At 35.0% G+C, this 112,061-nt stretch overlaps 4 protein-coding genes across 13 annotated transcripts; all 4 read right to left on the bottom strand.

Annotated features, from left to right (window-relative positions):
* Positions 1-1,947: 1,947 nt before the first annotated feature.
* Positions 1,948-16,563, bottom strand: LOC123319006 (heterogeneous nuclear ribonucleoprotein A1, A2/B1 homolog). 3 transcript variants are annotated; one of them, XM_044905799.1, is made up of 7 exons: positions 16,401-16,563; positions 15,857-16,121; positions 12,408-12,617; positions 12,010-12,225; positions 11,511-11,717; positions 7,264-7,346; positions 1,948-2,288 (listed from the first exon to the last, which is right to left on the bottom strand). In XM_044905799.1, the coding sequence occupies exons 1-6, from the start codon at positions 16,428-16,430 to the stop codon at positions 7,267-7,269; spliced, it is 1,008 nt and encodes a 335-aa protein (XP_044761734.1). In that variant the 5' UTR covers positions 16,431-16,563; the 3' UTR covers positions 1,948-2,288; positions 7,264-7,266. The 3 variants fall into 3 exon arrangements, with proteins under 3 accessions (XP_044761734.1, XP_044761735.1, XP_044761733.1); XM_044905800.1 differs by lacking the exon at positions 1,948-2,288 and adding an exon at positions 6,961-7,209; XM_044905798.1 differs by lacking the exon at positions 1,948-2,288 and having other exon boundaries at positions 6,961-7,346.
* An 8,801-nt stretch (positions 16,564-25,364) lies between these two features.
* On the bottom strand, positions 25,365-26,713 carry LOC123318544. The gene is made up of 2 exons (XM_044905200.1): positions 26,221-26,713; positions 25,365-26,110 (listed from the first exon to the last, which is right to left on the bottom strand). The coding sequence occupies exons 1-2, from the start codon at positions 26,456-26,458 to the stop codon at positions 25,968-25,970; spliced, it is 381 nt and encodes a 126-aa protein (XP_044761135.1). The 5' UTR covers positions 26,459-26,713; the 3' UTR covers positions 25,365-25,967.
* A 3,134-nt stretch (positions 26,714-29,847) lies between these two features.
* Positions 29,848-98,039, bottom strand: LOC123318542 (LIM domain-binding protein 2). 7 transcript variants are annotated; one of them, XM_044905193.1, is made up of 9 exons: positions 97,758-98,039; positions 86,218-86,839; positions 43,751-43,850; positions 42,590-42,692; positions 41,480-41,652; positions 40,210-40,419; positions 39,794-39,926; positions 35,503-35,630; positions 29,848-32,627 (listed from the first exon to the last, which is right to left on the bottom strand). In XM_044905193.1, exons 1-9 carry the CDS (start codon positions 97,792-97,794, stop codon positions 32,370-32,372), a joined length of 1,764 nt encoding a protein of 587 aa, XP_044761128.1. In that variant the 5' UTR covers positions 97,795-98,039; the 3' UTR covers positions 29,848-32,369. The 7 variants fall into 7 exon arrangements, with proteins under 7 accessions (XP_044761128.1, XP_044761130.1, XP_044761129.1 ...); XM_044905195.1 differs by having other exon boundaries at positions 39,803-39,926; XM_044905194.1 differs by having other exon boundaries at positions 43,757-43,850.
* Positions 98,040-102,164: 4,125 nt separating this feature from the next.
* Positions 102,165-103,808, bottom strand: LOC123318773 (putative glutathione-specific gamma-glutamylcyclotransferase 2). Of its 2 annotated transcripts, none has more exons than XM_044905507.1 (2): positions 103,171-103,808; positions 102,165-102,578 (listed from the first exon to the last, which is right to left on the bottom strand). In XM_044905507.1, the coding sequence occupies exon 1, from the start codon at positions 103,786-103,788 to the stop codon at positions 103,249-103,251; it is 540 nt and encodes a 179-aa protein (XP_044761442.1). In that variant the 5' UTR covers positions 103,789-103,808; the 3' UTR covers positions 102,165-102,578; positions 103,171-103,248. The 2 variants fall into 2 exon arrangements, with proteins under 2 accessions (XP_044761442.1, XP_044761443.1); XM_044905508.1 differs by having other exon boundaries at positions 102,165-102,234.
* Positions 103,809-112,061: the final 8,253 nt, after the last annotated feature.

Here is a 112,061-nt window from a genome sequence, read left to right as displayed (position 1 = left end):
ATGATTTCTCACTCATTTAGTAGATATGAGGGTTTCTGAGTCCTTGGTTTGTTTTCTGTTGTTTGTTGTTGTTTTCTTACCCCTCCCCATTTTTCCGACTCATCACCTTCGACATCCTGTATAAACCAATAAGACGTTCAGGGCTTCACTACCCAGCTAAAATTAGTCAGAGACTGCTTCCACTAATTGGAAGTTGAAAGGGAGTTTATAATTTATAAATCTATCAGTGGCGGCTGGTCTGTGAGGCCTATAGGGCTACAGCCCCCCATACAAGAAATCAATCCGTACTGCGTTATACGTTAAAGAATGAAATTATTAGATATAATTTTTCTCCATTTCTAGATTATTTTTGGGTGAGCCCGGCTGACCCTGCACACTCTAACTAGCTTCCATTGCTTGTAGCATGTGAAAATATTATTTTTAGAAATCTGACTTATGCTTTACATTGTATACGTTTTTTGTTTTCAGATAATTCTCACTTCGTCAACCATGGTAGAAAAAAGGGAAAAGAAGTTTTTGGATTTTGTCGTATGAAGTATAGATGTCCTTCAATGTGATAATTTAAGCTTATTCTTTATCTTTACAGAATTCATTATCATTACACTTATACAGGCAGACAAAGTTTTTTATCTCTGTTTTTATGTATCAGACGAAGGTATGTATGACACACCGTGCGTTGACTTTTTTCTCATCCCACAGATGAGATCTGGAACGAGTTCTAGGATGTGTCTGTTGTTGCCATTTCTTTACACCTGCTTCATTGTTTTTAGATTGTAAAAGTGTGTATTACTCTATTTCAAAAAAATATATATGCATGAAAGAAAAATATATTATACCTCAACTATTTCATGATGTAATAATAATATAAACCTTATGACTAATTTAAATTCTTCTCTTGTATGTGTTCAGAAATGATTTACCAGAAGATTGATTGATGTTGTATCAAACGGTAATTAAGCATCACTTACCTTTTTTATATTTACATGAAATTCGTTTATGGTTCTCCACGCTTTCCTACTATATAGAGCCCCCCTGTAACCGCCCTTTATGGAAGGGTCTTCCCATTGGCACCCTGAATGTGCCAAGGTATGGTTGGTTAGTGTCAGACTGTCAGATAGGGGTAGTTCCGATATTCCCAAACAGTACTGTCAGTAATAATAGAATGATCACGCCTACACAGGGAGGCAATGAATACAATAATAAGGATAAATTCAGATGCATACCACCCGCCGATATGAATATCAACAAGTGTTACGATCTGAATTGAACTAGCCAATTTGCCATCGTCAAGGCCCCAAATGGAGTACGCAGATGCTGACCATGGTTTCGTTCTCATTTGACCTCATCACAGCAACATAGCATTTTTCTCCGATGGAGAACGTTTGGAATTGATGGAACTTTATTCAATATTGGCACGTGCTACTGGGTACTATACATTTACCCAGAGCGCCACCCAATATGAAACCAAAGAGTAACAACTCTTTGATGAAACGGTGTCCGATTCAATCCCCTCCAGATAGAACTCTGTCAGTATTCCCTGAGACGATGCCTATTGGCCCAGACTTTCGTGTTCTATTGTTAATCGGTTGCGGGCTAGTAAAACCAGCAATATCGGAACTGGCCCATAGTAACATTAGCGTTATTTATCTAAATTGATAACACTTTGCCTTCATTGTTGTGAGGATATATTTTTTATTTATTTATTGTAACCTCAGATCAATAAAATTATTAATAATTTTTATTGACCTGAGATTGTAACCTACTTCAATAGTAATACACCACCAAATATGTATTTTTCTTCGATATTCTGACAGTCAGGTTCATTAAAAAACCACGTATCAGATGGAATTATTTTTCCTTCGATATTTCATTTGAATACCTATGTGAAATTAATCAATTTCATTCCAAATAAGGGGATTTGAGTTATAAGGTTATCAAAACACAAGAAATATTTCAATGAATTTTATTGAAATGAGGAATATATCTTCACTCATATAGTATCAAAGAGAATTACCAAAATATACTTGCATATGAAAGGTGGACAAAAAATGTTCGTAGTATATTCTTGACCGACTTGCGTTCGCGGAATAAGAAAAAATGAACTGAACTCTGAACGAAACGTTACAATATATTAAATTAAAAATATAAATATATAAAAATATAAAATTTATATAAACTATAGTGAAGGTCCACTTTCCATAAAATAGAATAAAATATCCATTCGTTTTTACTTACACGTTCTCGGATTGGCCATACTCACCATTGATGAATGGTCGAAGACAGTGGCACTGGACCAATGAAACAGAAATCAATATTAGCATTGAATATTTGAAAATCTGAAGAATCGACATTAAACAACAAAAATAGTTATACACTTCATCAGAGAATTTGCATTCAGAAAGTTATATCATGATGATTATAAATTATACTTTATAAATAATTTTATATTCGATTCTCAATGAAAGGACTAGAGGACGAGATTGAATTTTGACATTTGTATAGTGAAAAGTATATAGCATGAATATTTGATATGAAATGTTAAATATGGTGTATATGTTTACTTCGGATTCATCACATCGTGGAAAAAAAATTCTAGAGGTTAATGCGCCTAAACAAGTTTCCAGATTTCTGGTATGTGTTACTCAGACTTAGCTAGGAAATCTGCAGCGGTACACAAGCTCACGTACACACAGTAATCCCCTTTTTTCCCTTCAAGTCGAATAGGTGAAAATTGGTATCACAGATATAGATAATCGGTTTCCGCTGTATAAACATGTTGACACGAAAGCTGTCAGATTTAGATTAGATTTCCGAAAACGCCTCACATCGAAATCGTCGGATTCGATAAGGCGTTGTCGGCAATCTGATTAAACCCCACAGTTTCCGAGCCGATTCGGAAAAAATCGTAAGGGAAAAAAGTGTTTCTATTGACCTTAAAAATCTACTGTTAAAATATTTGCACGAGTCAAAGACTCACCCTGTGAATCAACATAAAATAATTATCGATCATAAAATAATCAATTCAGTTTAATCTTTCCAAATATTCAACTTATTATAATGTTCGGAAAATTTTGTTATTTTTTGTGACAGGCGAATATCAAAGTACAGGCTACCTATTGAGCCTATGCGGGGCATCCCGCGAAGAATGCAACCATGAGGTACCATAAACTGAGGTCATCAAGAAGGACTCCTATCAAGTGGTTTTACTTGAATGAAGGCCTTCGTTTAGGATATACAGGGTGATAAGCAGATTCTAAATGAAATTTCAACGTTCAATGAATCTTTAACTAACAGACTGATTTCAGATTCTGCAGTTTTCATCATTTTCACTAATCAGAACCGGACTAGGCAAGTTTCTACTTTTTCTATATATCTCAGATCATCCTGTACAATGATACTAAAACAATTTTTCATTTTTAGGGCAATAGAAGAGCGACTCAAATATGAAACCCAAAAACGTTGCTTGGCACGGTCAAGCAAGGAAAGTAATGAATATTTCTTGAGCATAAAACATATTTTACTTCATTTCTTCAATTGGCTTGATTAGATTTTCACTCTGTATTGTGTAAAATATTACTTATCAATATATATTCATTCATTTATTCTGCAAAATATACCAATGGAAGCAATGTGGTTTCAATATGAACGAGCCCCAACCCACTACCAAAAAGGACTGAGTCAATATTTGAATACCCTTTTTGAGAATAGATGGATCGACAGAGAAGACTTGGCCACCTTGATCCCCTGATCTGACTCATATGGATTATTTTCTATGAGCAACACTGAAACAAATGGTCTATTCGGTACCGATCCATAGTAGAAAACAATTCTAACAAAGATTTTTGAACGCTGATAGAAAAATTAAAAATTCATCGAATTCAATTAAGAAACCTGTGAACCATATCATATTTTTTATATTCTTTTTCTTGTGGTTCAATCTTTCTGTTATTATTTCTTCTTCAATTTTCAAATTCATTCTCTGATATGAGTTTATTTCCATAATCATAAAAATTAAAATTGTTCACAGTGTCAATGTGATGATCAGATATTAACGTATACTGGGTGGGCTTTTTAAAACGAAACAGACGAGATAACGGGTGGAATAAATTCATTTCGAAAAAATGCCCGGACACGTCGATTTTTGTTTCGAGGGGGACAACTTTTAAGGTCAAATTCACAACTATATGGCTTCAACCCTTAAGCTGCATTCACATTCAATTCGCGGGCCGAAGTGCACTTCGGCACGAAATTTACATTCGCAATAAACTTCGGATAAAATACTCAATTGAATCAAAAATGTAACTGATCAAAACATAAGCATCAGCATCATCGATAGCTGGCACGAAATTCCTTGCCGAATTGATAGTTTGCAGCTTGCAAGAAATTTGGTCAATTTCCAATTCCGTGCTAGTCTTGAACTTCATTATAAATGGTAACGGAGAACGCCATCTGCTAAGCTTCCTTGCCGAAGTGCACTACGGCCCGTGAATTGATTGTGAATGTAGCTTTAGTGTTAGAACACCAACCCCTAAATTTTGAATAGGAAAGATAGAGTGAGTGATACCTCATTTGAAAGGTCTTTTTATCCTGAATTCAGCGTATTAATTTTTTTCTCAATTAATGCATTTGTTTTCGAGATATTCAATTTTGAATTTCGTACAGTACCAGTCATTCCGCTAACCATGCTATGTGAAATCATCAATTATTTGACTAATTCATTATGTGGTTACGATGGAAACCATTAATTGTCAACATTAGACAACGAAATAATTATTATGGGTAATTACTTTCTTCAACAATTAAGGTGGTTGTCTCGTCTGTTTCGTTTCAAAAAGCCCACCCTGTATATAAAAAGCCAAAAACTTTCCTACTTAGGTACTGATTTTTTCAATTTTAAAAATTTGCAATCTCTCTGTTGGTTAGTTGAAGATTTATTGAACTTTGAAATTCCATTCAAGTATCTCGTAGCATACCTAAACGAAGGCTCTCAGGCAATTGAAACCTTTGGATATGAGACACCACCTTGATGACTTCAGTTTATGGTTTCCGTTTGTCGTATTCTTCCTGGGAAACCCTGTATAAATGATTACAACGAACTGCGAACCCTTCTATAACTTTTGAGATAACTTCGCTATGAGTGTCCACTTGAAGTAATGCTAATGAAAACATAATTCGACCTATTGGTAACTACTATGATAGTTTGTCAAGAGATCATTATTGAATATTGTTAACCTCTACCCAAAGAATTCCAAATTGTTTATATTCAAATGTCGAAATCACGACAAAAACTATGTCACAATGGCTGCGAACCTTAAACCGGTCATAAAGCGTACCAGGAGACTTTAATCGATTTCAAGTGAATAACCCGTAATAACCGCGGTTATTGCTGGTTTTGCCCTTGGTTATATCCCTTCACAACTTCTAACCTCACTTCACTAACCTCACCAGAAGTTTAACCCAGCTCTCGAGTATGGTTATCTCCGATTATCTGCGATCCAAAATGATGGAAACTATTCAAAATAATTTTTCAAATAGGTTTTAAAATTTAAATCGCTTCGTTTCTAGTTTACGATTTGGCAACAACGCCTACTAGAAAATAAAAAGAACAGTGGCTTGTTTATAAAATATCAGCTGTTGATTTACAGCCATCATAAGGAGCGTACTCACTGGTGAGCCTCAACAGCAACCGGCCATAAAAATCCCATAAAATTTTATGACCGTCCTCGTTCGTCGCAGACTTCATAGACAGCCATCTTTGTATATCTCATATAGATAGTGTATTTATTGTCCTTTATTATCAACGCATATTTCAGTCGCTGTTGCCAACTTGTGCAATAGAAACGAACTTTAAATTTTAAATACCCATTTTAATTTTTCATTTTAAAGTAGGTACTTGAAATATTTTTTTTTTTTTTGGGAAAAGGTTCAAATGATTATTTCAAAATGTAACGTTTCAAAGATATTTAATAAAAAATACATCATTTTCGTCACAAGGAGTATTCCCTATTGCAAAAATCAAGCAAGATCGTCAAATGGTTATGGTACTATAAAATCGCAATAACTTGGTATAATCAAATGACATGAATACATATTCACTTTTCTGTATAATACCACTGAATGCAAATCCTTGAATAAACGCCTAACACGCTACCTAACCCAGGTTAATTCACGATGTTTCGAAATAGAACGTTTAAAAGGCCTATCTAACCTCACTTCACCGCATTTTCAGAATGAAAGAAACCTGAGCTAAATAGTCTGTTTTAGTAATGTACGTGTTTCTTTATGTGAACCTACATCAGTATAAAAACTATACATACCTAAAAAACCTGTCTGTCATAGAATAACTGCCAATCATCCTATCACTTTAATTAACCTCTCCTGGCTTGATAAGAAAAACATTTTTCCTCTATTATTTTATAAACTGTTGAGAACACCTAAGTTCCGATTCTGTAAAGCTGTTCGCTTCTACTCAGAATATCCTGGAGTCGGTCAAATCATGTAGATAGACAACAATTGAATATTTTGAACATACAACTTTCAATTCGCAATTCAAATATCTTAAAGAAAATCAGCGAGTCTCATATTCCTAGTTTATTACATAGGACGATTGTCCACAGAAGTTGAAAAAACTATTTTAGCCCGTTTTAAAATCAGATGTATTGCTCTGCGATACTGCCCACAAAATACCCCGAAATAGTCTGCGTTAATAAACCGCATTCAAAATTTTCAATTTTGAATGCGCAACGTATTAAAACACCATGTCGATTATTATTTATTTATATTCAATCTAGTTTGATCGAATATAGCCTCATTTTTTCTGAACATCCCCAAATGGAAGACACTAGCACTGAAGGTTTTATAGAATAAATATCTTTTCACTCTACCTCAAATTATAAATTTGACCAACTCCAGAAAAGCCTCACTTCAAAAGCCTAACCTAAAATAAACACGATTCCTTCATTAAAATTTAAACTTCTTTATTAATCATTAAATAAATTAATTACAAACTGTGTGTGATAATAAACCTAGGTTCTAGGACAAAACGATTCGGTGACATCCATTAAACACACTATGTGTTGTGTTTCAAACTCATCAAATCTGATAAATATGAACCTAAAGTAGTCGATTCTTGGAGAAACTTAATTGTAGACATTTATTGATAAAGTTCCGCCCATGAGTAGCGAAGTTAAGATTTGCCCCGGGGCATACCTAATTTTTGAAATCATATCAATTTAAAATTCACAGCGGAAGTCTAAAACTTACGTTTTAGAATCTCCTGTTAGCTCCCATATTTCCTGATCCCATATTGCCGCTTTGATTGTAGCCACCACCATAGCTTGGATTACCTGAAACAAATTTTAAATGCTTTTCATCCATCTGGTGTGGACGGTCCTGGCTATACAGGTTGATTGGTTCATGAAACCCTCTGTACAGGGTAGGCAAAATTGGTGAAACCTGAATTACAACTTTTTAAAGAGGATAGAGGAAAATGAATGGCACATTATGGTCGTCTTTTTTCGAGAAACTGAGTATTGCCTGAGTTATAGGCAAAAATCTCTGTTTCTGTTTGTGCTACGATGATGAAATGAAAACATTATGCAGATAATTTTTTTATAGCAACCCAGTGGCGTACTATGACCATTTCCAACTGGTTTACTAGCTGAGCTATAATATAAAGTTTGTTCTTTCATAATATCTGAACGAATCTGAATGTGTTTGATATATTTCTGAAACAGAAAAAAATGGCGATTCTTCCGAAGTCATTTTGAACTACTGTTTTCTTAAGAAAGACACAAATTTATGTCATAGCTCAGCAAATAAATCTGTTGGAAAAAATCATGGTACGCCACTGGATTGCTATCAAAAAAGTTCTCATTTCAACATCCTAGCACAAAAAGATTGAGGAATGCAGTTGATCGCATTATTAGTTTCTCGAGGGCCGTAATGTGCCATAAATTTTCCTTTGTCTCGTTGGGTTAAAAAGTTGTAGTTCAGGTATCACTGATTTTGCCCACCCTGTACAGGTAAACAAAATTCGTTGTCTACTGAAGGAGTCTGTGAAACCTATAGCAACTGGAAGAAAACGGATGACACATTATCGAGCACTTTTTTTCTGATTAATTTGAATCTGAAAACCAAACAGGCCTATCATTTCTAGATTTTGAGTTGCTTTCCGGTTCACTATTGAATACCATGTGCAGGTAGGCGTTACCATAGCGACTGTTGAATGTGCATTTATTTTTCGTGGACTCAATACTCTTAAGCCCGTTTGCAACAGCCGAGAATTCTCTGGAGAATTCTCTACAAAATTCTCGCAAGAAAAGGGCGGAGACTATTTAGTACGCAACTGAACAGAGAATTCTACCGAAAGTGGGTATGTAACGGTACATAATTCACGGCGCAAGAAATCTCGAGTAAATTTTCTAGAGAATTCTCGGCTGTTGCAAACGGGCTTTAGATAGGAATTACCGATCGTCGAATCATTTTTCCTATGCATATATTTCTTCCGAAGTAAAAAACCTTTCATCTGATATTATAAGAAGAAAAACTTGATTCAATAACCCTTTCTCCATTTAAGAGATTAAGTAATGACTTAAGTATTACTTTCTGATGAAAAAAAAAATAGTAATTTTTCATGGTAGTTAATTATAAAAGTCACAGTGAAGTGTCATAATATCAAAAATATTTCAACGGTATTGTTCTTGTTCAATCATATCTTGAAAATGGCTGGATTGAAAAATTCAATAAAATAATATTCGAATTACTCACAAAAAACTGCCTGCAAAAGGTAATAATCATTTTTCGAGTACGAGTTGAAACAATCGAGTAATTCAGCAATGAATTATCGAAAATGGGATTTTTTTTTCATAACTCTAGAATGATACGCCGGCTCTGTGGTCAGATTTGAATTAGTCGAGAAAAAAAGAGCTAGAGAATGTGCCATCCGTTATCTCCTAGCTGCTAGAAGTTTTCGAGATCCCCTCAGTAGAAAACGAATTTTGCCTACCTTGTACATAGTACTATTTTTTTTTCTGAACAAATTGTTCTCTATCTCAATCACAAATATTTCCGTAAAATAGAACAAAAGGCTGGAAATTCGGAGTTCTATAGTTCACCAAAAATCAAATATATGTATGTAAAAAAGAAATTTTATTCCGTATCACCTGGAATTGAAAGTCGGCGACCTTTAGAGGATTGTAAAGTGCTTAAGGCTTAGAACAACCGAAAGGCTCAAATAATTACTACTATAATCTCCGAAGCTCATAAGAATCAGTAAATTTTTTATCGACGAACGATTCAGTTTATCCATAGACTTATAAATAACATGGACTCCGCATGTGAGAGAGAAGTCGGTTGGTTGAATAAGATGGAGAGTTTGTGGGCAAGCTGTCAAAAGGTTATAGAACACAAGTTTATGCGAAAATTTTCTTTAATAAATTTTCAACAAGCTTCCGAGAAGAGACATAGGAATTCCATAGCATTCCTTCGAAATGAATTATGTCCAAAAATATGTGAGTTTTATTCAAGAATAGATGTAATGAGAATAATAATCAACGTATCAACACCTTGTGGGCAACGTCTGCGTCACATATTTGCTTACATCCATCATATGATTTTGACATTGCCCACACGGAATCAGTTCATCTCTTTCTTGTTCGATCAAAACGCATAAGCCTGTCTCTCTCTAATGCATACAACCCCTCGATCTACTGAAAAGTCACGTGACAGTGAGTCCATGTATTATAAGTCTATGAGTTTATCCAAAGACTCCCATGTACTATACAGGTGAGTCTTTGACTCATACAAATATTTTAACAGTAGATTCTTGAGGTCGATGGAAACACGTTTTTTCTTTACCATTTTTTTCCAAATCGGCTAGGTTTAAAAGTTACGGAGTGTTGAAAAACTATAAAAAAGTGTTATTTTTTGTTTGTTGTTGTTATCTCACAAACGGATATATCGAATGAAATGAATTTCAGAACATGGTTTTTCATTTACTTGATGATTCTTTTTTGAACACAAGATATTACACACGTCTTCCAGTTTTCTCATTATGACCATTAAGTACCATAAAACTACCAAAAATTCAGAGAAACCAAAATTTGAAACCAAGTTGGACGCTATTTTATGAATATTTGAACGTTTTGTAAAATAAAAGCATTATTTTACAATCATTTATATTTTCTCGTATAATGCGCCGTTTTCGAGTAATTTGATGTTCAAAAATAAAAAATAACTGTTATATTCGGAAAATTGGGTACTTTGGCTGAATGCAACTTTGGTTTAAAAGATCCACAGATGTGTAATGTCGTAGATTTAGCGTGTTATTCTGAAGGAAATTTTGTTTCCCCAGTTGAGGCATAGCTCATTATGAAAACTTAAAATGGCTATATCTTTTCATCAGGACCTAATCGGAAAGTGTTTCTTTTAACTTCAATAATCTACTATTGTAATATTTGCCCTGACAAACAGATATAGCCATTTTAAATTTTCATTATGAGCTTTGCCATCCCTAGAGAAACAAAATTCCCTTCAGGATAACTAGCTGAATCTTTGACACTACACGTCTATGGATCTTTTAAAAAGAGTTGCATTCGGCCAAAGCACCCAATTTTTCGATTGTCATAGATATTTTTAATTTTTGCACATCAAATTACTCGAAAACGGCGCATCATACTAGATAATATGAAGATTACTTTCATTTTACAAAACATTCAAATAAATATTCATTCGATAACGTCGAACTAAGTTTCAAGAGTTGGGATCTTTAAATAATTATTTTTATGGTACCTAATGGTCATAATGAGAAAATTGGAAGACGTGGGTTATATCTTGTGTTCGAAAAAGATTCATCAAATAAATGAAAAACTATATTTCGAAATTCATTTCATTTGATAAAAGTGTTTGTGAGATAAAACTGAAAAACATTTTTTTATGGTTCTTTCAGCTATATTGTTTAAACCGAGCCGATTCGGAAAAGATATTAAAATATGTAGGAATCAAAGACTCACCCTGTATAAGTATTTCATTCGAATCCGCCAAACTTTCACAAAGCTTTCGCAAATTTACTGGATTTTGGACTTGTTGAAGAGGCTCTAGCGCATTTTAGGACTGAAGTGGATATGAGGATTTCTTCATATTTTAACCTATAGAATGACCCCCTGAAATATATCAGCGTTAAATCCGGACTACCTGTATGTAGTTGAGCGTTACACGATCACAATCAATTAACCTTCAAAATTCCATAGCGAACTTAACGAATGTTTTGAAAGCACGCTATCGTGGTGAGATAATCAAATATTTTAAATTAGTGCCCAATGACTACTTATGACACTTCAAAGCGCTCCCTTCCCCTTTTGCTCCACCCGAATTACCGCGGCTTCATGACAGCTGTGAAACGCCTAACTCGTCATATTTGTTCACTTACTATCGGAAAGGTTGGTTAGGTTAGTTTAATCTGACAGTTTAGTTAGTCTTGGCGTGTTCATAAGTGTTGCCTTGACACTCACCATATGGTGCAGATCGGTTCTGATGGTAATTGTTTCTAACGGCGCCTCCACCGTAACCTTGTTGGTAGTTTCCAAATCCACCACCCTGGTTCCAGTCACTGGGACCAGTATTGTAGCCACCACCAGCAGGTGCATTAGGGCCTCCCCAATTGCTCTGTTGTTGGTTGTCCCAGGGACTGCTGGTCCATGCCCCACCGTTGTAGCCCCCTGAAAGGAGCAAAAATAAAACTTTAAGGCGATTGAACTTTCTTTGAGCTTCATAATTTGTGTGGTGGTGAAGTAAAGGAAAGTAAAAGATTAGGCCTGCTAAGTGAGCTAGCACAGCTAATAAGAGAATTGCAACAAAAATAATTTAATAATAGAGCCTTTGTTAGCCCTAATACTGGAGTAATTAAGCAGAAGGGGGGATTTTTTTCATTTATCACAATCTATATTTAATGGCACAAAATTTTCGATAAAATAAGCGGAAAATGAAAAAGCAACTGAAAATAGCTCCTACCTTGCGATTGTGGTCTACTACCTGACCAATCTCCTGCTGGACCACGATTCCAGTTTCCACTACCACCTTGACCTCCTCTGGGACCACCTCTTCCACCTCTGGGACCACCACCGCCGCCGCCGCTTGGTCCGCCAGAAGTAGCTCGATCCATTTCAGCCTTACTGAGGGCTTTTTTCACATCTATGTGTTTACCCTTTATCGTGTGGTGCCGCTGTACTGAAAAATATAGGAAAACCGATAATCACAAACCTTCTTAATAAATCCATTCAGCCATGCTTAATAAATTTCATCTACAAAGTTCTTATTGTAAGAAATTAAAATTCCTATAAATATGAAAAAATTCATATTGAGAAGCAAACTATTAAAGTATCAATAATTGAAAACACAAATTAACTTACAACAAATTTTATCCACAGAATCATAATCTTCAAATTCAATAAATCCAAATCCTCTTTTCTTTCCGGTGTCTTTGTCAGTTACTACTGTCACAGACAAAATGGTACCAAATACTTTGAAATGTTCTCTCAAGTCCTCATCTTCCACATCATCCTTTAAACCACCAACAAAAAGTTTTTTCACGGTTGCTCCAGCTTCTGGACGTCCAATATCTGAATTAAATTAAAATAATTACTTTGATTATAATCTTCGAAATGAAGTGGGGGTGGCTGTCAACTTGGATATCTGACAAACTGTAACAATTGATATATACAGAAATACATGAATCATTCGTTGATTGATGCTCAACACAATTTTGTTACTTGTAGTGTCGTCAATTCTGTTTCAAAACTATCAAAATTATTTAGTTTCTGCATCACTTTGACATCATTTCAATAGCAAAAAAACGGCTAAATCACCTGCCAATGAAAAGTAATTAGGAAAGGGTGATCTGTTGTCTACTTGGATATCTGACAAATTGTAACAATGGAGATATGCAGAAATCCATGTAGATCATAAATAACTGTAGGTTTTTTCGTTGATTGATGCCAGATCTCACCTGTAAAGGGAGGGCAAAATTCGTCGTCTGCTGAAAGGATCTCGTGAACTATAGGAGTTAGAAGAAAACAGATGACACATTTCCCAGCTCTTTTTCAGAGAAACAAAGACAGGTGAAAACCGTGACCTCCTACGATTGTTCGTTTTTGAGTTATTAGCAAAAAATGAGATTTTGACGATTTCGAAGTTTTCATAACTTTTTTGTCTTTGAACATACAAATCTGAAACTTGAACCTTCTACAGACACTTTTCTACGTAGAATTCACTGACGAGCTCAAAGTATTTTTTCATTTCGAATTATTAGGCGAACTTTCGTTTTCTTGAATACAAACTTCCGATGAATTTGTTATTTTTAAATTGAAAAAAATCTTTTGTCAGTAGATTCTACGAATAAAAATGCCTACGAAGGTTCAATTTTCAGATCTGTAACTTCAAAGAAAAGAAATTATGGGAACTTTTCGAAATCGTCAAAATCAGAGACTCTGTCAAAATCTAAAAATGATAGGCCGGTTCTGTTTTCAGACTTGGATTAGCCAAAAAAAAAGAGCTAGGGAATGTGTCATCCGTTTTCTTCTAGCTGATATATTTATATTCGACCTTTCTTGACGAATAATTTTGATTTAAAAATTTTCAACATATGCCTGAAGATGACCCTATTTTTGTGAGGGTCGAAAAATATGTAGCGAAAGAAAAAAGAAATAAAATTTGGAGCAGACATAAAGATTTCTTTTCCATTGAGATTTTAAGTTGCGGAATCAAGGTTGGTATTGTGAATAAGCAGCGATCTATAGCTTATAGGTATGTGAATCTATGCACTGACCGACTATAATTAGAATTTTGTACTACTCTTTATGTTCTCAACCTAATCGTACAAATTGGAAACCTAATTGTCACCTTGATCGTTTTGCAGCACAGAGTGCACATTGGTGAACGGTTGCGTTTTATTTGCAAACCCGAGTTTACTCTGTTGTTTTTTGACAGCGAGCGTTAACATAGAGTATGCACTAAAGACTCCGAGTCGGAAGCTAGTGCACATGGTTAGTTTACGTCATTGATTGATATTAGGTTATGGTGTGCCTTTAAAAATTTGATGGCCGTTATTCTTCTGTCAGTTCTGACAGTTTGTTTTTGTTACTCTCTTGCGTTTGAGTGGACCGTCATGTCACTGAACACATTAACTTTGAATCCTGAATAATATTCTCTGAATATTTCTTCTTTTCAAATACGTTTCTAGATTATAAAGTCCGTTCAAGAATGATTGACATCTCGGGTGGCTATGGAAAATCAAATTCAAGATGTTTATAAGTTAAGATTTTGTGTTGCTGAATTCAGGTTGGTATTGTAAATAAACAGTGATCTATAGACCTACTACATGTGAATCTATGCACTTACCGACGATAATTTTAATTTTGTACTGCTGTTTATGTTCCCAATTCAATCATACAAATTGTAAACATAATTGTTTCAATTTTGGATGCTGATTAATATTCTCTGAATGAAAATATATCTTCTTTTCTAATTCTAGGTTATATTTACATATTCCAGTTCTGTGATTAAAACTGCAGAAATTATTAAAGATCTTTCGTGCGTCTGGACTTTCAAGGCCTACTGCTCTACTGGGATCCTGGGATGTCGATCATTCTTGAATAGACTATATTTATACATTTCAGTTCTGTGGATGGAACTACAGAAGTGGATTATATAAATATAACCTAAAAATATATTTGAAAAGATGAAATATTCTAATTCAGAGCATATTAATTAGCATTCAAAATTGATATTTCTAATTTGTTCCATTGAAAGGACACCAACAATTTATCTCCAGTCGGTGCATAGATTCACATATAATAATAGGTCTGTAGATAATCTTTATTCTCAATACCAACCTGAATTTGATTGGGCCGCACCTCAACAGAAAAGAGACAGGTATTGGTCTGATGATCATTTCTCTCCTTCTATAAAAGAGAAAATTTCATGCTAGTATTGCTCAGTCCATGTTTCTATGTCTCAACCTCACATACGGTATAGGGAACTCTTAACGATTTGTCAAAATCAGCTGAGTGTTCGCTGTCGTGGGGCACACAAGCTTTTCCCTCCATTAATTCGCATGCTGTTTTGGTCGAGTATTGTGTTTTGTGCATGTTTTTGGAAAAAATTTTCTTTCCTACGTTAGGTTAGAGTGATTAGACTATAACTTTCCTAGAAATGCCTCTTTACACTGATAATAAAAAGCTTTGTGTGCCCCACGGTAATGAACGGTATGCTGAATTTGACAAATCGTTAGAGTACTCTATTAACTGATTCAATTGACAGAACTGTTGAACGTTTTGATGTTACTACAATCATTTCAAAAGATCTGAAGCTAATTTAACCAATGGAATTCGCTATTACAGAAAATTCCATCAGTTAAAACCTTTGCACCTTGAGTGTATTTTATGAAAAAACAGCAATAATTTCATATCCTAGTATGTGTTTCAAGTTCTATGATTAAGTGCAGAACTATTACTTCCAATGGAATTTGCTATTAGAGAAAACATCATCATTCAGAACTTTAAGAGAATAGTCGACTGAACATGAATATTTTGAGCAAACATTTTTTGGGAGCCATGAAAAGATGTCAAGATACTTGGGATATGCCAGAAAACTTTTCATAATGGTTTTAATGAACCTCTACTCAGATACATGATATTTAATGGAGAAAGAGCCAAAGGTATTCATTAAATACTAAATTATAATCACTGTCAGAGAATAATAATCCCATAAAGGACTCGAGGGAAGTCTTTGAACTTCACTGGAATTGATATTGTAGAGAAGAACCTATCATTGGGAGTACCTAATAATCAATTGCATTTACCTTGTCTTGGTACAGCCCTTTTTGGTTCAACAACTCGTCCATCTACTCTATGTGGACGGGCATTCTGAGCATCATCAACCATATGTGCCCTAGAATATGTGATAAATCCAAAACCTCTAGATCTTTTAGTGGTGGGATCTTTCATCACTACAACGTCTACAATGTCGCCCCATTGTTCAAAATGTTTTTTAAGAGAGTCGTCAGTGGTACGATAGTCTAACCCTCCTATAAATAGTTTTCTGAATTGTTCAGGTTCTTTTCCATCCTAGAAAAATAAGAAGTATTTGAATAAATCTAACACATGGTGTGAACAAATAAGAAATAGCTAAACCGGAACGAGATTCTTACGGATTATGTACTGAAAGAAACACAGGAATATCAAAATCGGCAAATATATTAAAATGTTGAGAACTTTTATCTTATACGAATTATAATATGTCACTTTATATATTTAACATCAAAATGTCGATGAGCAATAAACATTCGAAGAAAATCTACCTGACCCATAGGAAAATTATATGATCATGTTGATGGGAATACTCACGTCTTCTCCTTGCTCTCTTTTCATTTTCATTTAAAGGGAAAACGAACGTGGTAAATATTTGAGAAAAAACCCGTGAAGTTTTAAGCAACGCCACTAGATTCCTGATCAATATGGAAGCGGCTATTTTATCAATGACAATGACCTGATGGTTTATTTGAAATGGCGTACGCCTACTATCATAGAATATGATGTATTTAATTATATTCTATAGTCTATAAGCACAGTAGCCTGAGGCCCCTGGGGGCGAGTTCCGATATTGCTCGTGTTACCCACCTTATATTAGTGTTCTGTGGTGTTACGGGCCGCATTGGAATAGTAGCTGAGCGAAATCCCTTCAAACTTCAACGGTTTCTTTTCAGTCGAAACTATGCTGATCTCGGCTTGTTAAAGCTGACCTTGAACATGAAATTATATGTTTTAAACCAAAAAACCAGAATATTTCAAGTTTATCATACGTTAAAGCATAGGGATTAGGACATAAGTTTATGATGGACTAACTCTATTTAAGCACTTTTCCGTCAATTTTTTTCTGATCATTCGAAAAAATTTTAGATTTGAAGGCTAGTTAATGCTGGTAAGTTTTATATACGAAGGCGAATTCTTGCGTGTTTGCAATTTTACATCCAAAACAACTGCAAAACTAAGGTTTTGTTTAAGTTGGCCGGTAAATTATTAATATAAAGAAAGGGTCTCTGCTAACCCTAATCCCTAAAACGGTTTTTGGCAAGTCCAAAAATAAAAAATCTAGATTTTAAGGCTAGTTTATACTGTTTTTTAACTTCCTCACGCGAGTTACGGACCAGCATATACTATACTTAAAATCTAAAATTTTTATGGCCAAAAACCTTTTAAGGGATTAGGGATTAGGGAATGAGTTACTGGCATGGGCGCCCGCAGGGAGGGTCATCCCCCCCCCTCCTGATATTCTGATCGCCTTATTGTTTTTCAGCACAACACCTTCAATATTATCCTTTGTTTTGTGAAACTCATTGGTCAGCTAGATATAAATCTTTGCGAGTTTTCGCTGAAAACTTTGAAACTATATTCAAAAAGAAATTCTTCAACAACAAAAAGAGCTGCTCAGTTATGGGCTGCAATAAACTATTTCACGTTTGTGGTTTGTTTAACGGTAGCAAGTAAATATTCAAATATATTAGAACCAATACCAAATACATAAGGTGTTTTTATCAATTTTGTAGATGTTCAACGTCACATAAATTTAATTACATATAGATATATGTGGAAAACATCGTTTCGATGATGCATGCTTCACAGAAATTTTTTCCAAAGCATCATCTATTGCTCAGAGTCTCGATATAGAGCGGTAGACAAATGTACAAATCTAATTTGAAGCATCTTCAGCTGAAGATTACTTCAAAAAATCTATATTCATCCAATATTTAGGTCATCTGATTTCAGCCCTTGAAACGTGATTCTCGAAAGAACATGAAATGCTTTTTTCCTTGTTCAATATTTTTCCCAAGAATTCAAAATTACTAGATATTGAATCTTTCACATCTAAGGTCGGCCATATGTATAACATTGAAGATTTCATGGAGCTCGTTGCAGCATTTCGGTCTTGACGATCATTTCATTGATTCCATCTTTTTGGAAATTTTTCGATAGTCACAGTTAGAGTAATTTTTCTGTCAATAAATCTAACCGTAGATGGAAATGTGATTCATACTCTGAAAGGGCAACTCCTCCACTTAAAAATCTGAAGATTTTATGGAGCTCGTTGCAGACGTTCAGTCTTGACGATCATTTAATGGATCCATCTTTTTGGAAATTTTTCGATAGTCACCTTTAGAGTAATTTTTCTCTCAATAAAACTAAACGTAGATGGAAATGTTACACATATTCTGAAAGAGCAACTCCTCTAGTTAAAAATCTGAAGATTTTATGGATCTCGATGCAGCCGTTCGGTCTTTATTTATTTATTTATTTATTTCTACAACAGGAACCTCAACAGAAAATCCAATAACAGAGTTTCACAATGATTACAATTTATGAAATAATTTCACACTCTATGATAAAAAACGTTAAAAAAAAATTTATACAAAGCATCGAGCCAACTACGAACAGACAATTTAGAAAAAAAAAAAACTGCACATCAAACAAAAATAAGAAGAGCCAAAATCAATCATTTTCGGAATCAAGACATGTAATTTCTGAACAGATATGTCGACAGCCTTTTTTTGAATGTTCCCAAACTAAGATTGAAAAGGTCAAGATCATTAATATGCCAGTTGTAAAACCGCATTATTCTAGGGAAAATCGAATGATAATAAAGATTAGTTCTAGATTTAGGGATCCAAAACAAACCTCTGTTACGACCAGGATACTGTGGTACATTTATAGTAAGTGAATACGCTAACGGATAACTGAAAAAATTATTTAATATCTTGTACAAGAACATAGCATCAAGCAGCGCCCTCCTTCCTTCCAGACTCAAAAATTTGTGTTCAATTAAGGAGCTTCCATAATCTCTAGGTGAATTGTTCGGATTAAATCTATAATTTAAGCTTTTGAAGAACTTTTTTTGAACACGTTCTATTCTGTTAATATACTTATGGTAGTGAGGATTCCAGATTTGGGTAGCATACTCCAAGCTGCTTCTTACGAGAGAAATATACAGTGTTTTTAATGTGAGGGCGTTCTTGAAATTTTTGGTGATTCTTAAAACAAAACCGAGCATCCCGAAACTCTTTCTAACCACCGCATCTATATGATGAGATTTTTTATCCAATAAAACCCCGAGATCTTTAACAATATCTACTCTTTCCAACTCGAGCCCGTCAAGAAAAAAAGAAGATTTGATAATATTTAGGTTTCTTGTGAAAGTGATATGCTGACATTTTTTCACATTCAACGGTCTTGGGACGATCATTTAATTTATTCCATCTTTTTGGACATTTTTCGATAGTCACCGTTAGAGTAATTTTTCTTGCGATAAAACTAACCGTAAATGGAAATGTGATACATATTCTGAAAGAGCAACTCCTCTAGTTAAAAATCTGAAGATTTTATGGAGCTCGATGCAGCCGTTCGGTCTTGACGATCGTTTAATTGATTCCATCTTTTTGGAAATTTTTCGATAGTCACCTTTAGAGTAATTTTTCTCTCAATAAAACTAACCGTAGATGGAAATGTGTAATTTTTCTCTCAATAAATCTAACCGTAAATGGAAATGTGATACATATTCTGAGAAATCTGAAGATTTTATGGAGCTCGATGCAGCCGTTCGGTCTTGACTAACCGTCACCGTTAGAGAAATTTTTCTTTCAATAAAGCTAACCGTAGATGATATTATGCCTCCCCTGAGAGAAATTTCAGCGGGCGCCCATGGTTACCGGCCAGCATAAGCCTACCCTAATTAGGATTAAGGGATTAAGGAATAAGTTAACAGCCAGCATATGTCAATCCAAGAAGATATAGAAAGGAAAAGCAATTCAGTTCAGCGCCTGTCGGAAGGTCGATTAATGTGATGACGTGTGTCTACTAGATGTTGGCCAGCTTGTGAGTATCTATTATGCACAAATAGAATCTCGTCTTAGATATGGAATCTGCTTGTGGGGCATCTCAACCAGAGCAAAAGATGTATTTGTTGCACAGAAGGCAATTTTGAGGTGCATTTTTAACATCCCTAGGAGAGAAACCTGCAGACTGGCTTTCAGGTCCGGCAATGTTTTGACGCTTGCCAGTCTATATATCTTTTTGAAGTTGCATGTTATATTTATTGCAACTCAGGCTCTTTCAAACGTAATGAAGAGATTCATAACGTGAATACACGACGAAAAGGATTAATTCATACCCAGGTTGCAAAATACAAGGTTGCTCAAAATGCTCCTAACTATATGGGACCGCGTATTTTCAATCATTTATCTGAGAATATTAGGTCAAGTTTAACGCTTAAGATGTTTAAGAGAAATTTCAAAGCATTTTTGTTACAAAAATGTTTTTATACTGTTCAGGATTTTTTTGACTGTCCTGTACCTACAGTAATATAATTTTTTATATTCTGTACTTATATTTCAATTTTAAGAGTTTTTGACGTTCCCGACACAATGTAATAATTATTGACTTGTGGGAAATAAAGATTTTGAATTTTTTGAATTTTGAATGTGATGACCGCTGTGAAGACCTTAATTGGCAGAACTGGGTTGGTAAGCAGTGGCGTAGTAAATGGTAAAGTTAAACCCAGAGACTTTCTCTATTATGATTAAACCTTAAACCTACGTAAAGAAAATTTATTCCTTTATTCTGATTGTTATGACTTGAGTCAGTTTTGTTCTGTGATTTTTATCACCTCGTTCTATTCCCTGTCGTAAGAGATTGATGACATATTGTAATTATCAGCATTAAATGTCGTTTCTCTTTTACAGGTAAGATTTTGTACATAATGTTATATCAAATGAATTATGTAAATAATAAAAACAAAAATCTCTTTTACAGAGAAACTCAGTTGTGCTTTTAATCAACTCATCCTGAAATAGTCTTATACCTATATAAATTTGTTGGTCCTCCCACTTCGTTTCTCGTTAAATTCCTCAAGAACAAAGATTATAGATCTATAATCAAAGATTATAGAGTTAGTCTATAATCTTTGCTCAAGAAAAGGATGCGCAATATGGAATCGAGAGTATTCGGGTCACTTGTCACTTCAGTATCGCCACACGCCACATTCATCTTGGTAACTAGTAGAAAGTTCCAATCGATTTTTTCTCATATTTTCAATTTTTTTTATCCCATAAGGCGACCACTCACGCCCGGCAGACGGGCGGTTTCAAGTTTTCGTAATAAAGTTGAACCAAAGTGCCAAACCAAACCTTTGGTAACTTATGAGGTAGTTGTTTTTGCTGCCAGCTCTCGGACTATAATGATTCGAAAGCAATACGATTCAATTCAATAATGTAAATTATTATGTTTGGGAAAAAAATGAAAGGACACCATGTCCCTTTTGGCACAACTATTGCATCCATAAACGCACAAAACACTTTCGATTTCGACATTTTGACTAATTTATCATCCATATTAATATAAAAATATATAAACCAAAACAATATAAATCACTGAATTCTCCAAACCAACTGTTTACTGTTTGTTTTATAAATGGACGATCTGAAAGCCAAGCTAAACAACTTTTTCAACCTACTTCTGGAGTTTTAAATTTTCGCCACCAGGTGGCCTGAAGATGAACTTGAATCGTTGATATAGACGTTCTGTGCCTACCACCCTGTCATCACCATTCCGATGGGCTTTGAACTGAGTTGGACCACCTTTGCTAAATCTTCTCGATTTTACTTACTTTAACCAAGATTTAGTCACATTGGAGGCGCAAGACCATAAATTTATGTCGTCAAGATACATTTTGTGAGGCCCTCTGGTGACGTAAGAGGACGTTTTCATGAAAAATATGAAAAAATTAAATATAAAATTTTCTACTTTTTGCCTTACTGAACTCATTTATGATCGAATCATGGTCCAGCTAGAATACTATATCCTACTTAGTTCAGAGAACAGCAAAAATTTCAACATAAATATTAACTGTTTCAAATGAACGCGCGACTATGTGCGATTGGACCCACACGTGGTGCAAGACTCTTAAGTCATGAGCATTCAGAATATCATATTCGCATCGAATCATGATCTATATACGCCAGTTTAATGAGTCTCAATTATTACCACTTTTTGAATATCCCTCCCTATTCAAGCATGAAATAATTTCATGGATTCATTCTCAAAATTGAGTGAATGTCAAATCGTTGATAAGCCAATCAAAGTTTTATGAAACCTGCTGGTGGACGTTAGTTAAGCTCAAGCGGAGCTTGATTCCTTATCAGTCAGTTTGTTTCAAATAGTCTTATATCTGAAGCCCGTTTGTAATGTAACAGCCGAGAATTCTCTAGAAAATGCAACTGAACAGTGAATTCTACCGAAAGTGCGTATGTAACGGCAAAGAATTCACGGCGCATAAATTCTCTAGAGAATTCTCGGCTGTTGCATACGGGCTTTATATAAGTCTTTTGGAAGATCAAATCGGCTCTTCTCAATCAACTCTTCGACTCTAGTCTAGTCTAGTCTAGTTCTATATGAAACTGTTAGAAAATGTACTCATATATGTTGAAAAGGAATATTTTAATGAACTTGTTTAGATTGCTACCGCCTCATAATATATGAGAATTGAGAATAGCAGAAATTTCCCGGATAGAACCAAAACACTCCGATTTAGACATGTCCACTCTTTTTATTGCATAAACCTTTGAAGCGAGGCAAACCGCGAGGCAGTAGGCGGTCGTCCACGTCGCCTACGCCTTCCGCCGCCTCTATGTCGGCAGAATATGGGAGTTGAAAAGGGAAAGGTATCGTACCTAGTCTAAAGCCTCCCTTGGAGAGTCCTCTTTCCGACAGTCAGAAAAAAATCAAAAGTCAGACATTCGAAAATCACACGAACTTCAATTTTATTAAAAAGTGGAATTAAGGTGGAAACACATTATTAAAACGCGACGCGACCCGATGAAACGTGATGCGTGTTGAGTCGAATCAAATGTATTGTTTTCTATAGACCAGAATCATACTATGAACACCCGACGCGACGCCACGCGCGTACAATTTACGCGTCAGCTCGCGTCGCGTGTGTTAATAATGTGTTTCCGCCTTTAATGTCTGTGAACTATTATGATCAATTAAAAAGTTAACGGCATGCCGACGATTATTGAATTTGTACAATTTTATTTATCAGTATACAGTGGCCACAACCGGTACTGTTACCCTATTAGAAATGCAGAAGTGTAATAAAAAAAATGTATTTTAACAACATACATTTATGGGCGAAATTTCAATCTGATGTCATTCGCCGTTTAGAAGTTATATATGCGGAGAAATTTTTTTAATTCTATCAACTTTGGAAGGATGTATCTCCCTCAATATGCATTTTGGGCCAGGAGTTTATTAATCAAAATATACTTATTTTGCAATGTTCTATCACCCCCAGAAAGCTCGGTACACATTTTTGACTCACCCTGTAGATACACCTCTCTCTCTTCTAAAGTGACGTAAGGCATCACCAGAGTGGCCCCGAGTACTTCGATCACCTATTGCGCCTTTCATATTAGTGTTATGTGCTCTCCACTATCGCGAACAATCAACAAAGCCCAATAAGGAACTGGAAAGCTTCGAACAGTAAGAGCCCCTCAATAAATCGTTACCATTCCAACAGGCGTTGGAAGGCGCTTCCCAGAGACAACTTTCCCTTTCTCTATGGCGTTTCCTTTATTTGAAATCTTCTTGATGCAGAGCTTGCTTAGACTATGTTATGTTATGTAGATCAAGAAGAAATATTATTCTTGTTCTATGTTATCCATAATATCAAAAATATATTTGATAGTAGGTATACATACGTAGTTCACAAGTTCACATAAAATAAGATAAAATGGTGCCGTGCAATAAATTTTTCTAACCTTACCTATTGTCTATACAACGCCACTGCACCTCCTTTGCTATGGGCATGGTCCGTATATACACTTTGATTTCTTTGGTTAGTAAGTGGGCGGTCCGTATATGTCGAATTCCTGACACTTCGTTGCATCTGTCACCAGAGTAACCGTACTAACCGCTCTGGTAACTCTCACAGAACACCCCCTTGACTTACTTTCACAGAACAGACCCTTGAACTTGACTTACTTTATGCTTACTTTATGGTAACTCTGTTACCATGGCTGTATTCGGGTTCGACCTTCGGACAGTCCGAGAATTGTTCTAAAACTGCGCAAAACTGTTGCGCCATAGTATCGAATCCTCTGCGCAGCTCTAGAACCATTCTCGGACTGTCCGAAAGCCGAACACGAAAACAGCTCAAATGTGTATATACGGACCATAAAGCCGTCTTTAAGATCTCTATAGCCGACTATGCCTATGTCTCCTTTTACCTATCCTGTGGGGTTACGATATTCCCGAACAGTTCTGGTCGTTCTATTGTTATTCGAATGCGACCAGTAACACCATCAATATCGGAACTCGCCTGTACCATCAATTTACGATGTTGCTATAGACCATATTAGTGAGGTTAGAATCACTCAATTGGCGGGAGATCCATATTCAAATTTTTTTACACTGGAATCGACTTTAAGATGGAATATCGCTAGCTAGAAGTAAATGTTAATATAAAGACATGCAAAATTGGGTGCCGCCATTATCAGAGGTTGTTTCCAAGTACATTTTACATCACAAAATACTTTCATATGTCCTAAAATCAAAATTGAAAACATTATTATACGGAATATATCCGTATGTCGTAGATCATTTCTGCTATACGTCAATGATGAACCGTAACAAGGAAAATGACATGCTACGCTTGCGCGTTAGAATGATATCAGCTTCAGAGGTTAGAAACGAAATGAAGCTACGACAAACTTCCATGGATCTTGCTGACCAATTTTATATTGACCCATTATTAAAAAAATATACCATTTTATTACGAAATTTTGTTTTCAACCTGTTAAGAAAGGATCATAGAACACATTCCAACAGAAATAAATCTTAAGAAACTCGCTAAAATATCCGAAAACAGGCGAGAAGTACGCGGCATTCTTAGTCCCATAAGAAATGCATAGGGAATTCAGGGACCAGATCCACGGATGGATCGCGATTCAAAATTCCCGCCTAACCTCACTAATATGGTCTATATAGAGTAAGATCCCAGAGCGACCAGACATAACTTATTACAGAGAATAGATGGGACACTGGCCTTCTATGAGATGAAATAATGTTTGGCGCTTTTCTATAGCGGATGCGATCCGTACTACAAGCAACCTAAGGAAACTGTATTATCAACAATACAGGAGTCTGTATTAGCGAGAAAAGGCGCGAAATTTCAAAACCGTTCGCACTACTGGGTCCGCGTAATATTTAGTTCAAGAAAGCTTGAACTATTTTAAAGGAAAGGATGCTGCTAAGGAAATAATATTAATAATTATAATAATAATGTTTATTTACATAATAATAATCATTACTTACATATTCGTGAAATTTCAATTAAACAAACATTTCCCACAAAGTGAAAATATTATGTACTTTCAACAAATTCAGAATAATATTTACCAGAAATATATAAAATTGTTATACATCGAACATTATCAGGTATATAAATAAACAAACATTGTTTTCCCACTAAGTGAAACCATCAATATGAATGAACAATTATGAACTTTCAAAGAATTTAAGTGAAATTACTCGCATTAAAAATTCAGAATAATATTTAAAATATATGTACAGGTTTTTTCAAGTAGACAGACATCTAATTACGTTCTTTCAACGAATTCAGAATAATATTTATAAGAAAAATATACAATTGGTATACATTGTACATTGCAAGTATAATAAACAAATATTGTTTTCCCACAAAGTGAAACCATCAATATAAATGAATAATAATTATCTTTTTATGTTTACCTTGACTGTCTGATTCCTCAATTGACATAAGATGAAATTATAAGTTGGTCCAGCGATATGCTAAGAAAGCGTTTGAAATCCACGAGATGAAATAATTTTTTTTGCATAAGCTAATTGTTACCTCAGACATTTATTTTGGTATTTAAGCTGACTCATCCTAGCATTGCACTCTTTCAACATTGAGTACATTATTTTTTCTTTCGCAGTTAGTTGTGAAATCCTAGTGTACTGCAACCTCGTCAAAATTGACTTTCTAACCCCTAAAACAAAAAATATTCTATGTAACAATTGATCACCTGAAAATTTGATGAGGAAAATTGATTTCCTTATTTTCAAAAATCAATGAAAAATGAAAAAAATTGTTACTAACCTTTTGAATTTTTTTTCTTATTCATCATCGAGTCAGATTGTGGTTCTTGTATGTCCAGCTTGGTAAAATGTGGATGACACACGTAATATCTATTGTGAATCTGTTCATCGGATAATTCTTGCCAATTTTGTGGATTAATAACTTCTAACCAAGTTTTAAAAATACTTGGATTGGCTTTGGGGAAACGATGTCTTTGGCTTACTCGGTCCATACATCCAGGTACACAACAATTGTTCATTTTTAAAAGGTATAAATTAGCTTACAAATCACTAATACCTACAACGTCCACTAATAATACAACATTTTTTAACAGAAAAGAACGAACTTAACCTCTCAACTTCTGAACTGAAGCCATGCTTGAATCGCACCTAGCGGGCCTAGCGGCTGAACAATAAACTAACTGCGAATGTAGCGCCACCAAGCGGTTGCGATCCTCACTAAAAACATCAATTGTGGTGGGGGTTAAGAGGTGTCCCATCTATTCTCTGTAATCTGTGGTGTGAGCGCAAGCGCACTATCACTATGCATGCGTTTCAGAGTTAGACCAAAGAGTAACCAACTCTTACTTACTCTTTGGCGTATGGTCCGTATATACACATTTGGTAACCGAAAGTTACCAGAGCGGTTACTCTGGTGACTGATATTGAACCAAATTGACAGGAATTCGACATATACGGACCGCCCACTTACTAACCAGAAGTAACCAAAGTGTATATACGGACCACAGCCTTGGTGAGACTATGGTAACTCGGTTCCCTTTCACAATCTGTTTGGAGTCCCTTTACGGTAATACCACAGAGAAAGTCTCTGGGTAATACATTGCTCGCACATGGCACATACACATACCTAAGAGTATCAACTCTTGTACATACACAATAAACTAACTCCCTTGTTAATTCAGATACAATGGGGTAGTTCTTTCTTTCGAATTCTTAAATAGTTAATGGACAGGCATGTCTCTTATTAAAAGAATAATTTTTTTATATTTTCGTAGATGATGCCAGGTTTTGCAACAATCGATTGCAGTACATTACAGTCTCGATTAGCCGAAATAATGTGGACCAAAGTGATTTCGGATGATCGAAATTTTGGTTAGTGTAAATTTTATGGAAAATAGTAGTTTAGGATGCCTGTATCATAAGATCGAGAAGAAAATGAGTTAAGTTCATTTATTTTTTGTGCAGCTTCAAAGCGTCTGGCAAGAGTTTTGGCCCATGGAAAGTGTCTGTCACTTTTAATATAACTTCAGAATAATATTTTTTAAAACATATAAAAAAATCAGCCATGTGAAAATAAGTTAAGTAACACTTATTTTTAGTTACCTTTGCCACCTGGTATCTGCCCAGGTGTCACTAGGCAAGCTCCACAAGTTCGCAGGTATTCAAAGCACATGAGACTCTACTGAGATCCTAAAGTTTCATCTGTGTGAAAATAAGTTATGTCTTGTCGCTCTGGGATCTTGGACTAATAAGGCATTTTATCCACCGGTACAGCTGTTGAGTTAAGGTTATATTAGTGTGTTACTGCGTTTATTTATTAGTGTTTGCGTTCACAAACTTACTCCGAGACTCGGAGAGCATACTCCGAGGAATATAAATGTACGTAAGTTTGTGAACGCAACCAGTGTGTAACTGTGTTAACAGGATTCAAGCGGTCACGCCTGTCCACCAGCCTTTGGGTTGGTGCAAGAGAGGACAGGGAAAGGTAGAGCGAGCTGCTCTGGTGCTTCTAGCCCAAACCCAAATGAACGCATCGGTGTTCGAGCGAGATGCACATCAAACGGTCAAAAAAAGCAGCAAATGTGTCTTACTGATCTTACATCTTCCCATAATTACTGGAATTCAAGTTATACATTCTTATCTCATTGCTTCAAAATTGATTTGGTTCGCAAATTTTTTTGTTATAAATAAGAAGCGAAATTAATGACTCTAAAGGGGCCATCAATTCATTATATTTTTGTCTGGGTTACAGTTGTGTTGCTCTGACGAAGTCAAATGAGACCAACAAAGATTATAGAGTTGACTCTATAATATTTCTCTCTATTAGTTCTTTTAGGAACTACTATATTCTCATATCGCAAATATTTTATTTGGATGCAGGAGAATTTTGATTATACAGTAAAACTTGGAAAAATCCACTTTCTGGCAATTGTAATATAAAACGCCAAGCTATGTTTAAAATTGCACTGACTAATTTCGAAGTGATTGAGAATTCACTTATTTGATGTAAAGCACATGGAATTGAATTGTGCTGTAGGCGTTTCAGTAGATACACTGAATTTTATAAAAATATGAAATACATTACTTACTTCTTTCAAGGCCACTCGGTGTCACTATATTGTTGCCGGAACGGTTCTATAATAGATATTTGTACGTTAGTACTACATTTCCTAAGGCTGAATTCGGGTTCGACTTTTGGACGGTTCGAGAATTGTTCTAAAACTGCGCAAAACTGTTGCGCCCTAGTATCGAATCCTCTGCGCAGTTCTAGAACCATTCTAGGACTGTCCGAAAGCCGAACCCGAATACAGCTTATTATTACATCAAAGTCCAGGTACAAAATGAATCTTTTCCAGAACAATGAGTTCATAAAAAAAAAGTTTAGTATGGAATTTATTTCATTATTTATACCGACGCCGTTAGATGGCGCTGTATACATCGAGCTCATGTTTGATAAAGTTACTGTACGAGCATTTGAAGCTTAGCAAGTCAATTTATTTTTTTTTCCAACAAGGAGTTCATGTATGAATGCCTTATGAAAAACTCTTCCTGCAAAGCAGAAGGGTGCAGTTAAAGAAGATACAGCATATGCTATATCTTCACAGGTACAGTTAGCAAAAAAATAAAATCATAAAAAATGAAGTCTTAATGCTGATTTTTTTCATTTAAATCATACAGGGTGAGTCTTTGACTCATAAAATATTTTAACAGTAAATTCTTGAGGTAAAAAAAAACACTTTTTCTGCACCAATATTATCCGATTCGGCCCTGATAAAAAGATATACCCAAGTTTTCATAATGAGCTGTGCCGTTCCTGGAAAAACAAAATTACCTTCAGAATAACTAGCTAAATCTGTGACACCACACATCAGTGGATCTTTCAAACATACTTGTATTCAGCCAAAGTACCCAATTTTTGAACATCAAATTAGTTGAAAACGGCGCATTATACGAGAAAATATGAATTTTATTTTACGAAACGTTCAAATATTCGTTAGATAGCGCCCAACTTAGTTTCAAGAGTTGGGTTCTTTGAATTTTTAGCATTTTTATGGTATGTAATGGTTATAATAAGAAAACTGGAAGGCCGTGGGTGATATCTTGTGTTCGAAAAAGATTAATCAAATAAATGAAAAACTATATTCCGAAATTCATTTCATTCGATGAAACGGTTTGTGAGAACTAAAAATAACATTTTTTCATGGGTTTTCAACAACCTGTTCCATCTTTTAAACCGAGCCGATCTGCAAATCAACTTTCGAAATATTTGTATGAGTCTAAGACTCACCCTACATATTTAATCTGAAAACAAACACCTATCATAACCGTAAAGTTATTAGTTCTTTTAACATCAATTTATGCCCAAGATCGATTAGATACTGAAATAGAGGAATAAAACGATGATAGATCATTTTTTGTAGGTGTTGTATTTGTGAGGTTGCAGTAGGTTCTGTACTGAGTACAACATCTTTTACACATGAGATTACAATTGATAGTTGAAATAAACCAAATTGGAACAAGTAAACACACATAACTACTAACAAGAGAGTTGTAAAAACACATTTACACAGATGGAAATGAGACTTAATGACATTACCGCAGCCTCAATTTTCATATTTTTATTTTTCAATCACTTGTTACAATTAAAACTTTCATTCTAACACCAATACAAAAAATTTCGACCATTCATTATAAAAAAAAATATTTATAAAATACCCCATCCTCATTCACACTATATAAAGAATACGAAATAGGGAATCTATCAACAGAGACATAACATTTAAGCAGAAAAATTGATTATTTCTCAAGTTATGTTCTATACAATATCAACATGGAAAAAATACTGGAGGATTAAAACTTTTTTTCCGAAAATATTCAATTATTATTACCCAAAAAATGAAATTAACGCTACTTATTACTTCCATAAAGAAGAGGAATGAAACAGTTTTTTTATATTGAACAGACCTAAAGTTGAACTGTACATACTACAGATATATTTGATTTAAAGTAATAATAACTTTTTTTTATAAATTTTCAACATTTTTTCCCAGTTGTCTTTCAGAAGGACAAAATTTTTTCAATGTTGCTATGTAGATATCATAACTAACCATTTCCAATATTTTTGGCAATTTAATTTTTTCTACTTTTTCTTGAAAATTGATTGCAATTTCACTTAAAAGCTTAAAACTCTGTCGAAATTTTCCCCATATACAACGGAATAAACTGTTGAAATTAATAACTTACATTTTTCCTTGCGAACATAATATTTATATGTATGTTTTACAATTTTAATTTAGCTTCGACTATACAAAATTGATCCTAAAACGGGAAATATTCTTCAAATGAAGAAATTCTCGTCCTTTCACTTGAAATTACTTTGTCTGAGATACTTGAATGAAAATAAGTAATTAACCTATTCAAATCTTCAAGAAACTCTTTTGGAATTAAAAAGAGGCTTTGATCACTAATCAAATAGATCAATCTACCCGTTCATTGTGTCGCACCTGACAATTAAATTAAAATTGTTTGAATCAATAATTTACAGTGTTTACATAAAAAGGTAAATATTTATAGAATATTTTCTCCAATAAACAACTTGAAAACGGATTAAAAAAAACTTTATCATTCCATTTTACAAATTAATTGTCTGGTGCAAGATGATTCAGTTTCAAGTGTTTCAGACTTTAAAACTTAAAAAATAGCTTGTTTACAACTCATTACTTGCTCCATATCTAAAGGACTGCTTGAAGTTACTGTACAAATGAGCTTCCCTATCTGAAAATTCAGAATTTCAACAGAGGTACCAGAAACAGACCGTTCTTTATATGACTGAACTGATAAAATTGCACTGAGACGTGTGCATTGCTCTTTATTGTACCTGAATGAAAATACTCCTCTCCATTTTTTTGGTCCTTGCAGATACTTTCTGTACAGATACAATAAGCACCAACGATTTAATCTGTAACACTTCTTTCACTGCTTATGTATCACTGATAAGAAAACCATATGCACATTGTATTCTTTTTCCACTCGAATAGTTCAACACTGGGTTTTTACCAATAAGATCTTCCCTTCAAAGGTAACATAAAACGAGTCTATTTTCTCTTTTATTTTTCGTAATATCCTGATAAATCTTTCCTTGTAACTATGTCAAAAGGTGATGGTTTTTAGACTGTAGATGATGCCTTCCTACAACATTTTTTCATTCGAACTGACCTGTTTGTAAATAGTCTAAGATCCCAATTGAAATTAATCAAGGTATACTTAATGTATGTTTTTTGAATGGAGAGATTTCTCGAGATTACTTCAAAATCGAACGAAGCTTTTCTGTGATTTTTGTCAAGTTTTAATGGTAGGCACATAAACTGACCTTTTTTAAATTAGGTTTAATAGGAAGGGAAATTTTGTGATTTGCATTGGAAAAACTTCAGAATAAAAGATGACACACCATCAAGTTTGTCTACTTTTCTTTTGCCTATTCCCAATTGTAAGGTAATGGGTAAAATTCAATTATGAATCCTTATTTCCTGTTAATTGAGTCATGATGTGTCAAAATAAAGGAATTTAATCGTGAAGACAATTAATTCAGAAAAAGGGACTAGACTTGCAACCTAAGTATGATTGGTAAATCTTTAAAAATATCTATTTGTTATTGCAAACAATATATATGTTTATCAGGAAAGTTTCGTAAGACTATTACTTCCACAGGCCTAAGTTCGATATAGAATCCAAATTCGATGGCGGCTGTTCTAACTGATATAAAACTTATAGAATTTCTGTCATACATCTTGGATCAAGTTCATCAAGAGTATTAGAAAATGAAACTTATTGTTAAGAGGAAAGTTTATTCAGGGGTGGAAGGAAGTTGTATTAGAATAATTTGAACCTTTGAAGAAACTGAAACTCTAGAACCTTGTCCATGTCCTAACATCACTGACTGACTGCAGGTGACTTTTTATCAGAGTCCTGATTAGGAGTGGTTCCTTGGGGGGGGCCGCCTCGATCTCCGACGCTAGCGCCCCAAGAGTTCGAGCCGGGCATCGGCGAATCCGCATGGAAACCATGATTATCATGCTCCAGCGAGTTGGCTGCATCGTACTGGGTATTCTCCAATCGTGTTATAAGCCGCTCATCTTCGTCTCCAAATTCTCCTCCCATGAGCGACGGTTCACCCACTACCATCACATCCTGGAAAAATACAGAAAAATCGTCCAATTACAAAGTTATCAACAAATCATATGCCTGGGCTGAAGGACCTCAGGTTGATGGCCATTAAAATAAACTTTTTCTCTCTCTCTTATGCCTGAATGAAAATAAATCAAAATTGTGTTATCAAACAATTAACCAACTTAGGTTTCTCTAAGAGGGCATATAAAGAGTGAGTAAAAAAGTAACATGCAAAATAATTCATATCCTCGGTATTGCATATTTTGTAGAGTAATATTTGAATAGGTAAATTTTACCTAACTGTCATGTATAATTGAGGATTTTCTGAATGTCAAAATCGTAGGGTAGTAGTTGATGGAAGATGAAACAACGCTTTAATAAAATGTTCGTTTATTTTTGTATTTGTGATTTTCATTTAATCAATACCCTATGAAACAGGCATATTTTCGATAAAATGTACAGTGCATCCCATTTTGGGTGAGACAGCCAGGTTTCTCGCTTCTCGCTCGTATGATTTTGAAGATACTGATGATTATTTTCAAAAGAACACCCTATATTTTATTACTTCGTTGAATTCGTTATTTTTTTTCCTTCAAAATGTTGTTATGATAATATTATACAGGTATGATGCTCAGAAATGCTGAAAAACACTAAAACATCACATAATGATAATTTTTTGTTAGTGAGCCATGAATTTTCCAAGTTTCAAGAAGAGAATTATTACTTTTGATTATTAAAAGTAATAGGTCATGGATGATAAAATAGTTATTTGTGCAACCAGTTGGGAAAAGCATTATTTTTCTTAATCAGCGTATTTCTGCTTATCTCATCTTCTCGTCTCACTTCGCTCGTTGCGCAAAAGATCGCGAAATTCGAAAAATAGTTTTTCCCAACGTGTTTACAGAATATTCTTTTAAATTTTGAATAGGATGTTACTATGAATTCAAATTAAAAGTACCAAAAACTTTTTCACTCCGTAACTATGAAAGCAAGTATCGTTTCATAGTTTCATCATAAGTTGCGAAATATTTTACTTTGCGTAACTGGTTACGAAAAGTAAAGCGGTTCAAAACATCAATGAGTTTCAAAAAGTGTCACTTTATATGTCAAAATTAGCAAAACATCCTTGTTGTTATTATGGCTACTATGCATTTGGAAGTATTGTTTTATCAAGTAGGTATTGGAGAGAAAAATCAAATCGAATCGAGCTGTCATCGCTATGAATTATTATTGTCTTTCAGACACAACAGTCTCGAAGAACTTCGTGCATCAACAGAGGCAGCTTCCCAGGATTCACAAAACCGCCCTTTTTTAATATTAAATGCACTCAGCCATATTAAAAAGGTTTGTCAATTATGTATTAGGGAAAATGGACAGCAATTTGAACAGTTTTATTAGTAAGATACTATGCAATGCTGGAAATTTGTTTCAATGATAAATATTTTATTTGGTATTTCTTCTGTATCTAATTTGTTTTATGATTTTATTGATTTTATCTAGGTTTCGTTTGTCGTTTTGGTAATTATTGTATTATCTTTGTTCGCTTACTATCCTATAAGTAAAAATTACAAATGAAAATTATCCAAATGATTCATTTTTTATATGGGAAATCCATGGCATACTAACAAAAATCATCATTATATGATGTTTTAGTGTTTCTTAGCATTTCTGAACATCTTACCTACATAATATTATACATCATTTCGAAGGGAAAAAAATAACGAATTCAACGAAGTAATAAAATACAGGGTATTCCATTGAAAAAAATATAAGTTTGTGTCGTATCTTCAAAATCACACTCCGAAAAAAAATATTGAGAACGCCCCTGGATTTTACGCAGTATTCTGTATCAGACGTAGTTTTTAGCTCAGCATTATTTCTAATAACTTCGGAGATAAAGGAAGGGTCCGAAAAGTATCAATTTCCAAAATCGCACTATATCTCATAAACAGAAACAGTTATGCAAAATCTGATTAGGACAACTTGAGTTTCGCAAAAAAGTAGGACAGGAACGTAAAAACCGCAAGGCTCTATCTTAAATAGCAAGCAAGTAACCTGGCTGTCTCACCCAAAATGGGATACACTTTACTTAAATCACTACTAAAAATCGCAGACCTAAAACACACGAAAAAAGTAAAAATTCGATTTAGATAAGTACAACCCAACAAAAGTTGAAAAAAATATCCCATCCCAACCATTTTCAGCAACAAATATCAATCCATTTCTGGCAGGAGTAGCGTAATATGAAATAAAACGTGAAATGGTCAAGCATTATTCTACAAATAGAAAATACTAAAGATATTAATATTTCGGATTATTTTCCCACGACAGGTCAAGGTAATGAAATTTTTTTTCATCTTAGTATGTAATAGTAGGAATTTATTTTATCAAAAGGTTCAAAGGGCTATATGCCTTTTTTCATCTCATTCTGAAGAATTGAGATTATTGAAAAAATAATACGGTCAGTTCCAGTATCTCAATGAGACGTTTGAAATTAGACATAAAAAGAAATATTAAATTGATTGGCCGATGTTTGACGATAATCCATAAATTGAACGCAAAACAAATTATATGATGATGTAAAAATTTTGAGAACGTGACTTGATTTCAGAATTACATTGATGTTCGTGTTAACATTAAACCGAATATAATTCAGGTAGAAAAAAGTAATTAACGTGAATTATAGGGCACTCTTCTTCATTGCTTATGTGTTCACCGTGTAGGTTATTTGATTTCAATAAATTGACTAGTTGTTGACTGACGTGAAATGCATTGAATGAAAAATTTGTTATAGGATTTACTTTGCATTTTCCAGAACTTTGGATTCATGGAAATAGACCAACAAATCCTATATTAATTGTACTCTTGATGTAATTGATTTGAAATGCACACGTACCTGGGACGCTAGGGAAAAATTCGGCCCGGGAGATCGTTTTTTATTTGGCGTTGGTGCTGAGTTGTTTGCTGCGCCCCCTGAGTTTGAACCTTTGCGTTTTCTTCTTTTATTAGCAGGTCTCTGAGATTCTGTAAAAAACAAAGATTAGAAATTGTTTGGAGGTGGTTTGAGCATAAATATGCAAACCTATTTTTTTTACTAAAACGATTTGCGAAATATTTGAATAAACTATGCAGTTTTGAAAGTAATAGAAACAACAGTAATACCCATGAAAGACGCTCTCAGTATACTATAAAAATTTTTATATCTACAGAGAGGTAACAGAAATGAATGGACAAACGAAGTTATGAGTAGAGTTTCCTCCCTTTGATGTGTGTTTCAACTTTTTTGCTATTCAAGCACGAAAGCCCCATGAGAAACTTAACTTATTCAGTTGAAATCACAGTGATAAAGTAGTTGAACTGGCAGATTTACCTTCGCAAACCAAAGATGCTATTACAATATCTAGAAATTTGTAGCGGTTTATAAAACTTATTGCAATGTAAATCAAGCTAAGTTTGTAAAAGTTCAAATGTTGAAAAAAAAATAAAATATGAATGCAGATTATAGTTGCTTGAGAAAAAGTTTTGATATCTTTAAAATCATCGTAATTCACACTCAACTGTTTTTTTCTCAAAAACAGCCCAAAACACTTACAACAAAAATGATGTAATTAATACACACATATGAAGCGTCATTTGTGAAAACGAAATAGAGTTGGCATGATACGCCATGCCATCATAATAATACTCCATTTGAAAACTATTTCTTGAATGAACAATAACAGTGTTATGCAAGTTACTACTTTTTCGAATTATATTTTCATTCATTTCGGTTTGACCTCAAATTAATTTTTAATAAGTTATCTCACACTTCTGGATTTTTTTATTTAGAAAATCAAGGGTATTATTTTTTATCAGTGGCGTAAATTTCTCATGTTATTGAACCTTTTTCTGTTCAATTTTGGGATGAAAATGTAACCAAAATATTTCCCAAGTAACTTCATTTTTCATATACCAATGAATAAATGGAACGAAAGGGCATGGCTAATGTGTTTTCAGGTGAAGGAAGGACAAGAAATATCTCATCCTGACGAGATGAGACAGTAAAGTGGCCACCATTTTAAATTCTACTGCTTCGCTCTTCGAAAAAATATTTTCCGTATACATATTTATGAAAATATAGATCCAATCATGTTTAAATATAGTAGGTATTTTCATACATTGTATGAGCTAATTCGATAAAAACTAATATAACGTGGCTTCTTTTGTTCAATAATAGTGGCGCATGCAATGGCGTATTTGTGTGCCTTCCAATTTTGTTTGATAGTTGTTGTTTTTTTATTACTTCATGGACATATGGAATTATTAGATCTTCTGGATTTTTTGACTGATATTTGTATAATAGCTACATTTGATTTGCTTGTGCATCCTCAAATCTTTATTCCATACGTCCATATTGATAGTTTAGTCATTGAACTCAATAAAGTACAGCAATACTTCGTTTTCCAATGAGATTTTTCTGATTTTCAGACAATCTCATGAAATCCTGAACATTTTATGGTTTTCTCTTTCGGTATTATTTTATTATTTATGCGGATTTATGGGTATGTTTTTTTCCTCAAGATGAAGTCGTTTCACTTGGATTTTTCTCCATTGATTTAAATCTTTCATTTTTTGCTCATCTTTCAATCAGATTCAAGCGTTCTACGACTGCGATTAGGTTAAAGGATATTCTTCGGATGAAAGAACTGCCGTATCATTGGCAAAAGTTTCAAAAGTTGTTTCTATGCATGTTGGAAAATCAGAAATATACAGGGTGTCCCACCCATTGGAAGTTTATGGAGAAATAATAATTCGATCTCTTTCAAATTTTGTATGAAGATATAACTAGGAAGAGATCGAATTATTCTAATAGGCACTCCTGTTGGGACAACCTGTATAATAAATAGATAATTAGGTCGAGAACGCTTCCTTGGGCAACTCCTACTAATGGAGTAGTTTTTCAATATTTCTTCGCCTACAATTGCCCTGAATTCTTTATCTGTGAGATATGATAGCATAATCGGATAGTATTTCAGCGGTAGAAATGTTTTAATTCTATGTAATAATTCAGTATGCCAGACTTTGTCGATCATTCGTCTTATATCCAGGTGTATTACAATTTTTGTTCAAATGCTTTAGTGATGAACTATGTTAATCTGAGTTCTTTGAATGACCTTACCGGAAGTAAGAATCTTCAGAAAAAAGTTTTCTGTGTGTGCGTGTGTAATCTATTGGGGACTATTAAAAAAATATGTTGGCACGCTACAGTTCGCAATCATCAATATCAATATGAAATTTTGCATTTTTGTACTCATCAGAAGCATGGCGAAGCCTATTGATTGATCCAGTGGTTTTCGAGTTCTAATAGTAAAACTTGTGCTGCGCGAGTTCACAGAACATCAAAATATAGCTTACGATATTATGCAATTATTGCTCTGTTTTTACATCACATTGTATTTCGTATTATAGCGAATTCCATTGGCAAATCTAATTTTAGATCTTTTAGAATTATTGATGGCTGGTTTCTGAGATTATTCAATAACCATCATTAGTTATTAGTCCGGAAACGAATGGATAAAATGTCTCTAATTTTGTGCGAATTTCTGAGGTCGCTTTCAATGTTTTGACAACTATCAGTCAGATAACTGTTGGATTTCTTGAGATTAATCCAGCCAGTATCCTTCCATCACTACTAAAAATATCAAACACTATACTTCATTCACTTTTATTTTAGCAGTCGGTTGGCCATGGAAATTTGACACATTTCACTCTGTATAGTACGAAAATGTGGGGTTATGAAGCTTGTCAAAACATTTTTGGGTTTTAAATCAACGCTATGTTGCCTGTTCTACGTAAAAGTTTCTGTTATTACGTATTTTATCACAATGTCAAATCTCTTCGGAAAATATGTGACGATCATAATTGAAGTTTATACAAACTGATTGAAGTCATACCAAAACCAAAGCCAGTTATTTGCATGGAAAATACAAGAGATCAGTATAATATCATAATATGCACTAGCTTGAGGAGAGTTTATGTTCGTTATCTTCTTTGGCTTACATCATTTGTAGATTTCAAAAGTACTAACTCGAAGATGAAATGCATATGATGCAGTGGTTGGGAATGGGTATCTCCCGAAGGGATTAACAGATAATTACAAGAATGTTAAATTCCTCAACAAAAATCATCTTGCATCAATATAAGTAAAAGGAATTGAAGGAAGTTTCAAGTTAATATGAACTTTATCTTTGAAAAAAAATTTCACATTAATAAACAAGTAACAGGGCAACTTGCGCGTATTTGTGGCTATTCATCTTAATACATCAATGTAATAATAAAAATTATAGGTATTTATTAGTACCTTAAGACATTTACATTGTATAGGAGAAGTCAAATGAAAAATAGAAAAATCCATTTTAGGGAACTTATTCTCCGATGACATTCATCGAAAATCCTGTAGTAAACTTTTCGCATTAATTCACTCAAACATAAAATTCTCAAATGCCACCACTTTTTTGGGTCTCCCAATAGAAAGAAATTCTTTGTCATCCTCTTCATTCACAATCTTTCTGATTGTGGAAATATCCAGCTGAAATATATGTCGTTTAGATTCAGATGAAACATTTTATAAATTCTCTTACATTGAATATGTTCGCTACCGTCTGACGTATTGTGGATTTTAGAATATCAGGGTATAACTATTTGAATGAGCAGATCTGAATTCTAAATAGTACTTCCTGAAACCCTGTCGTTTTTTTTTCAATCACTTTCGGCATTTTCGTAATAAAAATTGATGTTAGTTGTGGCAACGGCGTTATGACATTAACGACATTTCATGAGTGCCAACCTAACTTCGTTCTAGTTACAAAAACTTGAGAAAATTATTTCATGGCCAACCGACTGCTAAAATAAATTTGAATGCAGTATAGTATGTTATATAGTAAAGTGAGTTTAAATGTCTGTAAACAAGAACGTCAATCCATCAAATACTTCACGAGATTTGGGGCTACCAGCATATGGAACCTCAATTTTTATAAATAAAGATTTCATGTCTTCAATTAATCAGAAAACAGTGTTATTGTGAATATACTTCGATTACATTTTCACCTTTTGAGATTTTGATCGATATATGTCTATAAGCATAAAAAAGAGCAAAACAACTCTTTTAGCATTATGAAGTAGGCTCAAGTGCTCAATAAAATTGGTACCTCTCTTACCCGGCGGGGCACACATCCTCTGCCACTTCTGAAAAAGTGTTGTCTTTAGACAGTCCCTTGGACTGAGCGCGTATGCTTTGTGCCTGGACATCAATTCCTGCATGGGTTCTAATATCACACATAACTGAAAAAAAAAAACAGTTGCATAATTTCCTTCAAGCCAAAGCTTCAATCAAATCATGATAAATTTTTACAATTTATGACAATCCAAAAATTTTTCAAGTATTCTAACATTTTTTTTTTCGATAGTATTTCTCTCTGATTAATGTGTTTAAGAAAGGTTGACAGAAATTCTTGCAATGCCAACTTCGAATCATTATTTCCAGAACAATAATAAAAGCGATAACCTATACAAGAGACGATCAAAATCGAATGATAAAAATATATTATAAAGTAAGTTAACTTACCCTAAGGTAATTGAGTGTAGAATTCGTGATTCCTTGCCTAGTGATATTTTTTGATAACTGTTCTAACATATTAGGATCCTGTTGCGAATGTACACCTACTACAGACCTGGGGATGAGCTCTCGATGTGTCCTTATCGTAAAATGCCACGATTTTATCCTCATTAAGTCGTCAAATGTAAATTCTAGGATTAATCGGCCTTCTGTACAGACCTAAAAATGAATATTTTAAGAATGAAGTTAAAGAATATAACCAAGGTATAAAAAACTATAATTATATGTAGCATTTCAAAATTGCTGAATCATTTGCGTGCGGAAAAGAAGAATTTCGCAAAAATCGCAGTGGTAGTAAAACTGTATATTCTAGTACCTTTATTATTTGCAACGTTAGAAACCGTTTTGACCTTTAGTCATGATTCGTGATTTCGATATTTCTATTTCAGCTTGAATCTAAATTCATGCGTAAGAAATGGATAGACCCTTTTGTTGCCGAAGATAATTTGGTAATTGGTGGATTTTATTGTCAATCATTTTTTATGGTGAAATGATCGAACTTTTATGTATTTTGAGGCCAATGATGTATGTATGATTTTGGAGTTTTTCATTTTTTTGAAGTGTTATCGAAAACATGCTCTTTTAGTAGGGCAGTAAGTGATGAAAGAAAGTAACTATCTATTATATTTTCATTTATTTATGTGATTGTGATTTTAATTTCAGATTATTCATCAATAACGAAAAACCCATCCATGACCAAAGAATGGCAACACAAAGTTGTGGTTGCCATTAAAAAAAAAATAACCACCCCCCAACTTTCATAGAGAATGCCCACATATCCCAATTATACCTTCCACTCACCTCAAAAAACATAAAAGTGGATTGATAAAAAACCGAGAGAAAAATGATCAAATCATAAAAAATTATGGCTGTCATTCAAAAAAGCTCTCTTACCTCTTGAAAAGGCGAAACTCCAATAATTATACCTAGGAACTAGAAAAGTTGCGCAATTTGAAATGAAAATTGACCTATTCGAGTGTTTTCCCACAATTTTCCACTCAAAATTCCAGAATGGCAGATATATGGGTACAAGTGAAACAATATCATGCATTCCCTCCATTTTCGAAAAATATTTTGCAAAATACTGGGAAACAATACAACATACAACGCAAATGTTATTATTTCCAATTAGCAGCCAATATGCGTCAATCAAGTTGAATGAAAGCAATTTAAACCAATCAAATATAAGGACACTGTGCTTTTTTTCCAATATTCCTACCTTTGTTTGCCATGGTTTGCCATGATGCGTCACCATTGTGCACTGATCACAGTCCAATGTAATACTAGTGTTGTGGAAGGACTCCTTTGGATGTTTCATATTATAGTATAACTCAGTCACACCCCCTTCGAATATACTCCTAAAATATCTTGGAATGAGCGTCCTCCCGATTGCTGTAAAAAATTATTAGGTTTAGAAATTAAATGTGTCTGTTTGATGAATTGACATGGGTTATAAGTCGGCTCTAAAGGAGCTTATTTGCAACCAAGGACAACCAATTGAGCATATTTCAAAAGTACTTCCTGATCACCACAGGCATTCTTTTGATGAAAAACAACGGAGTAATGATTGCATCTCACCTATGCAGGGTTGGGCATAATAATAGTACTTTTTTCATCGCACGAGGATTGTGTGAATAGTGAAGTTCAAATCATTTTAGTAACTTTATGTGAACATAAGAAAAGATCTTTAGTCTTTGTTTTTTAGGTTTTCATCTGATACAACGGAGAAGTGTCTTTTGAGGCTGCTGGATCTTCAGAGGAATCTCGGTCCAAGATGATATCTCACCGGAAGTAGCACAACGAAGCCGGCGTTCATTGGTTCTTGCCTCTACTTCGCATTGGTTTTACATTCGTCTTATCGATGACTAGCAGCCAAGCGACATGTACTCCATGAATATCTTCCCTTCTTTTGATATTACTTTTACTTTTGTACATCTCGAGGTATCACCTATATTCATATTAGGATACTAGCTTTATGTTGAAAATAAATTCTGTCTGAAGTACACCTTCAAGGCATATTCCACGAGGACAGATTTATGTGCCTAATTCAGTCGAAAACATATTGTTCTGTTTTAAATTTCTCTTTGATAACTCTAAAAGTTTCCATTTTAGGTATAGGACAGAAGAGAAGAGACTCTTCTAGTACATAGAAGCTTGGCCTCCTGTCTTTGCAGCCGTGTATTAAATTCCATGTATAAGTGAGAAAAGAACATTACAGTATACAGTATGAAAAATTTATCAACAAATAATACATCGACGTATTTAGAAAAAAATTGAATGAATGACAAATACCGCAAAAAAAACTTATTATAAATAGAATAATACTCACTATATCGTTTAGGACCATCTTCCAAGCAGAACGCCAGCGTTAAGGAAGCGTCATCTTCGAAGAACTCCGTTGCAAAGGCGTCCCACCATAAATTATCACTCTCCTGTAAAGAGAAAAACAATAACAAATGTACGTATGTCAAATTATATAATTAATTAAAAGAAGCACAAATTTTGCCCTAGAAAATAATTCCGTACTCCAAAAGTCCTTAAAATGCTCAACTTTCGAGGTGTTTTCATAAAGTTCCTATAGTGATTGATTTTATGAAAAACAGATCCTACTCGATTTCGTTAGAAAAAATTGTAATTTTCCGATATTTCTCACAAATGATTTAGGCATATACATAGTTTTTTTTATGTTACGAATCTCCTCCGAACACAGAATTTCACATCTCCCAGTTCTTCATAATGATCATGAAATACCATAAAAATACCAGAAATTCAAAGAACCCAACCTTTGTGTTATCTTTATGTATTTGTATGTAGAATGCAATAAGAAATCAAGTAGTTATTATTATTATTTAAACGTAAGTTAGACGCCCTCTAATGAATATTTGGCATTTTTGGAAAATTGAAGTATACTTCATATTTTCTCGTATGATGCGTCGTTTTCGGGTTATTCAAAAATAAAAAATATCTGTGAAAATCGAGAAAATGGGTTCTTTGGCTGAATGAAATTCTGTTTAAATGATCCAGGGTCCAGGGATGTGTAGTCTAGTGTAGTGTAGATTTAGCTTATAATTCTGAAATTTTGTATTTACAGGAATGGGATAGCTTATTATGAAAATTTAAAATAGCTATATCTTTTTATCTAGGCCGAATCGGAAACAATGGTGATGAAAAAAAGGCTTCCTTTTGACCTAAACAATTTAGACAGTTGAAATGTATGTATAATAAATATGAATATAAATTATATAACTTTATTTTAGTGTCTTAATATAATACAGTGGGTACCACTGGTTTGCTGGTGGTGTTGAATTCGCGTTATATAGTTACTTAACAGCTGTGGAATATTGAGCTTTTAGTTTGGCAATAATTCAAATTGCCCAATTCTATTGGCTTATAATAATAATGAAACAAAATCTATATTCTTTTTGGAATAAAAAAGTAGTTGAATTCAAATGTAAATAAGGAATAAATACATGAAAAATGATCAACTTACGCTTACCTCCGTCCTCTGCTGTAACCTTTTATTGAGCTCATATATTCTATAGTCAGGTTGACCAAAATACGGCGTATGTCTTCTAGGTACTGGTAAGGATCTGTAAAGACATAAAAATTATCAGTATCGAACGCAAAGGATAGGTGAATCTTATTTGTTCAGAATTTGCAGGAAAAATTGATTCCATCGGATCACGAAGAAACCTCAAGATATCTCAAATTTCTGAATAGTCTTATTTTTATTCTATAGAAGCGAATGGGGCAACATTTAATTTGTATGATTTCTGTTCATAAGAGAATATTAGTTTTCTTACCAAATCTGGGAGAATCGAGTTAGATATTACTGAAAAAGGAATTGGATGTCCTTTGAAGTGTATAGTCACTCGACCTCTATTCCCTCTTCAAAATCCCTTATCATCATAATATGAGAAATATCAGGTGCGGATTATTTTTATTGCAACAGCCTGTATAATAGACTGCTCACCGAGTATTCAGGCGCAGTAGCACCGACAGGTCAGCACCATGCACTGTGCAATCACTCCTTTTGTAGTGTTACTGAGGCATCTCTGACCTCAGTATGGTCCTGCATTGTTATTTTCAATTGATTCTTTAATGACGGTGTCTTGAGCGAATGAAATTGTATGCATGGTGTGCTAACCAAAACTGAAGGTGTGCCTGTTTGTAACAGCCGAGACTTCTCTACCGAAAGTGCGTATGTAACGGTAAAGAATTCAAGGCGCATGAAATCTCGAGTAAATTTTCTAGAGAATTCTCGGCTGTTGCAAACGGGCTTAACTCATATAATTTGAAATTCTTTTTTGTATTTCATTATCATTTTCTCAAGATAATTTTGGATCTATAATTAAAAGGAAAATGTAGTAGGTCGGGGTAGACTTCTTATCTTCATTATTTGTTGTTTTTGGTTCTTGTGAGCATGTTGGCGGGTGGCCTTAGTGGATATTTTAAGCAACAACCGAAATTATTGCTAACATTGCGTTGTCGATATTTCGAAGATATTCTCATGATTAAAATGGGAACTGTTTTTGGATAATTCTTGAACTGTTCGGATATTTCGACCCGAATGAAGCAAGGGGTACCAACAAATTTTACACCTCAATACCAACCTGTAAAACGCGGTACCCATCGGAGGACAGGAGAAGATGTTCGGCTGTACATGCGTCGGATCCATCTCAACGTCAACATTGAACGGGCACGTTTTCTTGGCGACGGTGTTAGAGCGCGCGAACAAGGCGCATCCGCCATCGTGTGTCTCTGCGGCACAGATAGCGCTCAGCAACGGATCGAAAGGAGCCTCGGCAACGACAGGCATTGGAGACGACGAGAATCGGCCGCCGAACTTACCGCCACGCGGTCGTCCACGACGCGCTCCACTTGCAGTTTTCGGTCCATATTTCATGGGACCATCGAAAAGGGTGGCTATTTCTGCCAAAATCGTGGTTGACGGCAGAGCCAATATGCCTCTGTTATCTTTTGGTCAGTTATTATAGAATGATAAGTGAAACGTTGACGATTTCATTGGTAGGTTATAGCTCCAGAAACCCTGAATAATAATTAGCTTGAAAATGAGTATATACCCAGAAAACACGACTTATTGTGGTAATTTTTGCTATGCTTCTGTTTGGTTTCTGGTGAGGCTCTGTACAAGGTGAACTGAAGAGGAAAGCTGCCCTTAAGAGATGCAATAAGAAGAGAATTCGAACAAGTGCTTTGTAATTGATCCTGGTAAAACCTGCTAGCCCTCGGCATGAAATTTTTGAGATTGTCCTTGAATGTTATTAATCAAAATCGAGCATTAGCTGAGAGAATCAACCTCAAGGAACCAAAAAAATAAATTCTGCATACTTTTCTCTTTGCTGAACTATACAGGGATCCACTGAAATAACTTCTTGGGAAGAGCCTGGATCAAAACATGTTTCAAACGTTTCTTGGTCTTCAGGAAGACATCGAATGCATAATTAATCTGACCAAAGAGTTTGAGTTCAAGGTCAAGTAAATTTTTTGAATAGGAAATATACATTTTTCTTTGCAGGATATCAATCTTCGTGAAAAACTAAAATCATTTTGTTTCTTTCGGGTTTTTTATTCATAAACTGTATTTCTTTGGAGATGTGGATTGGCAAGAGTCTGGATCAAAGAATGCTTTGAACTTCGAAAGAAAGATCTTTAGTCTTCAGGGTGACATCGGATGCAGACACTTAATCTGACCTTGGAGTTTGATTTCAAGGTCATTTCAAGGTCAAGTAATTTTTGTGAATAGGGAATAGGTATACATGTTTCTGTGCAGGATATTTATCTTAGTGAAAAAATAAAAACATTTTGTCTGTTCCATTTTTTCCATGAAATGAATGTCTCTGAAGATATGACTTGTTTCTTGCTCAAGATGGCCACGATGAAGTACTTCGAAGTTATTTTTTATAGAATCATTAGCTTTTGTATTCGGTAGGAACATATTAAAAAACAACTAGTTTGAATATTTTTCCAACTGTACAGCGAGATAATGAAATCTCTTTGCAGCTGAATTTTGAAATTGCAAATAGATGACCTTGAAATCAAACTCCAAGGTCAGATTAATTATCTGCATTTGATGTCCCCCTGAAGACTAAGAAACATTTTTTGATCCAGGAAATTTTTCAGCTGACTGGATAAAATTTTTACATACCTAGTTCGCGAGTTACAGGGTGTGAAACTTAAGTCAAAAATGAATGATTCTGAGCCAAATGAGGCCGAAATAAAAATAGTGCGAGTTTTTATCGCGAATAGATCTGGAAGTTCTGTTTCATAAGGTTGATATTGATCAGATGGAAAAATAGGACGTGTTTGGTTCATATTATTGGCTAAACCTTGTCCCCTTTATGAGCTTCATCGAAATGAGTTATATATTCATATTTATGAACTAAAAAACCCCAGATATCAATTTACTTTTTGCTAATGCCAGAATTATTGCGATTCTTCGATATTTGTAAAACTCTCACAGCGTGTATTTATATGTATTATAATATTATAATTCAATTCTATGAATTCCGAATTCTTATCTTATTAATTGAGGTAATACTAATATGGAAAATGTAAAAATAAATAATATTCAAAAAATGAAAGTTACCACTGAATCTTTATACTACGCCACTGCATTCTACACGAAAAAGTGTCTGTAGAATGTAACATTTGTTTTTCGATATCACTGAAACTTTACGAAATAGAGGAACCAATTCAAAGAGCCGAAAAATGAGTTTTCACTTATATATAACTTGAGAACAAAAGAAGGTAGAGGGATGCGGTTTTGGCCATTATGAATCTTTTGAAAATCGAGATCGGAAACATGCCATCCTTTTTTCCCCGAACTCTCACGGTTACAGAGCTGCCATTCAATTCTATCGAATTTTGCCTACACTTTTACTAACGCAATACCTTGGAATAAAAAAGTAAAGTCACCTCTCAAATGAGGAGATATGGTGTAATAGGGTTAGTTGCAGATAAGGAAACCCTTTCGTATTCAAGCCATTTTGCTACTTACAATACAAATACTCTAGCTAGTCTAACTGAAGACTGAAAATAGATATGGAGAGTTTTAGAAATTCCAGCAAATCTGACTTCTTCTGACTACCACTAGCGTTTGCATTTTTGATCATGGCCTTAGAGTGACCTAGAAATTGAAATTTGGCCCGTTCTGAAAAAGGGGATAGAGATATCTACTAAACACAAGCCACCGGCGCCACGCAGGCAGTAATAATTTCCCCACAACCCTGCACGAGGTGGAATAACCATCGGACCGCACTGATTCGGCCTCAGGGGTCCCACTGCCAATGGCCGGCGAATAGCTCATGAATTATGTATGTATTTCCAAATAGATTTTTCAGGATAGTTTCGAAATTCCAGTCAATTCACTCCGTGACTGATCATACAGGGTGTTTTCAAAGGCGAGCCTTTTTTGTTTGAAAGGACCTGGAAGTCGTCGAAATAAATCATTTCACGATTAATCGCCTATGGAAAGGCGTAGTTATCATCTCATATGATATCAAAATGGAACCGATGTCTGAACCATCATATTTTACAATGGTTCAGTTCATTCTCGACTATCTGAGTAATTTTATGGGATATGCGCGATCATTCGAAAATATTGGCTTATCGTGTGAGGTGAGGTAAAGATTGATTTGGGAAACTTACACTGAGTTCAGTGCCAGACCATTGTTGACAAAGTGCTCTCTTATTGCTGAAGTATTTTTAGCCCATCTTTACATTGAGTAAACTACTGCTATCTTTTTGACCGTTTGAGCAACTCCTGGGCTGCTCCGGTGCATCTTCCTCAAGCACAGACGCGTTAGATTTGGTTTGGGCTTGAAGCACCCGAGCAGCTCACTTTACCTTCCACTGTCCCCTCTTGCACCTACCCAAAAAAAGCTGCACAGGTGCGTGAAGCCGGCAAACACTTTTTGGTACCAGTGTGAAAGCAGCCACGAGTTCTAGCCACGCGTTTGCCTCGGCGCCTCGGTGAAGCGGCATAATCAAGACTGGTACAGGATTGACATTGAAAAGTGGAAATGTAATATTATAATGAACGATGTTCTCGAAAAGGGGTGATGGTACAAGTATCTAAAACCATTCACAACTATTTCTAGGAATCAATAACGAGCTAGTGGGTCAATAAAATGGAAATTTTCTGGTTTCGAGTAAAATTTGAATATTTCAATTTTTTTTTTCAGTCAATATATTCTCCTAACTGTGCTCGTCAACCATACATACCACCTGATTTTGTCGGGTACGAATTCACTCCACATCACACCCCTCCTCTGTTTCGGACCAAATTGTGCCGAATCGGGTAAAATTGTGATATTTGAATATTTTTTTCAGATAAAAACGTCATTTTATTATGAAATTTTTTTTTATATCAATATACCAGGTCTTTTCTATCAATGGGCAGGACGTACTGAAATGAAATGAAGATGAATATGAAATATGAATATGAGGAGAATATCATACGCAGGTGGCCTCGGCACTAAAGGCCGTAAATGGGCCCCGATAATTTTATTCAGTCGTACTTGCCGATACGCGATTTATTTTTCTGATAATATAATGAACGAAACATGTAATTTCAATATTAACCGATGAAGGTATAGATTCATAACCGAAAAATAGAGAAATACAAATAAGGTAAAAAATAAATAACGTTTCCAGTCAGCAAGTCACTACCTGCGCCCCCCTATTCCCCTATAGAGTTTTTTATGATTATCTTGCTTGTCGGCATTCTCTTCAAGGCCTGCCGCAGACATGCAATTTTTAGTTTTGCAACTGTTTAGTTGCAGAAGTGACTACAATGCATTTATTTGGGGCCGCGCAGATATGCAACTAAAAAGTTATGCGATCGAATAGTTTCCGCCTCGACACAAACTGAACGATTGCGTATGTGTGCGCACTCGAACCGCTTGCAATCAAACTGCTGCGCAACTATCGCGAAACTGAAAAGTTGCATGTCTGCGGCAGGCCTAAACGTGACCAGATAGTTTCATCGGGCGACTGGCGGCTTCTTGGATGTGAGATTCCTCAGACGGCTTCTCTGACGTTTCGAAAATGATTGTTCATTCTCTGGAAGAAAGGAGAAACAGACCCTGTTTGTCTGAATTAATGTCGATCATTTTATGCCTTAATCACGGAACTTCAATATGCAGACGACATCGCACTTATCGCTAGCAGCCCAGAGGATCTACAGATAATGCTGGACACCTATAAACATATATACGAAGCTTTAGGGCTTAGACTCAATATAGACAAAACCAAAATCCTGATAAGTCCGCCACAAAACCTTCAAACAGATATCAGCCTGGAGAATGAAACTCTAGGACAGGTCGAGCAGTTCAAATGCTTGGGAAGCTTCATAAATGCTAGGGCTAACCGTATCAATTCGGCATCACGGGCATTCTGGAAGCTAAAGGTCAGAGTGTTTCAAAATCACCTCAATCTGACCAAGACAGCTGTTTACAAAGCAGTCTTCTTACGAACGCTTCTTTACGGAAGCGAAAGCTGGACGCCCTACAGGCGACATATTAAATAGCGTGAACAACGTCATCTAAGACAGATAATGCACATCAGATGGTTCCACAAAGTTTCGAATGCAGAAGTCTTGCAACGCGCGAGTTGTACAACAATTGAGGCTCAAGTAACGAGGGCCCGTCACAGATGGCCGCAGATGGAGCGGCCACATTCTGAGGATGCAAGACACAAGACTCCCCAAAATAGCCCTGTATGGCGAATTAACAGAGGGAGCCCAGAAACCAGGAGGCCAGTATAAGGATATACTGCATCAATCCCTAAAATCAGTTAATGCCAATCATAACTGGGAACAACTATCGTTAGACAGGTCACAGTGGAGGTCTATGGTGCACAGTTATAATGGAGACTCGAGAAGAATACAGCGGGGGCCAGATCTGGTTGGTGACTATCCATGCCCGGAGTGTGGAAGGATCTGTAGGTCGCGGTTGGGTCTCTTCAGTCACAGGAGGGCGTACAGTGGCAATTAGCGCTAAGGAATTGTCTGTTCTTTTTTTTGTCTTTTTGTAGATTTATTCCCGGTAACGGGATACAGCAATGAATGAATGAACATTTTATGCCTTTATACTACTCAATATTGGTTCAAATTTCTAGAACGAAAGAAAAATTTTTTATTCATATTTTCTTCGCAATTTTCTTGCTTTATGCGTAAGAAATAATGTTTTTGTACCTACCCAATCGACAAAATAAGAGGAACGAAAAAAATCAGTAGATCGAACAGATGCATGCCTGCTACCCCCAATCAAACCCTAACCTTTACTACTATCCTAACACCCACAGTTCAACTAGGGGTCGATCCTTCGTATGTGCTTAGTTAAGGCTCACTACAGATTCATTCAATCTTAAGTAACCTCACTGATAACTATTCAAGATTTAATTTCACTGTGTTGAAACGGATTTCGAAAAAATCTTAAACATCCTTATGTACCTATAGGACCGAAAATTAGATCTCAATTTTGTTTTTTCAAATGTCATGATGAATTAATTATCACATTTTTGGATTCCCCACCGAATTTGAATGTGGCTTTGATAATATGACTTCACTGATATTGTGAAGTTTCTGGAATTTTTTTGAGCTCATTGTCTATTGGGGATGATCAGAAAATGGCCAGCTACTTGATATTTAAGGTTAGAAGGATGCAATTTTCAGGCCGTTAGAAGCCATTTTCATTTAGACGAAATAATTCCAAAGGGTACCTATTCACAAAAACATGAAAATCCTTCGTTTCAAACTCGTGAAAATTTAGCTTCGCATATAGAGACCGTAGAGCTATACTGCATTCTATTGCACATTAGGGGTGGCTATTCGGCATTTGAACAGCATAACTCACTCATACCTTCAGAGTCCCCATAAGCTAACAAGGTGAGAATTCAGCCGAATGAACAGGAATATCTGAGGTTCTAATAGGACCAATGGAGGCTGAGTTCAGCTGGTTCCCGCTCCTTTACAGGACGCAATTTCTCTCGTGCTGAGTTCGACTATCTTCGATCACCGATAGGGATGGTTTTCAAAAGGGGTTTGCGTCCCTTTAATTCAAATTTAAGGCCTTCGTTGTAAACTTGAATTTTGGAAACTTTGTGATCTTGTTTTCAGGGGTCAATACTGGATCGAAAATATAATAAATGAAATTTATATTGAATTCAACTTCACTAAACTATTGTAGATTGGATTTTGAGAAAAAATTTCAGGCAATTAGGCAAAAAGTAACACGCCTCCACGCTGGCTCTTGCTTGGCGATAGAATATATTTTGGAAACTATTTTCGATACGAATTAATTCAAGGTAAAAACACTCTTCATTACAAGGTGTTCCTGAATTGGATGTACAAACGAAGAGGCGACATTTCTCAAGTAATTTCGAGAAATTTTTTTTCCATAAACATGGCATCGCAAACGTTTCGTTTTTGAGATACAGGGAGTTAAAGTTTGAATTTTTGGATCAGTATCAAGACAAGCTGTGAAAACACCTTAAAAATACCGAGTATGTGTCAAAACAATGAATTTATCCACCACAGCTTGATGATTGAATTTTTATGACAATTTGAATTTTTCTGAGGATTTCTAGTAAATCGTTCGAATTTTTTTTCTCGAAAGTTTAGTATAACAAAGCTTCTCTTCACATTTTTTTAAATCAACAGTGCGTCAACAAAAATAGATTTGCTATCGAAATTGGCATGTCACATGGTGTGAACTAACAATTATGATATTAATGCCCATTCAGTTGAATATCTTGTGGATACTATAAGAGAAAAACTTGAAAGAAATTCTAACTTTAACACCCTGTATCTCAAAAATAAATCGTTTGCGGTCCCATGTTTATGAGAACTTTTTTTTCTTGAAATAACTCAAGGAATCTCCTCTTGTCGTTTGTACCTGATATTTAAGGATACCCTGTGTATTGAAAAAAACAATGATTGTTTAACCGAAAATTCTTAAATCCACTGCTGATCAAAATTTTAGCCTCTTAAAATGTCCTCAAAGCCGTCACTGGCCCTGTCTATCATCTGTTGCATACACCAAATTTTTCATCCTTCCCAAACATAGTTGTTCGCCAACCACCAGTCTTAACCATACATTATGACCACTGTTCTCCACGGTGAATTTCTGATATTCACCATTTCCATGTTGAATTTCTTGATAATAAAATAAATCATTAGAACTTCATTACTTACCTTAGAATCGTGTTATTTCTTGAAAATCTCGTATGTGGTCAGTTTTACGCTTATGGTTGATAGGACATTTTCATTTGTTTTTAGGAATAGAATCATAATTGGTGAAAAAAATGAGGCTTTTCAAAAGAACTCTAATTAAAATTCGACATGTTTTTATGAATATCCTGTATTCAACGTCAATATCAGTGTGTTCTGGTTTCAGTGGCGTTTCTAGAAAATTTCATATTTCTAACGTTGAAGGTCAAGTAGCAGATATTATCATCGTTTTGATCATCCCGAATAGAGAATAAGCTTAAATAACTTTGCAAAACTTCGGAATATCAGTGATGTCATGTGATCAAAGTCAATCCGATGGGGAATCTAAAAATGCGATTATTCAATAAGCTTGCCGTAAGAAAAAAAATGAAGTTTATGAAATATGGGTTCACCAGCGTTACCTGTGTCACAGACAAAAATCATTCATATTGACGGAAAAATGCTCTCGTAAAAACCTTTCTAGAGATCGTAGTAGGTACTTTTTTTTATTTAGAACAGTTGCATTCAAATCGGAAGCTACCGAGTTAATTCAAAAGTTGTTTCTGTACTGCCTGACGGGCATTAAGTACTCGTGAGTAAAGGTAAAACTTCACGAACTCAGAAAACATCGTTATTATTTTACGCACAACCGTTGGTAAATCTGGAAACCCAGAATCATTGCCAAAAATAGAGATTCATCGATCAGAACTTATTATCCCCAACATTTCAAATTGAACTAACAACGAAAAACTGACGTATGAAAATTCACCCGTTATTCACCATGGATGAATTACCGCTGAATAAAAAATACAGCATGAAGCATTACGACGAACGCTACTACTACATTGCCGAGTGTATGAATATTCATCAAGAGAGCAACGTTGTACATCAACGAGAGTTTCCCGGCGGTCTACTGAGACGAAATCGAACGTCATCCGCGTCCACGTGAACCGTCACGCCGAGCTCGCGCACTGAGTAGGCGTTACGACCGAATTGCCGAACTATTTTCCATGCCGAGTGGAAAATGTTTTGCGGCGATAATTAAGGCAGATGTAGGTTGCCGAGGATATGTTATGAAACAAGAGTACTGATCGAGAGGTTTTAAATGGAGGCGTAAAATTCTTAACACTTTTGTAGTTAGCAATTAGAAAAAACTACAAGTTCATCATTTGAAATAAATCTCAGATGTTATATGTATGTCAAAAACTACAGGAATGACAATCGAGGCTCGGGTCGAATTTTGGGCATTTTGGGCTTTTTGGACGCGAACGGTCAATTCGCCAGCAGTTAAAAATGTCGTGAAACCATCATATAGATGCATTGCACTACGGCTAATTCAGGAAGCAACGAATCCTACCGACATCATTCCGGCATGGCACGCAAACTTTTATAGTTGGGGACTCCCCAAGGGCCCCAGAGGGAAATTCGGGATTTACTCGGGCGTGTCAGATTAATATAAGGGGAGATACCTTGGACCCTGTAGAGTACCTCTACCAAAAATAAGACCTGTAGACCTGGAGGTTGTAGGTGTGCGAGGCAAAGCATACGACCTTTTTCGATCCTACCTGTCGAATCGCAAGCAGATGGTAGATGTGGAGGGAAAGCTAAAGCGGCCCTCAGACGAGCAACTTAGTTGACAACTATGCTGTTAACGAGCTTGTAAACTATACGAGGTTGAAGGAATATCAACCACCAACGTCCACAGACGTTCAACTTGGTTGTCAACACGACGTGTTGACAACCAAGTTGTCAACTAGGTTGCTCGTCTATAGGCCGCTTAAATGACTTATCGTCGGTCGCTTACGGTGTACCGCAGGGAACAGTATTGAGTCCGGTATTCGTCACCATCTACATCAACAATTTGTTGACACTGGACACAGAGGGAATTGTTCTCAGTTTCGCGGACGACACAGCAATTCTTTATAGAGCGGAAACGTGGCAGGGGCTGAAGAAAGTCGGAAAGGAATTTCAAAAAGATTGTGGAATGGTTTAGATACAGTAAGCGGCCCACAGACGAGCAACCTAGTTGACAACTTGGTTGTCAACATGACGTGTTAACAACCGTCTGTGGGCCGATTGGTGGTTGATATTCCTTCAACCTCGTTGACAACATAGTTGTCAACTAAAATGCTCGTCTGTGGGCCGTTTAAGTTAACTGTCAATTTAAAAAAGACCAGACACCATCCATTCAACAGCTACAGCAGCAAACTGCTGGGGGCATTGCAGATAGATCCAAACATTTCGGTACCGGAGGCTTCATCAGTAAAATACCTGGTAGTTGGGGAGCCAAAGAGGGAAATTCGGGATTTACTCAAGCGTGTCAGATTAAATTAAGGGAACCCTGTAGAGTACCTATACCAAAAATTAGACCTGTATATAGGGGGAATTGTCTAGGACAGCCTGTCAGAATAGTAAAAAAAAAACGATCACTGTACATACTCGAGCATGTCAGATTAATATATATGTGGTTAATTACATGTTGAAAAGTATATATTCTCATAATCTGACAATTTGAGCGTGTCGAATATGTGTGGAGGGGCGCCAAACTTGCAAAAAAAAAGTCACGTGTACATTCTCGAGCGCGGTGGCGTTTTTTCTTATTTTGCAGCTAATGATTCAAGAATAACGTAAAAAATATGATCTGACAGTTTGAGCAAGCCGAAACAATAAAAATTGGCCATAAAGGTCACAAAAATAAGTTTTTTTGAATTATCTCCTCTCTTGGGCTTCAAATCATTTTCGCATTCATTATGAAAGTTGTAGAGCATAACATTTTCTACAAGTTTTGTCCCAAGCATTTTTTTCTACGTTCAAACGTTTTTGAGATATATGGCGGATTAATGCGAGGTGTTAAGCGATACATGCTGAAGCGAAAATTCACTCGTTGGAAAATAGTACATTCTGAGGTTCAGTCACAGACGACACTAAAATTTTCGTGACTAATTTCGAAATTGTCATCGTAGAAATACCTTGTCATTTTGACAATTGTAGAGTAGACAGGTTTTCTACATTGACCTTGCCCTTTCGCATGTGTGGCTAAGCTCCTCGCCCCTATCGCCCTCTAACTCAAGAACGGTTAAGAGTAAGTGAAATTGCTTCAGACAAAAGTTGTATAGAATTTTATTATCTACAACTTTCATAATGAATACAGAAACGATTAGAGATACAGGAAGGGATATATTTTTGAAAAAATGCCTTTTTTCATCTTCAGATTGGGAAAAAGGACCACTGTGACCTTGCGTCACGTCCAAATTGTCAGTCTCTTGAAAAATAGCTTCCTTTGGATCCAATTAACATATCCTCTAAATATCTGACACGCTCAAATTTTTTTTTACCATTTTCAACTCTTCCGTTCGGCCAGCCCCACCACGCAAGCTGTCTGATCAACATGAATTCATTATCACACTTCGAGTATGTACGCCTGCCAATTTTTTTTTACATCTTTGAAAACCTACAGACGCTTTCCTCACCGCTGAAAGTGCATATATCATAGAACATATTTTTCTTCCATCTAATCTTCAAAATCGAGTAGGTCTCCACGACGCTCGAGTAAATCCCGATTTAGCATCGTCGGCTTCCCAACTATTAGGCCTGGTTGCTCAGTTCAGGATGAACTTGTGTTTTATATAGGAAGAATTTTCAGTAACTTTAAAACCCGCACTAAAGAATATTTGAGTTGTCCTAATCCAAACTCGACTGGCTTTTGCCAAACACCTTATCGACACCGATCACACATTCGACACAAACACAAATTTCAGAGCATTACACTTAGCGAAAAAGGTTTCCTTATTGGACAATTTGGAAAGTATGGAAATTCTATAGGCTTATGAAAATAATCGTCATATTTTGAATGAACAAATTGGTTATGACTTTACACCTGTCTACTTTTCATTGCTCTGAACGAGTTAAGACCTCTTGTGAACCAATTGTGTTTAAATTAGTGAATTTCTTAGCATTTTATTTTAATTATAGTTCAACTGTCCTGCTGTCCTTGTTCTGATGACGAGTTTGAACATATTTCTACCTGCTTGTTGCTTCTTAATTTAGATGTGTGTTCACTTTGTAATTTGATAAACATATTTTAACTCTTTTTGTTCAATTTGTTTTTGCTTGTCGCCACTTGATTCGGGAATTCGGGTGATTGTATTAAGATTGGTCTTTATATGGCAGAACAGACTCAGCGGTGCAGATTGGTCCAAGGTTTATGAGTCAACTGAAGCAAATGAAGTTTGGGGAAAGTTTTACAGTATCTTTCGGCATTATTTTGATCTTAGTTTTCCAGTGAAGACAATAAAACAGGGAAAGAAGCCTCCAAAACAAAATATGATGGATCCTGAAATACAAGAATGTAAAAGACAACTAGACATTTTATTTGTTATTAGCTCTGTAAATGAATCTTTCAGACAGCAATATAAAGATGCAAAAATCGCATATGAGAAGATGCTAGCAAGAAAAAAGGGTGCATATTACCAACACAAAATAGAGCAATCTGATAATAAATCTAAAACAACATGGGCGATAATAAATAGAATAAAGGCCGGATCAGATGCTCCTAGAGATACACAAGTGGATGGTGAGAGAGTGGAAATTGCAGACAGATTCAATCAGTACTTTTTAAATTCTGCAATGAGCATGGTGCCTAATTCAATTGAAGAGAATCATGTTCCTTATTTCCAACAAGCAAATAAGTCCATGTTTTTCAAAACAATAATGGAGGAAGAAATAATAGTTTCAGTGAAAAGCCTCAAAAATAAACATAGCACTGGCTATGATGAGATTCCAACATCACTCATAAAATTTTGTATTAATGAAATCAGTACACCGTTAACATATGCAATAAAAACATCTTTTGAATCAGGAATATTCCCGGATGCATTAAAATTAGCAACAATCAAACCCCTACACAAAAAAGGCAATGTCGCAGAGATTGAGAACTATAGGCCAATAAGCTTGCTGCCCAGCTTTTCGAAAATTTTCGAGAAATGTATAAGCAGCAGGTTAGAATCCGTTGAAATAGGCATTCAACAAGGTAGTATCCTAGGTCCAATCTTGTTTATTATTTATATAAATGATGCTCCCATTTCTGTTGCCAATTTGAATTGTTTTCTCTGTGATTATGCAGATGATAAAAATATTTTAGTAGCTGAGAAAGACCTAAATGCTTTAACTGGAACTTTGAATAAAATTTATGAAGCTTTATCGAATTGGATCTCTAATGAGGGGCTGCTATTGAATCATAACAAAACCGATTGTGTTTTCTTCAAAACTAGAAGAAGTAATGTTGATTGTCCCGATCACATTAGCTTAAATGGGGTAGAGATTGGTGTGAGCACGGAGGCAAGATCACTGGGCATGACAATTGATGAAACTTTATCATGGGAGGTTCACATTGATAAACTTACCAAGAAATTGAATTCGGTGTGCTACACTTTAAGAGTGATGTCACAGTATTTGAATGTGTGTGGTTTGAAAATGATTTATTCCTCATGTTTTGAAGCACCTCTTAGATATGGAGTGGTTTTTTATGGTCAGGGCTTCAGATGTAATATTCAGAACTCAAAGGGCCATAAGAATTATCAACAAACTTAGCTATAGAGCATCCTGCAGAGGTTTTTTTAGAAGCAGTGGTTTGTTAACTTTTGCTGCAGTATATATTGAGGAATGTCTCATGTTTCTTTTCAAGAACCGAGAATATTTCAGAGAAAATTTACCATCTCATTCTTACAATAGTAGAAGCTGCAATTTTGTGTTCCCCATTCATAGGCTGACAGTTACAGAGAAAGGAGCCAAGTATGCTTGTATGAAGCTTTTTAATAGATTACCTCTACGTTTCAAGCAAATGGACAACAAATATGTTTTCAGGAGAGAATTACACAAACTGTTAATTGAGCTGGAGCCTTACACAGTGCTAGAGTACCTAAATGCTTCTTTGTAATTTTGCTGAGAAAAGTTTCTATATTTTTGTTTTTGACATTATTTCGTTCTGATGATACATAAGTATATGTGTATACATGTATTGGATTCTCTAAATAAACATTACTACTACTACTACTACTAATTTGTCTATTTTAATATTGTAGTTTGTAAGTATGTTTTGTTCATTTATAATGTATGACCCTAGGTGACTAATGTATATTCTCTGTAGTTTTTGACTTGAAAATGAGACTAGGTCTCGAAACTATAGTAGTCTTCAACAACTAAGGAAGATTGTGGGACATAGGACATTTTTTCTCTTAGTTCAATTATGAGAGAATTGATATCACACTCAGAAATGCTTGCATTTAGAGTAAGGTTGATATTTTTCAAGTGATTAATTGTAAGAAGTTGCACTGGTGATGGATGTAGGGCAGCAGTTCTTTTCAAGGATTGTGGGGGTTGTAAAGTGCAAAAAATAGAACTTCAATTGATTTATCACAGTTATTTCACGAGACATAGACTAAATCATTATAAGGGTGACCGAGCTGTAAAAACCGTAGGGCCAAGATCTTGGTTATACTTTGATGAGTTGAAGACTAGGTATTATAAGTTGTAAGACCTTCAGAAAAAAAGTGATTATATGGCTCCTCAGCAAAAATCGGGAAGATACACATGATATAATAAATAATGGAACACCTGCTTTCAGAAAGTGAGAGTTTTGATTTTGGTGTTTGTGGTGACGTTTACTGGAGTTTCCAATCCTTTATCTCGGTCTGTCCAGTGTGTGTCGGGGCATAATGGGATTAGAGACTTTTGTGTATGTTGATTTTATGCGTGTTTCTGTATATATTTGCATGAATGTGTTTTTTTTAGAACAGGCGAGCTTTTTAGGAAATGAGCCTCTGTCAATTTTTCATGTTAATATGAATTGAAGTATTTCATGTTGATTTATATCTTAAATAAACTTTATCTATCTATTATTATTATAATAATTAAGTGGAATCAGATTGGAATAACTCGACGGTCGATCTTGTATTCGAGTAAATCGCATGCTATTTAAAAGTAAAGCACCCACTAGGCGGCAATGCTCGAAAATCGCATGATTTCGTGGGACTTTTGAATGAGGTGTAATACTACCTTAATAGTTATAGTATAACCTTTATTGCATTCTTTGCATGCCTACACAGACGTGCCGACCGAGGAGTCGCCAATCTACAAAACTATGATTCATTGTTGCTTCCTAGTTTGGCCCAGCTGCTATTGTAAACTACATCTTAACATCTACTTCGTCACATGCACGCCTATGCACAAGGAGAGGCATATTCCCGAGCCGTCGTACAGAAAAGCGTCCAACCGCTACTTCCACAATCAATTTTGAATTTGCTTTAAATTTCAAGCTCATGTAGACCTACTGAAAATGGAAACTAATGGTAACTTCAAATGGAAAGGACTTTAAAATTCATCATTAAATGGGCTGTTATTATACATATTCATATTATCCTGATTCTCCATTAGTACCGAAGTACCCCCCAGAAGCTCTGTTACTTGTAAGATTTCGGAGAATCAGTTATTCTACCATCATCGAAGTATGATGGTATAATTCGAAATGGTATCGGCCATATCAATTCGAAATTTCTTTTGTTTAGTTATTGAATTCTGTTTTTTGTTCAGATAAATCCAATTCCTAATTTTTAGTATCACTCATTAGTAATGATATCCACCCAACTCTAAATGCAATTTCTGGGTGTGATATCAATTCTACCATTTTTTGTTTCTCAACCGACTATATGATTCTTCATGCAAGATTTTGGAGTAGCAGTAAATAATCAAATATTCTGAAGTAATAAAAACTTTGGCTTCATCTACTCTGAGTACGTTAGACAATATGTGGGATGCACCCCCTACTGCGTTCTTTTCTACTACAAGTGGTAAGATTCACAAATTTTTCTGTCACAAAAATTAGTTTTTCTGAAATAACTTGGTTGGTTTCAATGCAATGAGCGTGATAATAACAACCCTCAAAATATCAATTCGGAAGGGGTGACACTTTGTTTCGAAGGTAATTCGATCCCTTTTTGAAAACTGCTTACACTTGACCTTTTTGTTAGTTATTCGAAATATAAAAAAATAGATTGAGAATAGTTACGGTAGCAAGACTTACAAGGAAACATGAAAATAATGGAAATTTTTTTTACGAGATGTAGAAGAATTGAAAGTAAGAATACGCACAGCATGCTGAAACATGCAAGTCGAAGTTTTCCAAAACGTAAGGGCCTAATTTGAAAATAGGTTATATTTTTGTCTACAAAAGAATAACATTATATTTAAATCTTCTATAGTGAAAATTATCTCATTATTTTCATGTTCATTGCAACTATTGCTATAGAAACTATTCTACCCTTTTTTTTTATTTTTCGGAAGTACCTGTTCAAAAAAAAAAAAGGTCAAGTGTATGGCATTTTTTTTAAAGGAATACAAGGTGTTACTCAATCCCCCTTTTCATATTTTAGCGGTTGCTGTCATCATGCTAACAGGGTTGATACAAACCGTATAAAATGTCCCCCTACGAACCGGAGTTCATCTTTTTTTTCGGAGCCGAGATATTAAGGGTGGTATCTTTTCAAATTGACACACTGTATGCCGTATGAATCGACAAATGAACGCGAAACTGAAGTAACAGTGGTTGTTCAGACACGATCGAGGACACGATGCTCTCACTGATTGATATTCGAGAATGAAGTCTTTCACGAGGTCTTTCATTGGAAATAGAAATTTCATTCAATAGGGACAATGGTTTTTACTTAGGTCCGTCTATTGTTAACTCACTATTTTCAAGGATTTCCTAGGTCCAATCCTTATCTGGATTCACCAAGCTCGGAAGTTTTGCTTACCTGTAAAAAAAATTTTAATCATAAACATATTCCTGCCAGCGAGATCATATAAAAAAGTTGTTTCCATATTGAAAATTAAAAAAAAAGCAATTATGACAGTACATCAATTCTAATGATATTTTTCCCTTGAACTGAAAGTGACCTAACGACATGAAATACCAAAAATTATACAATATCGTGAAAAGAGATGTAAAAACGATCAATTCAGGGACCTTCAGACCACATACATATACAGGGTGAGTCTTTGACTCGAGGTCAAAAAAGTTTTCATAATAAGCAGTGCCAATCCTAGAAAAATGAAATTACCTTCAGAATAACTAGCTAAATCTGTGATACTACACATCTGTGGATCTTTTGAAAAGAGTTGCATTCGGTCAAAGTATCCAATTTTTCGAATTTCACAGTTTTTTTTTTTTTAACATCAAATTACTTGAAACGAGAAAATATGAAGACACACTTTCAACACTTTCATTTTACAAAACGTAGATAGCGTCCAACTCAATTTCAAGAGTTGGATTCTCTGAATTTTTGGTATTTTCATGGTACGTTATGGTCATTATCAGAAAACTGGAAGACATGGGTGATATCTTGTGTTGTTTTTCGATATCACTGAAACTTTACGAAATAGACAGAAATTCGACGAGCCGAAAAATGAGTTTTCACTAATAACTTGGAAACAAAAGATGATAGAGGGATGCGGTTTTGGCCATAATCCATTTTTTGAAAACCGAGGCCGGAAACGTTTGCCCACCCTGTACACATCTGAATGAAATTAACCTCTAGAGTTATTTTCGATAAGAAGATCTACTAGGAAAAATTCCTAGCAGATTGTGGCGAAATACGAAACGTGAACTTGATAGCATTATCTTATTTAAAAGATAACCACAAAATGCAGGCAAAATATCAACCTTCAAAATACTATAACATGCTTCTTGACGATGAGGATATTTCAAACGCATGTTATCATAACCCCCTATTACATAATAGATAATAGAAGCAAGTGAAACAACACAATATTTTTAGATTTCAATATGAATATGCACATTAGCTCCGAACTTTTTCATTTTGAATTTTTTTTCTACCTACGAATAGAAATATTCTTCAAACTGAGCCGTGTGTGTCCAATTTCTACCCATTATATCCAGCAAAAAATAAAACAGGGTCACTTTACAATCAATCATGCAATAGATGGACATGTTGAAATTATTGTATCACTAAGGAAAATATCTACATATACAGGGTTTTCGTAAATTATAGGTTCAAACGAAAACAGGACATGATTCCTAGAGTAATTTTAAGGAAAAAAGTCTTTTAACCCTCTAATACCCAAGTCCGCCTTGAGACTGGTTGCATATAAGTGGATACAAAATTATTCTGCGCATGTCCGCCTTCAGTATAGGTTCATTTTGTGAGAACAGGTGTTAATGTAAATCAGTTAACTATTTGCGAAAAAAAGATGTAGATTACATAAGCTAATTTGAAACTATACGGAAATAATCATAAAAAAGGAAAAAAAAACTTGGGCATTAGAGGGATAAATATGGGACCGCAAACGATTCGTTTTCGAGATGGGTTAAAGTTAAAATTTTTTCTAGTTTTCCTCTTATACAGGATTAGAATTATTTAGAGGGGGACTACAGGGATGTCGAAAACCGTGAGAGATATTGGGTGGCTTAGAATACAAAAAAGTTGCGTTATTCAAGGATGAGTGGGTTGGTGTAAACAATTTCAAAATATCTCTGATATTTCCCGAGATATCTCGAAATAACTGAAAATCAAGATTATGTTTTTTTTTTATAACTCGTTTATTTTTGGAGTTAGCTACATGAAGTTCGGTTTGTAGTCATTATCCAATATAGCGATCCTACTGGTGTAATACTTTTTTTGTAATTTAAGCCAGCCTGTATTTCTAACGGTTTTCGATATTCCTATTTATAGTTCCCCTCTAAATAGTTCAACTGAATAATTGGCATAAATGTTATAATTGATAGTTCACACCATGTGACATGCCAATTTCGATAGCAATTCTACAGGGTGATATTTTTTCTGACACATTATCCCCCGTTTGCCTCCAGAACTTTTTTTTAGTTAGCCACTGTTTATTTGAAGAAATGTAAAAAAAAGAATCTCGGTTGTTATATTAAACTTTGTGTTCTCTTGTAGTTTTGTCGTATCTGTTACCAATTTCGAGAAAAAGATTTTGAACGATTCTCTCGGAATCCTCAGAAAAATCCAAAGCTCCATAAAAATTCAGTTTATAAGGTGTGCTGAATAAATTCATTATTAGTTTTGATACTTCGAATTAAACTCGGTGTTTCTAATAATGAATGTGTTTTCATAACTTGTTTGGAAACGAAACGTTTGGGATCCCATGTTTATGGGACTTTTTTTTCTTAAAATTACTACCCTATTCGTTTGTACCTTCAATTCAGGAACATCCTGTGAACATTGGGTAGGTATACCTATAATCATCGATTATGGTTTATTTACCGTTTGTCTTGACAGAAACTAGTTCCATCCCAACATTCTAGAAACCTTTGTTCTTTCTTTTGAATGTAGGTTTGTATATGTTCACTAGTATTTAAACTACAACAGTAGGTTATTTCATCGAATAGGCATATTCATAGATTATCGTGTGAAATTCAAAACCAATGTTTTGCAGTATCTTCCACAAAGATGTCTAGCGATCAATCATAGTACCATTCTCTTCAAGTTTATCGACAAAACGATAACATGAAATAATTAAAAACTGATGAATTAAGTTAAGAAAGCACTGAAGTCAAATCCTGAGCTTCAGCGCTCTTGTCCAAATTCATAAATCAAGACGTCCACCCAGCCGGATGCCGAACATACCCAACGCTGCTTGCATGGCAACCTGATTTGATTATTTTCAACCACTACAACCAAAAATATAGAATCGATCAAGATGGAACCAATATACAGGCTGATTCACCGCGATGACATTCATAAACACCTAATATGAAGATGGAGAACTAATCATAATTTTGTGTTCAAAATTTGTTGTGATTTTAAGAATCCTAATAACTCTTAAACCGTTGAGTTTTTACCCAATATTAAATTTTGCATCAAATCAGTTATCTTAAGATTTGAAGATATACTACTGGATGTGCTGTTTGAAATAAGAAAGTAGTGAGTAGACTGTTTCCGGTATAACTGGAAGGTTCGAAGGTCTGAAAATATTTTAGTGCGAAAGTTCATTTTCGAAAGTCCCAACATGCACATTTTCAGCACAAAATTATGAAAACCTTCCCAATGAATTATTATCTAAAATATTTTCAGACCTTTGAAACCCTATACCGCAAACAGCCTTCTTAACAATATGCCACACCTTGGCTAATACATAACTAAACATTTTATTAGTTTAATTGGTTGAAAAAAAAATTGTGAAAACGGGAGATCTCACATTTCTTATATTATTTCTTATTATTATATTTTTTCTGGGAAGTTTTTTTTTTCAGAAATAATCTTCACCATTTACAATTTTTTCATTATGTAGTATTAGTACAACACTGTTTGATTTTTTTGACCTAAAATGTACAGGGTGTTTATGTGAACATCATCAAATCAAACGAAATGAGGTGAGAGAGCAATACACCAATGTCACCAATCGTCCATTTTCTTGTTCTGAATTAGAAGTGACAATTGATTGCAATCGAAAAATCGTCCGCTCACATTTCTAACATCCAAATTTTAATCAAAAAAATCTGTTAATGATTATCTCAAAACGTCTAATAGGCCATCCAACGCGAGACACCCTGTTTTATGGACATTCAGAACGTACTGCACCCTAATTGATGTTCTCTATCAACCCCTTTGATTAATCCTAGTAAACTGTTAAGTACACCTTGATTATTCAGAAAATGATTATTAACTTATAATAACCAGAAAAAGGTTATTTTAAATAAATCTATTTTCAATAAATGGGGGAGGGGTAAGGAATGAATCCTGATTATCCTATCAATTTTGTAGTGGAAAATCTTGAATATTATTTTGGTTTCGAACAAAGCATTCTATTACGAGTACGAAAATGAAAGTCTGAAAGTGCCAACCGTGAGATAAAAAAGTATCTATGTTGCTTATTGTCAAGAAGTACACGGTGAACATTTAATAACACTAGGTTTAAGGTGGCAACAGGCGGCTATCATGTCACGTGAGCTCACTTGTTATCATTAGAAGTCACGTCGACTAAAAAAGTGTTGTTCAAAGTTAGTCGTCCAGGATTGCATTTAATGGGTTATCAACAGAGTAGGGCTACACTGACGGTACATGATCGCATCTTCATTTTTATAGATATGATCTTCATTTTTATAGATATAGGCAACCAGTGGATGGGAACGCTTAATCCTATTGCTTGGAGAGCAAGATCACCTGTTTTTTTATAAATTATATCATGCCCTCCGAGTTATATTCTAAGGTTGATATTTAGAGAATTTCAACTTTGGTAATTAGGTATATCTCAACTTATTTTTTTGCTATGAACTTCATATGAAGCCATTATTCGGACACTTTTTTGTCATCCATTAAGTAGCTTATTCTGATTTTTTTCTAAGAGCTATAACATTACATTTTTCCTAAACAATAGTTAATTATGACTTGGAACAATAGTGTTGTTTTCTAAGTCATAATCGACTCGAAAACAGAAGAATGTAGAGGAATGCAGTTGACGTCGTCATAATCATTCATTCAACTGCAATTTGAACAGCAGTTTTTTTGTTTTGAAAAAAATTTTCACTTTTGAATAATTTTTCTTGAAATTATTTTATTGAAAATAAATGACTCTATTGGCGATAATAACTTTTCAACTGATATTTCAATTTTTGGCTCGATGAACTAACAGATTCAGTGTACGATAAATTATACAGGTTTAGAACTACATATTTTGAGACGGACTACAGGAATATCCAAAAACCGTTAAAAATATAGAGTGGCTTAAATTACTAAAAAGTGGTAAACCAGTATAATCGCTATATAGGATTATGACTACAAACCGAATTTCGTGTAGTTATCTCCAAAAACAAATGACTATGACTCACAGAAAAAAAGATCATCTTTATTTTCAGTTTTTTCGAAATATCTCAAGAACCATCAGAGATATTATGGAACTTTCTACACCAACACACCCATCATTGAATAACGAAACTTTTTTGTGATTTAAGCCACCCTGTATCTCTCAAGGTTTTCGATATCCCTGTAGTCCCCCTACATAAAGTTCTGAAATTTGTTGAAGGCAACTTGATATGATTACACGGTTTGTTTTGACAGAACTGAGTGAAGATTATTTGAACAAAATAGAGAAAAATTAATTTTTTTGTCCTATGCTTGAAGTTGAGTTTTATACAGCGTTTTTTCCAATAAGTGATGTATTCAAATTTTTATTCGTCTTATCTTCAAACATCTAGTAACAGTGGGCGAAACACTTTAGGTTAGGTTTTCATTGAATATTACTGCGATGAATTGAATAGAATTGTGATGAATTAAGTGGAATTTTGGTGAATTTCAGGAAATTTATCACGAAACTTCAGTGTACAAAAAAAGTCCAGTGATAGACTGGACCGTCCAACCCTCCTACAGGGTACATGACAAACTTCTCAATTATACATATATGGACTTACGTTGTTTGAAATAAAAATGGACCGGCATTTTTCTACAAAATAGTAGATACCGAAAATATGAATGTTTTCTCTACCCACCTACCTATTTCGCAGGTAAATGGTTTCATCGAAAAAATGTGTATAGCTTCATGATAAGTGTATAAATCGAAAGTTGTTCCAAATCCTTTCATTTTCAGCAGATAAGACAAAATATGAATTAACAAATTTTTTCTCTAGTTATCAGAACATTCGGCAGGTACGACAACAATGTAATTCTTCTCACTCGGTAGAATGCTCCGTTTGCTTTCCCCCCTCCTTCGCCGAGCCATAACCATCCCCTCACAGTCTACACTTCGGTCGGTACGTCCGGATCCTATCTGCGAATATAGAAGCCACCGCTAAACGTGGAGATTATTTTCAGTAATAACTTTTTCGGTGAAATTATTTACTTTAGCCCGGCGTTTGGAATCAAAACCAAAGGAACCACTGACCATCACAATGATGAGCTCCCAAGACAATATGTCATATAATTTTAAAGTTTGTCACGTGACGAATTCAGACTACCGGGTATCAATAACCGTTTGTCTATTGAAGGATTTGTTATTTCGTATCTTATCAGAGCAAGCGATGGAAACTTCCAGTTAGAAAAAAAACTTGAAGTAAAGGAAAAAACCATTTTCAGCTACATACTTGATTATTTTGTGACTTGTGTTCACCAGATCTAACAAGCCTTGATTTCTTTCCGTGGGGATATTTACGAAATATCGTTATGCAGAGGCATCTACAACTGGAGGATAATATGATAGAAGGTGATGCAGGTGCATACCGTACATCAAGTGCTTTCATCAATCGTCCGAAGCTATCAAAAAAGGATAGAACTGTGCAATGCTCATCATGTTGAATATTTACTCAGTGTGCTGTTAATTTATGTTCGCATCTTTGAATTTTCGTCTCCCCATGAATACCCACTACGCTCAGTAGTTTGCGTGTAGAAGATTTTCATCACAACCATTCCGAGCATGGAACACTAATTCATATCTCCCGAAGGATTTTTCATGGCAAAACGAAAAAGACAAAATGGTCCCTGTTTTTAACGAAGAACAAGATTCTGCGGTATATTCAGCAGTACATCTCCTTTTCAAAAAAAAAAAAAAAAAAATCAACTTGAACTTGGAATCTAACTCCAAGGTTAAATAGAAACTTTTATTCTTTTTTTATAATCCAGGCTTTTCCCAAGGAGTTATTCCAGAGAAATTGATGTGCTCTAATTCAGGAAGATGCTCGCAAAGAATGGATAAGGCTTTGAGAATCATTTTATTATTATTATAGTCCAAAAGTCCTAAAGAACCATATTCGGTGAGATGTTTATTTGCAGATTCTTTCATTTATGAAAGCAAATGAATTATGGCTAGAGAAATTTATTCCGGAAAATTTTCATTTACAGAGCTAGAGAAGGAACATTTCACACCTATTATACTGGTATTGAAAAAAAAACGAATATAGGTCTGAAAATGAGTATTAGATATAAAATTCTTGAGGTCGAACGAAACATACTTTTTTCCTATAGCATTTTTTCCTATAGCATTTTTTCCTATAGCATTTTTTCCTATTCGGTTCTGATAAAAAAATGTACCCATTTTAAGTTTTCATAATGAGCCTTGCCACCCCTGGAAAAACAAAATTCCTTGCAGACTAACAAGCTAAATTGATGACGCCACACAAAAATATCAAATTTTTTGAATTTCAAAGATATTTTTGATTTTAGATCAATTCACTCGAAAAATGCGCATTATACAAGAAAATATTAAAAATACTTTTATTTTACAAAACGTTCAAATATTCATCAGCGTCCAACTTAGTTTCAAGAGTTGCTTTCTTCGAATTTTTGGTATGTTTATGGTATGTAATGGTCGTAACGAGAAAACTGGAAGACGTGGGTGATATCTTGTGTTCGAAAAAGATTAATCAAATAAATGAAAAACTATATTCCGAAATTCATCTCATTCGATAAAACCGTTTGTTAAATAGAACTAAGAATAACATTTTTTTATGATATTTCAACAGCCTGTATCTTTAAACCGAAATGATTCGGAAGAATATGGTAAAGGAAAAAAGTTTCGTTTCTGATCTCAGAAATCTACTGTTAAAATATTTGTACAAGTCAAAGACTCACCCTGTATAGGGTGTGAAAATTATCTCTGACCAATTTTCGCAGTTATTTCACAGGCAATTTGCAACAAAAAAGTTCCTGTCGAGTAATAAAGATTTCTATTGGTAAAACTAGTGCAGTGCCAGTGCATAATTTGATGTCAATACAGAATACAATCATTGAAAAAGATCTGAAGATAGCTCTTTCAATAATGTAATTCGCTGTAATAGAAAATTCAATATGCTCTAATTCATATTTGATTATCTATTATCGAGTGCAGCACTAGTTTAACCAATAGAAAACGCTTTGGGATTTCACATTTTTTCCACAAAAAACATAGCGTAAATTAAAATCTATCATCTTAATCGAAATTAATTGTTCATTATCGGAAAATTTTCCGTGAAGGATTATACAGGGTGTCCAAAACTAGTGAATCAAACGTTACACCACGATAGAGTAGATCAAATACTATCGAATGACACCAACATTAGTTGAGCGAATATGTACCATTTCCAAAAAAACCTAACCTGAAATTGCCGATTTTCGGTCTATTTTTCTAATGACCAAGTTTTGATTAAGGACAGCGTTTTTCGCCCATATTATCATCCCTATAGAGGGATTTATTCTGAGAAATAAAAATTATGTAGAAAAAACAATCGTTTTAATTCACATTTACTTGGGTTTTCGATTAACTACTTGAAATAATTTTAATTAGGTGTGATAAAACAATAATCTAGGATTAATATGATTTAAAATCGCTATCCTCTTTTACAAACTGGCCCTGTGATTGAAAAAAATAGTTTGAAAATCGGCAACTTTAGGTATTTTCACAAAATTCAGATTATTTTTGAAACGGTACATTTTTGCTGCACTAATATTGGTGTCATTCAATAGTATTTGGTCTACTCTATCGTGGTGTGACGTTTGATTCACTAGTTTTGGGACACCTGTAGATTTTCAGATATGCCTTGTTTTGATTGAAAACATTCAGAACGAAAGCTAATTGGACCATACACTATCTATAGAGATTTGTTAATACTATCAATTGCTTTGGAATCACTATGTGAAATTCGTCAAGTGATGACTTGCTCACCCTGTATGTTCACAGTAATTCAAAGAATAATGTTTTGAGAGATTTAAAGAATAATGTTCTGGGAGATTCGAAGAACTTGGAAGTGAATTATAGGATTATAATAGGAAATTATTCTAGTTCATCATGAAGCAAGTTTTTTATTATTTCTTGTCCATGACCGTCAGAAATGTACATTTTGATTATTTCCTCTTCATTGTTCCGTTTTCAATAAGATCAAAAGTTTCACGTATTGGAAAATGGAATTTTCACATTGTCAAGTTTCAGGCTCGTCGAACAGAAAGTAACATTCAATGTTAGCCTGTGTGATACGTACACTCACGGTACTTTGCTACGGAAATGTTAGTCAAAGACCCAGAAGTGGTAGAAAACGTGGGACAACGACAGTAAAAGTTCTTTTTTGTTTTTTCAACTCTTCCGATGAGAAATAAGCACTTGCACAATAGCAAGTCAACGTCTTCGAGATGACTCAGGTACTGCTGAGTACGATAAAAACTTTCTAACGCACTTTTTCACTGGGAATCCAGTACTGACACTATATTCAACTTTTTTTTATCTCGTGTACCAAGGCTGGAAAAAACTTCTCTATTTTAAATACGGTTGGTATCTCTTTTTGATTTCATGTTATACAAAAAAGGTAGCTTTATGTTCCGAAAAATAATTATGTCATTTCATGAATTGTATCTAACAAATTGTTTGTTGGGATACTGATCAGAAATGTCCAAATTATTTATCGGGACATAAACTTTTAATTTCTTTTAAAGAAGTCACAGAGTAATAAAGCAATTCGAAAAGCTCTTCTCCCATATTTCAAGTTTTTCTTTGATAACTATGGAAGTTTCCATTTCAGGTGTACGGTTCATTCAAGTGACTACCCAGAGGACTACCAACCCTTTTTACGTAGAATCGAATGAAACAATAATAAAGATTGTAGAGAATTGTGAGATTTAATTAGTTCGATTTGTCCAATTTGATGATCTTCTCAGAAACAATCTGTACATTTTAGGTACAAACAGCAAACAGTGTTATTATACTAATAAATGGAAAAATTTGAAAATGGTGGATGCTTTTGAAAAAATACTGAAAAATTTGAAAAAGTGTGACCTCCCGTTTTCACCATTCATTTCTTGAATCTCAAGAACTCATAAGCCCTTGACATCGAGCTTGACATTCTCTCATCAAGGTATTGAATACTGTTGAAATTGTCATATAATCAACTACCTGACGATACAATTGGTGCAAAGATATGCTGGGTGTGCCATTTGAAATGAGAAAGTAGTAGTCTGTTTCCGGTATAACTGGAACTTACAGGGGTCTGAAAATATTTCAGCACAAAATTGTAACTAAATTTAAATAAAAGTTAACTTACAGGTACAAGAGTGGAAATAATAATGATCTTTATATTTCTCCGGTTAACGTCGATTATTTGTTTAATCATCAAGATGATTCAATTGTTACAAGTACAATTTTTCGACCAATACTGTTTTGTCTTTCTTAAAACACATAAAAATAAATTTTTTGAACTTCTTATGCGTTTTCTATTAAACATGGTATATTACTGCAGAAATTGAAAGAACATGGAATCAGAGGAATAACGTTAATGTTGACACCAGAAAGTGATTATTGGAGAAAAGAGTTCAGAGTGGGAACACGTAGTGTATGGGGTTTCACCTCGGGTTTCACAGGGGTCCATTCTTGGGTTCATATTATTTTTACTCTACAAAACGACTGACCAGCAAATGTGCAGTCAGACGGCACGGTACTCTTCGTGGAAGACGCCTACATCCTTATTATTGGTGAAGATGAAGAGGAGCTCTCGAATAAATCATTCTGTGCACTTGTACAGGGTGGGCAAAATTGATGATGATATGTACCTGAACTCAACTTTTTTACCCCAACGAGGTAGAGGAAAATACATAGCACATTACCATCGTCATTTTTCGAGAAACTAATATTGCCACCAACTGCATTCCTCTATCTTCTTTTGTTTTCGAGTTATAGGCCAAAATTTAAATTTCAACGTTGGTCATTATGAACATTCGATAATTTATCACTTTCATTGAAATTGTTCTCGTACTGGACGATTGCATTGTCATGCTGAGGGCAGATTGTTTGGACCAAAATATGGCGATAGGACCAAATATACCTCAATAAAATATTGCAGTGGAGAAAGATAGAGCACGTTAAAGTTGAATTTTTTTTTTCGTTTTTTGGTAATAATTTCGCTGTATATTTTTTCATCCGTTTTCAAGAAAAACACAATTGAACAGTTCAGAGCATCGGAAGGGGATTTGAAGTAACGATTCATTTATTTTATTTATTTATTTCGACGATAAAGCATAATTAAAAACAATGCGACACAAAAAGAATAAACTTAAATGTTCTACATGGATCCTCCGACTTCTATGCCTTTTCTAATTCTTTCAATAAAGGACTGTCGAACTTCGAAGGAAATATTATTCTGTCGCCTTATAAAAAATTCAACTTTAACGCCCTCTATCTTTTTCCACAGCAATATTTTATTGAGGTATATTTGGTCCAATCGCCACATTTTGGTCCAAACAATCTGCCCTTAGCCTATGTCCCAATAGTTATGAATCACCCTGTATATGGTAGAAAGAAAAAAAGATTCTATGATGTATGCACTTTCAACGGTGGGAAAAGGGTTTGCAGATTTTCAAAGATGTAAAAAAATTCGTCAGGTATACATACTCTAGCGTATATATGCCCTACTTGTCCCTGATAATAAATTCATATTAATCTGACAGTTTGCTTGGTGGGGCTGGCCGTACTGAAAAGTTGTTTTTTTTTTCGAGCGTGTCAGATTTCTAGAGGATATGTTCATTGGACCCAAAGGAAGCTACTTCTCAAGATACGGACAACTCGGACTTGACGCAAGGTCACAGGGGTCCTTTTGGAAATGCAAAAAAAAATAGTCACTTGTACATTCTCGAGCGTGTCAGATTGTCATACAGATGGTTAATCTCGATGTTGCAGACGTGTTGACCTATTAATCTGATACTAATCAGAGGCAGATCTTAATCTGAGTTTGAAGATGTTAACAAGGCATTTTTTAAATATCTCTCTTCCTGTACCTCTTATCGTTTCTGTATTCATTATGAAAGTTGTAGATAATAAAATTCTGTACAACTTTTTTCTGAACCAATTTCACATACTCTGAACCGTTTTCGAGTTGGAAGGCGGTGAGGGCGAGGAGCTTAGCCACACATGAGAAAGACCAAGGTCAATGTAGAAAGCCAGTCTAATGTACATTCATCGCTATATATCTCAAAAATATTCAAACGTAGAAAAAATTGCTTCGGTTAAAATTTATAGAAAATGTTATGCTCTGCAACTTTTATAAAGAATGCGAAAACAATTTAAAGCCCAGGAGAGGGGATAATTCAAAAAAACTGATTTTTGTGACCTTTAGGGCCAATTTTTATTGTTTCGGCTTGCTGAAACTGTCAGATTATATTGTTTCCGTTATTCTTGAACCATTAGCTTCAAAATAAGAAAAAAGGCCACCGCGCTCGAGAATGTACACGTGACGTTTTTTTTTTGCAAGTTTTGCGCCATCCCACACATTGTCGACACACTTAAATTGTCAGATTAAGAGAATATATACTTTTCAATATGTAATTAACCACATATATCTTAATCTGTCATGCTCGATTATGTACAATGATCGTTTTTTTTTCACTATTCTGTCTTGGACAATTCCCCCTATATACGGGTCGTTTCACTTACTGACGATTAGTAACCATTCTGAAATATATCTACAGATAGATCATAGAAACGAAATCACATGCATTTTCTATCTTCAGTAACTGAAACGGTGGATGGATAGGTTTATTGAAAACGGCCGTATATCGGACTGCATTATCTATTATTTACTTTGAGAGATATTTCAAATCGAAATTCTGAACATTTTATCAATTCTCATAACCTCCTCTAGCCCAAGAACTCTACCCATACAAAGTATCAATAAACAGATAGTAATAAAAAAAATTGTGCGCCATAATGAGTTCACGATTCTAGGCCAGAAACGAATGACCTCTGTCGGCATCGACAGTAAATCCCCTTCACTAATTTTCTAAATAATCAGATCATAATTACAAAAATTTAATCATGGAACCGCTATCTAAAATTTATGATTAGGTACTGACAATTAAACATATTATAATGAAATTGTTTTATGATCCTAAAATACGTGTGACGTTTTGGAGAGGCAATTGCATTAAAAATTCTTCATAACGAATGGTACCGGTATGAAAAATTCCATCAGCAAAATCAGACGTCGAATTTAAAAGAAAAAAAATCTAATTTATACAAGTATAGTGAAAGAACAAGAATTATAGTCCACAGGATTATTAGTTTTGCGGGTATAATCAGTGATACTAGGGTCCGGTTGTATTGTACAAATTCGAGCCGGGTTAAAAATTGTCAAAATTGTACGAAATTGTCAAAGTTCAGCAAGGTTCAAACTTAACTAAGCTTGAACTTTAACTGTACCGGGGTTTTCACTATAATTTGACTCCTCCTTTAATTTTTGATATAAATAAAGAAACAGAAAAATGTTTTCCACAAAAGTTATACCAAATCAACTAATTGTTTTCAAAATGATTTCACAAAAGGAAATATATACAGGGTGGACAACATATGGAACTTAATTGTTATAAATGGAACAGCCTATATATTTTTCTATTGTTGGCTAGCTCTTCCATTCCTGATCTCTAATATATATGCATACGTCAGTGCGATAATAAAATTCTACACAACTTTTGTCTGAAGCAATTTTACATACTCTTAATAGTTCTCGAGTTAGAGGGCGAAAAGGGCGAGGAGCTTAGCCATACATGCGAAAGGGCAAAGTCACTGTAGAATCCCAGTCTAATCTACATTCAGCCAATTGTCAAAATGACGAGGTATTTCTATGATGGCAATTTTGAAATTAGTCTCTGACTGAACCTTAGAATGTACCATTGTCCAACGAGTGAATTTCGCTTCAGCATGTACCGCTAAACACCTCGCATTGATCGCCATATATCTCAAAAACGTTTGAACGTAGAAAAAATTGCTTAGAACAAAGATTGTACAAAATGTTATGCTCTACAACTTTTATAATGAATGTGAAAAAGATTTGAAGCCCAGGGGAGGGGATAATTCAAAAAAACTGATTTTTGTGACCTTCACGGCCAATTTTTATTGTTTCGGCTTGCTAAAACTGTCAGATTATATTTTTTCCGTTATTCTTGAATCATTAGCTTCAAAATAATTTTTATTTCTTCACTATATTCAGGAGTAGAGAAGTTTTATTGATTTCGTTTTGGGAATCGAGTGACTGTCAAATCGATGATTAATCAAAGTTTTGTGAAACCTGCTGTGAGTCATTTATTCAATCATTAATCAATTTGTATATTGTGCCATAAAGAAAACTATCCATTCTGCATTCTGAAAAATCTGCAACTAATATGTAGAGAACCGAAATATGTATGCTATGAACTCATATGCTATTGATTCATATTAATTTTTGATATAAATTACAAATTAAATTACAAATTTTTGAGTTCATCCTTCAATTCCCAACATTAAAATCTTGGAAGATGATTCTAAAATCCCCCTATTGGCTTGATGACAAATGTTGATTAACTTGAAAAGTAGCACAAAAAAAATTCAATAATTTAAATAATCCTTAATAGATAATGAGCAAATGAATTCGTTTATATCGACGGGAATGAATGAGAACTGATTTGAATTATTCCAACTCTGATATAATTCAGAAATAAGAGACCTTGCAATAACTAATAAATTCCGTGGGATTGAAGCAGCAGACAAAAAAGAATGATTATATAACGATTTGTACATGGAAGGTTTGAAAAGTTAAGTCAAAGATGACCGACCATTCAGAATATTTTTACGTGCTGAATATTCGATTCATTCATAACTGGTCGATCATTATAAAGTACAATCTATTTATATCTTATCAACTCCAGATATTTCATCATAGTTCTTCGTACGACAATGGAGCCAATCACAAAACACAAAAATATGGAGATTCACCATTTCAGAAATATTCATTTTTCATTTAGAAAGTTTGTTATCAATGTAAGAGTAAAGAAAAAGATGAGTAGAGATACACCTTCGATGTATCAAAAATATTAGTGTTCGAGGTTAGATTCGGCTCTATAATGAAAAACGGTTATATTGATAAATTCGCAAGTATGATAGTTTGGCTCTAGCTCTTTTATTGATATTCACTATACTTTAGTTCAATTCTTGTATGCCGTCACTATACCTTCCATCTCCATAAACATCCATACAGGATGTATTCAAAGATGAGGCTTTCTTGTTGACAGAAAGAAGAAGTCTTCAAAATAGGTCATTTCACCAAAAACAGTCTATATAACATATTAGAGATGGCTGAGCTACAACCCTCAGAATTTCGTAGAAAATTGAGACAGTTTTTTGAAAGTACCATTATTTAACACTATTTCACTCTATTTTCACGACGATTGTTGGAAAGTTCAAACAAGAAGATTGAGAGGATCATTGTGAACAAATTTGAGAATAATTCAGACGAATTATATTGTTGGGATTTTGAACTAAAATTCTATTTTTTTTTTCACTTGCTTCTAAGTATTTTTTTGTCAGTTGTATCGAAATGAGCCATTTAATAAAATCGTTTAAGTTTTCCACGTAAAATCGAACTAGCCAATATCCTAAACGAAACCATATGAGTCAGTAATCACGAGGTAAGTTTTTCTCATTGCTTTTGTATAATTCATATGATAAATAATGATCTAGGGTCGTATTAGGATCTATTTCAGTATTCATTTTCAATTTTTTTCTAACGTTGTCATTTTGAAAGTTTTGTATAGGTGAATTTTGGTGAAACACACCATTCTGACCAGTTCTACCTTCTGTTAAAAAAAGCCTCACCTTTAAATAGTAACACCCTGTATATTCCGTCATAGCATCGATCAGATTCATTTTCATAATATATTCAATAATAATTTGTCCATCGGAGGCGCATCCAGGGATTAGGGTGGCGACAAGTTTTGGGTAAGGGGGGAGGCTGACCTCAACTATCTAACATTGAACTCTAAAAGACCTCTTACAGTACATCTTTTACAGTTCAATGCTATCTAAGATAATGAGATAGAGTGAAAGCGGAGGGGAGAGGGTGAATTTCATTTCTACAGGGTGATTTATTGGGAAATACACATACGGTCAGGGTAGATGAAGGACACCGAGTTGCCCCTAAATATCTTCTATATTATAGGTCTCTATGTTTATTACCCAGATACTGGGTAATTACTTAATTTTCCCCATTTTTTCGATTATTTATAACTGTATTTGTATCGGTTTTCAAGCAATCATATACAGGGTGACAATTTGAAAACTTGCCAGTCCAATTATGTAACGACAAGGATGATTGCAGAGAAAATGCAGGAACAGGTCATGTTTTTGGCAGAATTGTAAGCCAAAATCTTCTCATATTTAGGTGTAGGGGTTGTCACCCCTAAATTCTCAATAGGGAATAGAGGGTGAGCTATACCTCAATTGGAAGACAATAGTATTATGTAGAAGGACATATCGTCCTCCAATTAAGGTTTAGCCGAGGGTTTAGCTCGCCTATGCAGAATTTAGGGGTGATAGCCCCTACACCTAGGTTTGAGGAGATTTCGGCTTACAATATTGCTCAAAATATGTCCCCTTCCATGAAAATTGATGAGTTTCTTTGAAAACATCCTTGTCGAGACATAATGGCAAGTTCTCAAATTATCACCTCATGCCTCAAGGAATCCATAGTATTCATGTAGAGGTACAAGTGATCTTTCAATTGAAGTAAATCTCACCCCCTATTCCCTATTAAGAATTTAGGGGTGATAGCCCCTACAGCTAGGGTTGAAGAGATTTCGGCTTACAATTCTGCTAAAAATAAGAACCCCTCCGAATAAAAATTGACCGGGCAAGTTTTTAAATTGCCACCCTGTATATTATAAACGCATTTTTCCCCCTAGAGTCTAGAGAGGGACGGTTTATAAAGAAACTACAAGAGGGAGGAGGACAGAATCTCCGGAACTCTGTCTTCATAAAGCAGGGATATAATTTTGAACACATTTTTTTGCTAATAAATTTTTTTTTCCAGGTTCAGCCCAAAAAAATTAATGAATAGGTTTCGCGTCGAAACAACCCTCTATATCAATACTTTAATCGAAAAATTTAAAAGACCGGAAAAATAATGAGTAAGACTGAATGTACAGGGTGAGCAAAATTGGTGATACCTGAACTACAACTTTTTCATTTCTTAATAAACTTTTTAGGGTTTTCACTCCCAATCTCTGAAACAAAATCAATTAATTGATTTGATTGATTGGGAGTGAAAACCCTAAAAAGTTTATCAAGAAATGCAGAATCCTCCCAGAATAAATTTTAATCGATACAACTTTTTCAACCCAACGAGATAGAGGAAAATGCATGGAACATTACAGTTGTGTTTTTTCGAGAAACTAATGCTGCCATCAACTGCATTACTGTATCTTCTTTTGTTTTTGAGTTATAGGTGAAAATTAAAATTTCAACTTTCGTCATTATCTCCGTTTCTGTTTGAGCTAGGATGTTAAAATGAAAACATTATACAGACACTTTTTTGATAGCATTCCAGTGGCGTACTATGGTTTTTTCCAACAGGTAAATTTGCTGAGCTATAACATAAAGATGTATTTTTTCTTATGAAAACAGTAGATTAAAATAACTTAGAAAGACTGAGGGCGATGTATGATATATTTCTGAAACGGTAAAAAAATGGCGATTCTTTTAAGTAATTTTAAGCTACTGTTTTCATAAAAAAAAGCACAACTTTATGTTATAGCTCAGCAGATAAACCTGTAGGAGAAAAGCATAGTATGCCACTGGATTGCTATAAAAAAGTGTCTGTGTAATGTTTTCATTTCAACATCCTAGCACAAACAGAAACGGAGATAATGACCAAAGTTGAAATCGCAAAAAATTATATTTTGGCTTATAACTCGAAAACAAGAGAAGATAGAGGAATGCAGTTGATGGCATTATTAGTTTCTCAAAAAAAGACGACATGAATGATACATTCATTTTCCTCTATCTCGTTGGGTTGAAAAGTTGTAGTTCAGGTATCACCAATTTTGCCCACCCTGTACATATTTGGTTTTTCGCATATAGATTTTTAACTGTCAAATCTAGATGTTACTATAATGAGGTGGCAGAAAATTAGGAAACAAATGAATTATCTCTCCAAATGATACTTTTCCATATTGATTCTATGAAATCATCAACTCTCCCTTATTTCCCTGAATACTGAATCCCAATTTCATCGAAAAACGAGAGGACATGCACGTTATTGGGACAAATTATTACATGATGAGAATTTTCATTATGTTAATCGGCAGAAGAATAAAATATTACAAAAACGTGTAGGGTGGTTCATAAGTCATGATTAATAGAAAAAATTAGGAAAATCGATAAATCTCTCTGTATCTTGGTAATAAAGAATGATAGATCTATAAAATATGGACTATTTAGAAGCACCTAGGTTTTCTCTATCTACCCTAGTTGTATGCGCATTTCCGAATGAATCACTCAGTATAGTCTAGAAGTTAAAATCCCAGTACTATCCATAAATTGCTGTTTCGGCCGGCATATAATCCGAAATTAATCCATATCAAATCATAGAAATGCTAGCGAAAAAAACCTTCCCGGGCAAGAGAGTAAGAATTTCATCTTCATTAACGTTCGGACAATTTCAAGAATTCCACTCGTGAATTTGCGTCACTTCGACTATAGCGCCCGCAACAGGTGATAAAACGCCGGCAAAAAGCCGAAAAAAACCCAGATACCGGTATAAGCCACGCTTCTGGATCCGTACGCACCGACAACAGTATAGACGTATTGAGCCATGCGATGCGACGAGTCCTTGCTCGCGTAGCGTTGCCGGCAAGACCCCCGCACCGTGTGTAACCAGCACCGTTGCCGGTGCGTCGTAGTATTTACAGGTTGCCGCGAATTAAATCGACATCGATAATAAAAAAATTCCCTGTGTAGATTTATTACGACCGAATTGGAATCAAACTTCCGTTATACAGGATATATTTCAACCAAGGAATCCTAGAGCACACGATATTGATTCAACTCAAATCACCTTCTCCTATCAGAGTTACCGGGGATTTTATTTGGAAATTTTTGAACTATTTTTGGCCACTACGTCAAAACTATTCGACCTATTATTGAAAGATTTGTTGGAAAGTGTAGGAACTGTAGACCTAAAAATGATGTCAAATCAACGTTCCTGGCTACTGCCAGTGGCGTGCCATAGAGGCAGGTGACCGTTTAATCTTTCCCAAATTCTACGCCACTGGCTGAATTGCAATTTCATCATTTTCCGGTTGTCCAATACGTCGTACGTGAAGAACGTGCCTACTCCTATTTCATAATGGGCATTTCCAGTATTTTGAAATATGCAGCACTTTTTTCACGTGGCAATATGAAAGATATTCCAAAACCGAGCCTTAACCATATACTGAATCTTAATTTTGAAAACCTAATTAATCAATATTATCAATCAATATTGAAAATTCGTTACGGATATGCCTTGTATACAGGGTGATTCTAAACTCGAGGCGAAAAATTGAGGGACATATAGAGACTGATTTTTTTGATTGAACGTAAAAAACACTTTGGCCGATGACGCTCCGTTTCCGAGTTTTTGTTTCTGTATGCAACCAATTAAATTTCATAAATTACAGTATGGGGCGGAGTCTTTTACTACCTGATCATTTGGATGCCGATGCGTACTTGCAGTTTTTGGAAAACAATCTCGATAATTTGCTAGAAGATTTTCCTGTGAATTTGGTATACAATCGTATGTGGTATAGGCACGATGGAGCACCACCGCATGTTGGACGAAATGTTATCGCCTGGTTAAACCAAAATTCCTATACTTGATGGATTGGTCGGCGTGGTCAGGTGCTTTTGCCAGCGAGATCACCTAATTTCAATCCTCTGGATCTTTTTGTATGGAGATATTTGAAACAAGTTTACGCAGTGGAAAATAATAAAGAACAATTAATGGAACGAATTATTAATGCAGTCGAATCCACTCAGAATAGGCAAAACATGCAATTAGTGTATTCTTATTCTGCGTTGGCAAACATGTATCGATGCTAATGGTGGCATTTTTCAACATTTAATTCAATTTTTACTAAATTTTGACCAGCTATTGAAGTTTAAAATTGATGACATTCTGAAATTTTGAACACATATCTCGGAAACAAGGCATTTTCAAAAAATTTTATTTTACGTTTCTTTATCAAGAATAGCAGCCTGTATACGTTCCTCAATTTTTCGCATCGAGTTCTGAATCACCCTGTATATCCAAACTCGTATTCAAACGATCATTACAAAGCGAGTAAAGGGCGCAGGTGCTAAGTCAAGCATAAACCTTCAGGTGCGTGAAGGTAAGGTGAAGGTGAAGGTAATATACCCACCTGAAGATGCTATTGTGATAGCGAAACACGTGTCGTGGTTCAAAACCCATTTTGTTAAAATCTTATAATTTTTCTTCATTTCAAATATGGATTTTCATCAAGTATTGGCCACATCAATTCAATATTAATTTTTCATTCAACATCTGGTTCTCCCGAAAGGAGCAAAATTTTTCTTGTACCATCTGTATGTACATATTCAGAACATTTTTGCTCATATTTTTTGAAGGCTCAATCAATTCTCAATTCAAATGTATGAATATAAATAATGCGCAAAAAATTTTTCTAAAATGGCTTTTCTGTGACAATTACACGTATTCCATTTTTAGTGAGAAATTGAAAAGGTCATGCGATAATATTTTGACCTTTTTCAAATTCAAGATGGCTTCGGAAATGCATGTTTTTCAAATATAACCTATTTTTTCGTGAAATGGTAAGGTCGAATTCCACTCGAGAGGAAATTTAAACAGGTCAAATTTCTCTCTTGTAATGCTGATGTTTGTTGATTTTCTGCTCATGACTTTTTTTCAAAATCACTTGCCTAACGGCTCTTGATTTTCAAACAAATGTCATTCGCGAAATTGCCGAGCAACAAACTTTTATGTTAAAATCGAAAAATTTTGCCGGCAAAATTTCAACTCTAGTGGTATTACATGTCTCTTTCCACAGTACTTGAAAAATACTATTATCTTGATGGCTAACTTTTCAATTTTCTTCAAAGAATAAGTAACAAAATCCAGTCATCCGGCGTTTATACAAGAAGAACATCGGTATATTATTTTCGACATATTACCATCAAACTTTTCATTTTAATTTTAGTGGCACGGTGTTCAATATTACCTGTTCGAGCTCGATAAAATAAACAGGGTGTGAATGCATGTTGCGAAAAACTTTAAGGTGTGATACTGTGCTTCCTTCTCAAAAACTAGCGTGAGGATTTCATTTTTTTTTGAGCTGCCCTGCTTAGATAAAGCCCCCTAAATATGGAACCAGAAAAGCAATCTTTTATTTTTTCGTATAAACCAGAAAATTGACAGAAATGAAATTGAGCAGACATTCTATACTCTATACTAAAGGAACCAGAAATAAAAATTGGTGGTGTTAGCATTGGAAATACATTTCTCTTCTCAGTTTTCCAGTTCTTCAGCATCACAGTTCTTTTCAATTCGGTAACTGAGGACATTTTCAATTAGGAAGCTGTGCTAAGACTAGTGAAATTGATTTTCAGTCATATTTTGTACATACATAGCTTACAATCTACAAATATCTTAAATCGATCAGGGTATATGAAAATCAGGTTGTCGTGTTGCTGAATCTTCCTTCTTTCAAATGGTGCACCCTGTATATTATTGATCCATAGGGAGCGCCAACAAGGGCTCTACAAACTCCATTAATTATTCCTTATGTTTCTAGTTATCTCTTTTTCCTTATAATAATAACAGCTCATTTTTCGGAAACTAGCAAGTATTCATAATTCTTCCCTGATGTAAATAAATGAACGGGTTTTTCAAAGGGTATATGTTCTATTTATAATTCCTCAAAATTCTTAACTAAAATAAATTTCATGAGATGCTCCACAACAAGGTGTATTTTTTTTTCGAAATTCATATCTTCGGAATTCATTATTATGTCGAAAAATGCTGAAACCGACAGGGTAACCACTCGGTAACCTGAACAAGTTTATAAAATTTTTCCTTCAAACCTTCCTCATACTATGCAGAAGGTTCTAAAACGAAAAATATTCGGAAAAGTTGCCTGGGAAACCGAAACTTAAATTTCGCGCCCTCACTTCTCAGTGGAAGGTAGTCTACCGTCCACGGACAAGTGATTGACACTTGCTGCCGGTTGACAGTTGACTAATGAAGAATAAGATCTAAATTCTCAATATAAATTTAACTTTCTCAAAGTTCAGCATTTTGGTTATCAGTTAATTGATTATTGAGGGTCTGAATGAATGAAGTGATCACTATTCATTTCAAGTACTTCATGTACATCGCGATTGTGATTTGCACTTTTATATGACAAATCGACGCTGGGCCATCAAGACGCAGGAGCACCATTTCTAAGTGATCGTAACACTTTTTCAGCTCTATTGGTACCCTATATTCGCTTATACTACACTATATACGCTATACTGACTATACAGTGCGTCAATTTGAAAAGGTTGATTCCAATCAATTTGTATCAACCGAGGTATCAACCCTGTGAGTGCGATGACAGAAATCACCTCGGAAATTCCTAAATCTGAAATGGGAAGGGGGGATGAGTGACACCTTGTATTGAAGGTAACTCGATTGCCTTTCCAAAAATGTCATACAGTTGACCTTTTTTTGTTAGTACTTCCGAAAAATGAAAAAAAAAAGGAAGAATGATTATGATAGCAAGAGTTGAACGAAACATAAAAATAATGAAAAATTTTGTACTATAAAAACTGTTGTCTATTATTTTATAGACAAAATAAAATCTTTCAAATTCCGCACTTATGTTTTGGGTTATTCGTAAATTTCTTGTCATGCTTTCAATTTTTCTACATCTCGGGGCTATGTTCTATACACAAACGAATCTATTACTTCTTCGGGCAGATTTGAATCAGTTGAATATTCTTCAAGGAATGGAAAATCTTTTATAAAATTTTTCATTATTTTCATGTTTAATTGCAACTCTTACTATTGTATCTTTACTATTGTATCTATTCTTAACTTTGATTTATTTTTCGGTATTAACAAAAAGCTGCAAGTGTATGGAATTTTTGAAAAGGCAGTCGCATTACCTTTGAAACAAGGTATCGCGCAAGGTGTCACTCAAGCCCCCCTAACATTTAATAGCATTTTCTATTGGAAAAACTAGTGTTGCACTGGATCACGGAATATCCTTATTATTATTATACATTGTTGGGGAACCGACGATGCTAAATCGGGATTTACTCGAGCGTCGTGGAGACCTAGTGAATTCCCAAGATAAGATGGTAGAAAGAAAAAACGGTTTTATGATGTATGCACTTTCAGAGGTGGGAAAGGCGTCTGCAGGTTTTCAAAGATATAAAAAAAATCGTCAGGTGTACATACTCGAGCGTGTCAGATTAAGATACTGTATATGACCTACGTTTCTGACAGTTTGCGTGGTGGGGCTGGCCGTACGGAAGAGTCGAAAATGGTAAAAAAAATTTTTCGAAAGTGTAGGATTTTTAGAGGATATGATGATTGGATCCAAAGGATGCTACCTTGGATGCTACTTTTCAAGAGACTGACAATTGGGTCACAGTGATATCTTGAAAATGCAAAAATTAATCGTTACTTGTACATACTCGAGCGTATCAGATTTTCATACAGTTGGTTAATCTCGGTGTTGCAGACGTGTTTACACATTAATCTGATACTAATCAGGGGGGTTTTCTTAATCTGACAGTTTGAAGATGTTAAAAGGCATTTTTTTTAGATTATCTCTCTCTCGACCTCCCTTCCCGTAGCTCTAATCGTTTCTGTGTTCATCATGAAAGTTGTTTATAAGAAAATTCCATACAACTTTTGTCTGAACCATTTTTATATGCTCTTGACCGTTTTCGAGTTAGAGGGCGATAAGGGAGAGGAGCTTAGCCACACATGCGAAAGGCCAAGGTCAAAGTAGAAACCCAGCCTCATGTACATTCATCGCCAAAAACGTTTGAACGTAGAAAAATTGATTCGGACAAAATTTGTAGAAAATATTATGCTCTACAACTTTTTTAATGAATGGGAAAACAATTTGAAGCCCAGTAGAGGAGATATGAATGTGACCCTTATCAGCGGCATCTATTTCTGATGAAAAATGCCTTTGCATCACAGTATTCTAACGGACGTTTCGCGGGATGTGACAGTTTGAAGAAATACGAATTTAGGCAAGAAACGTGACGGCTACTCGAGCGGCTACTTTGAGGCAAGGTTATAGAATTTTTTTTGAGAAGGTTGAGAGAATCTTTCGGTAATTGGAGTTTGTTTTTAGTTCTCTCCATGGTGAAGGTTTTCGATACATGCTTTTCAATTTTTTGATGTTGATAATTATTTCTCTTCGATTTCATTTTTCATAGTGAGGTTTGTTAACTTTCTGCTCATTTGAATTATTCTTATTGAGTTTATCTTAACTAGCGGTTTACTATGAAATATTCGCGAGCGAAGCCGCGGGTTCAAGCTGGTCAAATATGATTAGGATACCTTGAAGATATTGCTCTGTTTTCATAATATGCACCAGTTTCACTATTGAAATTTTTTATTGCAGCGAATTCCATTGGCAGAACTAAGTAGCTTTAGATCGTTTGGAATGTAGTGAGTAGTGGCATCACAATAGGCACTTATAGAAAACGCTGTGAGATTTTAGGGGTTGCTGTTATCACGCTCACAGGGCTGATACAAATGGATTGAAACCAACCGTATAAAATGTCCCCCTACGAACCATAGCTTACCTCTTTTTGCATTTTTTTTCTGGTTTGGCATGAGTTTGACATATTAAAGGTGACACACTGGATACACAACTGAAAGATATGAAGATTATGATGAAATTCCGACTTACCCTTGATCCAGAGGTACGGGTCCACCCATCTGTCTAGCCATGATCCCATGGCTGGGTTCCATAGGTCCCGACATGGGATGCCCCGGTCCCGGCCCGAAAGGCGATCCTGGCGGCATACCGAACCCCGGTCCGAACTGTCCAGGAGATGAGAAATGCGGGTTACCGCCGGGGCCCACGAACGGAGGCCCCGACGAACTAGGTCTACCGAAAGGGGGTCCACCACCCGATGGTGAGCCGAAGGGTCCATGGCCCGGTCCGTTATAAGGTGGTCCCGAGCTGTTCGGGGGTGGGGGAAAACCGGCACTACCGACACTCTGCGGAGGCCCGGGGCCTGGCGTTGACGAGCCCGAGGGTGCGGGTGACGCATTGTACTGTGGTGTGGTCGAGCCTGGAGGTGGTCCGCCCTGGTATGGAGGAGCCCCCGCTGGTGAGCCTGCCCCCGCTGGTGGTCCCTGGAATGGGGATGGACCTTGGTAACCCGCCGGCGGCCCGGAAAAGGAATTGTTCTGGTTTGGAGCGAAGTTCTGGGGCTCCGAGCCGGGCGGCGGTCCCTTCCAGGTTGTGGCGGGGTCCTCCAGGGTGACAGGCAGCGTGATGGAGGGGGTTACGCGACGGCTAAGGCCTGAAAAGTTTCATTTTATAATCACACAAACACATTGATTTAATATAAGTTCAAAAAACTGCTACCAATAATATCTCAATTTATTATTCCCAAACATATTTCTAGAACTATTCTATTCCTCTTTCCCGACCTGAGAGTGTCTGAAGAGATACTGGCATGAAGCCATCGACCTACAGGTTCCATTCGCTTAGAGACACATAATACAAATAATGCTTAGAGACCTCGTTCGTTTTGCAGGTCGGCATGTAGTGCAGCAGGTTATCTATGTAGTGTAGTGCAGTGATAGTTCGATGTCAAAATTAAGGCAACAGAGTACACCCGGGCTCGCAAATAAAATGAAACCCTTCACCGCGGTTTGTGCTCTGTGCTGCAAAACGAAAGATGTCACAGCGTTCTCGAAATTCTGAATCATTGATCTTCGAAAATCTTTAACATTTTTCTTTTTATTGCCTCTGCAACTATCCCGATTGAAACATATTTTCAAGGGTTAGTGCTTTGGTGGCCAACCCATTGCTCGCGAGCTACCAGTGGTGATTTTGGTGGCTGGCCACTCATTTTGTAGGTATTTGAAATTTCGGCGCTCAGTGAAGCTGCTAGCTCGCCGTCTCTCTTCCAAAGAAAAATGTGAATGTGGTGAGCCGAAGAGGCTCACCACATCGTAAAGGTTGGAGATTACTGGGTTAGTGCTGCAATTCTGAATAAGTGGGAAATAGTGGTAAGTAGTATGCTTTTTAGTAGATTAACCTTTAAGGGCTGATTCGCTTTTCGATCGGAATCGGACATTCGGCCCTTGACGGGACTCGGGCCTACAGCCCTCACAGTTCGACCGTAGCCGAAAACGGAATTCTATAGGGGCGTTCGTTTCTAACCTCGTAAGATTTTCAAAGCACTTAATGAAACATAATACAATGAGACTCATGAATACTGAGGCGCAAAACGGTCTAAGAGTCCGATCGATGTAAGAATGTTTTCGCCAATCTCATAGACATAGGGACATGGCCTGTGCCTTCCCTTTCTATCTATGCATGAAATACGGTCAAAAAAAGTGACAGAGAGAAACTGAACATCGGGCATACAGTTGTCTTTTTCTAGAATTTCAATCGGTCCGCACTCACCTCTATGTGAACACAAAAAAGACAGGTAATGGCCCGACGTACATTTCTCTCTTTCTATAAAATAGCCAATTTCATGCTGGCATTGCTCAGTCGATGTCTCAATGTCTATGGCCAACCTTACTTACAACATAGACATATAGACATGGACTGTGCCTTCCCTTTATATCTACTATGCATGAAATACGGTCAAAGAAAAGTGACAGAGAGAAACGCACGTCAGGCATGCAGTTGTCTTTCTAGAATTTTGATTGGTCCACACTCACCTCTATGTGAACAAAAAAGAGACAGGTAAATGCCCGACGATCATTTCTCTCTTTCTATAAAAAAAGACATTTTCGAGCTGACATTGCTCAGTCCATGTCTCTATGTCAATGACTTACAAAAGTGACTTAACCTCAATACGGCATAAATCGTGATTGTCAAAGTGCACATAATAGGGAACTCTTAACGATTTGTCAAAATCAGCTAAGCGTTCGTTGCCGGTCCACACAAGCTTTTCCATCCATTGATTCGCATGTTGTTTTGTGCATGTTTTTGGAGAAAATGTTCTTCCCGACGTTAGATTAGAGTGATTAGACTTTCTCAGAAATGCCTTTTTACAGAGCACCCTATAAGGTACTCTAACGATTTGTCAAAATCAGCTGACCGTTTGTTGCCGCGGGGCACACAAGCTTTTTCCTTAGAAAACAGCAGAAGTCATAGTATTCAATAAACCATTCAATGAGAAGAAGTTTCCACAAAACTACAGACCGATAAGTCTACTGTCGGCTTTAGGAAAAGTAGTAGAAAGAATTATCGCCACGAGGCTAAATGAGGAAACCGAAAATCTGAAACTAATTCCACCAGAACAGTTCGGATTCAGAAGAGAGCATTCAACAGAACAACAATTATTAAGGCTCACAGAGTACATAACAGAGGGATTCCAAAATAAACAAGCTACAGGTCTTGTTTTACTAGACGTCGCCAGAGCATTCGACAGAGTATGGCATGAAGGATTAATATATAAGATGAGATGTGCTGGATATTCGATCAAAATATGCAAGTTGATACAGAATTATCTCAAAAATAGAAGATTTTACGTGAAAGTGGGAGGAGAATGCTCCTCAACAAGAGATATAGAGGCTGGAGTACCCCAAGGATCAGTACTTGGGCCACTTCTGTACAACATATACATCCACGATATTCCGAAAAATCCAAGAACCATGCTAACGTTATATGCTGACGACACAGGCATAGCAACTCGACACCGAAATCCTGAAATAATAGAACGAGTTCTACAAGAGTCGATTGACGAAACAAATGACTGGTGCATAAAGTGGAAAATCAAGCTCAATGGACAAAAGAGCCAAGCAATATTACTACAGAAGAGAAGACTGCGACCCACAACGAAACTGGATGTTGACGGCGAAGAAATCGACTGGAAAAATGAAGCCAAATATTTAGGAATAACACTTGACAAAGGACTTACTTGGAAAAGTCATATCAAACAAGCAATCGACAAAACGAAAGCAGCGATGAATAGACTCTATCATCTGATAGGAAGAAGAAGCCACATGTCGAAAGAGACAAAATTGAAGATAATCAAAGCCGTTGCTAGGCCTCAACTGACCTATGGATCAGTTGCCTGGGGTTTCGCGGCAAAGAGCCATATCAAAAGAATTCAGGCCACTGAAAACAAGCTGCTACGATGTGCAATAGATGCACCTTGGTTTGTCAGGAATAGACAGATTTATAAGGACCTGAAATGGGAAACCATAACGGAATTCATGAACAGAAAAGCAGAGAAATTATTCGAAACAGCGAAAAACCATCCGAATCAAGAACTCAGGAGACTAGTGGACTACGACCCAGAGGAAGACAAAAGGAGAATGCGAATTTACCGAAGGAGACCAAGAGATCAATTAAAAAGAGATTAAAATAACAACTTATTGAAAAATTCAATGAAGTGTTAATCCAATAGAGGATAAACACATAAATCCCAGCACGATAGTGTGCGAGAAGAAAACCGACCAAGAGATGAACGGTTTATAGGCAAATGCCCGGAACCAAAATTAAAGAAGCAGTAGGGTTTTTAGTGGGTCTCGAGCTCAGGAGAGTGAGAAACCCCACACTGTTCCCCCTCAGGAGATGAGGGTGGTTCGTCTGTCTTGCAGATTTTCCCCCTGCTACACCAAAAAAAAAAAAAAAAAAGCTTTTTCCTCTTCTCATGCTGTTTCGGTAGAGTTTGAGTGGAGAGTGGTGTTTAGTGCATGTTTTGGAAAAAATTTTGTTCCCAACGTTAGATCTCCTAATCATGGCCAGTTCGTTAGATCGAGTTTTTTTCTTGAAATTCCCAACAGCGGGTATTCTAAAAAACTTTACATCGTCCCTTTCTTTCACCTCTACTTCCACAGGCATTTTCTCATTAGCTGCGAAGGTATAAAAATACACACTGGTTCGATAAAATGCTTTGTGTGCCGCACGGCAACGAACAATCAGCTGATTTTGACAAATCGTTAGAGTACCCTATTTTCATTGACCATCGATGTCTGTCAAAAATTTCAACTTTTTCTGTAGAATTTTTTAGGTATTACTGAGTTCCGGAGAAAGAATTATAATTAACCAAGAGTGAAATTTCTTCGAGATCGATTCCTACTTACATCCGCGGTGGTGCCGCGGACGCATCGCTTCTTAGGAGATGGCTGCACCTTTTTAGCCCCCCTTTAGGCCTTATACGGATGGCGAGAAAGTCCCGTGGTATAAAATCCTCTTAATAAATATATTTTTCGGTAGAGTGCTAATTAAAAATGTCGTGAAAAATAATGAATGATAATCTTGTTGAAACATTTCCACAATTTTTAATTTTCAGGTAAACACTTTCGTTGTGTGTATGAAAACATGGTATAAATTTGGCTTAATTGATATTTTTGTTTTTGCCGTTGGAACTGGTGTTCACCACAATTAGGCATTTAGGAATTACGTAATCTGTAGGTTATCTATGGTCAGGGGAGGGGCAAACGAGCCCCAAGTTTGAATTACATATACCGGGTGGACCACCCCAGACGCGGCGCTCATGAATGGCACGCTCATGTTATGATAAGTTTCTTCAGATTACTTTATAGCTCAGAAGCACCCTTTACGAGATAATGGCGAAAATATGGAGTTTTTTAAAATAGCAATTCATGAAGAATCTAGTTATGCCAGCGATACAGACAGAATTTTTTCGAGTAGACAAGTTGGCTACTCCTACATATAAAAGAAAATTTCAACTCTGGAATATACAGAGTGATCATAATTAATTCTCAAACATCAACTACAAATAATCGTCGAAAACTTTCTTATTTCAAATGACACACCCGGTATTTCTAAATCTCGTTGAACGTAAAAATTAATTTCGAAACTATCTTCATAAAATTTTCCTACATCTAAACCTGATAGTTTCTGGGCAATTTTCGATTTTTAATTCAAAACTAGTAAACCATTTTCGCCAATATCTCGTAAATGGTCCTTCTAAGGTATAAAGTGATCTGAAGAATATCATCATAATTTGAGCTCGTCATTCCATTTTTGAGGTCAAATATAGAGTATTACATTTAAAAAAAGTGTAACTTTGACCTACATCTTTGTTTTCGAAGACCCTGTACATGACAATAATTTCAAATTGTGCTTTTGAACACCCTACACACACCACAAGAAAAGATTTTCGAAATATCTTTATTTACTGCCTCAAAATGAGCGCTGCGTCTGGGGTGGGCACCCTGGTATATCAATGCTTTGAACTCATTCGTCTTTCAAATAGTTCGTCAGTTGAATTCCGTTTTTATTGTACCCCCCTTCAAAAAAGCCCTAACTATGTTGGAAAACATTCAAACAAGTCAATTGAATAAACCGGAAATGTGATTACACCTTACGCTTTTCGTAATTTCATGTGAATTCCCACAATATTAATATATAATATGAAGGTTTTTCTTGAAAGTTGAGGCAGAAGGTACAACTCATTGAAATGAATCATTTCACCAAAAATCGTGTATCTAAAATATTCCAGATGGCGGAGCTATCCCCCCTCTGATTTTGAAAGGAATTGAGTGAAATTGATGATTAGATCAGATGATTCTGGACTGCCGTAGATACACAGATATTAACGGTAGTCACACAACTTGTCGATTGTTTAAATATTTTCCCATCCTCGAATTCGTCAATAATTATGCCCCACATTTATTCAAATATCGAACTCGTCGACATGATTTCAGTTTATGGAGAGTGTAAGAAAAATGCTATCGATACCGATTTCGGATGACTGCCAATGATTTCGGCGATAAATTTAGGATTATATCAAACGAATTTTTCTCACTTGGAATGATTTTAGGGATGAGGAAAAATATCATTTCATTATTGAAAGGGCGAACATCGACAAACAGCTCAAGTTATTTGAAAAATATGGAAATACCGATTAAGATTCTGAAATTCGAAAATTTTTTTCGTAACAAAAATAGACAAAAATTACTTATATTTTTCTATCCTTTGACCCTTACCTACTTATGCAGTCTTTTCAATTTTGTAGTTATATTTCGTCGGCCTCTAGACCATCGTAACTGACATTATTTACAAATTTTATTGTATCTCTTATATTACGAAAGTTAGGTTGAAAGTGTAACAAAATTTAAGTATTAATTGGAGAAATGTTACTCAATTTTTGAATTTGTGTCAGATATGATAGATACAAACCTTCCGGATTGTTTCGAATTTTTTTTTTTCATTAAATTATTCAAATGAGGGAAAATATGATATAATTATCAAAATGAATAAACCTCCTACAAACAAATAAATTCATTCGAAAACGAAAATTTTGAAGAGGTATTAGAATTGAACCTTTTATTCATGAAAAACTGAAATAAATCTTCCGTAAAAAATTAATATAATAGTATATTAGTAATCAAGGGGGAAAACCGAGGGGAAAACTGCCTAAAAGAATTTTCACTAACCTTTTTTTAGGATTTTTATTTAAGTAATGAATTTCAGTTATTATTTTCGTTCGGTGTAAATTAAGCTGAATATAGTGTATCTCGAGAAATCGTTCATAATTTAGTGCAGTTTCCAGGACCGGCTAATGACATTTTTCCCATTGAATTTGTTCTTGGGATTGGAACACCCTGTTTGGCGGTTTAAATTTACCGAACTTTTCAATTGATTCGTTAAGAAAATCTCAATACACAAAAGTGAACAGAAATTTCCCTTAGTCTTCGAAAAATTAGAAGAACATTCGGGACGTTGAAGTCGTTATTATACAGGCTGCTCCAGATCGAAACCAAGAAATTTTAGCCACGTATTCTAAATCAAAAATAAGCCCTAGTTTGTCATATAAACATATGTAGAAAAATGTTTCCTCTCCGAGATACGGGGTGTTGAAATTATAGAAAAAAAAATGTTTTTTATTAATAACTTTCACACTTATTGGAATATTTTTATGAAATTTGAGACAATGGTTTTGAGCGTCAAGGAGCACTTTTTGCATAATATCATTTCCTTTCTATTCTACCGGTGGCGTCCGTACTGCAGCGAGACTGAATATTTTCAGATAAAAAAATGATGCTACTGGTTTTTCCGACAATAAAAAACACTATTTGAATCCTCATTTAATTTGGAGCAAATTCCGTCACTTGACTTTTTGCTGTACGAGGCACCGTTTCCGGTTAAAAAAATAAAACACATTCTCATGCATGAAGAATCGTCAAAGTTTTTCATTATTTTATCAAGAACAGTTGAAAAAATTAATTGAGCACGCAAATTGATTATTCCTAAATGAAAATTGCTCAAATCAAGAACTTTGTGATCGTGGATTTAATACAAAATATCAAGTTTTTACAGTTCTAGTTCTATTCAAGCGTTATTCTTGTTTTAAGGCTTTTCATTCCTGTCCTATCGGAAAGTTTTTCACGCTGCATTTCGAATTCTGAGATGCTCTGACCTGACATAAAAGCGTATCACGATTAGCCTAAATGTTTCTAGAGAACCAGACATCAGATCAGTATGGCAATTTTTTCACAATCACAATCTTCTTATTCGAACATTCCAACAATCGTCGCAAAAATGAGATGAACTGGGGAAACATCATAGCACTTTTTCAACATAACTAACATAAGCACTCATAACTGCCTCGCTTTTCTACATTCTTTTTACCCTAAATTACACGATACAACAATTATGATTCTTTCAAAAGTGACCTCATTCAGCTAGTCCGATGAACTGGGTATCTACTGAACCATTAATTGTCCAGCCTTATGTTTGTGTTTTTTTTTTCGTTTTTGCGATGCCGGAGTCACCTCTCAGCCATCTTGGATATTTTATATAGACAATTTTTGGTTAAACGACTTATTTTGATGAGTTCTACCTTCTGTCAAAAAATGCCTCACCTTTGAGAACACCCTGTATAGTACAGGCGCAATAGGAGATCGAAAATACTCGGGTGCCTACAGTATAGCCACCCGCCACATCACACTAGTGCGCAGTAATAGTGCTTTCATAAAATTAGACGATGCCGTGCAATAAACTCAAATAAGTAATAATTTAAATTTCATTCAACTCGATCGAGAACTCGACTGACACGTGGATTTGGAGGACTTTGACTTATAGATAACCAACGTTTTTGCACCAAATTTGAAGGTGCCACATCTAACATAAGCTTGACCTTGCCACCTTCTACGTCATCACCCTTGCAATCGGCTTTGAAATGAATTGCATCCCCTTTTTACATCTTCTTGCTGTCAATATGATTGTAAAATGCCGTATACAAATGTCCAGAACTTCTTCATTTCGGTCATATAGAGCGATTTGTGAATTCATACCAAAGACTCTTTGTTCCTCTTTCTCTTTGTTCATACACCCAATTGAATACAGGAATTAGCTGATGGTCAGATTGGGTTTAGATTTGGTACATAAATTGATCTGTAAGACCTCAACAGGTAGCCCCGTCGGTGATTGAACCGAGAATATTATTCATTCCATTCAAATTCTTATAAAAACAAATCCCCACTTATAATATTTATGAAAAATTTGAGCTCAGATTCAAAATCTGTGAAAAAAATCGGACAGGAACCTGTTAAAATTGTTTCTGGCACCATTTCAGTTATTCGGTAATACATTATTGCTTTCAATTCACCAGAGAAAATTACTGCAGCATGTTATAGTGTTTGAAATACCTCAAATTGTCAGTGAATCATCTAGTGGCATGATCTAAAAAAAAATTTTCGAGAAAAATGTACTAATGCTGAGGGCATCACTATGAATATTCTTCATACCTAATATTAGTAATTTAGTTGCAGTTACTTAAAATTCAAGTTTATAAAGCTATTATCGGCTATTATTTGAACAAGTTCCTGTGAGACTGTTTTAGTAGACTTGGAATCTGTTGATAATTGTTGAGCTAGATCCGTTATTTTTGCTAAACATAAAAAACTCATTCCGGCCTGACACAAATTTATTCTTTAGTTACTATAGGTTTTGAAAGTGTTCATAATAGTCTTAGAAGTACATATATAATTGAAGAAAATACAATAGCAATATTCACGTCCTGGTTTGTTAAATACATATTATTATGTATTATAATTTTGCATGCTACATACTTTAGCTTGATTAGAAAAATTGAAACTTACAACTTATTATGTATTATGGAATATCTGAAATGGTGCAAAAATTGTTTTTGAAAAGTTTCTGTAGGATTTTATCCGTACATTTTGAACCTGAACTAAGATTTTGAATAATTATTATACAGTGTAAGTTATTCTAACAAGCATTTAAGTAACATGGAAAAAAAAATTCTTTCCTGATATATGTTAGCCTAACAGAGCTACTTTAATTCATGTTCCAAATTTATACCCATTTGGCTAAACTGTATGTCAGTAATAAAGTGATTTCAGACATTTGTACATATGGCATTTTGAAATATTATTGGTGGTCGGATAAGTTTTTGTTGATATTTCTGCACATTCTGTATATATGGAATTATAGATTGTACCAATTTTGTCAATACAGTACACACAAAAATAAACATCATTCAATCCCATCCTTTTTTTACACCAACCACCATCCTCTCATCATCATGCAACAAAATATATTGGATTCTACCGTAACTGAGTAGCAAAAAATTACTGAAATCAAAGAAATATAAAATCTCATCGAAAAAAGTAACTACACGCTTTAGGCTCAACTAATTATAACAAATGATTATATTATTAACATTAAATGAACATAATAGTCATCAAATTCAACGTTTAGAGAATGATCATTTTTTATTCATTTTCATGTTTTAGATAGAAAATTGTGATAGAACTTTATCTTGAATTTCCATCCGTAAATTCTACAGATTACAATTTTTTCTTCACTTTTTGAGATATTGCAACATTTTTGATATTTATACTTTTTATCGGAGTAGTGTGAGCATCTAAAACATAAATCTTATGAAAGAAGTTGGCATTCACTTTTTAGTTAGATTTATGAGCATGAACTAATGCAATTCAAATAAATCTAGCAATCCTATCCATGAATCAAATTAAAAGGATACCTGGCAGGTATACTGCCCTCGACCTGCCCTCTACAAAGTAGAAAATATGATTAACCAAACAAGAACTGGCAAAAGCATGCAGAAAAAAAACAATAGAAAAAATCAGACTTATTCATAGAATATAAAATACTCAAAGGACTTATTCCATCGCATATGTCTCTGAGCAAGATTGAATAATGATTTCATAGAACTGACATTTGACTAGTCCTAACTAAACATAGAGAAAATACTGAGAAGTAAGGCCTTCAATTACCATTGTTATCAGTTCTAATTTGTAAGTTAACAGAGAAATTTTGAAAAAAATTAAGTACATTTCAGAGAGAACCATAATATGTCTAAAGGAAAAAATTAAAGATGATGACATACATGCTATCATTAGAATACTACATGAATTTTTGTTTAGCCAGAAGTCAGAATTTAGGAACTACATTGAGGAAATTTAAGAGACTACATGAAAAAACAATGAAGATCAGCAGCAATACTAAACTACGTAATCAACTCCAAGTTCAGATCTGACATTAAAGACTAAGTTTTTAGTTTATTCATTAGATAAAAAATCTACAAAGCAACTACAAGTTGTTCTCAAAGATATATAATAAAGTATATTTGACCAAATTTCCAAAGGAAACAATCTTAGTAGGTTATTCTAGTCGTATTTTTGCTTGAAAGTGTGTAACACATTAATTGAGATTATGGAATGACCAGGAATGACTGAAAATATTGTTTTCTTTATAAGTAGGTACATAATATACTAAGTAAATATAAAAGGTACCATATCTGTCAAGAATATTTGCAATTACTCTTGTAGAAAAAAATTAGATACTTCCAAGAATTTAAGTAGTTTTCACCTGATTTTTGATCATATTTATTGGTACGAACTATTGGGCTGCATACGAACTATCCATGTGAATATTTATCGAGTACATTTTGACTGTCAAGCTATGATAATTTGATAAACATCAGAATTGCTCTAATAAATCAATAGAATTTAAACAAAACTCGAGTCTGAATACTCAACATGCAGCTTAAAAACAATAACTTGAGATTCAACTAAAACTAGAAATTCCACAAGAAATTTGAAAACTTTCAACATATATCACAATTCTTTCTCATTTGCAAGCGAGTATTCGAAGAATTTGTATTTGTTACACCCCCTCTGAAAATTCTTCATAGTTGAATAGGTTATGTTTAACCACTACTCAGGTCTACTTTTACTCTCATTCCAACCTACACAAAAGCAAAATTCACCGAAAAAATTATGAATTACATTTTGTTTTTCTTTGGCCGGCACGACCTTGCCTCATACTTCAGAGCTCATTAGGAAAGCACACAATTAATCAAACACAAAACTCACATAGCTTCATTTTTATCTGAACATATTTTTTTTTAATTAACTTAAACCGACAACACGAACTGCATTATTACGAAAGTTCCTATAGTTAGCACATATTCGTTAAACACATTTGCTGCTATATTCACGAAAATAAAATTTAACCCGAAAAAGCTTTATGAAGCACCGAGAAACATAACTAGCGAAACTGTTTTATGAATGGCGCATGTTAAGAATGCCGCCATATTAATTATTGACCATTGGTAGGAACCTGTTTTACCGACCTAATAGTTAATCTGGAAACGAGGATACTTTTCTTGTATATTAATATTTTACAAAAGTATCTTAATAAGTTTGATACTTGAGTAATGGAAGCTTGTATCTGATCAACATTCGTATCAGAAAATTGCATAATATGCAGGAAAATATGTCATGATCATTTGTGACATACGAGCGTTTTTAGGTTATGTATACAAAAGCATTTGCTATTGGATATTTGTTGCCACTTTAATTTTTAGAGTAGTCTGCATGAAAACCATTCGAAATTCAAATGATAAATTCTATGCTATTAGTAAATAATGTTATTTCCTTGAAAATATATCAAACCTTTGTCGGCTTTGCCGATAGTCTTTTCTGATCTAGGTGCAATGGCAAATGGTAACAAAATCACCGTCAACTAATTTTCCTGGAGGTTCTGGAAAATGAATCCTTCGAAAAACTTCCTATCACTGTCATATTTTTCAGAGCTTGACGTGTGCTGCATAGGCGGCCTGCGAGGCGTGCTCTGGAGCCGCCGACAGCGCTGCCGCGTTTGTTTGACAGTAGCACATTCCACCGGTTTTCAAATTCGAAACACAGAACAGTAAGCCACTTAAATCACTTTACGAACTTCTCAAACTAATTCCAAACTCGGCAGACACATAATTAGCCCAATGCATAACGTCTGGTCATTAGATATTAATTCCAAGCACACCCGAATACGAACGTTTTTTTTCGATTGCCAGTCTTCTATCGCGAACTCAGTCAACTATTGTTGACAGTGTCACCCTAAAAATCAATAAAGTTTTAGCACTCCACAGTCCTCAGCCCTTCCCCACCCTTTGTTCATTCAACTTCACTCTTATCATTACTACACCAAACAGGGCCGAAGTGGGATCGATTTCATCTGAATTATTTCACAATCTCGCTAAACTTCATTTGCTACGTGCGGTATTACGATGGAAGTAACGATGCACTCCTTACCAGGTGTTTCACCTCTAAGCGTCACACTAGACGTCACAGTCGTCACACTTTGTTGTCACAGTCGATCTGTTTCACGTCCTCTACCTCCACAAAAGTAGTAATAAATAATAAGATACTGGAGATCTGGAATGTCCAAGACAACCTTGCATCGACAAGTCGGAAGTAAATAGAGGAGTAGAATAGCGTTTTTTTTTCAATTCAACTGACGTGTTGTGTTATTTCATGCGTTCAAAATGTCCATTTTCGTTGGTGTTTCTATTCAACCATGATAAACTTTTTGTTTCTTTTAATTTATTCAGTCCTTGAAATCCTTGAAATATGTGTCAGATTTAGAGTTTCAAGTGCTCATTCAAATCCGCAAATTAAATTTTCATAGTAGTTTTAAAAGATCTACCTTTCAAGTTGAATACATGAATACTATATGCAATAATAATATTTCACATATTTTCCTTGTCATTTTTGCGTAGATACAGAAAATCAAGTTCAAATCTTCGATAAAATATACCTTAATTAAAACAAAAAAGGTTTCCACATTCTATTTTTATCTAGGTACCCTTCTTTTAGCTCTAAAAAATATATACTATAATTTTGCCCCTTGAAGTCATGGAACTTTGCTACCAGTAAAACGTTGATAAGTACCAACTTTGACGTCTCTACCGAGTGCAGTTTAGGTACCCGAAAAGTATGGAGAGTACGCTCCATGCCGAAAAGCAAACGAATAGGTGATTGGTGACCTAAGTACATACAAACCTCATCATGAAAATAAACAGAAAAAATACAACTAATAATCATCCTCATCTTGCAACGAATTGTTTTTTATATTGTTTTACTATACATTCCGCATTCCGATCAACATTGATTTCGTTGCGTTATTGCCCGTTTTCATTATCGTAGAATCAATGCTTAGTTGACGGATTAAGTACCATTTGTTCTCAATTGATTTAACTTATTCAGAATAATATTCATGCATCAAATGATGCATTTAATGATTTTTCTCATCCCCATCTCGTTTTTAATTTTCTGATACCAACTGGTTAAGAAGAATTCCTGAGTATCCCTTATAAATTGAATATATATAGGGTGTAAATGAATAATAGTTGCGAAAAAATTTAAGGGGTAATTTCCCCTTTTTTCAGCACTTTTAACAGTCCTTGCATAAAGTGTTTAGATATAGCTCCCTGACAAAAACGAGAGTGAACAGACATTTTATGAGAGCTTGGAGTATACTCAAAATTCAATACTCAATGATGGGAGCGAGAAGGCAATATTAAACCATTGAATAATTAATTTTTGATAGCTTGCTTAATTTTGAGCGAATAATCAGGTCTCTTGTAATTTTTTGCTAAAGTTAACGGTTTTTGAGAAACATAATTAGTCATCAGGTAGGTATCGCAAGTCGTTTAGACTAGAATAATCTTCGAATTTAAATTTTCCTAGTAGGCGATATCATGCTGCATGGCATTATTATAGAGTATCTTTGACTCTTTGACATTATAGAGCAACACCATCAAAATTTCTTTTCTTTGACTTCTCGTTCCTACAGGATCACTGCTCAATTTGATTTCTGTGAGTTTTATGGTTTCTCAGAAAAAAATTGAAAATTGCTTTTCAGGTGCAATCTAAAGAAAGGCTAATAAAAAAAATTATATGACCCGTACTATTTTATGGGAAGGAATTACCACTTCAAATTTTTCATAAATATTCATTCCCAACCTCTCTAGAAAGCCAGTTTTATAAATAATTTCGAAGTCCTTTCAATTCAAAGCTTTCTTTAGTTTTACCTGTAGAGACTATTTTATTGTAATTGATTTTGGAACTGGCTGTTACTATGCAACCAGTAATACAGTACGCTACCGAGCTGGATAACTCAGTGCAGATTCCATTTACATCGCAATCTTTCATTTCACTCGTTCGCCCAAGATGGCGGCACCCCAACTGCATGAAGATTTTCTCGAATGAAAATATTGATATCTATATCTACGAAGAGATATCTATTCATGAATTGATTGCTTTGACAGAAGCGACTAAAAGCTTTTACCGATTATAGGCCATCTATCCTTCAAAAATTTATTAAGGTCATTCACTAATTATTGAGAGCATAAACTCCTGTGAAAAATGGATTTAATGTCGATAATTCGATGGAGTACAGACATATTTTAGTCGTACATGAATATTACTCTAATCGAAGATATTACAATATCTTTATTCTTGATAATAATATTCTAATATACTGAAACTGTTCAAGAAGGTCACTGTAATACTGTAGTAGGGATTTCCGTTAATAACTGATAATTCCTTAGCTTAAAAGGGGTTATTACACTGCACTGTGAAGTCTATCATGCTTCACAGACTGCTTCTTTTAAATAAAAATGAACATACCATAAATTTTGTATTTATGGTGCCACTAAAATGACAAATTTGAAGAATCTCTTAGATCACTCCAAAAGGCTCCCAGCGGATACAAGGCATCGGACGCTAAAGGGCAAAATTTTTCGATTGTGGAATCTTATTTTGCATTGGAGCGCTGTATACAATAGTGCCATAGATTACAGAGCATAAGGAATAGTCCAGCCTTGATTTTAAGTAGTTTTATTGATCACTTGTAAATGGGATGATTTTCAGAGCTTAGATTTGATACCTAGGTAAAAGTTTCAATGTGAGAATAGCCTATAATGTACAAAGAACAAAATTACTTCAGTTTTGGAGTCTTGACAAAATACAAAACTTTTATTGTCTTCTCCTTCATTCACATAACCCATTTCATCAAAATACTGAAAAAAATATGAACAGGGTTCCACAAAAGTTTCTAAATCGGTTAGGTGAATATGACAAGTTTATCCCTATTTATATGGAAACATCACTATAGTGTCATTATTTCTGTAAGAGTCTCTATCCTGCTATTTTCGAGCAGATGTGGCAAATGTTTTTTTCATCTAATTCGATGAGCATATCTGAAGAACTATCCTGATGGTAGATTAGGAATTTCAGATAAAAGTCCACTCTCATACATTTTATTTGGATGCAAAAGTTTGATATTTGCAGCTTGGAAAACAAAATATGATATGTGAAATCATACACAGATATGATTTCAAATTACCATTATTAGAGATCACATGCACATATTTATTGGGTCATTTTCATCAAACCTGACAAATTTTTGTGTATAGTGTCTCTGAAAAGAAAACCTTCTTCTGTTAATAACAAGAAATTCAATAATCGCTATTACAAATTTTCCATCATAAGTTGTTTCATGTTGAGATAGAGAATTTTTATCTCGTGGATGTAGTCTTGTCATCCTGATGAATTTTGGAAGCTAAAATGATCTTGATTGTTCATAGTTCATGTTATCCAGTTTGGTGTTCTTGTTTGCTGAATCAACTTAGCATGGTTTCATAATGAGTTGTGAATAATCCCTTTTAATTGACCCCTGAATCTTAGATGTGGTTGCTGGTAGAGCAAGTGGATTTTTAACCAGCTTTTATCTTTTATTGTAGTGTATCCATATGCATCTTTCAGCTATAAATGAATGGACTTTTTTAAAACATAAATAATTAAGAAACATATTCTGAAGGAACAAACTTCCAAGTAATTGGTACTTAAAGTTTTTTAGTTCATGCAGCATTCATTAACTATTTAATAAAAAATTGAGGAACGAGTATGATTATTTTATTATTCATTGATATATGGTCCAAAAAGTTCTACTTCAAGAACTTTTAACATATTATTTATTCAACTTAATAAAATAATCAATAACAGTATTAAATAAGGACTTATTGTCATTACAATGGTAAGCATAACAATACCATATGTAACAAAGTAGAACAACACCTATAGGTATTAAAATGTATTTCTAAAAATTTTTCACAACTAGATTTTGTAGAAACCGGAAACTTTCCAGCAAATAAGAGTTTTATTCAGATTAATGATGTAAGAATATTCATAGACATTTATATTATCACTGAGTTAATACTTAATAGTTCAAAATATTAATTGTAGAAGATTTCATCGGGATGCATGCAGGAGTTGGAAACACATAATACAATCCAATTCATAATATCTAATGAAAACCAGAAGAGTTCAAATAAAATACCAAATTTTATTTCCTTACCATTGTATAATTTCTGGAATATATGTATTTCTTCTACATTAATCAACTTTCATGAGATGAAAACAGTTAAAATTCCAATCAACTGTTTGCAAGTGCCAATACAGCTTTCTCAAGATCAAATAAATGTGAGTCCTCCTCTTCAGGTGCTATTTTCCTCATGGAATTCGCTAAGTTCAAAACATAGTCAATATTTGCTCCGCTTGGACCAGAGCACTTAACTACTTGTTTCGCTATGTCTTTGATATCAGCATATCCAGCAAAATGAGGATTTTCATGATTGGCTAAATATATTATTATACTGAATGGAAAACTTTCGTTATTCCTTGGATAGAATAAAACTGAAACCCTTTCGTATCCACCTTTTTCTCTGTAGTCCAAATGATTGACTACATAATCAATATCCTCCTCTTTGATCTTATATGCTACACCAAATACTTTAGACTCCGGATTATCACTAGGAATTAAAGTAACCACCCTACCCGGGTTATTTACTGTTCCACGATGATCTGTACTATGCTGATAAAATCTTCTTTCATAGCCCTTTATGTAACCAATTTCTTTCCGCTCGAAAGGAAAATCCACTTTCCAGACTAAAGAACCATATCCAAATACCCACATAGCAAAATCAGAAGCTGCTAATCAGCTAATGATCATTCAAAATAACATCATCAAATCATCATTCATCATACGTTTGTCTATGGTCTATGCATCATACCAAATAGGTTAATTTGGTTAATCTTTCATCATAACCATAGATGAAAAGGATTGTTTTTCTATGCAAAGAACATCAAATATACAGGGAGGGGCAGAAATCGCGAAGGGATTTGAGAAATTAATAACTTCTTTATATTAATTTTGTTTTATTTTTTTCAGGACTATGAAAGAGTAATTCGGGACAACGGGAGATTAACTATGGAGCGTTGCAACTTTAACCAACGAAGCAAACTCATAGAATTTTATTTTGAATAGTTATTATCATTCGATAATTTAAACTCAACCAGTCTTCATTTCAAATTGAAAAGATAAAATTTGTCATTACATGATTTCAGCAATAAGGCAGCAACTAAAGGATAATATTCGAGCAGAAGTAAGGGCTTCGGGGCCAGATATTCTGACTCGGGTCATGGAAAATGCTATTTCAAGAGCTGCACTTTGCGAGTCTAAAAATGGTGGTCATTTGCGTTATATAATCTTTCACACTTGAATTGAAAAAAACTCCAAATTAGTCCAAATATTGCATTTTAGATTGGTGTAAGAAAAAAAATGTCCTGGATGATACCGAATGGGTAGCTCAGTGGTGGAGGAAGCCTATGTATTAATTTTAATTGCTTTGGTCATGTTCTTGCCTTCTTGCTGTTTAGACCAGTTTCCATTATCCTTTTTAACCTTCGAGTGAAATCCTCCGTCAATTCTGTTCAACAGCCCAATAATTCGAAAAACATTCCTATTGTCTCTAGCAATTAGCAAATTTTTAAGGAAAACCTAAAAATGTGGTGTAATATGCGAGTAAAGGTAAGCGCACATACAACGGCATCGGACGGACGGTACGGATCGGAATAAATTACTTTCAATGGAACTGAATGGAGCAACGCACATATGTGCGGACGGCAGGCATCGCATCGCATCGCATCCGACGGAATTGAGGAACGAGAATTAAATTCCGACCGATGCGTGCTGTGCCGGCCGATCCCGACATATGTGCGATACCAATCGGAGATTGCCGCGGCATCTGCGTCATTTTACAAGTCTCTACATGCAGCGGCTTGTACGGGTAGTCATACGAAATACGAATTCACGGCAGAAGCATGAGTTTTCAGGAGAACTTAATACTGCGCGTACAAAATTATAATGAATTGTACAATTTAAATGACAGAAATTATAGCAACCATTTTTTTTTTGTCCTTCATCAAGTGCGGAAATAAATGAACATATTCTCTAAAATCCTTCCTTTTTTACATATGTCATGTATCCACATTCGTCTACAATTCCTTCGCTTTTGAAACTCTTCTTCCTCCAGAACAAACGCTAGTTCCTCACCGCTTGAAGACATATTCGCAACTAATCTATTCCTCCGGCGATTCCGATGTAATATGTGCGATACCTTCATAAAAATTCCGCCGCTGCCGTGCCGTTCCTTCCATGCCGTCCGTCCGATGCCGATGTATGTGCGCTTACCTTAATATGGAATTCTACTTGTTAATCACAAATGGCGGAAGTTCATAATGGAGAAATTAATCAATTTTTTCTACAGTTATCATCAAATGATCTACCAATAAATGAACTCATGTGTTAATAAAATTATTATAAGTTGATCAGTTGTTAAATTTATTCTTCTTGTTTCACTGGGTAACATGGTGCGTTTTTCAAGGCAAGAATTGCCAGAAAAAGTCAAAAGAACTTAATTTACGGAGGGGCCAGTAGAAATTCACGTCTCGCTCAAGAGGGGTCTCCACCATTTTAGTGGTCAGTTCAAAAAGAGAAAATGAATATCTTACGTCAGAAACCACTAATTTATATGAGGTTTTCATAATAATTCAATTTAATCAGTTCGTCATCTCGGAAAGTCAGAAATTTTTTTATTCGTCAAACGTTCTTCATTGAAGAAGAACTATTAATTTATTTTATTAACTTTCCGAGGTGAAATTATCTCTTCTATGAATTTCCAGATGAAAAAATTTCTCGAAAAGTCTCGCCATGGCCTACAATTCGTATCCTGGTGAAATTGAAAAAACACGTTCTTTAAGTGCTGCCATCTTTTCGACGAAAGTGAAAACTATTGTAATATTCGTAAGTTCTACCATAGCCTACAAGAAGTCTACTAGAATTCTAGTAGGCTATGGTTCTACTTATCGTTCAAGTGTTCTGGCAACACCCCACATTCTGGTAGTCTTTCCCCCACAGATTATAGAGAGATAGTCCCGTGATATAAACTCCTCTTAAAAACAAAATGTTTGTCGGTCTACCATACAAACAAATCTGAATTATTATGCCTTAATTGATCACAGGAAGAGACAACAAAAACTAATAATTCATCAACCTGTCCTGAATTTATTATCGGTTATTTCTTTTATCAAATTCATTTATCCTTCTTGTTCCGAAGTTACATCAAGAGTAGGTACATATCAATTAAATGATTATTCGCTTCATAAATTTCCACTGATATCTATCTGGACGCTTCATCAAGAGATAACCATTACTTCATATTTAATACTACATTATGTTTACTCTCCAAGACTTGAATGTCAGTGATAGCCAAACTGTTCACTCTTTAACTTGATAACTTCATATGGTCCCTCACAATGTCTCTGCAGCTTCAGTGAAAACCTTTCCTCCTTTGTGGATTATGCAACCACACCAGACCTTCAGCGTTGAACCCATCTTCGATAGCCTTGATGTCGTAGTGCATCTTCATTCGGTCACTTACTTGCTGCATTTGATCGTTTCCTAATCTACTAACCATAGAGAAAGAGAAAGAGTCTCTGCTCTTGTCTCTGCTACTAACGTGGTCCTCCCCATCTAAGACTTCTCCAGGCTTGCGTCCAGAGTCCAGGTCACAAGGCAGTCTTATTTCTCAGTCGATGAAGTTTCTTTCCCGCTGGTGATCAGAAACTACTTTGGATAGCTTGTTTCCCCAAGGTCCGATTCATTCGTTCGACCAGGCCGTCTGATTGTGGATGAAGAGGTGTATAGTCCTTGTTTTATGAAGTCCCATTTTTCTGCATACTTCTTGGAATAACGTTGACTCGAAATTTCGGCTCTAGAGGTATTCCAAATCTTCAGAAGAACTCTTGATGAAGGCATTGATAGTTTTTAACATTTTTATTTGCTTCAACATTTAGCATTGAAATTTTTCTGAGGATGCTACTACTTAGTATAGTCCCTGTTGAATCTCCTTTATAAGTTTTAGACTAAACTCAACGCATCTCTTTCTCAAGTTATTTTCACATACTTGACTCGGACATTCTCTGCTCAAACGTATACCAAAGATGAGGATTTGCGTACATACATTCACTTCTTTCAAGGTATGTTTTAGGTAAATCATGTTGAGTTGATTTGTATCATCACAATACATTCTGTACAAAAGGTCAGCTGTGTAGCAATTGCCCTGAACCATATAACTTGAAAAATGCAGCTTCAGTTCTCCCCACAGCTCCAGAATCCTTTGACAAGAAGGTTCGGTTGAAAGCCAACGGGCTGCACATACTTTAAAAATTTTGAGGGGCTTTTTCCGCAATTTATGATCTCATAAATCTTCTTATATTCATCTTGCCTTTTAGGAGACATTGAAAACCAATTGTAAGTTCCTCGTACAAGAAACTCGATGTTTCTAGGCACAGTATTCACTGAGGCATGTGTAGGGAATGACATACTTATGCAACGAATTAACATCAAATTTTTCAAACCATAGTCTCTCTTGAGTATTTAACACCATTACATATATCGAACATCACGGAGGCATTATCTGTGCCGATTCCAACCATGTTAGCGATTGAGATTTTGAAATCTTTCAAAGAATTTAAGAGGACAACAACTAGATTTTTTGCATCTCCACTTGCTTCTCAATACTGTAATATCATACCTATAACGATTTCTAGTGTTTTTGATACCGATACAACTGTCGATTCATTTATAAGAAAACTATATTTTTGGTCACCAATACCTCTACCAATGATTTTGTGAAATAAGGAGCTAACACTTCCGTTATTATAATAACTTGGCTATCATCCATCGCTGTTAAATTAAGGAAGAAAAATTATTGGGAATATTGTATACTGTATATTTTCTATTGTTAAAATGATGACAATGCCGACGTTTCGAAACAGTTCGTTTCTTTTTCAATGCTGAAAATAAATACAAAAGTATATTATAAGACATACAATATGACATAACATGAAAATAAATTACCTAGTTACGATAGCAATATTGTACGCTTTTTAAAAAACATTTAGAGATTTTAAAGAAATCAAATATCGAGAGAGCAGGTACACAATGCAACAGACATCTATCTTATCGGTTTCTATATTTATGACAATGACTCTAACAACTAACATAAGGTTACAAAATATTTTTCACGAATAGACTCAACACTATTTACGAGGCCAGTAATTACTTTCTTAGTATATTATTATAAATTGTTCTTAGGTGTTGCACATCTTCTCTATGATTAAAGGTGTAACATCTTTTTATGTGGATCATCATATTTTCACTATCATCTCCATATTGTTTTATTCTATCAAGCGAATATTGTTTTATTTGACCAATATAACACTAGTTACATGTTACAATCAGCGCAGGGTTTCTTGTATACTACTCCCGATTCTATGTAAATTATAAGGTGTTTTAAATTTTAAATCGGTGAAAAATCTTTTTGTTGTGAATAAATTATAAAAAGCACACTTGACATTCAACCCCTCAAATATTTCGTTTACTCTGTGTGAAAGACCAGGTAAGTATGGAAAATTAAAGTAGGAAGAAACGGTCGTGTCTGAAGGAACCTCAACTATACGACTTCCGTTGGATGTGTGTTTTACACATCATTCTTTTAACTAAGTATGAGGGATAGTTATTCTGTTTCAAAATGTTTTCAGCCAACATACATAAAGTAAGTTCTTCCTATGAAACTTTGTGTTATATAATTTCAAAGCTCTTTTTATTAAATTCTCCATTATATTCGTTTTTTGTTGCATGCTATGATTGCTGTAAAAATATATGCATCTGTTGTGTACTAACAATGCAATAAATTATTATTTATTTCTCTGATTCAGATCCTTAAAGGAATATAACGTGACCCTTGTTAAAGATTTCTCCATGATGGGTGTAGGTCATGAATATAACCATTATTTTTATTGCCGTCGTCGGCAAAATTCACTGGAGAGTACAATAAAGAGGAAAGGGCACTTCGGTTGTTTATCTAACAACCTGTAGTAGGAATTAGTTGATTGCAGCACGAATAACATGTATCCTCTTTTGTGGACTTCCCTATGTTTAATGATCTATTAGTATTAAGGTATTTTGCACTGTACGTTGAAATTTCAAGAGAAAAGTATTCATCGACAAGATTTGGAATATGTTTCGATCAACATTGGGAGAGCTGTGCTTTTCGTAAATTTTTACTCTTTGGTCTAATAGTAGATATACACTTTAAAAATAAAAACGGTCATCATAGTGCCCCCAAATTTTCCACCCTAGAAGGTCTGCTCTAGTAATCGTGTACTCTCAATTGATATGATCTCCTCATTCTACTTAATGTTTTAATGAATATATGCTCATATTCATTCATCTTCTCAAGCCTTCTGCCCTTCTCGAAACCAACGATTAGTGGTTTTCCTCATTAGTACTCTCATTTTGTACCTCTCATAATTTATCAATTGTATCTTCTATTTTTCTGATGGACGTTCTAATAGTCCTCACTTGTTGCACACTTCAAGACCAACGTTATTTATGTTTATAATTATATATATGTTAATATTCTTGCTCTTCTGATATTGTTTATAATATTCTTGCTGCTCTTCTATTAACTTTTAATATTTCTTGCTCTGCTCATATTTGAATTATAATTATTGTTCGACTGACATTTAATGTATTGATCTCTCACTGAGGAGCAAAGTCAGACAATAATCAATTATCTGATAATACAGTCCACTACTAATTTAAAAAAATCTGAACATCCACGATTTTGAGGTTCAAATTTCACTGGGAATTCATCCTAAGAAGTTTTCATATCGAGAATTACGCTGGATATTATAATGTCATCGTTGTGTTAACATATTTTCACTACTAATTTCATCATACGTCCATTAGTTCATTTTTTTAGCAAATGGAAGCCAAATATTTATAAAATGTTCAAACAGAAAGCAGTTGCAGCGGTCATATTCGTGGATGAATTGGGTGATTCTGATTCATTGAATATTAAGAAAATATTCTCAATGATTGCCATTAAAAGTGTTAATATACATCAATTACATTACCATAAAAACATTTTTGTCGAAGCACACCTGCATTTCAGATTATTTTGAGAATTGGGTTGTCAGATATTTGGACTATGATTTTTACCTTCATTTTTGCATGACTAGGGAAACGTTTAAATTATTATTAAAAGAAGTTTACTTCTCGATACTCCAATTTTTTGATTTTCACAATTTCGGTGGACATCTTCTTTCTTTTAATTTATTGCATAACTCTGGTTTACTTTTTTGACCTCAAACTTCACACCGACCCCCTCAATGACTTATTGTTCATTGTTATGATAACGCAATATTTTTTTTATGTATGGAACTGATCTAGGCTAACTAGATAACAGTACATGCTCGTTTTACTTTAAATTGAAAGTAACTGTGAATTAGTTGATGGAACATGGAACTTCAGTAGTGACCATTTAAATGTGTGGTGATTTTCACGAACTAACAGAGTAGCTTGACATTATGGTTAATTGAGTACTTATTTCATTCATAAAAATTTAGTATCACCATGGCCATATGTGATTTTGCGATTATTCAATTTTCAGTAGGTACTGAAGTTAGCACACAATTACGCGTGGTGGCAAACAGCTCTTAGACGATAGCTTCTAAGCTGATTGTTTTTACCAGTGGCGGCTCGTGGTCATGAGAGCTGAGGAGGCTAATAGTTTTCGAGGAGTGTTGGAACAAACTCTTATCAGTCAATAAAGTATACTTCTTCAATATAATGAAAAGTTGCCAGTTCTAAGACTAATTTTCAATGCAAGGGGATGCTATATGCTCCTTTGACTTGTTATGCCTTTCGATAGAACGCGGTATATTTTTCAAATCTGAAAACCCCGTTTTGAACCATGAAGTATATTCTGTTTGATGAGAAAATAGTAAATATGGCCAGCAGAATAATTTTTCCCGTTTGATCGATCCAGTTAACCAATCACATTTATCGTACCAAACAACACTGAAACCTCTATTCTGACGATTTTCGGTAGACTTTAGTGTAATTAAATTTGGTGGAGCTCTTGTAAAGGTTTTAACAACGTGTACAGTTAATTCTCAATATTCAATTCCATTTTATTTTTTGATCCGTATCAGTACTTACCCCTAACGCCCTAACAGAACAACCTATCTTAACAAGAATATATCACAAATTTCCCGAAGTTCCAGTTCTCCACGAACTCGTTACATTCAAATTGAAAACATAACAACTACCGCCGGACAACGCCCCCCCCTACCGCCGGAGATCATGCGAAGACGGCACGAAAGAATCGATGGAGAACAGGGGAGCTGTGCCTCCTCTGGTACATTTTACGGGCAAAGATTATAGAGTTAGGTAACTCTATAATCTTTGTTTACGGGCGAATATGGTACAGTAAGTCAGCTGAATTCTTGTTCGGCTAGTATGTGAGTCCAGAGAACGTATGCGTGAGTTACACTATCAACGGAAGCAGCAGGCCCAACAGCCTCCGTCCGAATAGGCAGTCCTAGGAAATATTCACATTCGACGCGGCGGACGCGTACGCGGCCGGTGGATTATATGATTGTTATGCTGGATTTTTATGAGCGGAGGACCGAAAAATGAACTAATTTTTATCTGAATATCTAGTTCAGGTGTTCGGAAAATTTATATAGAAAATAAGGACATGCCCAAAATGAATGTTTTTTAGCTCTAAGTTTTATGAGGAGGCTTAGCCTCCCTTACAAAAAGAAGGAATACTGTATAAAAAGATATACAGTACTCCAAGCGCCTAACCGGACGCATCGGAAGAATGAAATATTAATGGAATCAACAATTCCGAAGGAATTGTCGTTCCAATAACGTGAGTTAGTCATGAACTATCATAGGAAATCCCAGAGAAGTCGAAAAATTCAAGTGCAACTGTAGACCGGTTTCGGGATCATTTTCCCTCGTCAGTACAGTATAGCACTGAATCTCTC

The sequence above is a fragment of the Coccinella septempunctata genome, chromosome 8 (assembly GCF_907165205.1).
Source record: "Coccinella septempunctata chromosome 8, icCocSept1.1, whole genome shotgun sequence".
In the NCBI taxonomy this organism is placed as follows: Eukaryota; Metazoa; Arthropoda; class Insecta; order Coleoptera; family Coccinellidae; genus Coccinella; species Coccinella septempunctata.
Note: the sequence above shows the minus strand (reverse complement) of the source record. Positions and strands in the feature narration are given on the sequence as shown.

Bases quoted from the DNA above. Each gene is read 5' to 3' on its own strand.
- LOC123318544 (XM_044905200.1), bottom strand. From the start codon at position 26,458: ATGAACAATTGTTGTGTACCTGGATGTATGGACCGAGTAAGCCAAAGA. The intron at 26,111-26,220 runs GTTAGTAACAAT...TTTTTGTTTTAG, and splicing joins TAAGAAAAAAAATTCAAAAG to GGGTTAGAAAGTCAATTTTG.
- LOC123318542 (XM_044905193.1), bottom strand. From the start codon at position 97,794: ATGAGGCAAGGTCGTGCCGGCCAAAGAAAAACAAAAT. The intron at 42,693-43,750 runs GTAAGTTGATCA...TTCTCTTTACAG, and splicing joins AGCAGAGGACGGAGGTAAGC to GAGAGTGATAATTTATGGTG. The intron at 32,628-35,502 runs GTACGTGTGCAT...GTATTTTTCCAG, and splicing joins ATTTTTCCCTAGCGTCCCAG to GATGTGATGGTAGTGGGTGA.
- LOC123319006 (XM_044905799.1), bottom strand. From the start codon at position 16,430: ATGAAAATGAAAAGAGAGCAAGGAGAAGAC. The intron at 12,618-15,856 runs GTAAATGCAATT...AATTTAATTCAG, and splicing joins AAGGGCTGTACCAAGACAAG to ATATTGGACGTCCAGAAGCT. The intron at 11,718-12,009 runs GTAGGAGCTATT...TGCTCCTTTCAG, and splicing joins TAGTAGACCACAATCGCAAG to GGGGCTACAACGGTGGGGCA.
- LOC123318773 (XM_044905507.1), bottom strand. From the start codon at position 103,788: ATGTGGGTATTTGGATATGGTTCTTTAGTCTGGAAAGTGGATTTTCCT.